This window comes from Hippoglossus hippoglossus, chromosome 1 (assembly GCF_009819705.1).
Source record: "Hippoglossus hippoglossus isolate fHipHip1 chromosome 1, fHipHip1.pri, whole genome shotgun sequence".
In the NCBI taxonomy this organism is placed as follows: Eukaryota; Metazoa; Chordata; class Actinopteri; order Pleuronectiformes; family Pleuronectidae; genus Hippoglossus; species Hippoglossus hippoglossus.
In genome coordinates, this window is record NC_047151.1 from 3,731,861 (window position 1) to 3,862,237 (window position 130,377).

At 41.5% G+C, this 130,377-nt stretch overlaps 2 protein-coding genes across 7 annotated transcripts; one reads left to right on the top strand and one right to left on the bottom strand.

Moving 5' to 3' along the window:
- Positions 1–3,055: 3,055 nt before the first annotated feature.
- kcnq5b (potassium voltage-gated channel, KQT-like subfamily, member 5b) lies at positions 3,056–114,706 on the top strand. Of its 5 annotated transcripts, none has more exons than XM_034581873.1 (15): positions 3,056–3,687; positions 83,415–83,505; positions 84,791–84,917; positions 89,817–89,992; positions 91,859–91,984; positions 93,193–93,303; positions 94,925–95,020; positions 95,873–95,967; positions 98,504–98,530; positions 103,325–103,548; positions 106,111–106,222; positions 108,543–108,674; positions 108,954–109,061; positions 111,095–111,221; positions 112,943–114,706. In XM_034581873.1, the coding sequence occupies exons 1-15, from the start codon at positions 3,347–3,349 to the stop codon at positions 114,242–114,244; spliced, it is 3,195 nt and encodes a 1,064-aa protein (XP_034437764.1). In that variant the 5' UTR covers positions 3,056–3,346; the 3' UTR covers positions 114,245–114,706. The 5 variants fall into 5 exon arrangements, with proteins under 5 accessions (XP_034437764.1, XP_034437765.1, XP_034437766.1 ...); XM_034581874.1 differs by having other exon boundaries at positions 106,117–106,222; XM_034581875.1 differs by having other exon boundaries at positions 106,123–106,222.
- Positions 114,707–120,275: 5,569 nt separating this feature from the next.
- On the bottom strand, positions 120,276–127,240 carry LOC117759676 (elongation factor 1-alpha 1). Of its 2 annotated transcripts, none has more exons than XM_034581926.1 (8): positions 127,119–127,240; positions 123,711–123,865; positions 122,865–123,044; positions 122,471–122,767; positions 122,013–122,163; positions 121,432–121,688; positions 121,113–121,347; positions 120,276–120,942 (listed from the first exon to the last, which is right to left on the bottom strand). In XM_034581926.1, the coding sequence occupies exons 2-8, from the start codon at positions 123,852–123,854 to the stop codon at positions 120,818–120,820; spliced, it is 1,389 nt and encodes a 462-aa protein (XP_034437817.1). In that variant the 5' UTR covers positions 123,855–123,865; positions 127,119–127,240; the 3' UTR covers positions 120,276–120,817. The 2 variants fall into 2 exon arrangements, with proteins under 2 accessions (XP_034437817.1, XP_034437825.1); XM_034581934.1 differs by having other exon boundaries at positions 123,711–123,875.
- Positions 127,241–130,377: the final 3,137 nt, after the last annotated feature.

The window sequence follows — 130,377 nt, forward strand, 5'->3', positions numbered from 1 at the left end:
CCACAGCGCAACAACCAGAAATCCTTAGAGCTAATAGAAGAACTTGATATTATGAAAATACAATTCACACAGAGCTTTGGCTTGTGAATACAATTGGAAAATACTGCGCGGCCATTTACTATTGCCCTGTATTTGGAAAAATCCTGGTTCAAGTTCCTGTAATTAGAAGTGACTTCTGGTTACACTCTCTATGTTACTGACTCACTCACTGTCACGAGTGGCTGTAAAAGCTCAGGCACAATCTCTTGCTTGTTGAGACCTGTTGGATTAAAGGGGACGACACACACTTTGTCACACTGTAATAATTTACTAGATTTTTTTTACCTAATTTTATTTTGTGGTTGCTGTGGCTCAGGTATGAAGAGCGGGTCGTCCGCTAACCAGGTCGTTGGTTTGAACCCCGGCTAATGAGGTCGATAAGACTAGAAAATAGTTCTAAACAAAATACTCCTTAATTACCATTTACAGTAATCAATCCTGGTTCCTTTACACTCCTATACTCAGTCAGTACTCTGATGATTATTGATATCTCATTTGTTATTTGTTTTGATCGATTCAAACAAAGACTGTTTATTCCTGCTGCTGCTGTTGCTATCATTTTGTAGGGAATAGAAAATATGTATCAGGAAAAATAGAAATACACAAAGCAGAGTTCTTAAAGCAAGTGTTTTATCATGTGGATCTGTTGATAAAAGCACAGCTGCGTCCTGCTACACTACTAAACCATAACTCTGTGTCTTGGGTGGTGCTGCAGTGCGTCCAACCGAAGAGGAAGTTGAACCAACATGGCCTAATGTGTGACCTCACACATGATACAGTGCAGCAGAGGGCTTGAGAGATTTATGTTCCACATCCTCTCGTTAAATAAGCAAAGGGCCCCCCGAAACAACATCTGCAGGCAATCTTGACGGAGCCTCCCACCAGCCTTGCCATGCCAGCCGGGCCCCCTGGTTCCCCTCGTCATAGCACCAGGGGTCACGACCTCTGTGTACAAAGCGTGGATGCGGACTGCGGTGGAAAAGAAAACTGCACATCAACAAGTCAGAGGCCACGATGAAATTTCCATGCTGCTCCCAGGAAATGGATTAATCTATATCTAATCAGGTTAAAGAGTCACAAATTGAGAGACCATGAGTGAAAGTGCAATACAAACATTACAAAGTTGATTTTTTAAATTATCCGTGACGATGAATTCTACTAAGGAAAAACATATATACTTAACCTTTGGGGGAAAAGGAAATCCAGTATAAGCTACACGATGGGTCCTGACTGGCCTCTTTACTTTGAGAAGGATTTAACTTCAGGCTTCTTAATTTGAATGTTTTCACTTGGTGAAGCTTCACGATGGCGTGCATGCATCAAGTGTATGCACGCCATCTGACCACATGACAAAATGAGATGATAAGTGCACAGTTTTAAGTTTGTAGGTGGAGTGGAAATGTGAGTTTCACTTCTACATGCAGCTCGTGTAACTTTCCAGTTACTGTACAGTTTTTTTTTAGGGGGGGAGGGTGTTAGTTTCTTCTCTTAGTCTGAAAAACACCCACCGGGTAGAACAGTGTAATGTAAATATCCTTGTAAAAATGTGTTTATTTTATGTAAATGCTTCTGTGCCTTTATGCTTATAAAACTCTGACCATAAAGTTGTATTGGTTGTTGATTTTGTCAGTTTGTTTTCCCTTAAAGTCGCTTTTAGGTGAGTTTGGTCAGATCTTTATTGACTATATTTACATTTTCCCAATGTTGGATCTTGGTTGTGTGTTTGTACATGCAAAACAACATCAAAATGTCCCTATCCCAGTTTTGAGTTGTAGTGTTGCAGAAGAGTTCAGACCGCTAGAAAGTAAACTGCGTTCATATATAACTGATGGAGGCAAATCAGTCAGTACAGAAATGAGTTTGTTGAGGATCCAAAACAGAACAATGAGAAACCTGGATACTGTCAAGCCCTCACAAAGATATGAATAATCAGGTTTCTCATGTTCCATGTATGACTACGTTCATGGTTTATTAACCTTATTCAGGAATAAATAATATTTTGAGTATGATGTTCACATGAGTTGCTATAGAATAGTTAATTAAATGATGAAGAAATAGAACTAAGAGAGCAAGTGAGGAGGGGTCATTGGTCAGGGTTTGGGATTGTGGTCTCTGAGAAGGTTGCCTGGTTCTGCAGTGACCAGTAGATGGCGTAGTTTTGTTGGAAGGCAAGTGGCGGCTGTCAAAGCTCTGCAGCTAAAAGAAAGTCCTGCACACTCAAGGCTGCGGATTCAATGTGACGCACGCACGCACACACACTCTCTCTCTCCTCATCCACTGTCACTCACTGTAAGAAGTCAAGTCTTTTCATCACACCTGTAGTGAGCTGCATTCGAGGGCAGCAGCCATTCTGGCTCACTCAGCAGTTGCAGCTCGGACAAGTGTCTTCCGTGTATAAGTGTGTGTCTGTGTGAGAGAGAAGAGGAAGTCCATGCCGAGACATAACTGAATCACACTTTCTGTCCCATCCCATTTCACTTCAAGCTGTAAGGACACAGAGGAAACAGTGTTTTAATTATATTCACTTTCTTGACCCTACAAAGTTTTCACAGTAAACACAAGTTACGGTGAAACTGAACCTCGACATCACACGTGTGCGCTGGGGAGTCGCGTCTCTGTGCCACGTGGTCTGAGTAACGGACGAAGCTTTGTGAGACAGACGGTGCGAAGCGGTTTTGTTTTGTGTCTAAAACCTTAGCATCGCTGACATGCTATAAAAAGAAACCAATCTGAATTCAAAGTAGGCACATAATGTGTTCTGCAGACGTCCAGGGAGCCGTCTTTGAGTGGTCGTGCTCATTTCTCCACTCGGACCATGTTACCTGATATTCTTCTGAAATCGTTGTGCAAGTTAGAACTTTTCTCCCTTTGGGAAATGACATGACACGAGGACAGACAGTTGCTCATTTGCATGTGCGCAGCCCTGACGCGCCTGAAAACATAATGCCCGAATGTTTGTTTTTTTTACCGTGAGACTGTGGCTGCGCTTTGTGTGGAAGCAACAGGAGGAGACGGTGCGGAGAATTAACGGGACGCACAAGTTGTGGTCCAGCCAGTGGACGCGGCGCGCACAGGACAGGAGCGCTTTACGCGCGGCGGCGGGTGTGTAAGCGTCTGTGGAGGAGGTGGATGCGGGAGGAAAGAGGGCGGTCAGAGTGTGACGGAGAACACGGTGCCTTGCTCTGTCAGCTCAGCGCCTCTCTCACACTGCGTCTCGCACGTGTAATTTCTTGTCCGCGCACAGAGCACAGAGCACACGCATGCTGGCGGCGACCTCCGCGCACTTGATGCCCGCTTCGGTGATGCCATGCCGCGGAACCCCAGCGGAGACGAAGGCGGCACCGGGCTCTGGATGAGGACCTCGCCGGTGCATCGCAACGAAGGCTACGGCTCGAAGGATGTGGAGTCCGGACGGAAGATGATGAACAACGCGGGAGACGGCTTGCTGTCATCCTCCGCGACCGCAGGTGCCGCCGGCTCCGAGAGCCTGAGGGGGAAGCAGGGGGCCCGGCTCAGCCTGCTGGGGAAGCCGCTCATATACAGCGCGCAGAGCGGCCGCAGGAATGTGCGCTACCGGCGGCTCCAAAACTACCTGTACAACGTGCTGGAGCGACCGAGAGCCTGGGCGTTCATCTACCACGCGTTCGTGTAAGTTCATTCCACCAAGTTGTCTGTTGTGATGTGTGAAGTTGGACACCTGTTGATGCTCACTGCAGAAACACAGCCACTCAATCCCCCAACCTGCTGCTGCTTGTTTCCACACACCACTTTGTCACCGCTCATCTTTAAATATACACCCCACTTCACCAAAGAGAGACTAGCCATGTCTGCACATGGTTCCTCTTGATAAGTGCAGGAGTCCTTGTTCTGTCTGTGGGCCTTTTTCTCATTGACCTGTGCTCTGCTTTGTGAGGGGCCTCAGTGAGTTTCACATCTGCACTGCTGGAACCAGATCTCAGGACCTGTAGGTTCCTACAGCTCCAGATACAGGAACCCCCCCCAGCCTCGTGCACTGCTCTCCGTTTGTCAGTCACAAGCTGCTGTTTTCGATTTCCCGCGTGCAACTGTTGTTGTGGCATCATGACTGTTTCTGAGAGGAAGGAAGTTGAGACTGACGCTGACTCTGGTGCACCATCTTTTTTTAGTGTGTGGGTGGTGTATGTGTGTGTGTAAACACTGGGAGGAGCAGTTGGAGAGAAAGCAGCTTGAGCTATTGCACTTAATCCAAGCAGCTCTACAAACGTATCACTTATGTTTTTGAAGCATCCTTGAAGTGCCTGTGTCAAGTTCTGGAGAGGACACCACGTCAGCATCCCCGCTGGACTTCCTCTGCTAGTTTGCCTCGTGCTATCGTCAGTGTTTTTTTTCTTTTAGTGAAGACAAATTTGATTGTGCATGTTCTGGGGGAAATTACAGTTTCAAATTGTCCCCCATTTTACAGGCAATTTCTGCTGGAAGGCCTGGTCCCATGTGAAAGTGGCACAGTGAAATTCACCGCAGAAAGGTGCTAGAAGCTTTGTCTTTCGCCACGTTCATGTCATACAGATGGAAAGTAGAGATGGGAAAGACTGCCATTGACTCACATCGATAATAAGAGATACTACACACTTAAATGTGCTTTGTAGCTGTAAACTAAATCATATGAATGTTCTTTGGTACATGAATGCTGGCCTTTCAGGGCCAATGCTTACGTAGAGTCAACCTTTTGGGTCTTTTCTTGTCATGAAATATATTTGAATAGGGTATACACCCTAGAATCAAAGATGGGCAGCCCCCCGCCACCAGCGACCGCTTATGAGCGGGAATCTGCAAAGCTGTTCATTTTCAAATATACACTGAAACTAAACCCTTAGTCCACCACATCGTCCACCATTCAGAGACGTCCCCCATCCTCTCCTGCCCCCCGGCTGCCCCCACCTCTCTTCCCCACCTCTCCCTACTTCATAGGAGATTTCTGTTGCAAAAGGGTGTCCGCTGCTACGGGAGTCATCGCTCATAGCTTCACAACCTAGAGGCGCTTTTTGAATTGGCGGGGAGAGACACTTCAGCCAGAATTTAGGGGGTGAAGTCACACTTAAAGATGCATGATTATAGAATACTTCATGTGACGATTAAAATAGTGTGCATTGACATTATGACATCAAGTCCTTTTTAATTTGGGTTAAAGGGATAGTTCACCCAAAAATGAAAATGGTCTACTGACCACTATGCTGATGGAGGGGTGGGTGAAGTGTTTGAGTCCACAAAACACTTTTAGAGTTTCAGGGGTAAACAGTGTTGCAGCCAAATCATCAGTTTCTTATCTACAGCCGTACAAGCCTTTATATAATATATAACAAAAATGACAATTAGGATATAAAACCTGAATTTATAGTTGTTCCTATTCTATCTTTATGATGCCTGTGCAGCCTCTGTGAGGTCAAAGAGATATTGTAATGATGTCAGCGACCACCATGGGGGTCATCAAACTCAATGCTGACCCCTCATACCTTTTTTTTAATTTTTTTTATCGGGGCTATAACTTAAAGAGGGACACAATTGGATTTCCTTTGGTCTACACTTTTGCTAAAAGGTTGTCTCCAAAATGCTAATCTACATCTTATGAAAGTGTTGACTCACGCACACGCACGAGGATCCTCGGCCCCAGACTCTCTTCACATGAGCGCTCATGAACGTTCTCCGGGGAGCTGGTGAATGATTCCCTTTCATCCCTCTGGCAGTGAGCTAGAACTGAAGAAATGCAGAGACTTAACTCTCGCAGGCCTTTGGCCTCTCTCCTGTAGTGTGATGAATGTCGCTACAATATTCAGTGGCCTTGAAAGTTGCACTGGTTTGCTGATATGACAATTGCTGCAGTTGAGAGCCCCACAGTCCTATTTTCTTTTGTCTTACGATGATATCAGTCTCCAGTTACTCACAAAGCTAGTTGTTCTTCATATTCACTGCCATTCAAAATATCAGAATTGGGGCCAGTTTACATAAAAGAAGCAACAATGGGGAAATTAACTAAAACTCAGAAGGGACCAAACCCCAAAAGCCTTATTTGAGATTTTTCTTCATGTCGCTCCTCACATTTTAGCCGCACAATTATTTTTCTGAACTATAAATTCTAATTTGCAAAGATAAACCTTGTGTGTTGTGGGGGCCCCAGGAAAGGGTGGTGCCTCCTTGTTTATCTTTGCCAGAGGCCGCCCCAATTTGCCTTTATTACTGTAGATGAAACACTAACTCCAGTCCCTATACCTGACACCAGAATGCCCCTGAGGCCAATGTCAAATTTGCAAAATCTCAGTTTGGAAGAAATGGGATGTTCTTCTTTTGTGATGTTAAATGAAAACAAATCAAACTTGTAGCCAACTGCCTCCTAAAATGGTCTGTAGTAGATTTTTAGCAGCACAATCAAAAGTAGTGAAGTAGTTCAGAGATTACGGAAAATGAAAAACTGTTTGTTCCCAAAATGTTGTGTAAGCACTGATTTATTGTTGCACAGCCAAGGTTTGTAACCATACAACTGATGTCCATCATCATCATGTTCCACCTGCTAAACACATGTATACATGTTTACTTTTTATCACAAAGGCGCAGCAGAATAATTGTTGTACTGAAGAGGATGACCCTACACAGTGAAGAAGAAACCTTTGTTCAAACAAAACATCCTGGGACAGCCCAGATTCCCAGTGCCACAAAAAGATGTGTCACGCATAGATAGGTTAAAAGTAAAAGAAGTTCAGGATTATGTTGATGGTTGAGCAGTGAGCTGCATCGTGAGGAAAAGACTATTTGTTACAGATGGCAATTAGCTCTTATTTGCAATATCATTGACTCTTGATGCTTGAAAGCTGCACTGAATTATTATTTTCTATTGATAATGAATCAAATAACTGTAAAATCCAAGTAACAAATCCAAAGAGAATTTTCAACCCACTCCGTAGTTACCCTCAACTCTACAGACCCTTTTTAGTCTTTCAGCTTAATGTTTAGAACAGCAACTTTATTGTTTTTTACAATTTAAAAAATTCTGATCAATATCATTCACAGCACGCAGCTGTTTCCAAAAATCTCTGGTAAACCCAGTCTACTCTGTACACATAACACCAAACAACAGGCAGCAACCAGCTGGTGAACACATTTCTCCTGTCTGCCTTATGCAGGAGTTTGAAGATTAAATTGAATCGATTGAATTTAAATGTGTTGGATCAATGGAAACTTGACTGCAGGTCTGTTTGATGTGTAAATGACCAACACCAATATATCTGTGTTCATTCCTGTCTTCTGTAAATTCTGTTCATATTAACTTCGCATGTGTTTTGTGGGGAAATTGAGATCAGATTATGCTTTTCATCAAAATAGTAAAGATTTATGTTGATTTGATATGGATTTATGCTTATTTATGCATTTGGCAGGTCAAACATATATATATATACTGAATGTATCTGCTCAGTGTTTACAGAAAACATTGATCTGGTCTTGCAGTTTAATATCTACAGCAGTGGTCACCAACCTTTCAAGCCCAAGATCACCTTTCATTTCAAACGTATCTACCACCCTGATACCTTCCAAAAAAAACAATTAGGAGGGTTATATTTATTATTTTAGCAATTTCTGTTAAAGGCTCGGTGTACAAGCATAAAAATACACAAAGAAAGGCAGTTATGCAACTTTATTTATTTAATGCATATTATTGCAACATCTGTTCCTTGCACAATATTTAGCTTCTCAGTTCAACAATATGTTCTGCAGAGTTCTGCTACTGCAGCACTATGTTTTTGCATATAGGCTTTGCCTTGAATATGGTCATAAATATGACTATTTTCTTGTATAAAAGTAATCCTGTGTAGTCTATAAATACCAGTACTATACAGTATGAAGCCGTGCATCTTCCCCTCCTGCAAATATATCACAATAAACTCCCTTTTTTTTTTAAACAAAAGAATGTCACCAAAAACATTTGAGTGCTTCTATTTTGAAAAATATACAGAAAGGGTTGCAACCCTTTGTTTGTGTCATAAATTCATCAGATAAACATTGAAACTCAGGTGAAAGATAATTTTCTCTGTTTAATCTGCTGTGAAACACAAACGCTGTTTATTTGTCTGTGTCACTAACGTATTTCCAACACTTCCCGAACCTGTTTCAAAGTAAAAGCCGTTTCACTTTCTGAATCCATTCATTTGTTCTAACAGGACTTTGATTGTTATCTCAAGACCGTAAGATGTACGTCTTCATACCGTAGTGTCCTGACATTTAGTTTAGTACATAATCCGACTTGTATAGAAGGAAATGCAGTAAATAAACCAGCAGCTCCGCCGGCAGTAGCTGACACTCAATCAGTGTGAACAACAGGCATCTGGCACACAGCTGGTCTGAGTCCAGAGTGTTACGGGGATTGACAGTTAAGACTGTCGAGATCGACCAGTCGATCGTGATTGACGGGTTGGCGACCACTGATCTACAGCATTATTATATTTCATGGTTATGTTTAAACTCGTGGCCTGTTTTAATTCAGAAAAATAATTAAACTATAGAATTAGACTTCAGACACAACACTATTTACGCGTAACCAATCTACAGTCTTTCCCTGATCTTTACCAAAGAGATTTTGTTGCAGGACGGATGAGTGTGCGGAAACCATCTACAGTCTCTGGTGTGATAGTCTTTGTAGGCCGACCATCCGCTCCATCCACCTCCTCATGAATCCGCTGACGTTAGTAAATGTGCAAATTCATTATTTTCCCTGAATGCATATCCAGCCAGTGATTATCTTTCCCATAACATGTATCGTTGCAGTTGTTGTGTTTATAGCTCGCTATGTTTCCCCCAAGTGGCAAAAAAGATACAAATATTAATGCAGCTTATTGATTATTTTTATAGACTCTTGCCCTGTAGTGGCTTAAATTCTTTGTTTTGGCATACTACTTTAAAAAAAACAAGCTGTATACCAGGACCCACTAGATTATGTTTGCTGTAGAATATTCTTAACATGTAATCCTCCTTTAAACTTCTTGTTTTCACAACATTATTAACATAATTATCGTATTTTGTCAAGTGCACCTAATAAACCTTAAATTTGTTTTGCTGCTGTGAAGGAAATATTGCTTGATTTCCTACTAAAATTTAGGGGTGTGTGTGTGTGTGTGTGTGTGTGTGTGTGCACATGGTTCCTCGTGAGGATCAGTGCGTTTGATACTAATTTGGCCAAGCTGTTTTGCTTGGACAGCTGTAACACTGTTTAGATAACTCACAGAAGTTCAATTTCATCATCCACTGCTTTCAGAACGCTGTAAAAAAACACTCTCTGCCTCGTCTGAGCCGACACATCAGGAACAGGTCAGAGTATGCTTACGAGCCTTCCCTCCAAGCTTCCACTTCATCATCTGTTGTACATGCCCAAACAGAACAATCCTCATTGGCTTTAATGCTTGAATTCACATTTACTAATTTGTGAAATGCTTTTCTCCAGAGCAGCTTACACCTGAGGGACACCAATAAAGCTCCAGAAGAGTAGGAGACCTTAAAGTAAACACTAAACACTACATCTATTCAATAAGACAAAGTGCAAGGAGATCCGGTGAAGAGGCGCTCAATAGGTGCTGTTTAGGGTGTTGGACTAAAATTGACTTGTGTGTATGGATGGCAGTGACAGCCTGAATGCAGCGGCTGAGAAGGAGCATAAAGCATCAGTTATACTACTGCAGTAGTCAAGGCGAGAGATAACCATGGCCTGTACCAAGAGTTGCAGGGTGTACAAGTTCCATTAGGCCTATTTTTTTATGTTGTAAGCAACAAGGATGGGAGACAGCAAAAGATCAGAGATTGTCCGCAATCATGCTGGGCCTGTTTTTCCACATCTTTTGGTTGGAGTTGAAGATTAATAGGTAATAATTATGTTGGTTTTGTGTTGGAGAGACTGATTGGTTGGGGTGAGCCTGAACCCAGTCTTTCAGTCTTCAGAGGTTTAGTTGAGGGTGGCGATCCAACTTCAGTGTGTATTTGTCTGACACATACAAAGAAAAGCTGTGCCTTGAGTGAATGGGGTGGCAGAAATGACACAGATACAGTTTGTGCATCGTCTGCGTATTACAGACAGGATAAGCCATGCATGCAGAGAATCTTAACAATGGCGGTCTAGCAAAGACCCTCGGGGAAACCCTGTGGGATATGGGATATGAACAGTGCCATGATACACTGAAAGAACATCTAGTGAGGTAGGATTCAAACCAAGAATGTACATTTCCTGAGAGGCCAGTATCAGAGAGTGCGGTGAGCAGGATAAGAAGCTGTAGCTGCCCTGAGGCCGTCCGTCACAAACGACAGAACCGTTACAGTGGAGTGGCTGCTCTTGAAGCTTGACTGATTTGGATCAAGGAGGTCATTCTGTGAAAGGAATTTTGAGACCTGTTTGAAAAGTGCCCGTTCAATAGATTAATATAAGAATGGATGTAATGAGACTGGCCAACAGTTCCTAACTTGAGCAGGGTTGACGGACCGGAGGCTATTTGAGCAGAGGTGTTTCCTGTGTGCCTGTTGGTAGTGCAGATGTTATTGTAGAAAGCAATAACATCTGCACTACCTTGTAGAAGGACGACAGGAGAGATTGAAAACCCCTGAAATCAGTAGATTTGCTGGATCAGCAGCTGTGATTAGGGGCAGTTCATGATATGTTACCTGTATGAGTAATATTAGATTTTCAAAATAAAATGCAAGTGATGAAGTTGCACTAAATACCAGGGAGAGGAAATCTCAGTATTTCACCTTGTAATTTTTTATACCAACATAAGTAACTAAAAGCAAATGTCTTTCTCACATGTATCTTGTACCTCTTATACTGATGTATTTTCCTGTATCCTTTATGGCTACTGCATACATGTATATTTTTATCCATTCCCTATGTGACAGTAGTAGCACTGAGCCAGTCTTTGTGCAGAGCTGAGTCGCCCCTGGGGCCTGCCCTCCTTCCTGTGCGTACACACACACACACACACACACACACACACACACACACACACACACACACACACACACACACACACACACACACACACACACAGTAGTGCCATTCATCTCACCTCTGGATTAACAAGCCCTTATCCTTGCAAGTATGTTCAGGAGCAGGAAAGTGAGGGGGGGAAGTATACAGTATTCCTTCACCTAAGGTTTCTGAGCTGGCATGCTGAGCGATCATGGGGCAGAGGGAAGTGACACGAACTCGCTGCTCTCACTTGTTAAATATCTATCATTTGGTTTATTTTTATGAATACTTGGATTTATAGGCTGCAGTAAAGAATGCTGACTCATCCTAAAAGCTGTGTTTGATGGGTGTTATTGGGGATTTGAAGCCAACAGACACAATAAAATGTTTAGTAGACATCTTAATGACTAATCAGATGCTGCGCTAAATCCCAGTGCTGTTATGTATTATATTTTGAGCTATTGTTTATTATCCAGCCGTTGAGATTCTGTCACAAAGAAATGTTTTTCTCTAAACCTCCTCCTCATTATGTTTTTGATAGATTTTCGCCTTCTGGTGTGGAATATGTCTGCTGTAGATTCATCTCAGAAAGCCCACATTCGAGATACTCACATTCGCATCCATGCATTTTTCCAATAGTGTGCTCTTAACCTGTGTGACGCATAAGGGTATTTTGCATCAGCACACAGCGTGGCCCACTGTCACCTTCTGAGCAAGTGACTCAATGGAAAGAAGCTTCTTATAAACAGTGAGAGCAAAGCGGTGTAAACAGTGACCGCCTGTATGCTTCAGTGTAAGTGGCGAAGAGGAACTGGCTGGTTTGATTGTTTAAACATTTAATTGTGCTTATACGATTCTTCATAATGTCGTTATGTGTTTAACTGCAACTTATGTATATTTTACTTTTGTGATTACAGTTTTTCAAAGCCTTCTTTAAAGATTCAGTTCCTGCTTTCAGTTGGTTTCCTTGCAGAAACTCAATGTGCTGTTTGAATATAGTTACAGCATTCACTGAATAACTCTTTTGTATTTGTGGGTTCAAGGATGCTCCCACATCCAAATCCTCACCGTCAGTAACTATAAACAATAGAGGCTGCTGCACACTAGAGGATAATCAGTCAGATTTTAGACCCCATTTGACTCGTACCCGACTGGAGGTCACTCTGTGCCGATTATCTGTCCAAATAATCCTGAAGTGTGGGGGGTTTACAAATAGTCTTAATGCTACCGATTGAGTCAGAGCCTTTGTTATTTATGAAGATTGGCTCTGACAGAAATCTGTGATAGCGAGACAATGAGCGCGCTGACCGGGAAGCATCACCAACCGGATGCTGTATACTTGTACAGCTGTGACTTAAAACAACAATAAATTTCCAGCTTGCACTGCAAAATGTAGGAACCTTCACCGCCATGACAACATCCATAGTTTAGTTTTTTTTTCCGCTGCAAAACAGAACACACGACGTTGGTCCTCCTCCATGTTTGTTTTTCTTCTGAAGTCACGTTTATTCACGCGCGTGTTCCACAAATCGGTCAAGGGTTGAAAATTCTAGTGTGCAGCGGCCCTAACTAATCAAAGAACACAAAAAGCAATGTGCGCCATGATAGAGAATCTCTGGCAAATTACTGTACCATTGCTCTGCTGTATCTTTGTGATGAAAAGGTATACAAGTGTTTTGTAGGTGGAACAGATACGATAATGATAAGAAGGATGAGTATAAATTTAAAATGTCCCAAATAAATGTTTGAATTAAAAAGGCTCAGTTATTTCCTGAAACAGCTGGGCACTAGTTCTTATTGAATGTTGACCTAACAGGAATTAATAGCACATATGTAGGGGACTATGTTCGGCTGAGGATTAATACACATTTTGTGAGATTTCTTCTGGTGCTCCTGATGGCCAGTCTACATCAAACAGGTCTGCTGTCCGTGTGTTTCTGTTTTTTTATTTTTTATTAAAGAAGCTTTTTTTGTCTGTGATTAATCCGAAACACTGTTCAGTGTGATTTTGTGGCTCATTGATGTGTTTTTAATAATTTCTGGACAACGGTAAGAACAATGTTTTATCAGGCGTTGACTACCCAGACAATACTTACTAGTAGCATCAAGTCTTTGTTTGTTTTTGGTCTTTTGCTGGGATTTTGTTGACAAGAAGATAAAATATATATTATCACGAACCTAAGCCCTGAAATGTGATTCCTGTTAGAGCAGTCGTCCTCTAACCAGAATGTCTGCAGTTCGATCCCAGTCTTCCCTAGTCCTCATGCCGAAGTGTCCTTGGGCAAGATACTGAACCCCAAATTGCCCTTTCTCATAGAGAAAGTGCTGCACATTGATGCACTGTAGGAATGTTTGTGTAAATGGGTAAGTGTAAAACTGAACTGTGCTTTGAGTTGTCATCAGGACTAGAAAAGCACCACATGTCCATTTACCATGTACATCAGTACAGATTACAGGTATACTGACCCAGCTCAGTCTAAAATGTTTGTATCCAGATAGCAGAGCACAATTCCTCTCAAGACCTCCAATATAAACCTCCAATATAAATGGATTCACATATATAAAAAGGCAAATTTTCAACTGAACAAATTGTCTAAACATGAATTGTTAATTATGTGGAATCACATGCATGCATGTACAGTGTATGTAAATCACTTTGCCTGTTTGATACCAGAGGACAGTAACAGGTGATGGGGATGGCCTGCTGCGGGGCTCATGTTTCAATCCTGTGTTTACTCAAAGGGAGTTCCCCTTGTTCTGTTTCCAGAGATGAGCTGTAGACACAAAGAACCGGCCTTAGCACCAGAGACGCCTGTAAACAAGGAGAGAGCATTGGGCCTTAGCTCAGAGAAACATCATTTACCTAAGCAGCACCTGTTTGCCTCCTTTATAAGGCTGCCTCGCTGTAATGCCTCCCACAGCCAGCAGGAGAGGAGATTAATCTCTTGTATCAAAATGAGTCACATCTTCTTTGTTTTTTCACTTTTCCACTTTTCTGCTCTTTTTATTTGCGCAGAAATCCACCACAGACTTTACACTAACATTTTCCCAATCTGTAGGCATCGCTGTGAGTTAAGCGCCGTCAGATCCACCTTCCATCTTAGACAGGAGCTCCTGTGTGCAGCTGGGAGCCGGTGGGTGAGGATTTTTCCACCTGGCTGCCCCTTGAGTCTCACGTTCTGATGAGAAGGTTTAATGGCCAATTGTCCCAACCAGTCATTTCACAGGTCGTAGTCTGTGTGACAAAGTACTGAATGAGTCACCTTCAGTGGGAGAAAAGCACCTGTTTCTCATCTGCTCTTATCTTTTTTCCTCTTATCTTCACATTTACTGCAGTACCTGTGGCGATCTCATGTTATTCTTCGCAGCCCTCTTATCCATTCTTCTCTGTCTATAAAAAGCTAACCTCATCTCCGACAACTTCAGCGCCATTTCCTCAGAATGACCTATACCATCAGCAGTGAGAGTTGTACAAGTTATGCTCCCATGATCTGCGCTCCCCTGTGGGGTGTGCAGACAGTGATGCTTGGCTGCGTTTCTGTCACCATTGTGTCTGTGTGTTTGCACTGTGGTCGGTCTCTAACACAAAGAGAGGAGCAAAGTCTATGACCTCTTAAAGCTCTGCCTTCTCCTTTTTGCCTGTTCCTACTGTTTAAGTCATTCCACTTTCCTGTTGCCGTAGCAACGGATGCTGCAAATACGACATCTTGGGTGGGTTTTAATAAAAAAAAATAAAAAAATGCAAATAAATCAGAGTGAGTGCTCATGGTTTATTGTGCATTTCGGTCTTCCACTGACAGTGTGGCCCCTACCGGGCCTACTGTCACTGCTGTGGCCAGCATCTAGTCATGACTGACACAAGCCATGCCCTCGCCACTGCCACCATCCTATATTTAGGCAGGCAGTGACCAGTTTAGTGTTCATGGGCCTGAAGGTCTGTTTGCTGCTGTGGGAATAACACAGCTAACCCTAAACCTATACTTGCATCAGTCCATTTTTTCCAGATATCAACTTCCCAAGATTTGTCTTAAACCTCTGGAGGAGGTTGTGTGCTTTGTATACAGGATGTGATTCATTTCTTTTTTTTCTAAAAAGTGTATTTTTCCAACCAGAAGCGTTGATCCTATTTTGACATACATTTTGACAGTGAAAGAAGACAACTACGCAACTTTTTGCTATTGTCAAAAGACCCACAGTATCAAATGCCTTAGGAAAGACACTGTTTGTCCAAAAATAGTATTACCATCCCTTGTTCTAGTGTGACGTAGGCTACACACTACAGTAGTCATAATGTGATGGGGGGTTCTGTGCAAGGACAAAGGATTTACCACCATCTACATACACAGCCACGGTGACCATGTGTAGTGGGTGACAGGCCAGAGGCCCTTTGACCTCCCTGTCTTACCCACAGGGGCAACACTACAGCTGGGTAGCCAGCCTGTCCCTCAACCCCCCACCCCACAGTGTGTAATGTGCCTCCACAGTGGAGAGAAGTCAAAGAGAGAGTGGTAGAGAGGAAAGACACAGAGAAATGACATGAGTGAACAGTGTAAAAGGGGAAGGAGAGACAGTTGCACAGTTTTCTATGATTTCTAACATTACTGCAGTTCTTCAGATGAAAACGTGCCATTTTTGTCCAAGAGAATTGGCCTCTTGCAATCAGTGAAAACCTCAGAGGCTTGTTTGCACTACATGTTGGCCTTTTATTTCCTCCTACTCTCTTTCCTTGCAGTCATGCAGTCAACGTTTTGATGTTTTAAATTCAGACATGAAGGAAAAATGTGATATCAACCCCACTCTGAGTTCCCCATACATCATGGTTGCTCTGGGCAACCATCACCCTATGTAGCAGTGAGCCTGTACTCAGCTCCTCTGTTGGCAACATGAAGAGCTCAGTGTGGAAACCTCCCTCAGGGAAAGGCTTTGTCCTTTAACTGATGGCCAGCCCAGAGGTAACATGGTATAAGTCTACAGTATTACAGACAGCATAGGTTTTGAGCTGTCTCATCTTATCATATATCATATATACTTCTGCAGGTTCAATTGTAATTTTATCATTTAAACATTTCTTTTCATACATTGCATATCAACTATTTCAGAGGTCTGTTAAGCAACTGACACAATTTTCAGACCCAAGGTCACAGATTTTCAATATGAGCTTTGGAATTCAGCCCGATACAAAGCATTGCAGCAACAAAATGAATGTTGTGCTGTTACTTCGAAGACAATTTGCTGAAAACAGGAAGTGATTGTACGAATGTTGTTGCCATGATCGAGATCAGTGCCTGGAACACCGCTGAATGTCTGTCAGTGCTATATGGTGAAAAAAATATGAAATTATCAAAATGATCTGACGGAACAGATGCCATTGGCAGCAGGTGGGCAGTTGCCAACCACTGCTGTAGTTTATCTGAGGATGTAGATGAAGACATGTCCAACACGTCCCCACTGACTTCTACAGAGTGCTTGTCAACTATTTATTCAAGTTTTATTAATATTGAAGCTACCAAACTCTGCACTACACTTTCTCAGACAAATTACAATACACAGGCCAAGTGTGAGGCTGGAAACATTTCAAGGAGTTTCAAGTTTAATGTTACACTTATGGACACTTTCGGTAAATTTTACATTCAGGATACAATTCTATGAACAGTTATGAGATATGCCTTCCACATACAGACAGACAGAATGAAAGACGGAGGTATGTGAAATTAGTAGGTAGGTTTCTGCCAAATCCTAGTTTCTCTTCGGTTGTGTTTTATGACTAAAGGTCACAAGTGTCATGGGGTAAGCTCATGTCTGAGTCTGAATTCTGTGACAGGAAGCCATATTTTTTTGGTCAACCTCAATTTTTTTCCCATGGTTATGACCCCGTCCCGATCTGAACCAGCGACAGTCCCCAGAACTATTCCAGGCTCTCACACGGCCACAACCCAGCCAATATAACCTCTTGTTTGTCCTCTCAAAATTAGACAACATGAACCACAAACGTCAGCTGGGTTAGAGGACTGAGGTCAAAGTGCTGAGGTATGAATGAGCGTCAGGGTGGTTTTAACCATTACATTGCTCTGTTAGCATTTTCTTGTAGCTGACTTGTCGGAACATATTAGTGGTAAGTCTGCTCCCGAGGTCACCTCAGGCAAAGTCGTGTGTCGTGCGTGCGTGTGTGCGTGCGTGTGCATGAAGAGGTCTTCATGTGCCTCTACTTTACAGGACTCTGGCAGTGTGTTGTATGTTTTCTCTTCAGCAGTGATCTGTCAGCCCTTATAGCTGCATGCAGAACATCTGCCCTAACCCTATAATTACATCTGCAGTATATTTAAAACGTGTTGAACAGTGACTACACATGATGTAGGGAGCTGCAGTGACAAAGAGGAGCATTATTGAGTTGAACTGTTTTAATCACGGTGTTATTTAGCGGATACTGAGACCAATCAATGCATCATGATTGATTTTTGATTAACAACAAGCTCTACATGCTGTTTATATCCACACAGGATACAGTAGTCATGCTAACACTAATCTCATACCATCAGTTGTTAAAACATTACTAGGGTTGCTCAAAATGATAATGAAATGTCATACATTTCAATAAAATAGAATCTAACATAATACAAGTTATGATTAAAAAAAAATTATGATAATGTTAAAAACATATAATAAACATAGAAATTAACTTAAATTAAATAAAGTACATTTTAAAGGAACTGCTGCAGAGTGAAGCAAAGCCTGATGAGGAAAGTCATCTAGTTAAAGGTAGGGTTGGTAAGTTGTTTATCAAACACATTTTACTTCATTTTTTTAAGTCCTCTTCACGTCCTGATAGCTATCAATAAATAATAAATAATTTTCATTAGGTCTGAATGATATGATTCGGAGGCATAGCTTTGATGAGAAGGCTGATGGAGGTGGGGGGATGGCTCGGTTGCCTTTTTTCAAAGTGTAGCCTGCTCTTCCAGGATTACCAACCCTAGCTTTAAAGGCTTAAATTAAGAAATACACTTTTAGCTTCCATTTTAAAGTGAGTTGTCTTCCCTGATAGTGTGTTCATAGCTTTGGCTCGTAAAGGACTGCATCCCTGATTTTCTTTTGGTTATTCCTCGGAACTCTTAGTATGGTAGCAGTGTCCCCTGAAGACAAATAGTTAACAAAGTAGTTTGTGACTTAACTTGGTCCTAACCCAGTAAGGACTGTGTCTAAGAAGGAAGACGTTAAAATCCCATTAGCTGAAGTTGGCTTCAGATATAGATATAGACATGAGTCAGCTTCTCTGCATCTTTTTTATTTATTAATAGTGGTATTTCAGCATTAGTCTTAGATTAATAAATAATCAACACCTCATTAATATGGGACTTAGATGAGAGGATTGATACCTCTCTCCTACTTTCATGTCAGTACTGTTAGCCTACATATATAGCTAGTCCAGCAGGTGTTTATTGTAGCATTATTAACACATTATATCTTAATTCATGCAGAAACCAAACTGTGGCTTTAAAAACATATATATATTTGCTTAACTTGGAGTGAGACGGAATTAGTTGGCCTGGTTCTGTCCGTAAGATATCTGCCTACCAGCTCAAAACGTGTCAGGCAGCTCAGCACAGGCTATTTCCCCTTGTTTCCACCTCATGTGCTAAAAAAAGCTAACTGGCTGCTAACTGTAGTTTTACGATAAAGTTGTGAGACTCTCATTTTATCTAGCTCTTGGCTAGAGGGCGAATAATATTCCCGAAACTGTCAAACTATTCCGTAAGTTCATGATATTGAACTCGATACTCCTTGAAATGTTTCCAATCATTTGCACATTTGTTACATGGATCGTGTATCACCAAGACGGATCGCTCCACGTTTATCGTACCTTGTGTGTAAAGTGATACTGGTTGTTACTCTCACCTCTTCATCAAAACTGAAGGGGGGCCTCTCTCTTAAACTGTGCTGTGTTTACTTTGGCCTGGTTCCTTCCCTCTTCACGAGCTCTGGCAGGAGATGTAGACAAGGAGATCTGATCACACCGACTCCTAGATCTAGTGCATGAGCGTGTATTTGTGTGCTAGTGTTGTGAATGAGTGTGTATATGGAGAGAGTAGCAGCAGCGATGGTAACCACCAACTTGGTGTGTCGCTTTTAATCAACGTCTCATAGACTAAGTGAGGATGAGGTCACAGGGGTCCAATTTAGTATTTTAACATACACTACAATATCTCTACTGTACTTTGCTTAATGTTCTGACACCCCAGGGTCCAATCATGTCCACTCAAAATCAAGTGTAACCAACGCTGACTGCATAACAAACTGTGCGTGAGAAACCTTGTATGCAGTAAATCAATAATAAATCAAGGGGAATCCCAGACAGCAGCTTCATGTCAGCTACTATCCCGGCATAAGTCCGTTAAATTGACTCTGAGCTGCTGCCCATCGCTTTCGTATGCCAAGTCTTGTCTGCCTGTCGCTCGACAAATCAACTCATATGTGTTTGTCTTCGCAAAATAAGCTCGGCCCCACAGCCGGCAAACTCGTGAGTCTTTGTGGAGGGAGGGAGGAGTTGGATTTTGGGAATCAGGCTGCACACAACAGCTGCTTGTTGGAATAACAGCGCGGTTGAAATGACTGCGCCACATGGGTCGTATTACCCACCCAGGCTTTTAATAGGCTAGCTTGACTGCAGAGAGAAATGATTAGTATGAAGCACAGTAGCCCGATCACTTATCATAGATGAAAGCGTTTTGAAAGGTATGTTGACAGAAGAGCATATCGCCTTAGTGTGTTCTTTGTAGAGGTGCATTGCAAACTGAGAGACATCAGCAAAGCACTTTTCCACTCATGTTCTCCTCAAAACCTTTTTTTTTCTCAGTTATTTTAGCATTTGTTTTTGTACTATTATGATATTTCATTAATAAAATCCTCTGGTTTTCAGCTCTCCAACAGACTGGCTTGTCATAATGATAAGTCTTGCTCCGCTACAGCTCAATTCTACATATGGCTACTGAGGCTTTTGGAAAAATAATTGTCAAAGTAATTTATATTTTAGCCCGGCTGCTGTGGTGAAGATTGTGAAGTAGAATTATTTCTCTTGGCAGTTTGGATGGAGATGGAAAACCAGCCGTCGTTATTGGTTTTATAGGAGAATTAAATGTACTTTAATGAGCGATTTTGTTCATAACTTATATTTAGATCTAATCCTCAAACTATGACATCTGCATATTTGTTCCCCCGCAGCTCCCATGTGCTCTTGGCTGGCTCGCAGTGCTTTATCCATTCCCTCCTTTGTGGAAAATTGAAATTGAAGAAGCAGCCAGTTGTTAAACACACACTTAGCTCTAACCAATTTCCTGTCATGATTAAGGAGTAGTGTACTTTGCAAATGCCCCAAAACCACTAAAATGACAACGCTTAAGTAAGGCTTTTACATATAATCTCTTCAAATTGTTGAATTAAATCATACTTAAATGTAAGAGTGCTACAGGTCTACATTCAATATTTATCTGAATCTGATCTTTTGTCTCTACCTTCCCCTTTTGGATACTCATGTTGTGCCAGTGAGGAGTGTGTTGGGAATATTCCTATCACACTTTGTCAAGTTTGATGGGTGCATTTCCGCCTGTGACAGCCAAGTAGCATACAAATCCCTTCATCTCCCGTCTGGAGATGTGCAAACTGAGGTGGTGATCTGTGTTGGGGGATTACATATGAATCTCCTTTATTACACACCTGAGAGAAAGATTACTGTTTTAGACTCCGGGGTCGGTCCAGTGAGTCTTGGGGTCAGGGTTAGGGTCAGAACAAAACAAACATTGGAATACATAATCATACAGTCCTATATAATTTAATGTTTAAATACTGATTACTACTGCTGTAAGTATGAATCATTTGATAATGTTGCTCGGCATAAATGCAACACTGTTGAAAGAAACATTCTCCATTGTTATAGTGATGCTCCAAATCAATACTTCAATTTTTTTTTAAATAAAGGCCACCTAAGACACACACTGTCTCAGATACTTGTTAGATGCTGAGGGAATCATGCATATACACGACTTTTGATAATAATATGTCAATAAAGTGATGGACCAAGCTCATAATGGCCAACACATTTTTTTTTATTCATGAAAACACGATGGATTACAATGTAGTTGAAATACAAGACAGATGGTGCTGTCTATAAATCTGTCTGCCACATTTCATCAACTCTGGAGAATGGAAACATGACTTGAAAACTGAAAATAGAAACTTGCGACCAGTTTCTTGAACCCTTGCATCTGATCTGTGTTGCCCGGTAGTCTCAGTCTTATAGTTTGTGAGTGCTGAAAGCTTCCGTCCACCCCCTATAGTACGAGGTGCACACGTTGAATGTGGAAGAGCAGGAGGTCTCTTACCCATCACTGAGGCTTTAGGTCGTTTGGAGCCAGAAATGTAGTTAATACTTTCTCAACTTTCCTGACATTTAAAATGACTCTGACAAGCACTGTCAGCAGAGGCTGTGGGGCTTCTCCATGACACCTTTGCACAAAACCACCATGAAACATCTGACAATTTTTTGCATGAGGCAAAGTTAAGTTGTGTCTCAGAATAACCTTTTACAAAAAGTGCTGCGGATGTCTGTTGTGCAGCAACTGTGGTCATCCTGTCCTTTATGTAACCTATATGTACCTCTATGTAAAGTAAGAGGTATGCTGTCAGATGTGAGGTGTCAGAGGTAAGTTTTTACTGAACCCAAAACGCAGCATCTTCACACTTCTATTCTGGTTTTAGAACGGCCTGTTTTCCCTTTGAAAAAAAAACAAACCCATTGAGCCATATGAAACCTTCACACAGTGGAAAATAGAAAAAGCCTCCTCCCAGCTGGAATTTATTAAAATCCCACATCTTCCTACTTGTTTCTTTCAAAACGTATTTTCTGTTGTTTTTGCTGCTAATTGAGTCGATTTTTCCCTGGCGTTGTTTTGACGTGGGATTACAACAGACTTCTTACAGGGCTCGGATGTTTTGAGCAGTTCCTTTCCTTTTGTGATTCTGGCAAGCGCACTTGCCAAAGTGCACTTGCCAAAGTCTGGCTTGTTGTTCTGCCTCTGTGTCCTTAAAGGGAGAATATTAGGAGTGCATCATTCACAAAAATCTTCCATTCATGCTCTGAGCTGTTGCCTTGTTTTAATGTGATTTTGGTTTCCTTGGTGAATACACTTTTCTTAACTATAGTAACATACTGTACATTTCAAAATTATTAAACTATTAGTAGAGTTTAGTGGTAGTAATAGACTATAACTTTAGTTTTGATCACCAGACTTTTGAGCTGAGCTTCTTTTTTTAAAATTTTTATTTTATTTTGTAGACCAAATGTTATTTGATTAAAGCTGCTTTATGTAAATTGTCTCTGCTGCCAGTCTTGGCTTCTTGCAGGGAGTGGGTGGTGCTGCTAACAGTGTTGATAAGACAAGAGATTTGAATACGTCTGAGCAGCACTACTTCTAAAGAGCAGACTGGAGACCACAGCAACTTGCAAATCCAGAAATGTTCATTGATAATGAAAATAATTGTGTGTTTGTGGGTTGTTTCACTGACATAAACGGTTAAATGAGAGAGCATTGAACATTGAATATTCCATTTTACAACATCTAAGCAAGCGGTTTCTAGCCTGGGCAAAGAGTAAACCAGTACACTGTAAACTCTGTCATGATGAATATATTCTTCCAAGCCGAGAGACTCTAATCCTGTATGGCTTCTGCCCGGCTACTCATGAATAGAATAATACAATGACTTTTGAACAGACTGCACTCCTTATGAATACACTGAGTGCCTCAGCAGAAGAAAGGGAAAGAAGACGCTCTTGTTCTCTTTCTCACTGGATGAACACCTGGATGAACGTTAATGCATGCCAAGCAGCTTCCTCCTCAACCATCTGCTGCTTCATCCTGAAAGGTCTGTGACCCTCAGCCTTACTGCGCCGTCTGCTCACGCTACCTACTTGCCTGACTGTCCTCCAGGGCTTCCGGCAGCAACCTTTGCATTGTTCACTAACCTGAACATGCATGGGGCTTGAGTGAACATACAACAGCACTGTTAAAGCAACTGAAGGGCTCCTTCATAAACCTCGCCCATCATGTATCTGATTTTGAACTGGATGATATTTAACACTGTTATCAAATTGTCAATGTTTGGTCAATTTTGCCTGACCTGTCAAAACATTTACTGATTACTTTAAGGTACTTGTTACAACCAGTTGTTCATTATATAGTCAGCTATTACAACAACGTATCCATTACTTTCAGCTAAGGATAAATCCATACTACTGAGTTATTGTTGGAAACACATCAGCTCTGCTAAAGATACGCCTGGCGTCCACACTGCCCCAGAGTTTGAGAGCCGCGGTGTTCGCTGGCAGAAACAGAGAAATGTTTGGAAATGACCACGACACTAAAAACCACGAAAGCTGTTTTAAAATGAAAACGTATATGGATGAAGCCCAAGTGTCACAACTCTTATTCATGACTTTCAGCAATCACAGTTTTATCCATCAATTTAAGTTAAGCATTACAATTGAGCTAAATATTACCATCAACTTTAAGAAAATATTAAAATAATACTTTAAGTTAAGCATGATTTATCCCTATCTATTACTTTTAGCTAGCAATGACAGCCATTACTGTACTTTCAGCTACTTATTTGATGCTTTTAACTAAACATTTTGACCGTTTACATGTCACATGCTCTCTCAGTTGAAACAACTAGGCTATTATTCAGGTTTTATACTGGACACAACTTTATTTGTTAATTAAAACTTGAATTAGTATTTTCAGTTTTTGACATCTTTACATCTCTGTACAACTGCTGAGCTACTGGATACATGTACTTAGTTTGGGAATCAGCGCACTGATGAATCGACTAATAGACTTGTTTCTACCCATGAATCAGCTGTATCCTGTCCAGCAGCCGCCTCTATTTTCCCCCAGTGTCGACAGAGTTATGACCTTCCACAGCGGAACAACTTTCACTCCAGTTAACAGCTGCTGTTTACCCCTTCTAATCGCAGGCAGCTGAACATCAATCAGACCACTAATGAATACATTTGCATCATATCATGCCCTCCCCCAGTGTAACTTAATGACGCTCCATGCTCTATCAGACACACCCTCACTGAAGCCTTTTTAACTGGGCCCACCCACTGTTCTTACAGGCATTTACAAGCACTGAAGCTCCATTTCTTTGTGGACGAGCGTCTAGAGTACTCGTCTGTCACGGGAGATTCGAGCTGTTAAAGTACCGCTGAGAGCCGTTAAATGCTTCATTTTACACACTCTATTCCTCTTACATAAATCCAAGACCTCCAGACGAGCTCTTTCTACACTTAACTAATAGGCTGTTGTAAACTTTTCAAATGTGAACCAGGATTCATTACAAGTGAAGCAGTCAGTGACAAGAAGAGAAGGCTTTGTCTTTTATGGTGCTGTAAACACAGCGTGAAGTTGCGTGCTTATTAGATTCTCTCTAATTGAACCAGGAGACAGAGGACTAGTTAAAAACACAGTCATATACGATCAGGCTCCACAGAACAGCAGCAGTGTTATTCTTCCATTACAAATGTCACAAACCTACTACTTCCACAAACGTCTGCCTGTCTGTCTGTCGGTATGTGGAACAGGCAACCAGCAGCGCTCGGTAGCAGCCAGTGGGAAGGGGCAGCTTTCCTTCAGTCTGTGGACAGAGTTGAACATGACCTCTTCTACATCCTCGGATAAACTACAGCAGCGGTTGGCAACTGGCATCTTGTAGCCAATAATATCAGACCAGTCCGATCTCTTTGATAATCTGACTGTCTTTATTTCACCATATCGGACTGACACAGACATTCACGGAAGTTGCAGGTGCTGAGCTCCGTCACTGTAGCAACATGCCATAGAATCACTTTCTCTTTAGTAACATATCATCAAAGTAAAAGCACCACGTTCATTTTGTAGCTGTAATGCTTTATATTGAGCTGAATTACAGAGCTTTTATTTTTGAAAAGTTGTGAACTTGAACTCAAATGCAATATATATTAATCAATCAATCAAATTTTAATTGCATAGCCCATATTCACAAATCACGATTTGTCTCAGAGGGCTTTAACAAGGTGTGACATCCTCTGCCCTTCACCCTCAACAAGAGTAAGGAAAAACTACAACAACAAAAAATACCTAATAACAGAAGAAAAAGAACATAGAAACCTCAGAGAGAGTGTGTGAGGGATCCCTCTCCCAGCACAGACAGATGTGCAATAGATGCTGCTTGTAACAGAAAACATCATTAAAATAATTGTATTTACAAAATTGATTAGAGTAAACAGTTTGTAGTATAATGGAAGGTAAATGAATTGAGGAGTTATTGTCAGTAATGGTCGAGTATCTGAGTAGAAATGTTGTATATCAAGCAGTCTTGTTGTAATCATAGTCCAGTATCAGCCGTGACTACGATCTGGATCCACCATCACTATCCACAGGTCTTACTACTAACAAGGAATCATTCTGAAGTAGCTCAGGAACATTAACACTAGAGAACAGGCAGGTGTGAACAGGTGCTAGTTTAGTAATTGCAGAAATCTCTGGCTGTCTGTATGTGGAACGCATATTTTGGGAACAGATCATCTTATCAGCTTCACACTTGGCATGTGTATTGTTAGGTGCTCGAGGAAGTGCAGTTTCGAATTTGGTGCAATTTGCACATGCGATACAATCAATGTTAATACAATTTGAATAAACAGGAAACCAGCGTAGCAGCAGAGGCTGAGACTCCTCCGACGTAAGTGACGTCATCGATCATATTATAAGTGAGCCCACAGCAACGACTGATTCTCCAGTTCAGGGCTCAGCAGACTGTCCAGCATGTCCTCACCAATCCCCAACCGGTCTTTAGTTGTTGCAGCTCATTCCAAGCAGTCAGGTTTTTACAGTGGGCACTGAACTAGTATTCTCAATTTGAGTTCAGCTTTGGCGGTAAGAATTACGAATAAAGTTATATGAGAAATTTCCTGAAAAAGATCCTCAACTTTGATTCCTTCGTCATTTTATCCAATATCTGTTGACTGCTTCTCATCAATTTACCCTCTGTGGGGCCATTTAAATCATGGAGGGGGAGAGCAGCACCACGTAGCAACACAAAACTCAATTTACTCTCATGAAACACGGCTTTGTCATGCCTGTGTTTGAATGATAAGAACTCTTATCTCATGATGTCTGTCAGATGTTATTGCGCTAACTGACGTGCGGTTATTTTTTCCAGAAGTAAATACCATGAAATCTACTGCAATGCTCTGCCTTCTCTGAGAAGAGGAAACTGGTGCAGCAGCATTTAGTTTGTTGAGGCATCCACTGTTCTAAAGCTGATTTACTCAATATGCTGATTAATGGTAAATTAACAAATTTTAAAAAACGACATAAAAAAGTGATAGTTTTACCAAAAGAAAAGAAAAGCGGTGCTACAGCTCCTATGCGTTGTTTCTAGTTTGATAAGATATCAAACTAATTGATCTATTACTCAAACCAACCTCTCTGAATTGCATTTTAATTATCTCACTGGTACCTGCACACGCTCACAACAAACCACAACAATTAGCATTACAGATTTAACACACAACCCAGTTAGACGGCATTAAGACTGAAAATAGCTTGTGTTAAGGAGGCGGTTTGCTTTGAGAATGGGTTTAGAGGTTTATCAGAAACCAAAGCACTGCACAGTGGTTCATTATGATTTTACAACCTCAGTCGTTCTATATTAAATCAGATTTTCACGAGGTAAGTTGAATCAGAATCACACCGTTCAAATTACCAAGTGATCTACCAGGAATGTGTGCTCGCATGTATCTGATTAGACATCGCAGCGTGTTGCCATATAACACTGTTACATTAAAAGTTGAGCCTTGTGCAACTTTTTGGGCAGAATGAGGCTGTGCAGAAAGTCTCTTTGAAATGAATAAGAAGGCTGTTTACTTTAATGCAGTGTAGATGTTGGTCTGAAAATTGCTTCTACAAGTCTGACCTTACTGCTCTTACACTTACCGTGTGCACTTGGTTACTGTCGGCTCTTTGGAGATGTAGTGAAGAACTGATTACTTTGGATATTCTGTCTTAAGTCTTTGAGGTTAGTCTTGCAGGGTGAACTTTTTATTGGCTGCGTACTAACCTTTCCTCCTCACTGTGAAATTAACCTTTAGCTCAACTTTCTATGATTTAAAGACAGACATAACTAAATGTGGACCCACTTGTTTGCTAGAGGAGCCTGAGAATGAGTAGTACCATATGACTCAGAGCAACACAGACTAATGCCTGTGGACAAAGCACTCCATCCACAAGGCCTTTGTTTTACAGATTCTCTCCATCCAGACTAGAACCCCCAAAACAAATTCTATAAATGCAAACAGTAGGTCTCTCCATCAAGACGCCTGTGAATGGCGTTAATGTGGCGCTGTGAAATTTAGCTGCAAACTTGTAATTAGACCAATCTGTGCCACCCGTACGCAGAGAACCGGTATATAGCTGCTATTGTTGTTGTTGTTGGTTTTGGTGCATGCTCGTTACACAAAGCAACGGTGGGAATGCACAATATAAGCTGTGATGACACTGTTTCCCAAACACCCACTTTTACATGTACACATGTTATGAAAGATGATGCACGGAAACCAACGTTTTTCAAAATCTGCACTATGGGAAGGTATTTGTAAAAATCTCAGTTCTATTGGCTAAAAATGCTGTTTCCATGTTGACAAGAGACCCAACGGTAGATTTGGACTTGCAACGTTTTATTTTCAAAAATATCCACATTATCGTGGACAAGGTGTAAATATTTATGATTCACGATCTAGCTTTGTGTAATGCTGCTAGTGTGTTGGAGCTTTATATCTGTAACTCCTGATCTTTGTCATATGTATAAGATTCTGTGATTTTCAAATTCCTGTGTTGCTGTTTAATATTACCAACACTGGAGGTACCTTACGTGTAGAAAACAAAAAATCTGATCCGAGTATATCATGTGAAACAAGTGATGATTTGAATGTGAAAGGCAGCTGCCTGTGTTGGCAGGCCACATAGCCTTCATCACCTCACCCACATATTCACTGTCACGCTTTAATTCTGAACACCCATCAGCTGTTTCATGCCCTGTACTGCATTAACACACACACACACACACACACACACACACACAAACAAAATACTTAGTGAATGACCAATCGTGCCTTTGCCCAGTACGCGCGCAGATATGCATAAACACTTATACACACACTTAAAGCCCACACATCATTCAATCCATATGCACATCCATCCATCCATCCATCTGCCCACACCACATATATCCACCTATACACATTTATCCGTTTTGCATGCAGATTCCCTGTGTGAGCTATCACTGGCCACCATCCATATGACTGACAGTGGCGTTCTGGGCACAGCAGGCCTTTGAACTAATAGAACGAGTGGGGGTCAGGGGCGCGTTGGAATATAAATATCCATATGATGAATGGAAGACCTCCACCTGGGAATCCACATACCGACCCTGCAGAACCTCGGGCCTGATTAATCCCCGGTCGTCCTTGACGATTTAGAGGTTTAGGATGGTCAAGCAGAAATAAGGGAGGTTAATATTGGTAAATTCATGGTTTCACCTGCTATTTACAGCCCTGACTGATCTGAAGGCTGAGAGTGGAAAACAAACAGCAGCCTCTTCACTTCTCTGGTGATTCATAAAGGACATTTTGAAATTAAAGAAAAAATCAACAAGCAAAAAAAAGTGCAGCTTTACCCTGGAACACAGTATTACTTTGTATCATGAATGTGGGGCTGTGCAATATCACCAAAACCTCATCATTTATATCCAGACTAAGATACTTACGTTGCTTCTACCTTTTCTAGACCGTGTAAATTGGGGCCATGCCTTTACAGATGTTAAGTTGCGAGGGCAGCTGTTACTTCCTTCCATCTTCGTGAGTTCGCTGATGCCATATGTTGTGCTGTGGGCAAAAGCATCATGCAACGTCTGAGTCTAGGGTTTGTTTTGTGGCTCTCACATGTGGACTCTTGATTCTTGTGTAGGTGGTAAAATAGGTCAGTGTTGTTTTCAGTCTGTAATGTTTCTTCTATTTGAGTGATTGAGTGAAAGCTATGGTCTTGTCTTGCAAATGTTTCACTATAGTCACTGCAACAGCTCTTTTTCTGTCTCGTGGCAGTCCAAGTGGTCTCTGCAATGGTCTGCGCATGAGTAAATCAACATAACGGCTTTCTGATGTGAGCCTATGTATGTGCAGACATGAATAATGTGAAGATATGTGACATGTTCCACCTTTTAAAGAACAATGTGACACGTTCTACAATTAGAAGGGCAATTTTCACCTGCCTATCATGTGTAATGACAACTGCCGTATGAACAGTATAGTTAATCATAGGTTTCAAGGATGTATTTATTGATGTTAGAATGAAAAACTAATTCTTTAACCGATGCACCATAGAAGACTTCTTAAGGACTTTAACTGCAAAGCAAACCAAAGCATCCATCCACAGCCCTGACCTTCATACTCTTTTCATTGTGCTATTTTAATACCACTGCTGCCTGTTTCTGGTCCTACTTCCCCCATGTAATGCTTTGGTGGTGTGGAAAAAGGCTGAATTTCCATCGTTTTTGATGAGCAGAGTGCATATTTGCGTTGTATGACATTATCCTCATTTGATTACCAAACCGCAACTCAATATTAAATATACAAAGACCAGAATTTGTCAGATGAGCCAGCTCTGGGTCTTTGTGTTGCTCAGCCATAGTTCAGCTCAAAGGCTCCATGCACAGAAAGAGAGAGAAAGAGAGAGAGCGAGACACGACAGTGGGCATTCATTCTCTCAACATGCACAGCCTTAATTAGAAGCCTAATTACACAGGGAAATGGGATACCAGGGGAGAAAAAAGGGAGGGATAGAGAAGAGCAAAGAGAAGAGCGATGGTGAGGAGGAGGTGGTAGTGGGGGGTTCATGCTTCAGAAAGGCAGTACTCAAAAATAGACCCCCACCCTCTAACTCACCCCCCCACCACAGCCACACATCTCGTCATCCGCACCGTGTGACCCGCCAGGGGACCAAAACACAGCAGCTGGCCCCCCCACGCCTGAGTCAACCCCTCTCTTACTCGAACCCACCCTTCAGGAGCTTTCTCCATTCCTGGTTATACCCTGATCATGTCCCCCACCGACCAAGAGATGCTGCTCCATGACTCTCAGATCACATTTGCTAGGTATTGTAGTTTAATTTCGCAGCACTTGCTAGAAGGTCTGTCCCCATGTACGCTTTTTCCTAGCAATGATCAAAAGACCTTAAAGAGTTGCTTCAACCAAATGAAAACACATGTTCATGTTAGTGGTATGTAATACAGAAAGCTTGGGGTTTATTGGCCTGTTTCCAGCCTCTGAAATATCTGATACTGGACAAGTTGTTCAGAGTAACTGTTATATTGTTGTTGGAAGGACAAGTTGTGTTTGAGTGTTTCCAATATAGCTGGAAGCACTTTGTCTGAAAATCTGCTCTTTTGGTCTGTAAGCATTTCAGATGAGGACCATGTCACAATATTAAAGGACGAGTAAAGGTTATGTGATGCGAGTAGATGTGAGTAGATCAGATGAGGTGGGTGGACCAGTAAGGTGAGTAGCATAGGAAGGGGAGGTTGTCGGGTGTAGCTGGTCAGACTCAGTGTAGTGGATCTGTCTTAGGCGTCATGTCGCCTGTTTGAGCCCCAGATGGTGCATGGAGAGGAGAGAGACGGTATAGACAGAGGTATATGCACCGATGGAGCGCATAAGAGGAGAGGTGAGAAGATGAATAGTTGTGAAAATGGATTTTTAGATGGAGGGACAGAGTGGTAAGGAAAAGCTGGACAGGAACTATTGGTAGTACGGACAAGTGACAAAGTCTGGTTTAGGATTCATCCAGTGTGTCCCAAGCTAACGTGTTGACTTCATTAAAGCAGAATAATAATTTTGTTGGCCACTTGGAGGCAGCAGAGCAAACTGTACAGCAGTACTTTGGGTTATAATACATTTAAAGTAAATTATATAATAAGTCAAATTGATTGGTTTGATGAACCAACTGAGAATTATCACCCGAATCACCATATCTTCTCTCTCTCTCAGGCCTTTTCTCACCCTCTCTTCAGACCTGGCACTCCAGCAGGCCTTCATTTCACTCAGCCTCATCTCCGCCCTCACTCCCTCTCCCTCGCACTCTCTCCTCGTTTGCACAGCCAAGCCTTTTTCCCAAAGCAGTCCTCTCTTAATTATTAACATGGACATTAATGGAAGCCTCGAGTCCAGGGCCTCATCATCATCATTACTGTATGAGGTTCACCATGTGTGTGTGTGTGTGTGTGTGTGTGTGCGTGTGTGTGTGTGTGTGTGTGTGTGTGTGTGTGTGTGTGTGTCCCTCTGAGGGCATGAACGCTGGTGTCAGTGTTAGCTCGCAACATGCTGGTCCCCACTTACCGAGTCGTTCTTCAACCTGCTGTGAACATGCTGATCTGTCCACTGCTGAAACATTAATGTCGATGCTACAGTAGGTCTCATATAGGGAGATATTGTGCAATTAGCACCGACTGCTGCATAACATGTGAACTGTGGATGCTGTCATTAAAATGACCCACTTCATCTGAGGAGTTCAGGTTCCACATTAAACAACCTAAATCTGAGAGACTTCTTGTATCAGTATGGGGTTATCTACATTTAGAAAGGGGAGAATTTAACACTGAGCAGAGGCTGTAGTGATTGTGGAGATAAACAAGAAAGAAATAGAAGCAGTTTTTCTACAGTTTTACACACATCCATTGGAATTCCAGCCTCAAGAAGCTCTCACATGCAGTTGAACTTTGCAATACAAATAAACACACAAACCTTTAAATCAGAAAAGAGAGGTGGTGCTATAATTCAACGTATTTGTTCTACATCCTTATTATTTTATTTACTACAGTCTGATTATGGATTTAGTGTTATATGATTTTTTTATAGTAAAACATACACACATCTACAGTTATTCAGTAGCCCGTCAACAAAGAGGGGGGTCTGAGGTACAATGCCGTGTTTACGAAGCATGAGTTCCTGCAGCAAGTGCAAGTTTACAGTCAGCCAAATATATGGTATCACATTTTTTTGCAGCATCGAATGTTAAACAAACTGTGATTCGTCTGAATTTGTACAACTTTATTTAAAGAGATTCTTACTTATTGATATTGCTGCTGACCACAGAGAGATTGATTGGCTGACCATTGATCTGAACATCTAATTTAGTTAATATGGGCTGTTTCCTGCGAGAGAAACATTGGACACAGCTTTTTTCTTTTATCAGTCATGAGTTTTAAGCCACCAAGCGATGGCTTCCAGGTGCATTGACAGCTCGTCCGTCTCTGGCTACGGGGGCTGTACATGGAAGCTCAACAATGGAGGAGTATTTTTCTCAGAACGTCTCTAACGAGGTGTTGAGCGATAGCCCCCTTCCTGTCAGTGTGTGCTGCTGCTGCCGCTGACAGACAGAATTACTGGAGCAAGAAACTGAAAGATTCAGTCTCTGTTGCAGCTCACACAATGCTCTCAGAAAGGAAGTGCATTTTGTATGGTTTTTTTGAATGTATTCGATATGCACAGTGTGTTAAATCAATTTAAACAAAACATCATTCTTCTCTACTTTTGAGAGATGTTCAGTTCCAGAATGATTCAGGATTACATTTGCATTATTTCTGTGCACCTATAAAGACATGCTTTATACATAAGCTTTGGACATTGTTAGGTAGTCACATTCAGTAGGCGCAATTTGCAGCACAAATGATAGAGACACAAAGAGGAGCAATACATTACTGACAGGGCCAGTAAAAACTGTAAAACTTAATTTTTTTCTGTCCAAACATGTATGAAAAGACCCCAAATAATCTGTGAAACCACAGCAGAAAGACTTTAACACCGTATACTTAAGCATTTGTTTATTTATCGCAACACATATCGTCATCCCAACATTCAACAACCTTATCGCATGTTTCCCTGATATCGTGCAGCCCTATTTGAAGACATTCCCTCAAGCTGATCTTAAAATGTAACATTCAAGAAAAACATAAATGTACTTTGTGCAGCCACTATGACCTTTGGCTACGAAAATCAAATCCAAGTCCAAGTGAATGTTTGTGCCAATTGTGAAAGGATTCCCTCAAGGCGTCGCATTCAGTACGCAAAAAATCTCCTTAGTGAGATCACCATGACCTTGACCTGTGACCACCAAAATGTAATCAGTTCACCTTTCAGTCCAAGTGAATATTTGTTCAAATGGGCATTCTTGAGATATCACGTTCACAAGAATGGGACAGAGGGACGGATGGACAACCTGAAATCATAATGCCTCCGGCACTGATCCCTGTCAGGTCTTTCATGGGGGATTGGATCATGTGGACCATTATCGTCCCCTGTCAATCTAGAAAGGTGATTCCCACAGAGGAAGTCACACCAGCCAGTTAGCCAAAGCCAGAATGTATTGTGAGAACTGGATATCTTGTTCTAAGATGGAGCCAATTATTCTAATACATGATGTTTAACCACCGGTTGAAATCTATGTTGTGGAACCCACTGCCCATTCGTGTTTTTTTTTCTTGACCACATTAGCTTGTACAAAACCTTTACACTGTTTGTTTCTTTTAGCAAAACTTGGCTGTGAAATCCATTAGTGAAATTGTCTTGCAGAAGCAAAGCAAATGTGCACAAATGTTTGAGTAGATGTTATTGTGATGATCTCTGATGTGTAAATTTGTCAACACACTAGCTAACTCCGAGCTGTTGTTACTGCCTAGAGCATGTTCCTGGATGGCCAGTGTGTTAGCAGCAATTACTTCTACCTGACTAAGCTATAGACACACATATTTGGAGGAGGTTTGGAGTTTCACTCTTTGGTTTGACTGCTTTAATACTGGTTTAATTTTAATTGATTAATTTATTTCAGTTCTGTGTGTAGGCAGCAAGGCCACTCTACAACTACCTCCTCACCCAAATAACATTCCAACCAAATGTCTTTTTTTTTTGTTGCATTTTTTCGTACCTATACAGTTTCGTCCTATTCTTGAGGTTTGATGATGTTCTCTTGTAAGTGGCTCACAAGTTTGTCCGGTTGGCATTTAAATGCCACAACTCTTGGATGCATACATGCAGTTCGAACTACATTTAGAAGACATGCACACGCACAGATTTGACACCTTCTTACAACTCAGTGTCACCTCTTCGGTATAAATAACCACAACTCACAGATTTTGAGTCCTGTTTTCTTTCTTGTTTTGATGCACATCTGAATCTAGATCCAAACATTTCAACAACAACTCCCTCTGCTGTGATCTTGAACCTGACAGAGATTAATACACATATATTGTTGCTGCTGTCTCTGAAGCTGGATGACACAGTACGTGACAGTAGGTCTGACATTACAACAGTGATGATGTGTCTGCTGTGAATGAGGGAACAACCATCAGTAATGTGCCATACCCAACAACTACACACAGTATATGAATATATGTAGATGGACACAGGTGGCAGAGCCCCCACCCGTTACCAGGTGCTTACACTTATGTCTCCAGCTTCATGCTTATGTGATTTATGTCTCCATGGCTGTACTTATTATACCTGCACCTCACTGCAAGACATATGGAAATGAGATATTCTCGCTGAAATGTGCTTCAGAGGCATTAATGTCTCAGTTAGAGGGACAGCTGCTGTACACTGGGGGGGGGGGGGGGGGGGGGGGGGCAACTGATTCTGACCAGCAGCTCCGAGCCTGTAGGCAAATGATTGAAAACAAACATTTACACCGAGACATGAGCAAATGCAAATAACCATGCAAATAATCCACCTCTCATGCTGCCATTTGTCTTTTCTCATCTCCCTGCTCTTGTTCAACTGCTCGGCAATTGGATTCATTCAGGAAGACGAGGGTGAGAAATGGAAGGTGTCAGTGAAGGTACAATATGAAGCGGAGCAAAATAAAAATGCATTACGTGTGCCACTCAGCATACATGTGGATTTGCTTAAGTGCAGCCTCTGCAGATTGAACCCGAGAGAGGAGCACTGTTGAATATCTATTGAAATTCTGTATGAGGAGGGACGCTTCTATCTTCACACACCACCCGAGGAGTGGATTGACCTTGTGTTTGCTCGTTTTTTTTCTACTTCAGTTTTGGTCCTGATGGCAAATGAATGCTCTGCTAATGTAAGCTTATAAAAAAAAGAGGAAAAAAAAGTCAACGTTTACCTCTACATTCTAGCTCACTGACTACCAAGCTTAAGGCAACCTTACTGCTGAGCCCACAGCAGCTGAGAGAGCATTACTGTGTCAAATGTTTAACATAAACATTTTCTTTCATGGAAAGATGCAGTGCAGACATTTCAGGCCTCTAGACGCGGTAACCTCTGGCTCCAAGTGCAGAGAATACGATTAAGGAGAGACATTATAAAGCTGGAGCCGGGAGGGAATATTCGCTGAACTGAGCAAAACGAGTGGCAGCAGGGGGAAGCATCTAGCCTGTTTCTGTCCACAGTTCTGACACATACAACACTATTTATGTTGTTTCTTGTTTGTTGAATCCGTCCACATGGTTTGAACAAACCAGGAGCAGCTGTGGCTCAGGATGGAGGGCAGGTCCTCCACTAAATGAAAAGTCGATCCCCGGTTACTCCAGTTCCTGTGACCAAGTGTCCTTTACTGAACCTCCAACTGACCCCTATGATGTACCATCATCATTTTTTAAGTGGTGACTTGCATAACTGAGTGTAAATACCCAACCTGGGCTGGATTCAGACAAATGTTATTCATGTTCGGGTTTGGGTTCTGTCACGTTGGCTGGATTGTCAGGATTGCCCTCCCTGGACAAATTAAGTTGTTTTGAATTTAAATTTACGTTTGCCTACTACTTTGCATGTCTGTTATCAGGAATGAAGGCAGCAGCTGATATGGTTCCCTTTTTAATTTGCTACAAGATAAAGTGTATAGGAGCATTTATTTGAAGAAAAAACAAGCTTTTTTTATAGTTGGTTTATTGATTTAACACAGTGGCGAAGGCATTGCGAAATCATCATAGTGCACTCATCACACCCGATGACTGACACCAGTGTATCGCCCACCCCTTGTGTGAAGCGCTTAAAGTGGTTCATATGAAAAGATGAATTAATTTACTTTTAGAGGAGTAAAGCTACATTTCTTTACATATTTAAAATTCTACAGAGGGAGGTTTGCTGTTTTTCGTCTTTATGCTACAGTAAGATACACTCCATGTTTCCAGTTCAGCTCCGTACTAAATAGAGAGACATGAGTGATATCAATCTTTTCATCTTACTCATGGAAACTTAGAATGAATTATTCCTTTAAGAGTCAGTAGTGGAGGAAATGTGGGTACTGTTGAGTAATACGTAAGTAAAATAATCACATTAGAATTTTAGGAGGTAAATGAAGAACTATTGTGATTTCAGCGTTTTAATAGAATAAAAAGACCAGTGATACGTCAACAGTAGTGACCTTTGGTTTTGGGAATTTCTAAACATATCACTGTTGTTACAGTTGTTTATTGTTATGACAATGGAGCCTCCCACATACTATGCTCAGGAAACCTTAAACAATGAGTAATTTCCTGTCAGTGGTACAGAAGATTTGACATATGATTGCAGAGTCACATTAATGTCACAACATCACTATGTTTTTCAGGCAAATTAAAACACTGTAATGTAATCTGTAACCAACTATACCAGGACTATGTCCTTGTTATGTCAATCTGAAAATAAAGCACACGATGACTATTATAATATATAATATCCCAAATGTGTTGTAAGGGGCAATTGTGGCAGTGAGGCAGAAATATTTATATACTTGGTGTTATACAATATGTACTCAACAGTCAGGTGGCCACTTGAAAGGTTAACAAAGTACTGTGTGTGTGTGTGTGTGTGTGTGTGTGTGTGTGTGTGTGTGCATGCGTGTCTGTGTGTCTGTGTGTGTGTCTGTGTGTGCGCGCGTGCGTTATGTGTGTGTTATGTGTGTTGATGTCCTTATAAAGTGTCCTCACTAGCACATTGCTGCCTTGTGGGGCCAGGCTAATTGGAGCATAGTTCAGCAAATGGAAGGAGAGAGCAGAGAGATGGAGCAGAGAAGGACAAATAGACGATGTGACAGAGACAGAAACTGAAGGGAGAGTGTGTTTGACAAAACAAAGTGTGTAAGGCCTCAATACACAGAAGATAAAGGAGTGAGGGTGAAGAAAAAGTGTGCGATTAGATTGTGAACCTTCAGCCCAGACTGAGGTCCTGAGAGCTCTGGACCAGGTTTTCATGAAGGATAACTCTACACGTTGCTCCATTCAGTTTTGCTTCATACCTGACCAGCCTCCCTATACCCTAATTGCTAAGGTTGGCCAGATAGCCAAGTCTAGGAAGAGTCCTGGTTGTTCCAAACATTTTACATCCAAGAAATCACAGAGGCCACGGTGCTCTAGTGAACCTTCAATGCAGTAGTAGTTTTTTATTTTCTTCCTCACATCTGATATGCAGCCCAGAAATAACACATGCATAGTCTAGTATTTCTCCATTCTTCTTTTTAAGATAGGATGTGCCGAGTGCATAGGTGAACCAATGAGTCCTGGAAGTTTGTTGAATTAAAAGACATTTCCGGAGATTCCAAGATTCCCTGCGGAGGTGCTGTAGCCCAGGGCAGTTCCATCTAGTGCACCTCTATCATCAGACAATATTTAGTTGATCTTATGATTGGTTTAATCTTCCTTTATTGATACATATATGTTGGTATCATCTGTATGACAATGGAAGCTAATGTAGTGTTTTATAATAATGTTGCTCAAAGGAGTTATTTATAAGGTAAATCGAACTGGTCCAATCACAGAACCTTGCATAACTGTGGGAGTTATTATTTAACATCCTTATATTAATATTTATTGGTTCCCAGTTTTGGATATAGCCAATTATTAATAAACTGTTCAACTAGTTTTTGGGTGCATGGGGTAGTACTTATTTATTATATCTGATATGTATGACTTACATAAGCTTAGTGTGGTTCCTTTAATGCCAATTGAACTGTCCAGTGTCTGTAATAGGATGTGACGGTTCGTTTTGTCACTGCAGCACTAGATCTAACAAGACGAGTGAAAGTCCTCTGGCTGCTGCATTTCAAGCCTCATTTGTAACTTTTGCCAGTGCTGCCTTTGTAGCTGGATGTACTCTCAATCCTAACTGAAATTCCTCAAAGTATAATAAAGTCACAGAACTGCTTTCTCAAAACTATGAGAGAAAAGGGGGTAGGTGAAATACAGGTCAATAAAGGACTGTAGCTAGCTAAAACATCTAGATCATTACATTACATTACATTTAGCTGACGCTTTTATCCAAAGCGACTTACAATAAGTGCATTCAACCATGAGGGTACAAACCCAGAACAACAAGAATCAAGAAAGTACAATTTTCTTCAAGAAAGCCAAACTACAAAGTGCTATAAGTAAGTGTCATATAAGTGCTACTAAATGTAGTTTGAGCTTTTTCATTTATTTATTTTTTATTCAAGGTATAGTCAGAAGAGATGTGTTTTTAGTTTGCGTATGATGTATAGACGTGCTGCTGTCCTGATGTCATTGGGGAGCTGATTCAAGTAGATCAAGTGGGCTTTTCATGCCGTCTGACATGACAAATCCAGTAAGTGCGTCCTTAAGCAGTTTAGCTGGGTTAAAAAATCATTGAAGTTAGTTGGTGAAAGTTGATGGGACAAGCTTGACAGCTGTTCTCTGTGTTTGAAGATATATCGATGCCAAGTGGTGATGCATTTTGTTGAAAGCAGTTATGTGTATAATGTCATTGAAGAAATTCATGAAGTCACACTGAGTAGAAAACATCGATCTATAGCGCTAGGACTCTTTGTCTGTGTGGACAAAGTGCTGAAAAGAAACCCAGGGTTCTTATTTTCCTCTAATAATGATGTGTTATAGGCTGCTCTGGCATTACAGTGAACCTCTTGGAGGAAAAGAGCCAGTATCATAGCACCATCAAATATAAACAATCTCATTGAAACCTCACAGCTTCTATACTCTTAGCAAGATTCACTAACTCGTTGTGATTTTAATGGGAAGTGCCAACACCAACAGAGACTCTGTGCCTTTGTTTAAAAGACCATTTACACTGTTTCTAACACTCTGCCCACACGGATAAACGTTGGTAACCCTCAACTGCTGCTGCCGGGCTTCTGCATACAATATAAAGAGGCTTGCTGAGAGTTGGCCAAATTATATTATTATGTTAAATGTTGACTCCATTTGCTGATGTCATTTTCCGTACCCTTTGTGGTGAGTCAAACACATCGCCACCACAGTGCGAAACAGTCCAAATGAGTCTTTTATGTGTTTCACTTGAATACCCACTTTAAAAAACAATCTATGCAGCTTTATGATAATGATCATTTTTATATATGCTTCTCCCTATTCGCCATAGCAGTTACACGATCATAAAAGAAGAAGCACAATGAAAAGAGCTGAATTTAAAGAGGCGCCAAACTCAGCTGTGATCAAATGGAAAAATGCTTCACTTTTGGTTCATCAGCGCTTTAAATGTGTACAGTGTTGTTGCAGTATATTCATCCAGGCCAAAACTCATGGGTTGACTTTTGGACCTACATCTGAATATAACTGAAATAGAGAAAATAGATGATATACAAATAGTATAAAAATATATTGAATACAGTTTTGGTTTGGTGCAGTGGTTCAAAAACAAGGACACACAGGACGATCTCTTGCAAACCTCAAATGACAGGCACACAGAGATTTCTTTGAGTTCATCGGGGGGGCACAGTGGTAGAGTGGTGGGTGCAGTATAGCCTTGGATTTATTAATAATGAAATAATCTGATTTTAGTCCAACATTACCTTATTATAATAAGCATCTGAGACATTCTGTGATCTGGGCCTATTCAGTATGAAACAGCCTATTGATTGAGCCTTTTTAAATCTTATAGATTTTCTTTTACAAATTTATGATTTTAAATTCTCAGTTTTCCCCCTTAAATTTCCCAAATTTATCTCACATATTCGGGAATTTTTCATTCAGAATTCATTCAGAAAATGATCCTACTTCACCTACAGGCCTAATGGTAAGATGACAAGATTTATTTAAGTTTAATGACAAATTATGCCCTTAAAACCATGTCATCCATGATCATTTTTATAGAGTTTTTAGTTTGTATGGTACTGTTCGTTTATTTCCTAATTCTTTTATTTTATCCTAATGGGCATCTACAAGACAGCTTCAAACTGAATTTCATTGTATTGTACTGGTGCAGTGGCAATAAAGTTATCTTATCTTATAGCTTGTAATTTTGTAAATTGTCAGAAAACACATTTTCGTCGACCAATGTGTTATGTATCAAATTGGATGGAAATTGGTAGAAATCTAAGGAGTAGTTATAAAAGTGTTTTGCAAAAAAATCTGACAAAAAAATCATTTACACAGACAGAGATGAGTCTTGGCTGAGTGTGCATCAATCGATTGTTATGCATATTAAAAGGCCACTTGGTGGTAGAATTGTTTCTAAAGTATACCAAAAACTAAGAATTAAATATGTTTTCGGTTGGTAACACTCAATTTCCCACTTATAATTGTGAGTACTGTGAAAAGCGCTCTATAAATAATATGTATTATTGTTGTTATTATTATTGTTATTATTGTTATTATTATTTCCAGATATTCTGAGAAGGCAGGTGTAATGTTGAACAGATGATATGTAATAATAAATAGATGATTTAGTTTATATTTCCTGAGGTTTAAATTAAGTAATTTCTTTTATGGAAATTCATCTGGAATTCTCAACACAACTAATCCAACTAACACAAATGACAGTCTCTGAACTTCAAACTACAGGAAACGTTCCTTTCAATGAATTATTAGGAAATAGCAGACCTGTATATGAGGCTTGACTGTTTTATGGACAGACTGCTGGAACAAATGACTAAGTTCTGATTGATTGAATGAACAGTAGATATTATTGGCAGCTGATGATGGATCCTGATGGTGGCAGTGGACAATGACTGTGGACTATAGTGGCATCCGATCTTGATGGTGGATCATGATCGTGGTGGCAGCTGACCATAGACTATTATTGCAGCAGGACTGCTCGATACATAGTATTTCTCCTCAGATACTCGACCATTACTGACAATAATCCACCAATTCACTGACCTTCAGTTACGCTTCAAAATGTTTACCCTTATCAATGCTGCTAAAACCTTTATCTTGATGTTCTCCTTTACACTTGACATCTATTGCACTTCTGTCCGTCCTGGGAGAGGGATCCCTCACATGTGGCTCTCTCTGAGGTTTCTACCTTCTTTTTACCCTGTTAAAAGGGTTTTTTAGTAGTTTTTCCTTACTCTTGTTGAGGGTTAAGGACAGAGGATGTCACACCATGTTAAAGCCCTATGAGACAAATTGTGATTTGTGAATATGGGCTATACAAATACAATTTGATTGATTGATTGATTGATTGATTGATTGATTGATTTGGATCTGGTACAAATATCCAATTGCTCAGCAGTAAAACCATCCCTGATCAGATTCTTTCCTCATGTTGTTAGAATACAAGATGACAGTGAAGCAGCTCTCGTGTTTCATGTATGTTGGACACTGATCATCGTGCCGTCAGCCTCTAGCACTTTATCATTCGATACTGAGAATCAATCTAAATAGCTGATTTCTTCTTGTCACAACATAACACCTTATCACACTCAAGCCAGAATTGGGAGTTTTACCTGTTAATTTTCTGCCTTTACATATCGTACATTTGTTGGTAATTTCATTGTCCAGTACAACGCTCCATCTCCAAAGCATCACTGCGTTTCCCCCTTCAGCGATGCTCAGTGTGGAGTGATGTCTGCTGCTGGGATGTGGGGCAGGGAAGGGACCTCTAAATGACTAGCATATGTTCAGACTTTAATGCAAATGTGCACACAAAAAGTAACCAGCCAGATGCATTAACACAACCAGCGACACATAAGGCCAAATAAATCAAGTATCTACCAGGCTGCAGGGAACGGCTGCTGTTGCCTTTTTAATGGTGTCTCATATTGAAACGCAGCATGTCTGGGTGCTGGTGACTCACAGGCACAGGTTATTACCACTTACATCACACTGTGTGCTGCTGTGGGTGTGTGTCTGTGTGTGTTTGTGTATCTGCAGGGGGATTTGGGAATGGTGTCGTGTGTGTGTGTGAATGTCATGATTTCAATGTGTGAGGTTTTCAGATGAGAGAATCCACATGCTTCATGACATTTTCAGCCTTGAACCCGTCGCAGATGCATGTTTTGATTTGTCATTGTCCTCGCAGATCCCTCACCTGCTCACACAGCCAGCATCTATAAATGTGTGTGTGAAGTCCGCTACATGAAGATGCATGCTGTGGAATAAGTCTCTGTGTGCACTCACAGCTCATTACTGCAGCTGATATGGCAAAGGGCCAAGAAACATGGAGCTCGTAGACTACTTTACAAAAAGATCAATTAAAAAACCAGATCCATTTTTGTAAGTAATATTTTGCAGTAATAGTGCACACTGATCTACTTTCTCAAATTGTGTTTGGTAACAGGCTTTCAAAGCCCCTGCAGTCTCTTTCTATCTGCCTGTTTTTTTTTTTACATATATAACCATAACAGCTTTGCAGGTGGTTAAGCACAAGGTCTTTTATTATTCCCAGGTAAAACACATTGATTCCTCAAAACAAGGATCTTTCAAACATGTTCAAAAATCAGCCTTGAGCTTGGAAAAAAAAGTTGGATTTAATTTTTTGGGCCATTTCACAAAACCCAGTGGAACCAGCAAATATTTGATATTTCTTTCTGCAAAATAACTTCAAGGTCGGGTTGTTATTTTGTTTGTTAAATATTTATTTTATTTGTTGAAATACTCTCCATGTCTTGATAGCCATCAATAGATGAAGTTGACTGGAACAAAAAGCTGGTGTCTGTGGCCTTGCAGGACTGTAATACACACAACAAATCATTTCATTCAGTCTAAAATACTGTCTCCACTAACTGACCTGCCCCTGCTCTCACTGTGCATGACTGGAGTTAGCAACTCAGCACAGAAAAGTCGGATTCTAGCAGTTGTCAGTCAGTGCACATTCTTGGGATGTAGCTTTAACAAAAGAGCTGATGGGAGGGGGTGAATTTGACTTATAATAAATATGAATCATTAAGAATAGAGTCCAATGTTCTCGGACCTTTCTTGTATTCACTCTCCTTCATCACAACACTGTGTAACTTCATCATTGCTACGGGGCGGCTGAAATTACATGTCAATGTTATTTGGAATCTTCCTGTTTGGTTGAATCAGCTGCTGCAAAGCCTGGAATGTGCGCCAGCCAGTGCAGGGTGATACTAGTGTACTGTCAGCGTCTGTGTTCAATTTTAAAAGTGCGAAAATACAAAGGTGGTGTGAAGTGTGTAATTTCCAGTGCAGCGTAAAACTAGAGCAAGTGTGTCACGAAAATCTGTTAAATATTTTGCACAAAAGCTGAAAGAGGCTGGCAACAAGTTCAGCAGGAACTCAGCATGGAGATAAACATGTTTCAGGACAGCTACTGTGCATGTTTCACATTTCCGTCACACGTCCAGTCGTCCACGTGATCGTTGTCGTATCACTGTCGTTATATTACTTATCATCTCCTTCAGAAAAGGTTCAGTGTGTAAGATTTAGGTGAAAGGGATCTATTGGCAGAAATTGAATATAAAATAATCCTAATGATGTTTTCACTTGTGTAAATTGTACAAATTGTTGTTTTCTTTACTCTAGAATGGGCCCTTTATATTTAAATACTTTATATTAACATCAGGGGGGGTCCTCTCTATGGAGGGCGCCATGTTTTTAACAGTAGCCCAGACTGGACAAAGTAAACACTTGAGTTTTTATGACAGCTGAAGGCTACCACAGGTTCTCCTTCATGTTTGGAAAGGGAGGGTGAGGTGAGGGGTATTCAGCTGCAACATGCAACTTCACCACTAGATGTCACTAAATTCTACACACTGAACCTTTAATATGTTGAATTATTGTTTATACAATCAAAAAATATAAAAATCCTCTGCTTTCTTCAACTTCACAAAGTTCCGACTACAGTAGTTGCTTAGAGCTTGGTCCTGCCCAGCAGAATTGATAGGTTCTTACTCAGCAGACATATTGGATTTTGCAAGCAGCTTTAAATGCCAACAGGCTGACTCATTTTTCTTTCTAATGGAGCAGGGAGGAGATCCCACTTTAATTTCAGACTGTATCACAGCAAGTCATTCAGTCTAGTGCATAACATGGTTTGAGCCGGGCTTCAGGGAGAATCCTGCATGCTTCTCCAGCTTTCCAATAATCTCCTCAACACAAATTGAACATCTCATTTGAATATTCATGAGTGGGGAATGAAGAGGCCCCTTTGTCTCACCAGCATCTTGGTGTAATATATCAGATTAAATAGTCGGATGCCTCATTGCAGGAACATAATTAGTTTTCTTCTGGATTATATCAGACAGTTTTATCACTGATGTTCGAAGGCACTGTAAACATTTCAGATGTAGCAGGATGAAAACTGAGCGGTGGATTCTGTTGTTTTTGAATGAGGTTTTCAGATACGGTGTCACAGTTTCAGTAGCTCTGGCTGCCACATGTAAAGTGTACATACAGATCATGCATACATGTAAACACCAAATTTATACCAGAATAAGAGTGAAGAGAACGGAACAGGAACCCGAATCATCCAGCGATCTGGGATCCCTCATCATGACCCACGACTGACACCCTGGTTGCACCCCAGGGTGCTCAATACAGGAATTAGGCTGGAGATTTAGTCAAACATCTAACTGGCTGCTGCTGGTCCTCGGTTAGTAGAACGTGTCATTTGTTTAGCATTTCCACTGGTTCGCTTTATTGCATGTTATGTTCAGATGCCTGCAGCAGTTAATGCTATTTAAAGCAAATCTCTCGCTCTCTCTGCGTTTCTCATGAATCTCATTGTCTGTGTGTGAGCTCATTTTACCGTCTTGCAATTTCTCCGGGTCTCTTTCCTCAAACACTGGGGCTGAAAAAGTAGAGGTCAATACCAAATTATGATTCTTTTTCTGACCAATATGGTACTGGTGTGTTTCCATGTGCTGTAGTCCGTCCATCCCTCCGTCCATCCCTCCGTCCGTCCGTCCATCCATCCATCAATTCATTGCTCTGTCCACATATTTCTAGAACATTTTCCTCTGTGTTTGGGCTTTTAGTCTAAAGTCACTACGGAGATTTTTTACAAATTCTGGCTTCTCTTTAACGGAGCATTTGAGAAACGATGATGTCACAGCTTACTTTGCTTATTTCGCACTGTTGAGTATATCATAGTACTTTAGGGTTGTGTACCAGAGAGATCTTTGATAAGGTAATGTAACAGATCGCAAAGCAAAGCAAAGAGTAAAAATTAAAATAAAAAAATAATAATGATGGGCTACTCTTGCTTCTACAACCAAAGAAGAATCAGCTCACTCTATTCTTCACAATGTTCTTCTCTTGTATTTAATGGATCGATGATAATTATTGATCATTATTTGTCTCCACCTTTTACCTAATTATTGTTAAAACATCTGTGTGCAGTAATCTATCTTTTATGTTGAGAACATCATATTTTCATTTCAATATAAAAATGACTCATCATTCAGCTCTGAAATAACACAGACACACAGAGACGTTGTTTTCCTTTGAGCAGTACCTGCCATTATCACGGCTTTCACATGTTTATGACAAATGACCCAATCCTATAGACTGCAGTCTATAGGAGTCTCACATACTGTTCTAGAAGCAGTGCCAGCTCTGACAGTTCAATAAAAACAATAGCTTTATCAGCAACATGAAAAGCGCCACACTACAGCATTTCCTCTCAAAAGAAGAGATTTGAGAGAAAAATTCCACGTGCGAACACCAATACGTGGGATGAGCTGCGGCACAACCTGCGACTCCTGTGCGCTGCTGATAACAAAGACGACAGCGTGGCGCAGGGGGAGAAGGAAAAAGCTCTGCCTTGCTGCTCATGAAGACTATGTAATGACGTTGACCTTTCTGAGGAGTAGCAGTTAGTAATCAGCGGCCTTAAGAGAACACTTCACAACCAACCAATTGCGTCAAGGCAGCATTACCTACTTTTTTAGTAACACAATTAAGTGAAGTTATTTGTGCCTCTCCACTGGATGTTTTCCCAAAATGAGCAGGTATAGCTGCAGTGACTGACTCAGTTCACAGTTTTGCTTCATTTTCCTGCAGCAACAAGCCGTGTCCAAGGTATTAAAATATGATGGCTGCTCTTGTTTCTATTGTTTTATCAGATCCATCGACTGTAACTGTCTGTTTTGATCGGTTGAAGTGTTTAAATGGTTTTGTAAATGGTTTTGTATTTATATAGCGCTTTTCTAGTCATGATGACCACTCAAAGCTCTTTACAGTACAGTTTTACATTCACCCATTCACACACACATCTCTCTGTCTCTGTCTCTCTCTCTGTCTCTGTCTCTGTCTCTCTCTTCCCCTCTTTCTCTCTGTAATGAAATAAGCTGCATTCTTAACCTGACTCTCCCTTTGCGGTCATTCGTCATTCCACCCTGATCTTTTTTTCCCTTTTTTTGGTCCTACCATTTGTAACTATTTTTCATTCGTTGCTTTCCAATATGGCAACTGTGGCACAGCCTAGATGCTTCAACACCATGTGAGCCCAGGAGGTCACTTGAAGACTTGAAGCAGGAAAACAACAAGCAAATAGTGTCTCATAAGCTTAAGTGTAAAAACTCTGTAAGTGGTGCAGCTATAGCAGAGATTTAAATATCAAAGGCTGTCTGAGGTCAGCGGGAGAGACTGTGATGGCATTTGCAAAAAGCAAAAAGTAGGAACAATGACAATTATGCCACAGACGATTATGACACAGTACATGTATATAAAAGCAAACCTGCTGGCTGCAAGAATACTCGAAGTAAAGCATTAAACAGAGCCTGACCGATATGTCAACGGTTTTATGTGCTGACACACAGATGTAGTGTAAAAACTTTTATTTAACAGTCCACAGTTTGGGGGGTAATTAAGAAGTATTGAATTCATTGAATTCATCCCCTATTGTTTTCAATACTCTCAGCACTGTCTAAAGCACATGTGCAGTTAGTGTCACACATCACAGTTGAGCACACAGTGGGGCAGAGTCTTTAAGGTATGTTGCTAATTACTTTGTGAGATTCATTGCTGGAAAATCTATTAAAAAATGACCCCATCACTCATCACCATAAAATCTTTTTACTTCCCAAAATCAGCACAGAAGAAGTAATGATGCTGAGACAAGAGAAATCATATATTAGTCTAAAGTGAACGGCCTTTAAATTAATATATATTGCCAATTATTGCGAAGGTGTCATTAGTTCTTCCAAAGCCCGATTTTCTGCTAAGGCTGGAGATTCTCCTCACACTGTGAAGAACTGTTAATCCACTTACTGTATCTTATATTACATGTATCTTTTTATATATATATTAATAGTGGTCACATTTGTATTTGGTCATTGGTTTTCTGTCATGTGACTATTTAAAGACCTGGAGCCTGTTCTATTGGCTGACGGTGGAGTACACATCAGCAGCCTGTCTTTCACATCTGATCACACCTGGAGGCCACAGTGACCACTGGGCTAAGCACCGCCATCACTGTCATTCTCCCCACTTGATTTTCTATTATGTCGCCTCCATCATGTACTTGGAGCCCGGTGACAGAGTGGGGGAATGAGAATAAAAATAGAGCATCAAGTTGATGGAGAAAGTGAAGTACAAATGGCAGGGAGTGGAGCAGCGGAGGAGATGAGATGGAACGAAAACGATGTCTCATACAGAACCTCAAACAAGTTATGTTTTCGTATAATTAGTCCTGTGACTAAATCTGAATCACAGAGTGAAGGTTTAGGCCGTTTTCAGACATGTCCTGTGGGGGATCTCTGGAGAATTGGGACCTGACTTACTCCACAGTTTGCCATTCACACATGCACAACGCAGTGGAAGGTTCTCTGCTCAGACGGGTTCACAACAGCAACTAATCCTCCTCAGGATTCATGTGAGGGGGGGTGCAGCAGACAGATGCAGGGAGGAATGTATTAATTCTGCTATGGAGATCACCTGATTTTGTTTAGAGCACATAGACACCGGTTTCTTCTCTTATCCGCACAAACTCTCTCTACATCTTAGTTGGTGTCTTATAGGTGTAGATATCTGTTTTCCTTTTTTGTTTTGTTTTTGTTTTTGCATCTGTCGTGTGTTAGCGGCGCAATCAACACCACCACCTGCTCGTGGTGAATCCAGCTGATCTACTGCTGGATTCACACATCGACTTCTGCGGACTTTGTACCAGGAGGCCAGACAGAGAAAGCCCGCACAAACTCTGAAGGCTCTCACTCGGACTTAGTCGAAATGTATTGCATGTCTGAAAGCAGCTTTACAAATCCACATGTATCCATGGGACTTTCGTCCTTATCCTCATTGCCCTTGTCACCCTCGTTTAACAGCTCTCTGGTGCTTGTAATGTTTCACACTCTGTGGTTGATTTTGGGTGCTTCTGTTATTTTCCGCAATAAAGACAAACAAACACACAAGCAAAAATTCCCATTTCCAAGTGTTTTTGTTTTATTTTCCACTCAGTGTTGGACAATAGAAATCCCTTTCAACCAAAAAGTCACATTATACTGCAAATGATGCCAAATGTCATGCACAGATGCTACTGTAAAATGTGTTGCTGTCTCTCTGTCTGCTGAGACCCAGAGTGATGTCACCGGGGTTCATACAGAGAAATGTGCTTTGGGAATTGAAGACCTTGACACTTCTGAATGGATCGCTGTTTATATAATATTACCCTTCAAAAAAATCCAGCTTTTCTTTTGGGATGTCAGAGTTTGCATTTGTGATGGGAATGAAGGCCATAATGAGCTGAATTTTAAATTTATGCAATGTTTCCACATGCTGAAGAGTTTTGGGTGTTGAATGCTAAGTGTGGAAACATGTGTGCGGACCTGGCATCAGTCCCGCTCCTTCCCAAAACCCAAAACATAACTATTAATGGAGACGCAGCAAAGCTGGCTGAATGGCAACTGTTACTCTCTTTTTTCCATCAAATGTCAGACGTTTGTGTGTTGTTCGCTCCCTTGGCTGTTATTTAAGGTGCCTTTTAAAATAACTGAACTAAACACCTATAACTGAGAGAATGTATGACAGCCACATAGTTTGACATTCCACAATTTTTTTTTGTTGGCTGACAGTTACTGTATTTGCTTTTCATAAACCTCACACACAGAGACAAAATATCCATATATATTGTAAGCAGGAACATATACAGTAATATACATATATAAAAAGAATGGCTCCAACCACCCCTTTGACCCTTAGTGCTATCAATAGGTGGATGAATATATAAAAAGACACAGTGCCAAATGATGTGTGTGTGCTCTTGCCCGTTCATTGCTCAGCCCCACAGAAGCCCTGAGTCTGTGGTGCAGGGGAAATGAGCGCTCTGCTTTCCTACGTTGATCGCAGAAACTGTCAACCAGCCAAACACAAAGACAAGCGGCCGGACTGGATGAAAGACAGATAGGAGGAGAAAATAAGTGGACGACCAGGAAGACAGTGAGAACCTGTAGTCTAGCAGACATGCAGATAAACAGACAGGCAGACGACCAGACGGCCAAGTGGAAACACGCCGGTGGTCTCTGCCTGTGCCGCCAAATGACCATGTAACTCAGACGGAAAATAAGAAGTGGGAGGAGAAAGAGAAACATTATCACAGTCGTCCACAAACTCTTGCAACCCCCCCCCCCCCACACACACACACACACACACACACACACACACACACACACACACACACACACACACACACACACGCACACTCCTTCTTGGCCTCTGTCTCAGTTACCCTCTCCTTTATCGTCGACTCTGGTTTTTCAGCTTTTTTTTCATAATCCCTCCACTCATGAGTTGTACCCTTTTGTCTCACTTTTCCCTTTTGTCTCTTGGCACCTCTTCATCATACAACTGCTGTTTAATTCATTTCTACCCTTTTACCACTCTCACCACCACGCCTGCTCTCACTTTCTCTCTCTCTCTCTATCTCTATCTCTCTCCATGTCTGCCTGATTTCTCTGAGTCTCTCTCTCTTTCGCTCTCTCTCTCTCCATGTCTGCATGATTTTTCTGAGTCTCTCTCACTCTTCTTTCCTCCCACCTGTCTGAACTGGCAGACCAAGGCAGCTTTGGAGCTACTGAGGTGTGATTGTGCCATAATGAGACCCAGCAAACAGAGGAGGGAGAGCGGAGCTGGCCACGGCCACAGTCCATATATTCTTATAGCTGACAGCATGCAGAGCTGGGATGAAGCTTGCCACCCTGCCAGGTTATTTTTGGCCTCTCTAATGCCTTCTCATTAGCGGTCACATTAGTGTAGCTAATAAAATCTGGAAAGTGATGACGTACCTCAGATATGGTTGTTATTTTGCTGTTACAATAGCATAGGTATTTACCTGATTACCTGTGCATCCCTTCACCCCTGACTGGCTGATCGCAGAGCGTGCTGGAAAGTGACTGAGGTGTGATGTTGAAATACAACCAATAAAGTTGCAGGAGCACTTGTGAGCATCCAATTATCCTTGGCGGTCGGCCGTGCAGATATGAACTTACTCTGCCCAACTGTAATTTTGAGCTGAGGCAGAGCTGTTATTAGTGTTTGATTGACCATGGTATGCGCATGATGTCTGTAGCAATTTTGACTCTGCGGCCAAATATGTCAAGTGCTGTTTTTGGAATTGCCGTGCTGCACCCGGCCTTCCTTGTGTGGAAGGCCAGCATCATGACACACTTGTTGAGTTGGGAAATTGAATGATGTGTGTGTGCCAGGGCATGCACATGTTTCTGTGTGCATGCAGCCAGCGGGTAGATCTTACTAACTAGATGGCCTCACACACGCATATGTTGACACACATACAGCAAATCACGCCATTACTTCTCCCCTGTGGAAAAAGAGTGTTGCTCTTGCTGGCAGACACTAGGCTACTCTTTCTTTCTCTCACACTCGCACTGTGACGGAAATTCTTTAACTTCCAGTCTGCCCTGCACACTTTGTGCTCGCAGCTCAGGCATGCTCCCTTTTACTGCCACTGGAGACACAGTGAGCCTCCCTTAGTGGCCTCAGTCATCTGGCCAAAGCATCCTCTCTTCCTGCACAGTAGCCGTTCTGTAGAATTTCACTTCCATTGGTTTCTTTTTCCAGCCTGAGGTCATCACTCCAACATGAACCCTAGTCTGTTGTAAAGTGCACTGTTTTTTTAGCCTTCTTAATATAAAAAGGGGGAGGGGGGTAGGCGCAGAATGAAGTTACTCAGACACAGACAGAACCAAAGAGATGCTCATAGTCAAACTAAATGCAAACGAGGGGAAATAAACGGGCTATTTTAGAGGAAGACACCCAGACAAAAAAATCAGAGGTCCAAGAACACACCCTTGGGGGACACCGGGCAGGAAGTGGGTGGGCCCAAGTTGCCATTAGGCTGTAGTCTGATGGCGTCTCTATGTAGAACCTGTTTTGCCACTCCTGGTTAGTGGGGCCCCACGGTTAAATTGGCCTCATTTCCTTGGCTCCTTCCTCTACCCTTCCTCTTCCATCACAGACACCAGGGTGTGATGCTGTATGATGCTATTTAGAGTCCCGTGTTTAGCAGCCTGGAAACAGAGGAGTGGTCAAATTGATTTGCCACAAAGTGGACTGAAAGTGAATAATGAGGATATTACTGTGCTGTCATTTGTTTTTAAATTAGATCTGGCTCATGCTATCTCCTTTTACCATACACCACATTTTACCTTTTTAACCTTGTAGTTTACACAGCACCACGTCACTACTTTTCGTTCTGTGCATGAAGTTAAACAAGCTGAGACGTGCATACTGGCACAACACACACTGGTGTTACCGACTGTGCACGGATTATGTCAAATTTAAGAAATCTCCTTATGTTCCTAAAAACTCGACATGCTTCAACATTCTGCTCACCAGAACAGATAAGAGACGAGCCATCAGCTCTGTGGGTCGACCTAGCAGTCCTTAGTGTTGGAAACCTTTGAGAATGCTCAAACGTAACAGATGGATCTCAGCCCCTCTGGGTCACCATGTAGTGTTTCCTTTCTTCTCATGTTTCACCAACCGTTTATAGCTCGGATTTGACACAGACTATGACATTTTCTTGGCATGTTTGTTGGTTTTTCAGCAAATAACTGTAGCACATTTGGCACATAAACTAAGAGGTTTAATAAGTCTGATTGAATGAGCTGCTGTCACTGAGGCTTGGCTGAAAGTAAAGTAAAAAAAAGACGCAGAAGATGCAATTTAATAAGACAGCAAGATTCAAAAGCCTTTGGTGAAAAGGGCCAACGCCTGTATCGAGGTGCTGTAAACAAACTTCTAGGGTTAGGTACCGAACTCATGTACTTTTAAGGGTACTGACCAAATTACTTTGGTACTAACGGGTACCACTTCGCTTTAAATTAATCTGTGCCAAAACGCAGTACCTGTGTGCACATTTGGGTGAGAGATTATGTATACGTGAGTGAAAGAGAGAGAATATGTTCGATAAAGAAAGAGAGAGCAAGACCATGTGACTCACCCCTGGAACGTGATCAAGCCAAGCTCATTTCTGGTCAGTGCACACAGTCAGAACAATGGCAAGTCAATAGACCAGACACCCAGGGAGCCATGCACAACTCCACTATGTTAGCTTACAGTGCTTATTTGGGTTTTTTCAAACATTATTTCCTTTTTATTATTCGCGCTGTGCACTGCCAACCGAGTTGAGACAAACGGAGCGCTCACCGTCATCTATATATTGAAACCCAATGACCTGTTGTATTTTAATTAAAGTTACAACTCCCTGCATGTTGATTTTCATACAGTAATAATAATAAAGAAAAAACAATAGCTGCCTGACTGACAGGAGCAAAGCAATCATTAAATTAAATAACGGTGTTACTATAAAAGCTTTTACAGGTTTTCACCTTTTCAGCCTCCTTCCTCTATCTGAAATGTTATTCCTCAATTGCTCTCTCAGTTCTTAATTTAGCATTAGATTTTTTCCAAGGCACAGCATTGAGCGTTTAGTGTGTAAGGGGGCTGCAGCACCACCCACCTCCCTCTCACTGGCCATGATCAGTAAACACTACCTCTCATTAACTAGAGGCCTTTCTCAGTCGCTCCTTTGCACCGCCTCCCTGTTTCTTTCTCCGGCGACCAGAGCTCAAGGCCTCAGTTCTCACGCTTAGATGTTCCCCCCACTAACACCTTTAAAGACGGTCCACAGACACTGTTGTAGCCTTGAGCCTGGTAAACAGAGATGATGGCCAAGTGCACTAACACATGACCTGTTATTCAACAGCGATACACTGCTCTTCTGCCCCAAGCCCTTTAATGCATTGCACCAGCAGTTTGATACAACTTTCCAGTGATAGGCCTATTGACTCATGTTGAAACTGTCTGTGTAGCCGGAGGGAAAGTATATAATGCAACACACAGGTTGAACTGTGTAATATGTATATAATGTAATAATTCTAAAAATAAGACCGAAACAACAAGTCAAACTTCCACATGCTGGTATTATGATATAAGTCAGCAGATCTACAATAGCCCAAGCTGCTGCCATGTTGTTACCCTAATGTAAAGGGTCCAGTGTGCAGTGTTGAATCTTGCACAATTTAGACTTGTGATATCTTCAATATTAATACATTTTTAAACGACTGAGCGTTTACGACCATGTTAAAGACAACTGAATCTCCAGTTGAGGGTTCTGCGTACTGAGTCGAGCGTCACTGAACTTTGAATGAACAACAGAACAGCTCTTTGTGAAGCAATGGTTCTGTGGACTGAGCCCTGCAGTGGGATATTTACTTGCTGCTGCTCAATTACTGCAGGTCACTTTTACAGTTTCAATAAGAAAACTGCAGCCAGCATCACCACAGGCCGAACAAACAGCCCATTCCAAACAGGAAGGTTTAGAATGGTCATTGCACTAGTATTTATAAATGCTGAGCTATAGCACAACCTTAAGATAGAAGAGGATAAAAGGTGAGTTTAAATGGATATGAAGAATATGTCTCATTCTCATTACTATAATGAGTACAAAAATACTAATAAAAATAGCAGTTTTACTAAGTTGTATTCCTTCCTTCCTTGCTTCCTTGCTTCCTTCCTTCCTTCAAATTGAATTAAATAGTCCATCCTTACACACATACCTGCAGATATTAGAGGTATTGTGAGCATTAGAATGGCTGTCATGTTCTGCAATTTTTGAAATGCTGTATTGTAGCTATAAAAAGCAGACATGAGCTCTTTTGCTCTCAAGGGAGTAGCACTTTAATTGTTTGACAATGCATTTTCTGTTATGTAATTACATTGTCATTATCATGTGATTTCCCCTGCGGGGAGCCTCACATTAGTCTCATGCAGAGAATATGCAGCACATGGGTGATGGCTTTTGTGTGCAACCAGCTGACAGTGTCATTGCACACTATGATGACAGGTAACCAATGGCCTGATTTGATGTCAGATATACCTGCAATCAAATCAAACAGCTGCAGGTCTAAAACCTCAAGTTTGCTGATGCAGTGAAAGAAATCTTGGTAATGGCTACACATTTAAATTTAAACTACAGCTTCTACAACAACGAATCCTAAGCGGTGTGCTTGAATTTAAAGTATGTTAGTGCAACTGAATGTGCCCTATCCTTCTGTGGGGACCCTCTCTTAAATGAACTATAGATCTGATTTCATGCAGGATGTGTTTTTCTCACTGATCTTGGTTGTTGTTGTTGTCTTTTTATTGCAATGAAGAACTACCGAGCTGTTCTTAATGGACAAACATGGCATCAAACAGTGTGAAAAGTATTCCAGAGCACAGGCGGGAAAATATGCTCCCAGTTGCATTAGCATGTTGCCCCATTGAGACAGCAGAGGCAGCACAAATTCACAGTGCCATATGTATTCTACTACATAATTAAGATCAGGCTACTTAGGTTTCATTTTGATTAATCATAAAAATACATATTAGCTCTAATTCAGACTTTATGTTCTGGAAAAGTGGAGAGTTGTGCCACAACAGTCCTGAGGCAGCTCTTTGTGTCCTGTTTCCTATTAGAGGTTCCTAAAAAGATTGTCACTGTAATTCAAAGTTTACTGTCCAATTAGGCCAATTTGGTTTGCAGACATTTCACAGTAAAAGTACACAATAAACACAGACACTAAAGGCAAAGTGAAACACGCTAAACAGAATAAAAATACTCAAGATAAAAAAGGCACATAACAGACTGCCACAGAATAACCCATGCACACTAACATAAGAGACACACATAAAAACAGTTTACAGTTACAGTGGTGACATGGTGACTTGTTAGTGCAACATATATATACTATACATAACCGTTTTTTGTTGTAAGATTCTTGTTTTAGCCTCCAGAACAGACATGGAACTATGACAAATATCAGGCTAAAGTATGAGGAAAGAGGTTGTTGCTTGAAATGAGAGTGTGTTTGCGTGAGGGCGGACATGCTTGTGTGTTTCTATTTCATTCCGTACAGTTGGGCTCTGCGGCTGTGTGGGTTTAATCCTGGGGGATCAGGGATCAGTGAGGAGTGCTAATCGGCTAGTCCAAACACTGGGGCTGTGATTAGTCGTCCACTAGCCCCCGCGCTAGCCACAACTCCATATCTGTGCCATGATAGGATTTGCAGTAGGTGCCAGACCCGGGGGGCGCTCATAATGGGCTCCATCCGAGATTTAATGAGCTTTGCTTCCAGAGACAGGAGGATTATTGGGTCTCTGGTGAATAAAGGACACTGGACCCGGCAGACCGCTGCATTGTTTTGGTGGGTAATATGCTAATCCCAATTAGCAGCCGTGTGCAGCAGGGGACGTCACATACCTCAAGTCCACATGAGTCACACAGGAGAGAGCGTGCACGGCCACATCAAAGTAAAGAGAAGATGGTGAACGACAGCGGCTGCTCTGCAGGCTGTCCAGTCAACACCTTACACTTCAACACGCAACACATTCAGAGACACTACAGAAGAAAAGGTCACACCAGACATTATTTTCCTCATACTTCATGTGATTATGTTTATAAATTAAATCAAGGGAATGAGAAGTGGGCAAGAGGATGACATCAATAAACCCCCAAAACACAGATTTGCCAGTGTTTAAACTGATCGCATTTACCCTCCCTTGATGTATTAAGCCATTTTAACATTTAACATATTTTAAGGAATCTTATAAATCCATGATTAAGACTTTTTGGTGCATTTTTCTATATATTTTTGGCAACAATTTGATTGAAGTACTGCGATTTTTCAGCACGGTTGGAGTTTCCTGAAAATCCTTCATCACTGCATGAAGTCCATCCAAACAGAGTTGTAAAATGATGGACACCTTTATAAAGAATTCCATGTAGCCATTCCTATAGGGAGAGCACAATCCCACATACATAGAACGGCCGGTTGTACTGTTGTTGTTTTTTGTCCAGGCAAACTGTGGAGAAACTGCTTTTTGGATGACATTGTCTCTGAAGAACCACGGCCTTGTTAATCCTTATTCTACATACTTCATGTCTAAATTGAAAAAGTTAAGGTTTTATTTTAGCAGGGCTGTAGAAATGTGCAAAGAAGTCAAACAAGAGCGAGCCTTATTTGGACTTATTTGGATGTAGTTGGACTGGAGGCCAATAGAGGACAAGCTCAATATATATGTAGCCAAGATCCCTTAGCTGTTTCTGAGAATATGATAATAAAAGTCATAATTGTATAAAAGCAATAAAATAGAATAAATGTAACTAAAACCTTAAATCTGTAAATGTCCACTTCAAGTTTAGGGCCCTTGTCAAAGCAGCTAGAATCAGTTCAGTCTGTTGGATTTTATTTTAATGTTCCCTGTGGAGCACTTTGGTTAAACTGGCTCAAGAATAAACATGTTTGATTTCCTTTGTTCAGACACGGACAGCTCGCTTTGCTCGACCATGCTCCATCACGGACAGCGTGATTTATCGCTTCACCGTGCTGTGCCTCTCAGATGAACTTCATTTTATTGCTTCAGTATTAAGTGTGTGGTGTATTTATACCACAGAATGATTTATATCCAATGGTCTGTGTGTGTTAATATACTTGTGTTGTCATGTGCTTTCTTTAGGTTTGCATGTAATTTCCCTCCTGTGACTTGGCGCAGCCCATATTTTGGCACTGTATCAATAATGGGTCAAAAATAAATAGGTTAAGCGATAAGGAGGGACATTATGAGGCAATAATGTTGTACGACGTGATGGATACACTAATGAACGAGGTGATTAATTGGCTTTTTATAGAGGTAATGACTTCACTTGAGGATCAGCTCATCACGGCGCTCCAGGCACAATCAGCCATGTGTAACATTACAAAGGACTGTCTCTGTTTGTTTGATGAATGAGAGATTTATCTTAGTTCATTAGTGGGAGGGTCCTTAACTAGTGAATGAAAACCCACCTCAAAGAGCTTCAGATTAGAAAATGGATCTAAAAATTTTCTTCAATAAATATTAAAACCAAATAAGCTGCACTGTGGTAGACATAGTGTACATCATAGAGTATTTAAGAACTAAAACACAGCCAAGGATATTTGGAGGAGAGATTAAAGAAGCATTTTTGAAATTATAGTTATGTTTTTGGGGTAAATGTGAGGGGTTGAGGAAATTTCCATCAAGAGATGGCTCTTAGTAATATACAGAGTAATGAAGACCTTTCCATGTCGTAAAAGCTTTTTTAACCACTTCACTTGGAAGGCACACTCAGCAAATCCTGTCTTTATGTCTATTTAATGTCAATAGGAAAAACAAAAGGAGGCTGTGGAGAGTGGTAGCAGGAGGAAACATATGGCTAAACCCTCATTCTGCCAATCACAGCAACATGAAAAAAGCCATATATGAAAAAACACAGACAGCAGGCTGCAGCCTGATTTATTTTCCCTCCTTCATCTCAATTCCAGGAATTTTATGAATGGAAAATGTCAGGGGATAGCTTTTCCAAAGCCGCTATGGCCTGTGTCTCATGAGCTTACCATGCTGTTCTGGTGAGTTCATGCTGTCTGGAGCGACTATGTGGAGCGCCAGCGGAGGGACAGGACCCCTGCACCCCCACATCCACTCTGCATTATGCTGTTGTGCTTTGCATTGACAAAAATATCCATATCAACCTGAGAGTGTTAGACTGAAAAGTCTCTAAAGTCCAGACACAAACAATAAGCGCTTTCGTTAAAGACAACAACATTTGTGTGATCCAAGATTGATGATGCAAAGCAGTAAAGCCTGGAAAATACATAAGTAAAGAATAAGCTCATAAAGAAGCGGTATAGGCCTTTGTGCCATCAAGTGATCTGAACCCGCCTGCAGGCTCCTTCTGCTTCACACGTGTCACAGCTGGTGTCACAGTGTTACAGTTCAGTGTATCGGTATTTCTTCATTTAAATTAACATTTGACTGTAGAATTATTCTTCCACTACACCATCTAAAGCAATATGTTTTCTGTTAGCAGAAGTGCATTACATAGCGTGGAGTCCTTTCCTGATGAATGACAGCGAGAATAGTCTTACAGCAGAAAGCACATTGGCCAAATCAGCCCGACCCACTGTCATGCCAACTCTGTGTTTCACTCGAGCAGGAAAACACGGGTGTTTCTCCCCTTCTACACCCATGTGCTGTTCGGAAACGGCCAACTTCTGTCTTTTACAATGTCTATGACAGACGCTCATAAAGATTTAAAGCTCCTACCCTCTTAAAGACCCCTTTCCTGTCTCACTGTGGCAGAATCAGTTTAGTGTTAGCAAGCATTTCAGCTGCTCCTTAATTATTTAACATGTTTGTTCTCAAAGAGCACAATCCGTCACCTCCAGCCACACTGGTCAGTGAGCCTGTGTTTGTGTACGTATCGAATGAGCGAGTGCTTTGCCATTTATGTTTGGCTGACTCACTGTATACTTTCATAAGAGTTAAAGCTCTTCCGCATCTTTAATAATGACTGTAAACTGTACATCTTTTCTAGCTCTTCTTGTTTTTAAGTGAGGGGAATGCACGATATATATATATGATAAATGACTGCATGTTTATAGCCCTTATGTGGTCTATAATAGCAGTAATGGCCACTGAAAGTGTTTCACACTACAGCTGTCATGAACTCTGGAAACTGTCCGAACAATATAGGGTCCAGATTTTGTCCTGAGTTTTCCTTTCATGAAGAATGCAGCAGGAGATTCCTTAGTCAGATTCATTCATCTCTGGAGTGTTCAAGTACGTGGTGGTGCAGCAGGCAGGACATAACGTAGACTGCTCAAAAGTATCATACTCCTATATGAAATATTGTGATGTCAGCTGCAAAATGAAGCCATGAAGATCCCAACTTCCAAGCGAAAATGATGGATTGACCTTTCATCACCCTGCTTGTGCTGTCACTAGTGACTATGTCTCTCCTTCATGAGCCTTTATGGCTGTTAATAAGTTGAAGCACAGAGGGGATCAGTGAGTACAGGCGGGCGAGTTCAGGTGACAGGGCGGTCATCATCCCCCAGCAGCAGAGCCACCACAGGCCGCGTCTGTCTGGAGAGCTAAGACCCCTCTCTGATTACCCCCGTGCTAAAACTACTGCTGCTAGAGCTGCAGAGCTGCAGACAGAGCAGAGGGATTAGCGAAAACTCCTGGACACAAGTCAGAGAAAACTGAGACAGAAAGTGAGAGGGAAAGCTGAAAAAGATGGAGACAGGGTGATGCTGACAGGGTGGAGGGTGTCTGAACGTGTAGAGAGGAGGATGATGAAGCTGGGACAAAACGAGTAGAGGAGACGTCCTGCTGTCAGCGAGTAGTGTAATCAGGACCAGATGTCCTTCTGCGCTCTCTTGACTAGAGGCTGATTCTTACGGCGATTAATTTCCACAGCCAGTGTTTGCTTAGGGATTTGGACACAGGCTTTCACCCGCTTGTCTCCGCTGTTTGTTTCAGGTCTATTTTGATGCCTCGCGTTGAGTTTGTGCAGGGAGCTGTTCACAAATCGGTCTTTAAGGGCTCCAAGTGCTCAGACAGACTTTCAGCTACTTGTGTGTCTGACCTGTCTGCCTTTAGAGCAGATGTGATTGTGTAACAGAGGGGTTTCCACACTGATGCAGACCTAACACTGCAAGTACTAGCCTTCAGCATTTGAAATCCACTGTAACACACATTAACTTATATTCATGATTTATTGTTTGTATGCAAGTGCCGCACAAAGTCATCCCTAGTTTTTCAAGGCCCTATGTTCCTCGGATCCTGTGTTCCTCAGCTCTATATAGCACATAATGGGTACCTGCAAAAGATGTCTGCTAAGGTTGTTCAATATGACAATACACACATTGTGATAATAAGAAGCCTGCCTTGTTTCATATCATTCTATATCATTTCATCATGTCACACCTCTTCATAGAATTTTTAGGCATTTGGATGAAACTTAGCTTTCTACCACATACATTGAGGAAGAGAGTAAATGTGACAAAGAAAGTGTTGACTACAAACAATACCACAATTTATGCCACAGACTGTTTCCCACAGTAGACTCAAAACACCATCAACTTAACCAATTTACACAAGAAACATACCAAACAGTTTGGACAGAGTCTATAGATGTGAGACACCAAAAACACTAGCCTTAGATGTTTCGAAACACAACATATGGTAAAGCCTCATGAAGATGGAAGTAGGTAGCAGCTGCCATTCGAACTTAAATGTGCAAAAAGATGGCCTCAATTTACATGGAGACATGCGACAGGTCCCAAATAATTATGTATTTTTTAGTCTGGATACGAAACGACCTCTATTGAGACATGATATTTTGGTCATATCACACAGCTCAAATATTCTCCAGCTCTGTATTTATTTATTATTTTAATTATTTTTCAATTGTGAGTCATATGTATGGGTTTTCTGTTCCCCTTCACTGCCCAATGACTCTCAATATACATTTATATCATAAGGTGACATCATTGAGTCCGCTGCATCTAAAGTATTGATCTTCACTGAAGCTCTATTCATTCTGGTCATAAACTGTTCCCAACAGTCCTATTGCTACAGACACAAGGATTAAAGAAAAGAAAAAGCTAATTCACGTAGATGACAAGGTTCTTTAGTTATAATAAACTCTAATCAGCTCGAGGTTATGGAGTTAAATGCTCATTTAAAAAAAAAAGTATTAATGTTATGTGTATTAATTTCTACTTGACATGAGAAAAGAGCTTTTATTTTTTATTAGAGTACTTATTTATAATCCATCCAGTTCAATCTGAAAACTGACTGAATAAATATTGTTTAAATAGGATTGCATTATACTTTCTTTGATCATTGTTGACTACATACAGACGTCGACACATCTAGTTTAATATATATTGCACTGAATCTTAACACTTATTTCCAGACCTTTGAAGGACTCCATTTTCTCAACCTCGACTTCTTTGAATTTTAATTGAATACCTCGGATCTAAGATATAATGAAGCTTAGTCTCTTTGAAAATGTTTTGCCAAGTTTCCATGGACACAGAGAGAAAGAGCATAATGATATTCTGCTACTTGATCATCCATCAAAAGAAAAAGACCTACAGCGTGAACAGTCTCAACAGGAGAGGAGCGAACACGCACTCCATACTACCTTGTCACTGAAAATACCAAGGGCCATGACAGTGTTTCTCATTCAGAGGCCGTGGCAGCTCACCAATGTCTCTTCATGAATGTAGAATTTGTAATGAATCTCTCTCTCTTCCACAAACACATTGACAAGGGACCCGTCTGTCATGGTTAATATTGAGAGTATCGCGTTTCCAAATGGCACCAAATTCAATACTTCACTTACTTGGGGCCGTAACAATACTAATAAAAATAAGAAGAAGAATTGCGAGCCACATAAAGACAGTCAGACGGACAAAGATTTCTAGAATTATTACAACTTGGAGTGTCCCCTCTCACAGTTACTAATATGGACTAGCAACTTTTTGGGAGTTGTGCTGGTTCCAGTTTGGTGCCACCGGCAGCGGACTCTGTCGGTAGAAACGCATGGAACCAGCTGTAGATCAGGCAAAGTGCTTCCCATGCTCCTGTCGTTCAGAGTGAATTCTGCAATATTGAAATCACAGTAATTTGGAAGCCTTTGAAGCCTTTGTGTGCAATCTCATTTATACTGTACGATGCCATTTGTCAATTATTAATGGTTTCTTTGTTTGTTTGGTCTGACAGCACAATGTGAAGGGTATATTGTATAGCCAGAGGGGTGTGAGGCTGTGTCCCCCGCAGGACTTTCTAACATGGCTGAAAAAGAAAGAGATCAGGAGAGGTTAACAGGACTCAACACTCCTGCTGCTTCAGCAGGGGATGATCAAGTACAGTCTGAGAAAGCTGGATTTATTTTTTGTATTTCTTTCCTGCCAGACTCACAGACTCCTCTGCTGATGGCTCTCAGAAAATTCTTCCTGACAGTAGAGCACAACCCATTTTGAAGAAAAACTGTAGTGTAGTGTTCCCATGACAATAAGACCACTCTGGCACTTTGATGCTCACCAAACAAGCAGATCTATCTGGAATATATATCCTTTAAGTGTTGAAAGAAATGCAGGCTTTCTAGGTAGTGGTTGTATTCCTGTGGACCAGATGGTCATTGCACTTATAAACTTATTACTGAAATCTGGGAACATGATAACAATAAATAAGAACAGGAAACCAAAAGCATATCAGACAAACCTGCAGGTGAGTTAAGTTATCTGTGACCTACCTTACTCACAGTGGTCTTTCTCATCATTTACATCAAATAACTTTTAATTGACCAGTATTATCCTTTAAAGAGATATTGTTCAGTATTTAAGGAAGTTTTTGTTTGGGATATAAGTGAAAGACAGATAATCAATATCAATATCATGAGTCAGTCTCATAAGCCTAGCTTGGCATAAAGAGTGGAGGCAGAAGGAAACAACTCACCTATTTACCAAACCTAACTACACCACAGGGAGAGTCTTTAGTTGGAATTAATAGTTAAACGATTTCTTTGCAATTTCACCTCGGAAGAAACCACTCCAACAAGTCTCCCTGTTTTCACTCTTTATGCTAAGCTAAGCTAAGACCTGCTGGTTCCAGCTGCTGACATAATGTACAGATATGAGACAGATATTAAACGTTATCTTGGTCTCAAAGATAAGATTTTTAACTTCACACACACAGATCTGACATTGTCTTTCATCTCATCAGTATTCTTAACACATTAAATATAGCTTATTTTTCTAATTAATAAACAATGATAATAATGTATTTATGTTAAAAAGTGAGTATGTTAAATGTATTTTCTTTTGGTGACACTAAAGATTCCAGACTTTGTTTTATCAATGTTTAACCAGGGAACTTAACTACAGTGTTCCATTGTATCCATCTCATACTGTAGTTGAGAGGAAAGCTGGAATCCTTTCTCTCTCCAGCCTACAGCAGTTGCTTGCTAGCAGGCTAACAGCGGCGTGTTGTCAGCCTGGTAATTTGATAATAGGATTGTGATGACTTCCAGATGCAAAGACCTTTGTGTCAATTAGCTAAACTGTCGACACAGACCTGAGCCTGTTGGTTGGATCCATTTGCTGCAGCATCAACGAGTCACAGATTAGGGTGGAGATGAGAGGAAGAAACATGTGCAATGATTGTCGAGTTAAACAGATTTGGAAAAAGTGTGTTTCAAACTGTTAGCTCTTTTCACACAGACACAAGTTCACAGCTGAACGGGTTTAAGAGTAAAAAGTGATTTTTGCCCATGAATGAGGCAGGATGGAATAAAGTGGAGCTCACGACCTCCTGGATAAGATTTTGTTTTAGGGATGAAGATACTTTACCAACTCTGCAAATGTTTTTGTGTTTGCGTGTATGATCTGAACTAATGCAGCCTGTTTATTGGTAAACCTTCTCCAACATATGCTTCATATCTTTAGAATATAGGACAAGATGGTGAATATCCCTTGTACATTTGAAGGTCTTCTGCACAATTTAAGTCACCAACTAACATTAAGATGTTAGCAGGTGTTAGTGGCCACCAGCAGATGTTAGGGACATAACTTCAGTTGTGCACCTTAGCGTCATCAAGTGTTTTGGCCTTGTGATCAATGATACAGGCCGAACCCGAGGGTACGCTGAGGCTAAAGGTAAATCTGACTGGCTACTGGCTGTATGGCAGCACTATGAAAGCCATGTGGCTCGATCAGTAGATAAGACATCATTACCTTATGCCTTTTCAAACTAAACACTGTCCCATTTTAGAACATATAGGACAAGATTGTAATAAAAATAATCAGGGCTTTTACTTTTTATTTGAAATTCTAACATTAATTTGAATGTGGGGGAAAAGTTCATATTCAACCTGTAATAAACCGTTTTAATCCCAAACATATAGTTTAAAAGCTCCTCAGACAGTCTGGCGTAGTTGGTCTCCTCCCTAATTATTTCAGTCAAGAACAAATATATCTAAATTAATGTTAAAGTAGATATGTCAACAAGACACTAGAATATCTATGTGCAGCTTTTGTGGTACTTGTTTGCATAACTGGCATTTCAGATGGGGCAGAAATGGCTTGTTATTCATATTGTTCTAGTGCAAATTGAGTCTATTAGGGAACATTGTTGTGAAATGTCTGCTGTGAGGGCTTTGAAACAGAGAGTGGTCAGATGGGCTGAATGGATGTCTGATTCTTAATTCATGGTCAATGATACAGGACATGGGAATGAGAATGTCACTGGTACAAAAGAAAGAAGAGTAGGGCCTTCTTTATCAATGAATGTAATTTTCAAATGAAGCGTTACCGATGCATTCAGCTGAACATCCATGGTCAAAGCACAATTTTTCTGTCCCCTGCCCTTGTTGGGTTTGCTCTCCATTACTGTGTGAAACATCTCTGTGCTGCCATTACCCAAATACAGCCCAGAATAAGAACCATCCCGACTCTGTGTCCTCCTCTCTAATCTATGCTCTTTTTTTAATCCTGATTAATTTAATTAAAAACTAATGTGAGGACATTTTGGTCCCATGGTTTTGTGAGACCTACAGGAATCATCAGAACAAATATGAAGATGCTTCTCTATTCACATCTTATTGGGTTGAACAAAGTGCTGTTCTCTTTATGAGATAATCAGCTGCAGTCTCAGACTATGGTCCTCTCAGAATAACAGCATATCCCAGCAAGACTTTCTACCCGAGAAATGGAAGAATAAGAGTTGTTTTAACAACTATCCTAAATGTATGGCAAAACAAAAATACGAATAACGAAATATAGAGATTAGACTGAATTGCTATTTCATATTGACGATGTCTTGCACTAATACCTTCATCATGTACAGTGAGTGGACATGCAACAAACTGCACTGCTGTGTCGGTCTGATCCATTGTTTTGAACCATCGGCACTGATTGACTTGCTCCAGATCAATTTCAGCTGCAGAACAGGTCAAAGAAGTAATTCTGAGGTCTGGAACATTGGTATCGCTGAATAGTTTGATGAGAATGAGAATAATGTAAATCCAAGTATTGACTGTATTGCTTTTATAATCATTTTAACGCACTAACATCATATGGAAGATTGTTATTTATTTATTAATTGAGCTGTGGAGAATGAATGCCATCTTGTTTTTTGAGGCTTTTCCGATGGCCCGACATGGAACAACTACTCCTACTTTACCACCCATACGTACCTGTCCTGATAAGACCTCAAACGACAGACGCAGAAGAGCGTCGCCTTTTCAATAATGATTAATCTCTGCACAGTCCCTGAAGATCCACTACAGCCGGAGTGTTTTCTTTGTCACTGAAGGGCTTGGTGACCTTTTGGAAGTAATATGTAATCGCAGTTTAACACACTCCTGTACAAGCAGGAGTAGAACAGAATCGGTATCGTCCTTGCAGTCACTGATGCAAAAAATTTGACTCTATGCTAATTCTCAGACTTAATCGAACTGTTGCCATTCTTAATGTCATTGCTTGAAAAGAATATGTAAATGTCTGAATGTCTACTTGTGATTTCTTATTGTCATTTCGGGACATTTCAGCTTTAAAATAAGGTTGGTAGCCGCAGCAGCTGCCATCATCAATGTGTATCTCCGGCTTTCACAGAGGAAGAGCTAACATCTGCCAGAATGTGTGTGGAAATGGTTTGTTTGCATGAGCTGTGTTCATTCATAAGTCTCTGCTGTGTGTGTGTGTGTGTGTGTGTGTGTGTGTGTGTGTGTGTGTGTGTGTGTGTGTGTGTGTGTGTGTGTGTGTGTGTGTGTGTGTGTGTGTGTGTGTGTGTGTGTGTGTGTGTGTGTGTCGCTTTTGGGCCTTGATAACTTCTCATTGACGTGAAGCATCCAGCCAGACCTCGCTCGATTGTGATGCGATTAGTTAATTGGGTGAAGATGTGGAAAGTGAATTATGTGTGTATCTCATGCTACCACCACTAATGGATGGAAAATACCTCCATCTCTGACCTCATCCTCCCCACACCCTTAAACCAGAAAACATCTCATAATTTCCAACTTGTGCATTTTAAAGTGAATAGATTTAGCATCTCAGATTTATATCATCTTTCCATTTGGCTTCCTCTGCCGCTCATCGTGACCGCAGCTTGAGCTCGTTTCTAATTTACTGTGAGGTTGTTATTGTTACTGTAACAAAAACAGGCAACCAGCTCCTGTATTTATGTTTTGTTTTTGTTTCATCTTCCTGGCCTTGTGAATGCTCAGATTGAAAAATTCCCCTGGTTAATAAAAACCAATTGTCCACCATAAATAGTGTAACCTTTCAGCACATCATTTTCCTGTCACTCTGAACTACCGTAAGGCCATTTTATATGCTACTTGATTTGTTTCTGATTTCTGATTTGTCCGTTACTCCACGGTGGCTTCAAGTTCAAATTACCTTGAACAGAAAAGTCAACAGTTTTTCCAGAAAACAGGGAGCACGATTATCTGCTACTTCAATTATTGTTTCCACAAAAACCAAGCAGCTCTCTCGGTCGCATGCATCGGTCTGACGCGTCAACCCACCCTGTAAAAACGGCATAACAAATCCTTTTAACAGAGACACTGAGCGCCCGCCAAAGAATGTGCTGTTCACCACTCTGTGACTGAAAAGGAAGTGTACTGCTTTTCCACAGCACTCCGCAGAAAATGGTTTTCCCATGAGCGGTGGCATGCAATCAGGTGCATGTGCTTTCTTGGCATTAATCTGTAAAATGTGCTGTCAGTCTAGGCCAGTGCAATCAATAGAGCAGCATCATGGAGGAGTCAGACGCCCATCAATCCTTCTCATCCTTCTCATTGTCTCAGTGGTGCGAAGGCGAGGGTGGGGTTGAAAACAGTTCTGGATGTTGTTGTAGCCGAATTACCAAAGGTACACATGCTCTGAACTCCAGATAATCTCCTGACATTCTACGGGGAGGCTGTATGTGAGAAAGCAAATGTCAGAGTGAGAGGCCCCTTAGTAAAAACTCCAGATACTGTCCACAAGAGATCATGTGAGAGATCATTCAGGAGATCCAGATACAGTGGGATGGTGATGGCTTGTCTGACACGTGAAAGACCCAAACCTGGAGAAAACAAAAGGAATACAAATATATTTTAGGATGAAAAAGCAGTGTCATACACGTAGAGGACAACTATGAAGATTTCGAGAGCTTTTGGTGTTCATGTGTGAAAGGCAAACTCCTGGCTTACACACTCCTCTGTAAACAATGGCTGACCCCCACCTTTGTGATGGGGCTCGGGGGTTACTGATGGTGGAAAGGAATGAATCAGCCACTGAGAACACATCCAGATGAATTCACCTCCATAAACTGAGAGCAAAAGAATGAACCAGGGGCTGGGCCTCATCTCGTCATACTGTAACTTAATAATAATGTAAATCTGCAGCCTGATATTGTAGCTCAGTGCTGAAAATGCTTTAGAAAACCATTGTGCGTCTTCTTGTGCAGTGAATGGTAATGAAAGGGCCCACGCCTACAGTTTACAAGGGGCCCACACAATGTAATGAAATAATGAGAACTGCAGTATGTAGAAAACACTCCCAAGTCCCACATTGTGAAGTTTGTTTGGTGATGGTGTTTTATCATCTGCGTGTTACTAAATAAATGTTTATGGTGACATGGAAATGTGCTGATTTGTACTTTCCAACCGCTCATTTAATGAACAGGGCATGTCAGTGTGATACAAGTGTGTGGATGATTGTGTGTGAACCAGTGTGCATGTTGTTCTTGTGTATTGGAGCAACATGTCGTGTAACTTTTCATTTAGGGGAACAAAAGTTGGTGGGTAATTGACAAAAAGAGAAATGTGAAGACAGAGATGAAGATGTGGCTTTCTGTCTTGTGTCAGTTGCAGTCGAGGTTTTTCGTGTTTTGCTGGAGCAGCACTTGCACAAATTGACTTCCTGCGCTGATTGTTTCTCTTACAGTGACACCTCCACTTCATCGCCAATCTTCCATTTCATTCTTCTCGTTCAAAGCCTGCAAGTATGCTATTAAATTGTTTTCTATTGTTGTCAGTACAAACCAAAAATGAAAGCTGAACTGAACTAGTGGAAAACTTAGAACCACCTGATTATTTAGTCATTCAGGTTCATCTCCTTGGAAACATTGATGACTGCACTGCATTTTGTGCCAGCCCAGTCAAGTGAGATGCCCATTTTAGGCAAAAGTGGTGGGCCATAGACTGTATAGAAAGACGGCTGACATGACAGCTCCCCAAAGTGTGTCAACACTCTTTCTATCAAAAGGTTCGTGTCAGTGCTCCTCATGCTGAAGAACATGTGACGCTTGGAACACTCACACCTATTGTTCTGAGTAAACCTACACATAGTGCTTCAACTCACGAGGAGTCGCCACCGTCCACACACACATACACGCACCCTCACCCCCACGCAGTCGTATCTCCATGATTTCGGAGGAGATTACATTGAGCCACATTGATTTCATGGAGACTTACTCTGACCTTAACCCTAGTTGCTTGCCTTAACTTAACCTTAACCTTAACCTAAACCTAAATGAACTAAACCTAACCTTAAAACATGTCACCCTAAAATGTAATGGTTAACATTAGGGACGCACTTTTTTGTCCCCATAAGAAAGACAAGTTCCCATTGTGAGTCAAATGACACAACACTATGGGCCTGATCTACAAAGATCCCAAATAAAGAGTGCTAAATTGTCTGTGCATTATAACCGATTACACGTTTGGTTGGTGGGCATTTTGTGGGTGATCTACTAAAAATAATTGCGTAAATGATAACAGGTGCAAACATGGTAGAGACAGTAGTATTCAAATGAGTGTTTTGCGTGCGTTACTGGTTTCCGCCATGGAGCATTACGGAGAGCAGAGTGACCGGGAGCGAAATTTAATGCCATGGAATTGGAGGTGTTAGTGGAAGAGGCAAACAAACATGTTGTTGAGCTACAGCAAAGAAATATCAATACAACTCAAAGAAACGCGTTGTGGGAGAGTATCTGCGAGAAAGTAAATGCTGTGGGTAAAACCGATGAAATTAAGAGAAGATCGCAGGACATAAGAAGAAGAAGAACTAAAGAAAAAATAGCTCGTAATAAAACCTTGGCAAATAAAATAGGTGGGGGGGGGGGGGGCAGTGGAAGAGATGCCTCCAACCAATATTGAGCAGTAGGTGCAGTTCACTTTCTGAAAAAAACATTCTCTCCGTCTTCTTCCTGCCGTCTCCTCCTCAACACAATGGCTGCAGCTTTCTGTGCGCAACGCTGTGCAGATAAGCACCTACCTTTCAAACGTATTAAATATAGAGGCAGTCAGTATCACCGCAATCATTTTCAGGCTTTGTAAATCACAGTGCGTGTACTGAATTAATGTATTTGCATCTACTCCTCCCAATATTTTGCACACTTGGGTAGAAATGCCCGATATTGCATATTCAATTATGCAAACGTACTAAATGGACAGCGCGTGTTGTTCTGCACGCAATCCTCAGTGCGCACCGTTAGTAGATCAGCTTGCATGTGTTTCTGCGGGTGAAATCAAGTTTGCACACTTTTTTACACACGCAAACCTTTAGTAGATCAGGCCCTGAGTGTTTGTGTTGCACTTAAGTGACAGTGGCAATAAAAAGAAGCTATAAAAAGAAGCAAAACACTGTTCTAATGTTATTTTAAAATTACTTGTTTTTTTTAAAAGGGCATCACATTTTTTGGGTATCTTTTCTGTCAGGAACATGAATCCTAATGACCAAAATAGCGAGTGTAAAGAATGTAAATACTACAAATGGGAGTGAATCAGGCATTTGGTTTTGCTTCCTGTCTATATGATCTCAGGGGACTGCACACAGGCAGTTTCATGATGGCAGCTTGTTCCATGTTTCACACTAACTGGATCAGTCATGCTGTACATGCTGGTCAGCCTCCTCTGTGTGTATGTTTAGAAAATCGGATGTGACACTATCGCCACCACCTCTGAGGAGATTAGAGCGGGTCGAGGTGAGCGGATGCCGGAGGGAGAGATTTGTTCTCAATGAAATGCAGGGAAAGGAAACGCTGAATCTGCATTTTTTTGAATGGTTTTAACCCCACTAAGTAACCCCCGGCGTGTTGATCCTCGACTGAGAAAAGCAAAACTGCTCTTCTTCTTTCACGTGCTGTGCAGCGACCGGCGCACTGTCTGATATAAGCTGTGTTAAAAGAATTTGGCTTTTTAATAGTTGCTGCCATAAGAGATGCTGACACTCAGTCCTTTTCATCGTTACATCAGATATCGCCTGAGAATCATTACAGCCTCATCACATGCTCTTCCCTGTGGACCTCTGTATATCTTTATGACGGCTTGTCAGTGTTGGAGATATGGACTCAGTGTAAAGTCTTTAGTTTTCCCCCGCAGCTCGTTAATCACGTCACCCTGAGGTCATCAATCACAGCCTCACCACGTTTCCAATGAGCATTCTCCCAGTGTGCCTCTAAAGAGCTGAAGGGAATTGAAGTGATGGTATCTTAGTATCTCTTCAATGCAGCGTTAAGCAGCTGAAATATATGCTGCATTCATGTGTAGGTTATGAGACATTTTATCATCCGACGTGTGCAAGGGAACTTTGTCCCTGGGCGGAAATGTTCCTGCTCTCACTGACAGGGGAAGATTATTCGTGTTTTAATGTATTGTCATAATAACAGAGGGAGCTTTAGACCCAGTAAACCCCCAAAAGATCCCTGTTAGTTCCCCAAAAAATTGTATTTTGTGAATGGATCAGGCGTTTCAATCATCTCTCTTGGTCATGCTGGTTAGTTGTTCTGTCGTCGCCATCCACCACCTTTCCTGACCCCCTGTACAGTTTCTTTGTGTGTTTGTGCGTGTGTGTTTTGGTGCGTTTTGATCTCAGCCTTTCGTTCGTGCTTGAGGTTTCTTGCTCCTCTGGGAAACTGCTGCGTTTAGTCTTGTGGACGGATCCTGAGATATTCACACATTGCACAGTGAATTGCTCAGACCTCCAAGCTGTTTTTCTCTCTCCTTTCTTATCTGTTTATGCTCATACAAAGTACATACACTAACAAATGCCTCAAAGGGGTATTGATGTATTGTGGGTATTAATGCCAGCAAGGTTATGCATACAGTAGATACACTGAATCTATATATCTCTGGACACATTTGTCTTTGTAAAAAGAGAGTTAAGATATATGTAGAAGTAGACATGGTTCCAGTTGAATAAACACAATAGATTTAAGATTTCTATGTCAGATTTTATTCCACCGCAGAGTCTGGTGAGATGTTTTCAGGGGTATATGTATAGATCCATGCACTTTGCTTCAGCTGAACAAAAAAGAGAGAGGCATCAACAGAAGCTCACACTGTTGGCTGAAAATCCCAATAATCAAAAGTCTCTTCTGCTGGCCAAAAAACCTGTAAAAGAAATTCGGCAGTAGACAAATTTTTTTTTATCAACATGATACCTAATTTCTTCTTCTTTATCCTCTTTATTTTTGGAGTCTAGACACTGACGCTGCAACACAATGATGCGCAATGACCTTCAGGGATCTGAGCTTAAATAGACATAAGCGTTTGTGTACTTTGTTTGTTTTTTTACATCTTGGGAACAACATGCTGTACTGTGTGTTTACCTGCATTTAATAAACCTGTGTAGATCTGCCAATTTTGGTGTAAAAGTTGTGTGCAAATGAGTCATCCTCAGATCTAAGGTGCTGATAATTAACAACACACCAATTGTTCTGGACTTGCTGTTACTTTACTAGAACTGTTTGTCCTTTTATAAAAGTTGCACCTTCAACCCTGACGCCTAACTGATTAGTGATTTTGGATAATTCTGCAAAAAACAGAAATGTTAACTTTGAATTTTGAAGTCAGATGCATGGTCAGATTTTCCAATGACTGATGCTGATATTAGAGAGCAGTGCTGATGGCTCATTATATAATGGCATCATTATGTTTTTTCAATATTGTGTCTGATAAAATACAACAATTTATTCATAGTAATAATAAGAAATGTGACACAAATTTTAACTTTTATGTATCAGTAATCTTTTATTCACTTACTCAAAAAGAGTATGTCCCTGTTTGCTTGAGTATATTGGCACATCATTTTTTAAAATAAAAAACTCTGTAAAATACAAACTACTACCTGCATGTCCACAGACATTTTTCTTTTATTGGCTAATGCCAATAATGTCTTATACTCTACACATCAATGCACATGCCTGAACTCCATAATCTTCTTTCCGTCACACTAAATGTCAGTTACACACAAAAAAGATAATCTGGCTCTTCAGCAGCTTGTTACCTTCGTCTGTCTGATGTTTTTCTGTCTGCTGACCAGGTTGTGTTAAATGAGAGCTTTTTTTTTTTTTTTTTGCTGAAGACAGAGTTTATTGAGTTTGGAGAGAGAAAATCAAAAAACCAAATCAATGAGCTGAAAATTGCTGAAACTTTCTGAACTGAAACAAACTCTCAGACCTCAGGTAAAATGAAGAGTCACTCAGCGGCCCCTTTCACATAACACATGATTTTGGTAAAATGTATATATTTTTTAACACATTTAAAGGATTATTTAAATTTAATGATCCATACTTTCAGACAGCCCCAGCCCAGTTGATGATAGTTATTGTTTTTAAAGTTAGGAAGTGATACAATTCTTCAGAGTGATGTTTTTTGTAGTTTGTGGCAGAATAATTGATAAATAGCCACCCCCAAGATCAGTTACCAAGAAAATAGGAAAAGAAACAGATGAGCTTCAGATTGAAAATAAAGATTGGCTGTTGATTGAAAACCTGTCGTCACATCGTATATCTGTATTTGATTAATAATTCAGCTCTGGCACGGCAGCACAGCCCATTTTAATGTCCTCAGCCATCAACCTCATCCTGCATTATCACCCAAATTTAGACTGCATGAAGACGGATGCTAGATGTCGGCCCGACCGGCCCACTCTTGTGCCGTTGATTAATGGGGTCCTTGCTATTTTGAGGTCACAGGGGTTTGCCTGAGCAGATATCCGAGTGTATGAAATCGCGGCGCACCACTTAGCTCCGCTGGTCTCTTCCAGACTCAAATTGGAAAGTAATATTTGTGGCAGTTTACCCCCTGTGAGCCAGAGTTTTTCAGAGAGTGGTTTTTGATTTAGTTTAAGGCTCCAAAGATTGAAGCACTGGGTCAATTTGTCTTGATGGCCTTCATTTTAACACCGACCAGTTGCTGCTGGAAGTCTTTTGATCTAAACTCTGCTGACCCTTGAGATTGTGTACAGATGCTGTCCTGAATGAATTGAAGCCACTAACTTTATTTTTTTCCCCCTCTGCCGATTCATCCTCCACAAATACAGTAGATTTATTTTTCTATGACCCTGACCTTTGAGTTGGTGGCTGTTTGTGCCACAGGGGACTGTGGGTGTGGTGTTCCCAGTGGATGTTAGCCAGAACACCATCTGGACAGGTGATGCCTTTATTCAACAAATAAAGGTATTAATTTTGCAAACTCTGTGAGGTTAGTCCGGGACACCGCTTCACTCTTCTTCTATGCCCGTCTCTCATTACAGTGTTACAATGAGAACTCTGTGTGTTCCTGACCATAGTGAGTCTCTGTCTGGGTGCCTCATTATCCCCTCGCCTGGCACCATTAATACTTGTTTGCCTAGAGAGAGATTGCAGGTGGAAGTTGGGTGGAGCTCGGAGGTCCGAGTATTGACCCGTCACCGGCTGGAGGAAGCAGACGTGTAGTGTTGATCGATGGAGAGGGTCACTGAAAAGTGGGACACCACTATGAGCCTATGAGGCTGCTAGAGGATCTGTCACCGTGGACACTTTCAACTGTGGAATAGGATCAATAGGTTTGCAAATGACACAGATCAATCCCTGATGATTGCTTTGGACAGTGTCCTCTCCCAAAACAGGGATAATGGGAGCTGTTTGTAAGAAATACTCAAGTCAAAGTAGCGATGATTGATCGTCATGCTGCATCTTGTCTGAAGGGCCCATTAAGAAAAAGCCTCAACAGGAAGATAAGATTCATGACTGTGATTCATCTGAGTTGTGGTAATAATAGACAGAAAACATAATGACACAAAGCGAGTTAATCATTTGTTATAATTCGCTGAAACGTCTGCGGTAAGACCTCCGACATCCTCCCTCACAGCCAGCAGCCACAGTCGCCCTCCACACAAGTGCTTTCACAAGAGAATTACATTAGTTTCACAATGTTGCCAAGCACTGTTTGAGTGCCTCTGTTTCGAGATGCTGCCCATCAACATGCCCAGCATCTCAGTTCCAGCAGCACAGAGCATGTATTCACTGATGTTTGGAGTGGCCAAGGCACCAGATGGGAATCTGTGTGGTGGGAGTTGCTGTGTGACTCGGAAGTGTGCCCCAGTTCCACCCCAGATGTGAAAGTGTGTGTCTGTACAAAAGCAGCTGGCTCTTCACATCTTCAAATGCACGCTGTCACTACACACTTATAGTGATGACAAACCTAATCAATAGCTATTTTGTACAAGTCATGAATCAATATATAGAAATGCCAAACATATTATATATATTAATATATATAATACATAATATATATAAATCCCAGATTTAATGGATTCAGCATCTACATCTAACTATCTTATTAATGGTATACTACTGCAAAAACTGTATTCAAATATACTTTAGACATTCAAAAGTGTGTGTGTATGTTATCGGCCACTGTCCATAGTTGGCCAGTTCTAATTGTTCTGGGCCTGTAATGTGTATATTATATTGTAACTGTATTTTACATCTCACTAGCTATTTGCCAGCCCCCTGGCATCCCAGTGCACTGTTGACTCCTTCAGAAGTCAGATTTATGGTTTGCCTTATTCAACGTAACCATCTATGATGGTTCACAAATAAAACAGTCCCTGCATGCAGAGAGCATGTTGACCAGCCAATAGGCTCTTTGATTGTTGTTTAACCAGCTCACATGATCACATAGGTTCTGGCAACAGTCGTCTTTCTATTTGCTCAAATCAAGAAAAAAATGAAGTAACTTAAAACACATTTCAGTTTAAAAGTACACTTTCAAAATGGAAAGGGTTATAAATAATAAAAGAGTACTCTCAGTGCTGTCTGACCAACATTCAATATTTACAGTAGAAATATGGATGGGTTGGCTCATTTATGAATAGACTATATTGAAAGTACGTCAGTTTCTCCCCTTTACCTTCCATTATGGATCCTCCTACGGCTCCACTGATGCAGTTTTTATCTGCAGCCTCTTCACGTGCTTCAACACGACAGAGCAGTATGTATGTTTAAACGCTCTTAACATTTGATTTTACATGTATTGCTATGTTTACTGAATTTTCATTGGGTTATCTTGGATGTGTTCAAATGAAGGACACGTGGGAAGTAGTGTGCAATGTGTGTGTGATCTCTGTGGCTTTCTCTCCTCGTTGCGCCTTCACATTTTGCTTTAGTAACAGTGCATCGTTCCACAGCACAGAGGATTATGTGCGAGTCCTATAACTCTGGGTCCTCTTGTGTAACTTTATTTGTAATTGAGCTGCGATTGCTCTGCCCAGCTGTGTAGCTAAATCTCCAGTGCTGCTGTGTCAGGGGGAGCATTACTGGATGATGCACCCTGTCCATCTGCCTTCTCTGCTAATTATCTGTTTTAGGCACAGTAGGATGTGAGGTAATACGAAGAAGCCACTGGTTATACAATCTAAAACCAGCTAAGGCAACATTCTGTCTTTTTCAAAAAGACGAACAAAATATCAAAGTAAAGAATCACTGACTGCATCATGAACTAAAAGAGAACACACTGCATGGTACAAAGTGTTCCTAAAAATCTCCATGCATGTCATCCCAGGACGTCAGGACATGATGTGAGTTTAAAAGTATTTTTAAACTGCTGTTTGAAAACATTCTTCACTGTGTGACTTACCCTGCAATACAACTATCACATCGCTACCATCTTGTCAGGGAAAGCACACGGTACAAGTTTCACCTCTTTGGTCACAGACTGCCTCTCGATTTATAAAACATGAAAAAAAAATCACAAAAACGAAATGCACTAAAGAGTATTTCAGTATTTGCTTTAGATTTCTCTTTTATATTATTCTTAACCTATTATAAGTCAGTCTTTTTTTTACAAGCAGGGAAAATAAAACATTCCCTGTACAGAGCATTGTTTCAGTATATAGGGGAACTTGATTGATTGACATTGTACCACTTGAACCTACCATGAAATGTGAACAAAAAACACCCTGACACATGCAGTACATCTGCCAGCAGGATGAAGCAGGTTCAACTGCATTTAATATGTCAAACATGGCATTTCCCAGTCACATCTCTACCATTGGCAACGAAACAGCCACATCATGTTCCGAACATGAAATATTGCAGTTGCTCTGTCAATTTATAATGTATTAATCTATAAAATAACGTAAATAGTGTAAAGAAACTCAGCTATTTATTCAGATGCACACTTACGCCAAGAGTTTAGGCTTGGCCCATAGACTGTATATGAGGATAAACAACATGACTGCTCCTGTCTTTTCTCAAAGATGGTTTCTGTCATTTTAAGTAGTTCTTATCACACAGATGTGTTTTCAAATGTTCATTGTTCTGTCAGTTTGGATTTAATTCGTTATTTGATGAGTGTGATGGGACCTCGCTTCCGTGGCTCCATCCCTCGATGGCTACTGAGAAAACTCTGGGGATTTGTAGTCCATCTTTATAGTTTATGGCTTGGCCAGGGACATTAGTGTGACGCAGCTGGCTGAAGCTGTGGCAGCAGTTGGGCTTCACTTTAACAACCCTTGTGTTTATAGTTTGCTCACTACAATCAGGGGTAGTCTTCTGGGTTTTTTTCAGAGTCAGAGGGTGTCACTGAGGTCACTGAGGCTAAAGATCACCGAAAAATGAAAATTCACTCATTATCTACTCACCACTATGCCGGTGGAGGGGTGGGTGAAGTGTTTGAGTCCACAAAACGATTTTGGAGTTTCAGGGGTAAACAGCGTTGCAGCCAAATCCAATAAAATTTAAATATGAAAGCAACAGAAAAAATAGATAAAATGCCTCCGTACTGCTCGTTTGGTGTCATCCAAGTGTCCTGAAGCCCCAAAATTCGAATTTGGTTCGAAACGCCGTCTTTTACACCGTGTTTTAAGCCTTTTCATAAACATCACCTGCAAGCATCCACTTCTTTTTCTTTTTAAATAACAGAGATGATTTCCCTAACCCTTTTATTTAAGCATTAGTTATTATAGGTACATATTTGGCTTTTTCCATTGCAGTTTTCTCTGTAAACCCAGCATAATTTCAAAATGTGTACAGTGTGAAATGTGAAAAATGTACAGTTAGTGTTTAGGTTGAAAATACATATACTATGAGTCAGCTCTGCTCTCTAATGACCAGTGCTGCTGCTGCTGCTGCTTCTGGGCACGGCAGCGGTTTCTGATCCAACAAGAGCCTCTATCCTCAATGTGAAAAAATCTATAAAGCCTCATGTTTGTGTCCTTCTCATTGAAACACATAAATCTGTAGTGATGCCCCCGGGCAGCCAGGAGCAAATGAAACTCACCAATGCCAAACTCTCCCTGCAGTCCTCTGCACTGACGTCAGCACATGTCAGGGGAGTAAACTCATCCGGCAATATTGAGGGAACTGAAGGAATGTTACCCACTCAGTTTTCAGTTTATTAGATACACCTAGCTGAAAGGAAAACTGTCTAATCCAACAGCTTTTCGTGAAGGTTATAATGTTGCGTTTTTATTGAAACTGGTTTAGGGAGGTGTTGATAAAACTTAATATCGTTTGGAGACTACTGTTGAACTGTATTGCATTTTACAGACAGATGATTCTGTTATTTAGCCTGCATTAGTTTTGCCTATATAGGTGTACCCAATAAACTGCCAACTGCATGCAATGTATAAAACTAATCTGTACATGATTACTGAAAACAAACAGAGGTTCATGAGTCCAGCCTGCGTGTACACAAAAGATAAAGACAGTGAAACGTTACATTTAAATGTAGGTTTTTCTGCTGTATGAAGAGGGAAAACTGTAACTGGAAGTATTGGAAATCAACAAGATGCCTGACATGAGTTCAATTTGCCGTCTCTTCCACCCGTCATTGGGCTGCAGAGAACTTGCTTTTCAGGCTTTTTCCTTAATCCAAACAGGATGCCATTGAAAATGTGTGATATTTACGTTACAGCATATTTCTTTGTTTCTTTTAACAGAGCCTCAAGAGTGTCAAAATCCCTGTGAAACTCTTTTCGTTATGTGGAGCAGATCAGACCCTGCTGCATTATTTTATATGCTGTGTGTGTTGCTGTGTTATCGAAACAGTGTGATTTGCACGTTAAAAATCCTCCCACATCAACAAATGAACCCACCAAGCTTTCATCCAAACACCTCATTGTGTCAATCGGCAGACGTCAGGAAAATCCTTGCTCCCGCTTTGCAAGTTCATTTGCACTCGTCTAATCTCCCAAACACATTCTGCCCGTTCGGCTCTCTCTTTCAGTGCCTCTTGCAGACAGCGATGCATCGCTGTAATAGGGAAGGGGACTCACACTCAATGTTCTCCCACCCCTGCCACTGCTTCTTGACAAAGTACACTGTGCATCCCTGGCTCAGCCTTTCTAAGAGTGCATTATGGTAATTGTTCTGTCGTCTTTGGTCTCGTAGCGTCTCTCTCTGAGCTTTACAGTCACACTCATTTCCCTGCTCACTGTCGGCACAGTGTCTCTTTACACACAGCAGCTGATAGCTTGTGTCGAACAACAGTACAACAAGTAACAACAGTCTAACAGTGTGTAGCACATGCTTTAAATATGCACCTCCCCCATGTAAAGCCTCTGAAATGTGCTGAGTACACTGACAGGGCCTGTCGCTGTTTGAATACACCGACACCATGGCAGGCTGAATGTGTAGAATGCATTAAGATGTGCAAAGCATGACTGACTGTGTGTTGGAATGTGAAAGCGTGACCTCAAAAGAAAGGTCAGAGGTCATGAGGTAATGGCCTCAGGTCACTGTCACCATAAAAGGAGGCAGACAGTCGACCGTGGATATTTATGTTGAGGCCATTGGTGATGATGGTTTTATAGTTGCTGTTTTACTCAGCTCTTTGCACCTGGAGATGACTTGTGATCGCTGCGATGCTAAAAAGAAGAACAAACTGAACAAAAATCTGATCTTGTAGCTAGATCTACTAGAGTGTACCTTTGAGTATAAGAGCTGTTCAGTAATCTAATAATACAACAATATAGATCCTGGACATGTCAAAAACAAAACCATCAACAAAAGGAAACACAGATACACAGGAGGTTCTTTTATAAGATAATTGGCTTTAGGTACATCTGTGTAGCCTCATCTCATTTTCAAGCTTCCAAGAACAACACAAAGTGACAGTGACAGCACCCCCCATCACCAGACCATGAACTCTGACCTGTATCCACTGACATGGTCTAACATTAAATCTGTGGCCCACTTTCATACTACATCTATTTTGACCAGGTTGTAGGCACATCATCTACAGTTTGACTCCCAGCCTTGTTGCATGTCATACAAAGGGAAAACTCTGTCCTCGTCTCCTGTCTCTCTCTCTCTACACTGCTGCACCATTAAAAAAAAAGCTAGTTTTCAATTGATCATCAGAAAGTAAGTCAACATAATTTTTTGATAATCAACTCATTGTTGAAGTTGTTCATCAACGAAGACATTTTCTGTTTTCAGATTCTGAAATATGAAAATTTGCACACAAAGGAAACATATACCAGACAAGTTGTACATTCCATGACTGTAATGGAGGAACCAGGGGCAAATCACATAATGGCCACTTGCTGTTAAATGTCCATAAGTAATGAAAATGTAAAATATTAGTTTTCATATTCAAGACCCTGTGTTATTTTGCCCAGAGCATTATACAGTATATATTTTTTTTCTGTTTTACAAATAACCCGAGAGAAGGTTTCTCACAGTTCCTGAGCCAACCTGCAAGATTCACACATGACACATACATCTTGTTATCCTCTGTTTGTACTGTGTGCTAAACTGCATTGATTACTTTAATACTATCTGGCAAAACAGATAACAGAACTGTAAATTATTTGTTTGTAATTTAGAGGTGAGACACAGCTTAGCTGAAAGCCCAGATAAAATACCACGGTGGTGTACAGGGAAAATAAAACCTAATGTTGAGTCAGCAACACAGTGGTTGAATCAGGTGTGGAAGCAGAATTTAGTTTCAGGACCATGGACAGCTTCAGAGGACACATCCACATGTCATAGGAGACAAAGCTTCTTCTGTAGTCTTCTGGAACCCAGTCCGTTCTGATGATAGCAGCCTCATATCAGTATCATGTGCAGTTCATAGCTGTTTTTAATGACGTGCTCGTTTTTTCGTCTCTTTGCGGCTGTCTTGCGGCTGCTGTGTTTTTGCATCTCTTTATGGTCTTTTGTGTCAATTTACATCACACTTTTTGTTCCTCTTCATGATTGTTTTATTGTCTTCTGTGTCGTGTGTCTTTATGGTCATTTAATTGACTTTCTATTAAGGAATGTCAAGAGTCACACTAACAAGCCAACTAACTATCCCCTTCTGACTCTTGCACGTTCCACCAGGGGCCTGTGCCATCCCCCACCCCTCAGCCTCCACTAATGAAGAGGATCCCAGTGTGCGCTGCACAGTCTGGATCTATGGACATTAGTTATTAGTCTTGCAACTCGTTTTTCAAACAAATCAATTAAAATATGCAAATGTGCACAGCACTTAGCACTCAGTGGTGCTGGTTCTCTTTCTGTTTGTATGTGAGTGGAGGAAGGGGGACGGTGCATTTGAAAGACATGAGTGGGTGAGTGGGCGGAAGGACTGTGTGTGTGTGTGTGTGTGTGTGTGTGTGTGTGTGTGTGTGTGTGTGTGTGTGTGTGTGTGTGTGTGTGTGTGTGTGTGTGTGTGTGTGTGTGTGTGTGTGTGTGTGTGTGTGTGTGTGTGTGTGTGTGTGTGTGTGTGCGTGCCCGTGCGCGCCCGTGCGCACAGTTGTGTGTGTTTGGTACAGCGTGTGTGTGTCAGCTTTATTTTCACAGATTGAACACTGTGAGACTCTCCAGATAAAATCTGTGTACTCTGGATTGGAGGGCATCCTGACACACAGTGACCGAGACCGGCCTGTAACACTAGTTTGTGGAATTAATTAGTGAACTTTGCTGAGAGCTTGATGTTGCTGTCAGTGCTTTTCAGTACTTGTGTGCTCCCTTTTAAAGTAAATATATTCAAAATGGAATCTCGTGTTGGGCTGTGGATGAAGGGAGTTGATTGTCACTGTGTAATTTTCGGTCTGACAACCTTGTAAGTGCGAGAGGCGTAGGTGTGCCGGTGACAAGGAGCTTGCTTTTCAGCTGACAGCATCACAATGCTTGTCTCTAGATGTTTTTCCTCCAATCAAAACGACATTATTCAAATCTTTGGAAATGTCAACAGAGCAAACCTCAAACTTTAACTTTGAATTCCCTCTTAACCCCCAGCAGCTCTGTGTAGGCGTCGGGATATAATGACATAACCATCCTGGCGGCTGTGGAAAATGTTGACCTCCGTTTGGGCTCTCTGGATGTCAGAGAGGGTCCGACTGGGGTCAGAGCAGCACAGTCCTGTGCTGTACTGAAGGCTATGGGACAGTGACCCACTCTGCACACCCACCATTTTCACACAGGCACCATTCAAACACGGGACATACTACTGAGTTTGTAGTATTTTCAAGTTTGAAAGACCTCCTTTCAACTCTGTGACAATCTGGGGTCATGGTTAGGTCAGCACTGAGGGGCTGATAGTAAGGAGTCCCCTGTCTCTACTTCTTTACAGCTGTGCAGACGGACAAACTGTATCATGAAGAGCAAGAAGAAAAGTGTTATATCGAGTCAAACCTCCATAGAAATGAGAAATAAAGCATATATAAGACATCATATTCTGTATCTGCATAAAGTTCTGTTCCATTGTGATGACGTTATTGATAAAGTGAACGTTTTTTTTTACCCACAAAGAGCCCTAAAGGTTAGAGCTTGTCAAAAGGTCTCCAGATTGGATTAGGATTGGGTAACTCTGCAAACATGAAGCGGGTTGTGTCTGCTCACTGTATCCTCTCCCTGGACGGCAGTTTAAAGAAAGTACAAACACACACACACACACACACACACACACAGCCCGTCGAGCAGTCGTTGTCCAGCAGGTTAAAGAGGAGCTCCGAGATGAAAAAACACAGATGTGCTCTCGCCGTTTAGCATCGAGAGCCACCATAACTCTGAACCCCATGTTCATATTTCAGACAGCGATGTGTTTCTGGAAGATTAATGTGATGGAAACAAAACAGTAAAACACATGTTAGGGTAATGGCTTCAGTTTCCCTGTGGAGGCAGCGCCAGTCAGAGTGTGGAAATGGTCGGATGTTGCTTGTTTTCCAATAGCCACAGTTTCATTGCTTGTTTCTTGCAAATCATTTTGCACAAACAAGCATGAATAACTTGATATCTCAGGAAATTGAATAATAGCTGGGCTCATGGTTCACTGCAGAGAGGAAATACGTTCTGCGACTGTGCTGCCAGGTTGTTCATGTACTGGTTTTCCTTCTTTGCCAAAACGGGTTCAAGAGTTTGTCATAGAGGAAAATGCAGAGGATGATTCCGCTGTCCTGTTCAGTTCTCAGATCAACAAACCAGCGGAAATTATGTTTCGACCGATTCCAACGTCAGATCATTGATATCCTCCCGTTTGATGCCAGTTGTGTGTATGTGTTTTGTTAACTGTTCTGCATTTTTTTTATTTGTCCAGGTTCGTCTTGGTCTTCAGCTGTCTGGTGCTCTCTGTTTTCTCAACCATCCCAGCTCATCAGGACTTTTCCTCCTACTGTCTCCTCATCCTGGTAAGATACTGGACAAGCATCAGAGCAAAAATTACTTTTTTTGTCCTTAGTTTTGCCTTATCCCCATGTTTATTTGATCACCATTATTGTATGTATACGAGAGTGCTGGTTGAAATTGCAGAACAGAAATCGTTTAGAAACTGTTTCTATCACATTATCTTTATACTGACAAGATATTTGTTCAGCTGGTCAGGACACATAAGCCTTATCCCCATTGGAGTTCTTGGGACCTCAGGAGTCAGGACAAAAGAATAAAAACAATTCTACTTAGTTTGGTGTGGAACCAAAATACCAGGCGTGAAAGGTGCCCCAGACCAACGGACCAAAATGTAGTCTGATCCAGAGAGGGGGTCTCAACCTGAATCAAAGCGTTTACATTTGGACAGTTCAGACTTTTGGACCAATTCTGGGAAGTTTAGACAGCATTAAACAATAGAAGGAGAAGAAGAAGTGGGAGCAGCTCACAGGATTGCCTGTTGTCTTTGCCACTGATGATATATTGATTGAACGACGAGGACGTTGACGTTACTGGTAGTAATACCATAACGATATTACAGTGGCAATGAAATGAACAAAATTAACCTGTTCATTCATCTTCTCCCTTCAGATGAAAAAAAAAAAGCATCCTATTAAAAAATGCTAGCAAATTCAAAACCCAAACACTGTGACGTCCAACACACAGTCTACAAACCAAAGAGTCAATGTCAGGCACAGAGTTAGCAGCGTATGCAGGGGATGACATGACATCATACAAAAGTCTTCAGTGCACTCCCTAAATTACAATGTGAAACCAAAATTACCCGGATCAAATCTAAACAATGTAACAGATTCTTAAAGATCAGTGAAGTTACTTGTTTTTCTTATACCTTCTGTTCTATTGACATGAAACTGTGCTGCCTTCAGAAAGACCGTCAGGAAAGACAGAAAGAGCTCCCACTGGGCACAAGATCAAACATGCTCTTAAAGTATGACTCAGCATGTTTTTGAAAAGCCTCTACCTGAAAGAAAAGAGGTCACTATTTGTACAGTCAAGCATTTACTGCTCATGAAGCTGCAGCGACCATCTCAATAATCATTTCACGGTGCTCAATGCATCTGTGTTTTTATCTAAAGGAATCTGAATCTGTGACTGTCTGTTTTGCCTATTTTCAGGTACAGTACTTTGTCAACCTGGTGACAAGTTAAATGACACACACATTAATCATAACATGTGATGATGTATTCACTGACTCATCCATTATGCCTGAAAATGAGTTACTGTTGTTGTCTGTGTCCGTGTAAACAGGAGTTTGTGATGATTGTGGTGTTTGGGTTGGAGTACATAGTCCGGATTTGGTCATCAGGATGCTGCTGTCGCTACAGAGGCTGGCAGGGACGACTGCGCTTCGCCAGAAAGCCATTTTGTGTGATAGGTGAGTTGTTGGAGCATGATTTCCCTTGTTGAGTCCCTTGTGGTGATCTCAGACACCTCTCTGTTGCCCTCAACTTGCCCCCTAGTGGCCCGAAGTTCCCTTCTCTCTGAACACAATCTGATGTGAGATGTAAGCATGGTTCCACTGCACGACATTGACATGTGTTTGTTTGTGTCATTTTCGGGTTGTGGTCAAGAGTCAAGAGAATTTACGTGATGAGCTTGCCATAAACTGCCTGTTATTCTTTCCACTGTTTAGACATGGATCTCTCTGCTGCCTCTTGGAAAGTTACAGTAGGGTGCTCGAGGGAGGGAGCGCAGGGCTCGGAGGTCAGGCAGGGTGCCATGAGCTCCTGTCGTCACACTTTGTTTGCGGGTGCTGTTGTTTGCCAGCGCTGAGGGAATGTGGGCAGAACAAAGGGGGGGAAATAACGTCAGAGAGTGTGAAACAATCAGAGAGACGATGGGATGAAGTGAGAAAAGGAACTGAACTCAGAGCACCTGAGCAGAAGAGAGACAGAGGGAGGTGATGCAGGTTCACATGATGATCTGTCCCATCATGCGTTTGTGGCTTTGACAGATAAACCTAATTAACACATTTGGTTTAATTCATGAATTAGGTCTATTTAACATTTATTTTTCTGTGTTCTCACCTCCCTAGAGAGAGAAACTGTGTAATTTTGCTGTTATTGTCTCTTTTTGAAATATTGGGTTTGATTTTTAGCTATAATTCTATTCTATGACATTTGAAGGACACTGCACATCAAGAAATTACAACCAAGCAAAAACAGTTCTTGTTTTGACATGCCCTGATGACAGATGTGATCTTTACTTGAACTTCAAGCTTGAAGACTCATTCCCCCAGATCAAGACATTGTAAAAACTTAATTTATTTCCATAATACCTCCAAATAAAACAGCATCCTCTGCCTCGTGTACGTGCAACAGAATAATATCCAGTCCACTCACCAGATTTGTCTGAGCTCTAAACTGCATCTCATGGTCTTCATCACCCAATGGAGGAGTCAGACCAGCGCTGGATTAGCTCCAAATGTGGCTCAGCCGCCTGAATCAGTGTCATTCACTGATGAAGTCCATGAGGTGTGGGTGAAAGCTCAGACGAAGCCAATAAGGGGAATTTGAGTTAAATCTTTTGTTCATTTTGTCCATTATTTTGTCAGACAATAATGTTCTAGTTCTCTTCACATTGACAACCTTATTACTTAAAACTTTGATATATCTAAAACATGATCCTTAATGACCAACTTGCCTGGTTTAACTGTAAAATATCTAAATATTTATTATGTTCTTCTGTTGCAGCTGCCTTTGGCACAAACGATGTGTGAATTTTAAATTTTCATATTTCTTGCTGGTAGATATACCAAATTCAGTTAAAAAGTATATTGATGGCAGTGGGTATTCTCAGTTATTTTTAAAACTTGGCTGGAGTGGTCTGGGTTATGTTACTGACAAAGTACTGCTCTCCAAAGGAAACTATTTCCTGCTTAAAGTAAATTAAGAAAAGAAACTTGTTCTACCAAAATATGACATCAGCGGTGTGACCTGCTGCTATGTTGGTCTGTGCCACTGTGTCCTCTGAGTTTCTGAGGCTCTGTGTGTTTCTGCTCGTTAATGTTTCACTGTAGTGTCTTATCCTAAAGGGAGTCATACTGTACATATCTGAGTCCATGAGTGAAAGGAATTAAGTCTGGATCTTAAAACGGATGTGTGACTGCTGAATGCAGGTTGTTTGTCCACTGGAGTCATTTAAATGAAAACCCTCCCTTGTGGACAGAGAGGGAGATACACGGGCAATGACAATGACTTCTGCTGCATTCAATTCCCATCATTCATTCAGACCTGTCCTTAACAAATGGGTTTGTAGATGTGGTGAGGTTGTGGATGGACTGTGATATTACACATTTTCTTCTAATAGGTTTGTTTGATTTCCCCGTTGGGTTCTTCCACTAGAAAGTTTGCCTGCACAGAACAGACCATTTGCATTTCATGCTGCAAATGAGCTTACATCTCAAATCCTCTACATTCAAGGGAAAGCTGCTTTGAGTTTGTATTGTATTTTGTAGCTGTTACTTTTTTACTTGAACATTTTTGCCAAAATAAATGAAGTTCCCTACAGAAATGATGGCACTGTATGTCAGGAGGCAGCTCGGGAAATCAGTACAGCACCTGCAATGAAAGTCCATTGATCTGGAAACAAGTAATTCGATGTTTGGGCTATTTTTAATTAGCTCCCAGCAGAGTTATTTCCTTGTTTCTTATTACTTTACTCACTGTATCTCACAGTAAAATTCTCATATGTCAAAATATTGAATTCCTAATTGTGTTACTTCCTCTTGTTGTTATAAGCAGAACTTGTGCTCAGAAATGTGCAGTTTGCACTTTCCTCATAAGAGCAGTGGATTTCTAGCTCACATGACATTGGGCATTAAACAAGACAAGACTCATTACGAAGGTTAAACAAAAGGTTTTCACTGTAAGTGAAACCTAATGTTGAAGATCAGTTATCTTATCATGAACAGTATCCTCCCAGCCTGTGTTGTATCAAGTTTTGGCTGTAGAGGAACTTTCCAAAGTACAAGAAGAAAAGCCTGATGATGCGGTCAGAATTATCCCAGCTTGAAAACTCAATTTTTTTTTTACTGCTAAACCTGAGTTAAAAACTTAAGATGTGTTTCATTTTAAAGTCATGGACATTAACCAAGGTTCAAGGTTCTAACTGAGTGGTCACAGGCCACAATGGATTTCTCTCCACATTCATCTCAGTGAGAAACTGATTGTGACGTGTTTATTCTTATTTGCAAACTCATGCACTTCTCACAGGAAAAAAATCAAACCTGCAGAAAAGGAGAAATGCTGATTCCCTGACTGCAAGGACAAAAAAAAAAATATTAATCCTCATCATCATCACCATCACCACGTTTGTATAGAAGCTGTCTAGTCCTTGCTTATTCCTGTTTCTAAACACTGCTTATTAATTATATATAGTACAAGAGTGTCTCACTGCACTTTAATAAAGAAACAATATCGAGTTGCATTGTGGGGAAATTCTGGATTTCATTTTTTCTGAAACACCTCAGACTTGTCACCCTCTGCTGCACTGATTTCTATTTTATATGTTTCCATGGCTGAATAAGCAGAAACAGTTGCACCCTCAACGACTTGTTGGGCTGCGCAGGTTAACTCACATGGTTACCCACGGCGACCACCATCAAAGCGAGTGAACCCTGCTCCAGCCCTGCAGGTTCCCGGGACACTTCCATCCCCTGGGTGTCATTAATGTATTTTTCATGGTGCTGCTGCTGCCTTTTCCCCCTTTTCCCTCTCTGCACTGTGGGTCAACTGGTACATGATTTATAGCCGGAGTCACCAGCCACACCTCGGTCAGCACTTTCTCTCAGAAGCACGACTCGGGGACAGGGTTTCACATGGCCAATGAAAGATCTGTTTGTGAGCAGAGCAAAGGCGGGAGCTTGTCCGTGTTCTTTGTGGGTTTAATGTTATTCATTTGTTCAGTGTAGTTTTTCGTGTGAACTTCTTCTGAACAAGTCTAATCTGTGTGCGTGTGGGCGCCTGCCTGGCCCTGTTGATGTTTGCCTATGTGTTTGCAGAACTAATACAGTTTGTCTGCACTTGTGCGCCATGTTCTTATGAGAGATTGAAGAGGAACTCATCTGAAACCCACAAACCATTCCCCTCAGTGTTATGCTGTGGGATCTTGATCATTTCTGATATATATATAATACCCTGTGTGTGGAAAAAATATTCTCGAGGGAGCAGTGCTTCAATTACATCTCCCCCACTGTCCTGTTTGTGTCTGCAGCAGATCGATGTTGTAGCCAGGCGGCTCACAGTGGATATAGGAGGAGGACACAGTGCATTATTGTACTGTTGATGCCCACAGCAGATTATGTCAGCTCCAGTATTACAGAGCCTTTGTCGGGATGGTTTGCCACAGTGAGGGGTGACAGCAGTGAGCTGCTCTTATTGCAGCAGTATTAAGCCACTTCCACATATTCTGACCCCAAGGACTGAACCATGCTGTTTGTTTAAAGACCAGTGGCCACATTATTAACTAGAATTACACTCAGTGGAGAGTTTAACTCCATCAAGGCACAACAGTACTCTGAAATTAAAACAAGCCTCATAGCTAAAGCCACTTTGCAATTGGTATAGTCACAGGTTTTTGGCCCTATATGCAACCACAGCAGCTGAAAAAAGCCCAAATCCCAATGAATCCAAGTTTAAATCCGCTAGATCCAGATTTTTCCTGACATGAAATTGCACACATTCATCGATACCAACCCCCAAACATAACAGATTGTTTTTAAATCAAGATTCCTGAATTATTCTGATCCGGATCCGCACAAAGATCTTATGGGTTCAAACCTGACCAATACTGCATCCTTCCTACAAGTTTTGTGCTAATCCATCCAGTAGGTTTTGGCAATCTTACTAACAAACAAACAAACAAACAAGATATACTTGCCTTAAGGTTAGATCTCGGCTCCTGTAACAAGTTATTTGTTTTTGTTTGTTTTTTTCTTTGCTGTCATGTGCATAAGCCTGTGCAACCTATTTGATGTCTTAGCTTTATTTTGTCTGAGCAGGGATTATTGTTATTACCTAGCATTTGACTGATATAAAAAAAATGTAAGCATATGTTATAGTGCTCACATCATAATAATAATATATTTCCACCAGGCTTGAATTACAGAATTATTCATAAAAAATGCAAGACAAAGCTCAATGTATCAAAAGAAGTCTTGTTCCATAATGTGATTTCCACATTAATGGCATTTTACGACATTAACAGAACATACGGGTTGATTCAGATTTTTATCTTTTAGTAAGCCCGTGTGCGTTTCCTCTCTGCCCTCCAGACATCATAGTGCTGATAGCCTCAGTGGCGGTGGTGTCGGCAGGCAGTCAGGGCAACATCTTCGCCACCTCGGTCCTGCGTAGCCTGCGTTTCCTGCAGATCCTGCGCATGGTGCGAATGGACCGCAGAGGTGGTACCTGGAAGCTGCTCGGATCTGTGGTCTACGCACACAGCAAGGTAGATGGCCGCATGCACGCACACACACACACACACACACACACACATACACATACATACATACATACATACATACATACATACATACATACAGTTGACTTGTTGACTACAGGGCAAGATGCAGGAGCTTCCTTGGTTTGGTGGTATTGTTTGCCAGCTGATCCGGTCTCACACCCAATCCCATACATACAGTAGATATAGTCCAGTTTGCTTGGATGCAGACAGATAGTATGATAAATTAAATGAATATCAACAATGACTTTTAACTGCCTGCAACTGTGAGTTAGAGATACCTGCATAATGAGGACACACACACACACACACACACACACACACACACACACACACACACACACACACACACACACACATACACACACACACACAGAGTCCTTCCACCCACTCACATTTTTCAAATACACCCTCCACCCTTCCTCCACAGGGGGAAAGAGGGGAAAAGTACAATAGTAAAGAGAAAACACAAAGGTGGTAATATGTAGTCATGTGGTAAAAATACCATTATTATCTACCTGCAACACATGACACACTTGGATCCAGGCAGCTGGCACACTCAGTGAGGAAATAAATGTTTTTTAATAATTAGTTTTGGTAATCAATCAATCAAATTTTATAGCCCATATTCACAAATCACAGTTTGTCGCATAGGCCTAACAAGGTGTGACATCCTCTTTCCTTATCCCTCAACAAGAGGAAGGAAAACTACCAAAGAACATAGAAAGCTCAGAGAGGGCCACATGTGAGGGATCCCTCTCCCAGGGCGGACAGAAGTGTAATAGATGCCACACATAACCAAACCTGATCCTGGCCCAGAGCGTCACACAGTGTCCTGATTCAAACCTGATACTTGATCTGGTCACCAGAAATCACTTAATACTTTCGTCCCCATATAAGTTATTAGTGTGTTTAACTTCTCACAACATCATATTACTACCAGTGGTCAAAAGTAACTAAGTATATTTACTCTGTACTTTAAGTTTGAGTACATGAGTATTTCCATTCCATGCTGTATACGTTATACTGATTTTATATTACTCCTCCACACTTCAGAGGAGAAATAATATCTTATTTACTTCTCTACATTTAATTAGGAAAAATATTTCAAGCATATATATGAAACTTTGTTGGATATATAATTGTTCGAAGCTCCACCAAATATTGATTTCCACTCTAAATTCTCACATGGCTTCATTAAAAAAAAACAAATTCAATTCGGCCCAGTGTCCCAAAAAAAGAATCTTGAGTAGGAGAACTTTGGGGTGTTTATTATTTTTTTTTACCTCCCTCATTACTCATCGTATGTCTCCTCCGATTTTATGACCTTAGGTTGTAAACTGACCCCTGAACTATATAAAACAACCTTAAACTAGCTCCACCAACTACAATAGCTTAGGATGTTTCATGCATAAGTTATATTTGTAATGATCCCACTGACTTGTGCCTCTTCTTATTAAAAGGTAAACAGTAGACTATAGGTAAATCATCATTTTGATCTGCTTTATGATCAGAGTTTATTATCTGCCTCCTGGAGGTGGTATTAATTCAGTGAAGCGAGACATGAAGTGTCCTCCTGGTAACCTTCATGATAACGGCCCCTGCTCTTGTGCACTTTTGTATTTGGGTTTCTATAAATCGCTCCCACCCAACGGATTTAAAATAAACAGTCTAAACTTTCACTTGTATGACCTGGTCACCCTTTCATAGAAAGTTCTGTCCTCAGAGATCATAGGAAAGCCAATTCATGTTGATCTGCTGTGAAGCTTCATATATATAAGTGGTTGTGTATTAACTAAAGTCTCCTTTTCCCATGAGTACACCCTGAATGTCAGTTTTGAACTCTGTCTGCAGGAACTGGTCACCGCCTGGTACATCGGCTTCCTGGTTCTCATCTTCTCATCGTTCCTCGTCTACCTTGTGGAGAACAAGTTCAACAAGGAGTTTGCCACCTACGCTGACGCCTTGTGGTGGGGCACGGTGAGTGTGGGGGATGATGCTCTGCCTGTCAGGATCCAGTAAACACTAATAGAGTTACACCTCTTTGCATCAGAGGTTGATTTGCACCTTCTGCAAGAAAAAAATGTCTCCCGGATTGGAGGGTGAAAATCGGTGTCTTTGCTATTTTTTATTTTATTTTTCTGGCAGGCCCACAATGACACGTTTCAGCAGTGACAATTCAGTTTGTCATTGCCTCTGAGCATTGACAACACCATTAGCCCTAAATGGCTAAATTAACTATCATTCACATAGTGGGTCCAAAAACACATAATGGTGCCAAATGGCTGCAGCCGCCTTTGTCATGCATATCAGCAATCAGAGCCGGAATAACAGATAATTCAGGGTGATCAGACACACTGGATACAGACACACACAGACAGAGGACTTAGCAGCAGTTTCACATGCAGTGCTCATTCCAGTTACAACCTGGTTTATCTGCCTGGTACATTGCATTAAATGTTGCTTTTCAGGCTTCTGATGAACACATGTGAGCCAGTGCCAGGCCGCATCACTATGAATCATTATCACTATTAACTCTGTTTCTTCTTTTATCAAAGTATCATTCCCTGGCTTCGTGCTCCAAAAACACATCTTTGTCCTTTCTTCAGTCAGTCAAAGCTATAATATTGTCAAAATGGGCGCCCATCATGTCTTGACGGATCACCCTCATAAACTTAACTCAACAACAACAACCCACATACTGTGTTTAAAATTCTTACTTTTTACCCAACATAGAATAAACATTTTAGCCACAGGCTTTCATCAGTGTGAGCAGAACCAAGGCCAAACAGTGTTGCTCCTACAAGACCTCCACCCGGGCCTAATCACTCTGATGTGATTGCACTGCTCGAAGGCGTCATTTCAAAGCATGCATATATTTGGCAAAATCAAGCAGCATGCGAAAGGAAAAACATGTAAACATCACAGAGTTTTTCACAGCAGAATACATTTTCTTTTTAACTATTTGAAAATAGTTAGAAAAATTTAAAATATTCACCAAAAAAAACAACAGAACAAGTTCAACTCAGATTGTGTTTTGACTCGAGTGTGCCACAGGTGAATCTGAATGAACCCTCTATGGTACTGATGTAGTCAAGTCGATAGGTTCAGTATCGAGTGGCATTTCTTTCCTTTCCATAAACCTCTAGGTAATTCAGTATGACATTAATAATTGTTTGTGTTGACAGATCACCCTGACAACCATTGGCTATGGGGACAAGACACCAAAGACGTGGACAGGACGGATGCTGTCCGCAGGGTTTGCCCTCTTGGGCATCTCCTTCTTTGCCCTGCCAGCAGTAAGTCCCAACTCTTTAAATGATTCCTCTTACTGTGGGGCTCCGAGAGCTGAAGAATTCATACGTCCTCTTCTTAGAGTCTCTATTTGACTCCAGGCTAGTGAGGTGAATATAATTTAGCAAAGTAAAATTTAAATGATTGGTTTAAATTTATAATATAATAGTTAATAAATATTTTTTTAATGAGAGTTTTTCCATTTCATCTTTTTCACAGAATAATAGCTAAACTTAATTATGTTATTCCTCTGGTGTGATAACATGTCATAAATCCTATAGTATTCCAGCATAAGCCAGGGGAAAGAGAACTGGCCAATGTAAACACGGATATGCACAATGCAGGTTTCGATATAGAAAACTGACTTTGCAGTGTTTATGAGGAAGTACATGTATTCTAGCCTCAAGGATGCACACAGGGCATTTTTTGAGAAACAGTGAATATTAACATAACTGTGTTTGCTTACAAGACAACTCCACAGGGCATCTGTAATTTCTGCTTGAATCAGAAGTAGAATCATATAAATTTAGTTAATAAGGGGGAACTTATAATAAGAAGAAAGAATTTTTTCATCCTATATTCCTTGCTGAGAGTGAGATGAGAGGATTATTCCTGCTCTCATGTCTGTAACTGCTATTGAGCCGGAGCCAGGAGGTGATTGGTTCGCCTTAGCGTTGAGTTGAGCTAATCGACTGGAAGCAGGAGGAAACGACTTGCCTGGTTGTCTCCCAAAAAATAAACTTAGCAGCTCTTCTTAAGACCAGTAATTAACCATCTCATTTGTTTGATCCATACACAAGCAGAGAAGTAGAAACAACAATTCTTAACTGTTTCCTCCTGCCTCCAGTCTCCATGCTGGCAATGCTAATTGCCACTCAACTCCTGCACAGGGATGAAGGCATGTTCACAGCAGGAGAACAGGGACTGAAGCTCCACATGCTCCGCATTGGTTGGCACAGTATGTATTACTCCAGAGCTCCCAGTGGTGATTTACAAAACATCACCACTTTAGCTATCCACACACTAATTGCTCAAATTGCCTGAAGAAGTGCAGTTTAAAATTTGATGTGATTTGGACATGTGATATGCTCAGTAATTATAAAGACTGGATAAACATTCAACCAGCGCTCTGTAATAGTCAGTTAAACATGTCTTCTTCTATGTCTTCAGATAAATTACAGCAGTTAAGTAAATCGTTTAAACTTGAACCACACATTTGAACACAAATGAAGTAAATTCAGTTTTGAAAAACATTGACTATAAATGTTTTTGTATTGCAGATAAACCAGGTGTGTTGAACACAAAGTTTTGTAACTTGACTCTGCACCATAGACATGTTTAAAAAATAAAACTGTGCACAATGATGGAAGAGGCAAGTGTCAAAGCTGATTCTCCCCCATAATGTAAATATGCCCTGAGAGTTGCTCAGATCTCCTCTAACCTTCAACAAGACAGTGAACAGGCATATTTGCAAATATGTCAAAGTCCTCCTTCAAGAAGACTTAACATTGTTGTTTTATATGCACGTCAGACTTGTTTATGTCTTTTCTCAGCAACTCAGTGATGCTTGAGTCTCTTTGGTGTACAAATGCATTCAGTATTTGTTCCTTATTAATATCCTACCAGGGTATTCTGGGCTCAGGCTTTGCCCTGAAGGTCCAAGAGCAGCACAGACAGAAGCACTTTGAGAAAAGAAGAAACCCAGCGGCCTACCTCATCCAGGTAAAGCACACAGCACAGCCCCCTCTCTCCTTTTTCTCTCACACACAAAATGATAACATCATCACTAATGTATAAAGACAATATGGATTGTTGCCATTGCTCAACACAATTCACCACAGAACTGAAATAACTCATAAATGTGTTTAAAACAGCCATTATCATTCACCAGTTTCTCTTTTTCCTCCATGGATTCCCTGAAAACCTGACACGACCCAATAAAAAGCACATCGTGATTCTTGCTCCTTCATTTTTTCTGCATTACACATTTCCTTCTTTTCCAGTCTGATCTTCACACTCGCTGTGTCCCCCTGGATGTTCGTGGTGCTGACCTCACCCTGTGCCCCTTATATATTTCTCCATGTGCTCCCTTTTCCTCCCCTCGCTCTCTTACCTCTTACTTTTCTCCTATGTGCTTCGCAGCTGTCCTTCCTCTGTGGCTTCTCCTTTCTCCCCTCTCTCCTGACCTCCACCTCTTCTCCTGTCCACCACCACCTCCTCCTCTTCATCCTGTCCGTCCCCATGTTGTACTTATTCCACTGACAGCACCAGGCCCTACCTGGATGCCACATGGCGGCACTATGAGAGCCTCCTGCCTTCCGACGGGCATGTATTCATGCCTGACCTCCGCTCAACCACAGACGTGTGACGCACCAGTTTTTTTGTTTTAACTAATAAGCTTTTTTTCCTGTCTTTTCTGTTCTCCTCTTTTTCTCCTTCCTCTTCCTCCTCCTCTTCTCTCTTCCTCCCTCTTTGCCTTTGTGTTTTGTTTTCTGTATTATTTTATCTTTCCATTTCTCTTTTTCTTTCTTTGTACTTTTTTCTTCTTCCGTGTTTTGTGTATCCTTCATGCAGTGTGTTTGGCGTAGTTATTCGGCTGATGAGAACTCGGTCTCCATTGCCACCTGGAAGCCTCACTTGAAGGCGTTGCATACCTGCAGCCCGACAAAGTAGGTACAACTATGGCAGCTGGTCTCTCAGCCACTCTAGTCATCCTTTTCCTATACTTCAATTATGTGTATTTTAAGTGACTATATACCTTCTTTTTTTTTTATTATTCAGCCTTTTACTTTTTTCCTGCTCTGTGTTATTGTTTTATATATCCGCTGTCTGTTTTCTCTTTATATTACAAATGCATTTATTTTGATAATTCCTTTTTACTAAGAGAAAATGGTTCACATCACACCAGTAATTTCCAGGCTCTGTTAACTTCAGCTTGCTTGGATTCAAAATTAAAATAAACTTTAAATTCTGTCTATTATATGAATGAACATTTTATCCCTCCACACCACTCAAACTGGCACAGGCTATGTTTGGCTGTAGTGTTTGACTAAAGTCAGTTTGAGTGCTCAGTGCAGGGATTTTCAGTGCCGCCCGTTCGAGAGGCAGCAATTTTAGCACCGGCCCTCAGCGGGATATCTGTGTCTGGCAGTATTGGCTTCCATGAGCTAGTCAAGCTTTTTGAATCTGTCTATATAATACATCATATATAATATATATCAGTATATAATTCCGTTTGTCACAGGCTTTGGCAGCTGGCAGATCTGTACATGAAGATACAGTATGGATCACTGTAGTTTCCCATAAACAGACAAACGAGGATGCACACAAAGGGGGGGTAGAAAAGTCATGATAGCTAATGGACAGTTTCAACATTTAAGCTGTTTTCAGACATAGCAGGAGATTGTCCGTATCACAGGCATTCACAGCAGGAAAATGTCTGGGACATTCAGTGGAGGGGTGGTGCTGCATGCAGGAGGCAGGACACAAAATAAATTCTACTGCGGAAATCTATGTAATATTTTTGTTTCCACGTCGGAGATATCTGTATCTTTTTGTTTTTACAGTTTTGTGTCCAACCTGTGTTAGAAACATCATCTCCACACCCTGACTCACTGTGAATTTTCTGGACATTTTCTTGTTGTACATGTGCTCATTCAGACTTTTTTCAGTCTCCTCCTAAACCTTTCAGGCTAAGGTCAGGAGTTCAGTGCATGTCTGAAAGCAGCTGTAGTGTGGTCTGGAACAAAGGAAAAAATGTTTTATAAGTTTATGTTCACAACGATTTATTTATAAAAGACCCAAAAGGAGTGAAGACGAAGTCTTACACACTTAAAGGTTCATCTTTAAGGCTTCTAACGTATATTTACATTCTCTGCAGATCATCCGCATGTTATCAGGGAGATATTGCTGCATTTGTAATGGACTTAATTCGGCCGACATTGTCCAACTGCCAGCTTTCAGTTCAGCCCGAACAAATGCACCAGGATTTGTTCTAACCACAACAAACATGTTAGGTGTGAAATAGAGCAACCTGCTAGAAACTAGTCAAATTCAATTTTAGAAATCAGTTTGTATGTGGAGCTCTCAATCCCCCCATTTCCACAACCACTGTGATAAACATTCTGTCACCTCTACCTCACGAATGTGACACCTGGAATTCCAGTGAGAAATCACAGCCAGCAAAAGTAATATCACAAACCAGAGACGACACAGAAGGTGCTCTAGCAGGTACTGAGATATGTCCTGTGTGTGTGTTCCCTACCATCAATAAACACAGAAAGGTCCCTGAGCGTAGATGAAACTCCTGCTGAACGCCTGCGGCTCACGTTTAGAGCACAGAACCTCCCTCATTCTGGATATTATACCACTAACATCATCATGATGCTGTGTTCCATCTAAAATGTTAGATGTGAACTAATTATGGTCTCTCAGCTGTCAAGGACATCTCCTTCTTGGGAGCTTGAACATTTTCCACCCACCTACTTTTCCAGTTCTTGCCGTTTAAGGCACAAGAGCAGTTCTTTTCTCCCATATAATCAGTCATTGAGGATTGTTTTCTACCCCCTTTGTGTGGGCATGACACTGCTCAGGAACTTGTGTGGAGCCTGGAAATATTAGGACCATCTGCAAGCTGTCTAGTTTACTATCAAAGTCATAATAAACTACATTTACGAAATGCACACACACTAATTACAAACATACAAACATACTCCTTAATGTGATGAAATGCAAATCTTTGGTACCTTCTCTTTTTGCGAATGACCTGCATGTTTGTAGTGAGCCTGCTCGTTGTTCAGGTCTTTTCCCCCTGGAATGATTTTTTATTGATTAGTGTGTTTCTGTCCTGAAATCCTCTGCATGTGTAGAAACAGTGGCTGCCGACAGAGCCCTGAATATAAACATAAAGTCTTATAGGACCACGCCAGTCTGTTTTCAGGTTTTAGCTCTTGAACATTTGGTTCCAATATTCTGAATAAACAACTTAAGCTAGTTTATAGATATCACCAACACATTGGATATAGGAAACAAAACAAAAAATATGATTTCAAATTTCTCAAACACTGATAATGGTTTTCAATATGGTTAAAGGTCAATATGATTTGTGGGCTGAAACATTCAAAGCACTGGTATGGTCCAATAGGCACAAAATATGCTGAAAACATGTTTGCTAATATTTTTTTTTTTGCTTCTAATCATCTGCAGGAAGGAGCAGGGAGAGTCGACCACAAGGTTTGTTACTCTCAACATTCCCTTTCTTCCATTATGTTGTTGCCCCATAATTTATATGTAGGTCTGGAGACCTGAATACCTTTTTGGTACTGACTGAAATGCATCTTTAAAAAAGGGTTATATCTTTTTTTGGGGGGGGGGGGGGGGATTTAATTTAACCAAATTTCTCTTGAGAGGATTGGCTTCTTAAGTTAAAGGAAAGAATGGATTGTATTTCTAGATTAGCTCCAGCTCCCCTGTGACCCTTAAGGATAGGCAGTATCGATGGATGTATTGGTGGATGGATTATTTCTGGCCTCCACAAACTCTTATTGTTCCATGCCCAATGCTCCACATATGTTTATAGCCTGTCTCTAACTGTGTCTGCTGCTTGGTGCTGGGAAGCTACAGAGGTGAACAGTGGAGTTTTTCTGTGGGCTTGAGGTTGATGAGAGAACAAACAGCCCATAAAACCACAACATCAGCTGAAAGATGCTATGGGGAGCTGCAATCAGCTCATCATTTAATAATAAGATAATATTAATTGAAACACATTGATTCATGCAGCTTCAGAGTGAGATATCAGCAACACATTATATTGGATGTCATATCTGTAATAGTTTCCAAACCTTTTGAATGATTCCCAGCTCTGTTAGGAGAGAAATATGAACCATTATAAACCTCTAGACTCCTGTTACTCCTGTTAGATAAAATAAGATAAGATTACATAATCCTTTATTAGTCCCACAAGGGGCAATGTGCTGTGTTGCAGCAGCAGAGAGGGCAGTCAAAATAGACAATAAGCATACAATATAAACGCAAGGGGAATATTAATATAATATACACAGTGTGAACAGAATATAAACAATGTGAGCAAAATTGATAGAGTGTAATGGATTGCACATGAGCCATTGAATCGCACAGACAGATTGAGTTTATAGTACAGTTTATGGTCTTTATGCATCTGCAAGCACAGAGGATTCGCCAGGGTCAGAGAGACGTAGATGTCGACGGGGGTGTGCACATCTCTGTGCAGACGTTGGTGTACCCACCAATTTTTTCGTGCCAGAAACTACAACGGCACCAGCTGTGCACCAAGCGGACCTGAAGCAGATTGACAGTAGTATAATAAGAACAACTACACATCTGTGGTGTCTGTAACAGTACGTGTATACGTGCCCACTGGGGAGTATAATTGAAGCTTCACAGTTAATGTTTGTGGGTGATGAATACACCCCACTTACAGCATCTGACACACACTTAGTTATTCTTTTAGCTGATGCATTTTTAGAGTCATTAGGGGAGGACAGCATGAGGCCAGTGAGGGCTGAGTGATGTCAAGTGTTGTGTTTGCAGTTATGAAACGCTGAGTAAATGTTGTTCTCCGAACCACCACAGCCAGCCTTTGAAGGCAGTTGAAGCTTTTCTCTTGCGAGCCTCTTGTCATATATGGACGATACTGTTAAAATTGTAGGGGAAGCCAACGAATTAGAAAAGTCAATTAAAAAATGAGAGTTGGCCTCGCTTGCACACACGTAAGAACAGAAATCATCCCACGCAGTCTTGAGCATGTCTCAAGAAGAATGTCTTAAAAATGAGGCAGGAGAGCTCTAGAAACCCACCCCCCCGCTCGGTTTACGAGAGGAGATGAAACACGCTGTACAGTCAGACTGGAGCCACCTTACTTTATTTATCAGCTAGATTTATTTATTAATTTTCAAAGAAATACATCAAAGAAGTGCTGAGATCAAATACAGCGAGAACAAAAAAAAAAAAAAAAAAGGTCTACATCTTCGTACCCTCAGTGAACCCAGTATCTATCGAAAGGTTACTGGCCTCACGCTGGTGACTCAGGCACTTGTTGCCATGGCCCAGCTAAATCACTTAGTTAAATGAGGGATATCGACGTGAAGAGTGTGAGTCACCAAATTGCAGCCTTCTTCAAATGCTGCCGTGGATGTTCATTCTCTCCGACTGAGCTCAATTGCCTCCCTTCTGCTGCTTCTAAATGTCAGTGGTCCACAAGTGCCACCAGAAACTCTGATGGATTACTTCACACTCTACGTCCTAATTACGAAAGGTTTTACAAAGGATCATTGCATTAAGATGTCAGGCCTCTCGCTGACTGTCAGTCACATCGACTCAAATGCAGAAAGAAATAAGTAGCAAGAAGCACAAGAAGGCTTATGTAAAGAAAAAAAAGGGGAACGGGTATTAAAGTGAAAAGAAGTGCAATATTTCATCCTCAAACATTCAGAGGAAAACATTTTCTCTCCTCCAGTTCTGCATCATGTAACACGTCACCATATGTCTATCTCCCCTTGGTTTTTTTAGTCAAATTCATAGTAATAAACAGAAGCTACTGAGGAGGTGTACCACTCGGAAACATAGGTACACAGTGTTTCTGCTCCCGTGCTACATGACGTTGTTCTTTGGCAATGCTGACTAATTCTTGGTGCATGGGTATCTGTAGGAGGCTGTGCAGCCTTAGAGAGGGCAGAGCCAGTTAATCTCGCAGTGACTCTTCAGTCGCCTTTACAGTGAAACACTATCTGCCTCTGTCTGATCTTTGCCTGAGCAATGCGCTGCCGCTGCCTGTCGTGACTTTGGTTTTAACTACATTTCTGTCAAGTCTCATTTTCTGTGAAATAACATTTAAAAATGTTCATAATGAAAATGACTTTATGTCATTGACTATTATTCGATTTTCTTATTCATGTAGCACCTGATGTGTAAACTCTGTGCTAGTATTCCTTACACTAGTTATGACATGTGGCTGTCACTCCAACACACTGTGCCTGTTGAGCCACGGTCACTTTTTTGTTTTTATTGGCAACAGATATAATGAAAAGACCAAGTCATGACTCAGTAAGTGAGTCACACTGGGTGACAGGGTTCTTCATCACCATGGATATGTCCACTGTATTTTATTTTCACACCATCTTGCTGCTGTAAACACTCACTAGTGCAGCAAACATGTACTAATCTGCAGCTGAATGATGTTTAGTTTACAAATACACTTTACCTTTGTGTTTGCTAAACCTGAGTTAGGAAATTTCTGAGCTTTTTTATAAAAATATATACTGTACTTGTGAGATCTTCAGTAGGAACCAGTGGCTTAGTGACCCATACAAGTGAGGTGTTATGTCCCATCAAGGGGCCAGAACATAACAAGAAATATGATCCCATTTTCCCTCAAGTCCCAAGCAGCCACTGGAACACTGATTTCTTAAAATAATAAATAATGGCTATTTATTTTAAGCTTAAAAATAGTGATTACTTTGACTTCAGGGGGGACAAAGGCCAACATAACAAACAAAGCCAAACTAACTGGAAAGTAGCTGCTAATATAACAGAAAGAAACTGCTTACCTCACTAACTAGATTAAACAGGAGAAAACTAAAATGGCAGTCCACCCCGACTATTTAACAAGGTTGCAAACTCCAGGTTTAACAATGGTTTTGGTGTGTGGCTGGTTGGTGGTTGATGAGATATGGGGCCGAGCCTGGTGTCATCTGCCCCCACTTGCATACAAGCACACAAGCATACACACACACACACCTAACCCAGGGACAAGAAAATGCACTAAAGAAAGTGACTGCAGTCATAACAGGCGGGAGATAGAAAGTATTGAGATAAACCCATTTTTAGCTTTGGTCTTTCCATTAGCTTTGTTGACATATTGCCAGCCATATCCTTTGGAAACTACACCAGTTCAATCCATTGGCTGTGTGTAAAGATGGACGACACATCTCCACCTCCTCCCACTGTGCAAAAGTGAAACTAGAATATCCCGGACACAGCTACTGTCATTTTGTGATGTCATTTGGAGCCAGGGTCTGTGCAGTAGTGACTGTGGAGTGGAGCTGCAGAATCAAAGCACACGGGCTTGACCAATCATGTGTCCGTCTCAGCTGTCAATCTTGACATTTCACCCCATTTTTATAGCATCAAATAACTGATTAATACCAACTTATCAGAAAAATTAAGACTGACACATATGTCAGTGTGGTTAGCATGTACTTTGACTTTTTCATTCCACCCACAAGACAGGGTTTATGACCTATACTGCAGCAAACCACCAGGGGGCGATCAATATGTTTTGGCTTAGTTGTCATATCGTCCATCTTTACAGTCATTGGTTTAATTCAACATGAAATACCATTTAAGTTTAGGTGGTATGTAGCCATGATGCCTGTTGCCTGTGCACTTCCTCTGCATGCAGTACTTGAAGCTGCCAAAACGAATAATCGGCGGCCTCCTGATGACCGTCCTGTTCCTTCACTTTCCACAAGTAGTCTCCATTTATTCTCTTCCATAACCCATGAACTCATTTGCAATAAATCTCATGCCTTTAAGTGATGAATTGCCGTTGTGAATGGTAAGTAACGTATCAGGGTGTCACAAAAAATGAATATCCATTTGATGCAACGTGGCATTGAATGTCCTGACGTACTGTAGCTGATGCAGACACACATTTACAGGCACAACTCAAACACACAGCCGAAGCATCATATCTAACATGAGCTTGCATTTTGTATGAAGAGCCTGCTGCAATGCATGCTGGTCTTTCTCCATCTTGTGCTGCAGCCTGCCACCCTTGTTTTGGTTGGTAAAGTTCTGGATGATCCCATTTATCACATAATTGGTGCAAAGGAGCAAACAGTATTTTACCATTCAAGCTGTCGCCCTGAAACTTGCATCATTAACATTATCTTTATCTGTCTGTTCATTTCACCTCCTCATAACACCATTCCCATCTTTTACCACTCATTCTAACTCCGCTCTGAACCACTGGTCATCCAAACTTTGCAGCCAAAAGTTGAGCTTCAAGGAGCGGGTACGGATGGCGAGCCCTCGAGGTCAGAGCATCAAGCAGAGGCAGACGTCTTCAGTGAACGACCGGCGGTCACCAGTGGCTGAAGCCGGTACAGAGGGCACCAGCCCCGCCAAGGTACAGAAGAGTTGGAGCTTCAATGACCGCACACGCTTCAGACCCTCACTCCGCCTTAAGAGCCAGTCTCGCTCCACCACTGACGGTAAGTGACTCTGTCCTGCCTTTCATAGTTCAGACACTGTCTGACTTCATTCAGATTCATTTGGAGCATTAATTTGAGCTAAAACTTGTAATAACTCAAAGTAGAATTGTTAATCTCTCCATATACAATATTCAGTACAGTACTCTCACTGAATAAGATGAATAATTGTGTTATGATGTAGCTTAAAGGTCCAGGGTGTAGGATTTAGGTTTCAAATTCATGATTATTTTTTCATTAGTGTATAATAATTTAAAACTAAGAATTCATCTCTCTTCCATCTAGTCTGGCTTGTACCACCATGGTTTTACTGTGGCCCAGACCATGTTTGTCACATTTTTATGTTCCTGAAGTCCAGTAAAGTTGCCCTTACAAAGGTAGAGTGAGGTAAGGGGTTTTACGTTCGGTAGCAATACCCAACTTCACCACTAGATATCAGTAAATCTCACACACTGAACCTTTAACTGCAAAAACATCTCTAATGAATTCAAAATTTTTAGGAACTACACATATTCGCTTTCTTTCTGTGAGTTACATTAGAAGATTGATACCGCTCTCATTTCAGTTAATAGCTAGCCTTGCTCTGACTGAAGGTGAAAATAACATCCATCTACATCTCTGGTGCTCAGCACTTATAATGTTATTCTCATCTGTTTCATCCATTTAAAAAGTGTGAAAACCAGCTGGCAGAGAACCTTTTCTATCTCACCCTTTCTTGACAGTAGCTTAATACTTTACTGATTCTTTTTTTACTCAAAACTGTGGAACTCTTCCTTTAGATCTGAACATGTGACAAGTGAATCTTCCAGTTTCCTTACAAGTAATAAATTGAGGCATATTTGCCGTCCATAAATGCACCAGAACTGGCTCTGTCCGTTAATTCATGCAAAGGAGTGAAGTAATGCTAATGGCACTCGCACCTCTTTGCTTTGGCCTTGCTTTGCCGGCCTGGCAAGCCGTCCTGGGTAATGGCCAGTTGGTGTTTGTGGGTGGAGTGATGGATTGATAGAAGTTGGGGGTGGTGAGCTCCAGCAGCCATATGGGGTGTTGGATCCAGCCAGCTGGCGAGGCCTGGCGGTGGAGAGGAATCAATAACCTGAGCTAGCCAAAACCAAACTGGTTGGCTGGTTAGCCGCGCTCCGTCTGATCATTCACTGACATGTTGGCTAAATGAGATGTTAGAGGATGGGAAACATATCCATTTCATTATGGCTCCATTACAAGTGAAATAAAAAAGTTATTATAGTGGAAGACTTTTATATTCTATTTAATGGTGCAAAACATCAATCAGCACAGTTTAACATTCTCCTGTAGTGATACTCTACTCTTTCAAAGTACACACACTGGCTGAATAATCAGCAGCTTTTACTCAATCATGTATCACACACATATTAACACACACAGATCCTACATGCTGTGCACTATTGAGTGATGCTTATATGGGGTCATTTACATTATTATGGTTAAACAGCTCAGCATTGCAGTCCAGCTCTTGTGCTGAAACCCTCTGCTTACCTCCTGTGGGTGTAGTAACTCAAGGAAGCCCATGGACAGAGCTGTATTGTGACAAAGTTGCGTAATAAATCTACAGGCACACCAGAGGCCTGTTCTTTACGACCGCTCTGCTCTTCCAGACAGCGGCTCAAACCCCTGTTTCTCCATCTGATCATCTTTCACTTTCGCTTTTAATCCAGTCCATTCCCGTCATGTTCAACCATGCATACACTGTTGCACCCTGAATAATCACCAGTATCACAGTAAATAAAGCATGATGAAGATCAGTGTACACCTTCTTACTTCACCTAGTTACAGTAATGTGGTTACATTTCTGCTTAGACAGCCTTAATTAATGTTGGTGTCTGCTGGATGTAAATTTGCAACTTTTTAATAAACTATAATTCTCTAACATTTTATATTTATATATTATTTTATTGTTATGCGTATGTGCTCTTTTTAGGTTGTTCTAGCACCCCAAGTGGCCAAAAAATCTAATAATACAGCTTTAATTTATTTTTGAGCATCACATAACATTTCACAGGAAGGTGCTGTTCTATTTTACTTATGATATCAAATATTCACCACATGATTATCTTGACAAAAATTATTCACGATAATGACATCAATCTAATATCTTATTGAATTTGTTTCTTTTTTGGCAAATTAATGTACAATGAAAATATTGCAAAATGCTGCAAAATGCTTAACTTGTAAAGTACCTTGTAACTGTGTTTTAGAAGGTGCTATATAAATAAAGTGTTTTATGATTACAATGATTATACTGTGGAGTGTGAAGCAGATAGTTGCTGCATCAAGACAGAAAGATACAAAAATGATTTAAGCTATGTTATTAACCCAATAAATATTATCCTATCTGTAAACATGATAGCAATATAATTTTTTTTATCTCACGGTTATTGTCAATACCAATATAACCCAGGTAGGACAGATGATAAAAATCACACACTTCGTTAGTGGCGGATGTAAACTGGGGATTTAGAGTAGTAAGACGAATGTGAAAGCATCGTATCTGAGTCCCTGCATCACAATAATCTTCTCTCTCCCAAGCAACAGACTCCAACATGGCCGGGGACGACTGCTTTGACGAGAGGGGCTGTCACTGTGAGATCTCGGTGGAGGACTTGCTGCCCTCAGTCAAGTGTGTCATTAGAGCTGTCAGGTGAGGCAAAGGAAAAGAGGCCTCTCCCATCTCTCCAACTAATACTGTGTTTTTCTACTGCATGTAAACAAACCCTGATCCCAGCCCCCTGCCGTTCAGCAGCTCCCCTGATTGAACATGCTCAGGGGATTAAAGTGACCGGAAGACATTTATTTTTAGATCATCTTTGGTTCATGTGATGTTGAGACAGAGGAAATATGATAAGCAGGAGCATTAGCACTGTAAAGCTATACTGTATGTAAGGTGATCATGTGACAAGGACTAAGTGTGTCTCAGTCATGACGTCCTAAAAGAAACATGGTCACTCAGATGCAGTTTTGTTGAATTCTGTGAGTTTGGGTTGAACCTTCAAGAACGAGGTGTCAACCAGCAAATTTCAACAAGATATTGTTTTTTTAAAAGTATTACAGTGTAATTTAAAATTTAGTTTGGCCTTACTTTTCCATTATGCATATTCATAACATTATCAAAAATGAATTCTGAAATCCTCAATTCACTTCAGTTTTATTTGAAAATGCATTTGACCATGGCAGAGCTGAACAGTTTCCCTGAGATGCGTGTGAGTGCTCGTCCTCATGTGAGTTGTGAGTGAACCCGACCTGTATTCTTAGATTTGTTAACTGAAGCTTAAAGGTCCTCAAATTCTAATTATTTCATTCAGCATGTTAGTTGAGAGTCAAGAGTAAATGATGCTTTTTTTTCTTCCAGAAGTGCCACAGTTTTGTTTATCTTGAAGTGCTCTGTTTTCTCTCCACCGGTTATAAGTGTGAATGTGGCTCAGTTGGAAAAAAAAATGTGATAAACTACTCCTACTTCAATGTAACAGTCAGGATTTTGCCACATTGGATGAGAACATTTTTAAACTTTATCATTGCTTAATGAAGAAATACCTCAGATTTGAAATCATGTTTTCAGGGGCTTTAAAAGTATACCCACATAATATACAGTAATCTTAAAATATGAATGTTTAACTGAATCCTTGTTGGTATAGTTTATCCTTAGATATATATATATTTTTGTAGCTTGTGTTGTTTATTTGTTAATTCATATTTTTGAATTCTATCTTTAGATTTTTTTTAACACTGATTCATTAACATCAATGAATTAATAAAACTTTATTTGTATAGCCCATATTCACAAACTACAGTTTGTCTCATAGAGCTTAACAAGGTGAGGCATCCTCTGTACTTAACCCTCATCAAGAGGGTGCATGAACGCATCTTTCACTGGTTTAACTGCTTGAGGTGGAGCTCATTGTAACTGTTGGCCAGTTTAATCTTTGGCAATGTTTCATATTTAAAAAGCTCATCATACCCTTAGTTTGTAAATGCTTCACCTGCAAAGTAAGTAGTTGGACATGACACATTAGCGTTACACTCCACTACTGCTCCGTCAGCACCTATTGTACCATGGATGGATGGACTGTTGCTTCAGTAAAAAGCAGATCCAAAGAAGTGAAGTCTGAGTCTGCAAAGACCTGACTCTGCTTTTGAGTTTTTGAGAGTAATTGTTCCTGTGCTTAGCAACACAAATATATATTTTTTATCAAATATGGCTAACCCTGTTAACTTTTGATCTGGCATCTCTTTCTCAGTAGTCCCACGGACATATAATTATGTCCGTGGGAGACGGGAGTAACGCTGCTAACCTCAGCTCATGAACGGAAAAAAGAAACCTTATCTTCTCCATCACAACAAGCCAGCTATACTTCAGTTCATGGGGTTAGTGGTGCTGCTAAAGCTTCTGTTCCCAGAGTGTCATTGAATGCATCTGAACTCTGAAAGACTTTAGTTGACCTGTGTAAGTGACAGAAACCAGCCCATAGCTTGACTGGCCATAAAAAAAATATGGCTTCACACAAACATTCAAGAATTGTTTCCCCTGCTCTTCACTTTAAGACTCAGTTTTATCGCTGAGTGTTCTCGCCGGCTCCTTCCTCTCTCCACAGAGACTCAGACGCTCACATTCGGCTCCACTGCCACAGGTGCATAAATTCAGGGAGGTTTTTATTCACTCCAATAAATTTACATGCACACAGTTACAATAAGCAGCCACCAGCTCGATGGATGTTGCTATAAGGTTCAGTGGAGATATGTTCTTGTGTTCTGACTGCTCACATTGGTGTGAAGAAACTGACAGTCGGCATGCAAGGACACATTTTGGGCAACTTTCAAAAACCTGACTATAAAAATAAGGTTTGCTGTGTTTTCATTAGCTGCACTCTGTGAAATATCATCAGTGGAGTTGCTGCAAGTCTGCACTGACTGTATCAGAGCTCCCTCTTGAGGCTGTTTTGTGAATTCCTCTGGTGTTTGCGCAGGATAATGAAGTTCCATGTGGCCAAGAAGAAGTTTAAAGAGACACTGCGTCCTTATGATGTGAAGGACGTGATTGAACAGTACTCTGCCGGTCACTTGGACATGCTGTGTCGCATCAAGAGCCTGCAGACCAGGTAGGAAGGACAGACTGCGTACACACACACACACACACTCCAGTCTCTGGAGTCAAACTAGAGCTGTTTGACCAGACTGTAACTGATGCATCTTGGTGTGTGCGTTTGTGTAAATGTTTGCTTCTATGTCTTATAAATGGATGGGTAAATATCTGTGTTATACTGATGTGCGTCTGTCTGTTATCCTACTGTATGTGTATGTGTATATGTGTGTGTGTGTGTGTGTGTGTGTGTGTGTGTGTGTGTGTGTGTATTGGCATGTGTTTGCTTCCCTCACAGGCTGGACATGATTGTCGGCCCACAGCCACTGAGCAGCAGAGCCAAAACCTTTTCCTCCCCCTCTCTCCCTGTCTATTACAGCCAGGGCAGAAAGAACTCCACTCAGGGGTCAGAATATATGTCCTCCCCTCTCCCCTCCTTCACTTATCACATGAGTTCAGTTCAGTTCACTCCGTCAATTCAAGAGGTTGTTCTTCCTAAAAAAAATATTAGAGCTGAAACGATAAGACAAATTATGAGATGATAAGATCACGTTCCTTTGTTTGAATTGACTAAGCTTGAACTCTCTTTGACTCTTCTGACTTGGGTGTGCAGTCGTCCACTAACCCAACTAAACGCTAACAACATCTCTTCAATATAATGACTCTGGCTGTTGGTTTTGCTTTGATGAATTCTGGGAGAGATTCTGGGATCCACACACGAGTTTGCCACCTGATATAAACACCTATCACGAAGAAACACCTGTAATGCACGCTCCTACTCACAAACTATGCAGCTGTGTATTGATCTGGCATTGCAGCTGTAATAGCGCCCCCTGCTGTCATTTACCGTTCATTGAAAATGCTGCCTGCATTTTAAACTCTGTTATTCAGAGGGTGCTGACACTTAAAGATAGAACAGAGTAAGAGAAAAAATATTCAAAAGTTCAAAATCCACCTAGTTGCTTTTTCAGAGCTACTTTAAACCACATGTCATGGTCTTCATCAGCTGTTGTTTCCAAACTGATGATACCAATACATGGTTGTATATTTTATACATTAGGATGAGTCTGAAAGTGCCAGAAAAAACTTGTAAGTGGACCTGGAGTTACGATTACTGCTGCACTCAGCTGTATATTCACATTTGTCTCAGTCTCAGCATTATGTGCAAATTGGAATTGTAAACTTGGGCTTCAAATGCAGAAGAAAACTTCACATTTCAAAAGAAAGTAAACGCAGCAAATGACTTAAACTGAACCATTTCGTCCAAAATGTTTGCAGGTGTAAACGTTAGCTCTGTGTGGAGCAACGAGGAGATTGTAACCCTCCTCAAGTTAACTTGAGAAACGTTGTTTTCATTCGTTTCTGGTTTCTTGGTCACGTCGTCATCTCATGCTCCCTCTTCTCCAACAGTTTAATAACATCTGACTAGAGAATGAGCGCCACCAGCTGTTTATCTCACCGCACCCAAATCCTCAAATTACAGTTTTTCTCTACTGAGTCAATCTGACGTTCAAAATGCACTATGCAACCAAAACACTTGATCTGCATTTTAAGATCAACACTGACATTTGTGTTACTACAAGAAAACTCAGAACACACTGACCTAGCAAACACTAACTTTACAATATGGATCACTATCGTCTTTGAAGTAGCATTGACTTATTTGTTTACTGTCTCAATTCAGCATAAATTCCATAAAGGTTCCGTTTTACGACAAAAAGAATAACATTTCTTTATTACACTGCTCCCAACAGTACGCCCGCACACTTTAAAGTAGAGTGGGTGAGCAGTTACAGCCATCCAAAAAGGTATAAACACACATTCAAGAAAAACACACTTTCTTAAAACGGGTTTGGTGTCGGATGATCCTGTCAATGCTTTCATGTTTTATTTTTCTCAAAAACTGTGGTGGTGTTTTAATTGCATGACATTGCCTTGTCTTATCCCTGTCCTCATTAACAGACTTTATTAACCAGATTCTACAGAGCCTCACTGGATTGAGCACGAGCAGTGTCTTATGTAAGGAGAGAGAGAGAGAGACAGACAGAATCAGATTTTGAATAAGAGCCTGTAAAACTAAAGGAATAGAAGATTTCATTCAGAGCAGAAAAGGAAAAATCTTCTTATTGTTACCTGTTTGAATCACAAGGAACAGTTTTAGTAACACACCATCCTAATATGGATATCGATCCATCCAGCATAAATTATTTTTCAAATCCAGTGAGGAAGTACGACATCTCATTTGCTTGTAAGAGTTTACTTTACGATAATATATGATTCTGTTGCAGCTTCAATCTTCCTTTCTGTCGGCTGCCTCATGGATTTCTTCTTGGGTCTCTCTTTTTCCTCTTGTCACTGATGTCTTCTTGTTTTTGCATGTGCTTGTGTGTGTTTGTGTGTGTGTGTGTGTGCGTGTGTGTCTGTGTGTGTGTCTTCCAGAGTGGACCAAATCCTTGGGAAGGGCCAGATCCCTCTGGATAAGAAGATTCGAGAGAAGCTGCTATCTGATGGAGACATACTGGAGGACATGAGCATGCTGGGCCGTGTCTGTAAGGTGGAGCGACAGGTCAGTGTGTTGCTTCTTCTTTGATGTTTTATTCTTATAGTGGATTACATTATCAGTCATTATTCCCAAGACCAAGTCCTCTATTTGTATTTTTAAATACGTTTAGATTTAAGTCTTGAATATCTTATGATGCATTATTTGATTCGCAGAAAATGTGGGGAATAGAGTTTGGGGATTTTCACTCGTTTTCTTTAAGTGAGATGAGAGAGTCAATACCACTCGTGTGTCTGTGCATCAACTACAGAGCTGGAGTATTGACGTGGTTCGTTTAGCTTAGCATAAAGACTGGAAGCAGACCTAAACAATTAGCATGGCTCTGGAGAGGAGTGGAGAAGTTGAGAGCTTCAATTAATTCTCGACAGACAATAGTTCATTTGTTTCATCAAAACTTAGTTTGTGCAGCGTATCCAGCTATAGTGCAAGATGCCTACGGTCTCAGTAAAGGTGAAATGTTAATAAATAATATTATGGAACGTAGTCTGTTGAGTACTTTCTTTAGTTGAGGAATTGAGGAACCATATAAAGTTCTATTAAAGCTTGTATTCAACTCCAATGGTGTTCTGCACAGTTGTCTACAGAGCCCCTAAAGTCCCAGCAGGTTTTCATCTTGTGCACCTAATCTATTATCTTGAGAGCACAAGATAACTTGTTTGCACAAGATAATTACCTTGTGGGAATTAGTTAGTTTATGATTCCTGCTGATGACAATTGTCTCCGTACGAGAGCTTTGGCTTTGTGCATCTGAAGTGGTTAGAGACACATATGAATTTTGTAATAATAACTTGTGTGCACAAGTTATTTATCAGGTGCAAACAAATGAATATCTTGTGAACTAATAAAATCACCTGTCGGGTTTTTAGAGGCTCCACAGCTGTCTACAGAAGAGACGTGAACATCTGAAGTGTTTACAATACCTGCAAGTAATACTGTGAAATTGTTCCATGTTATGTTACCAAACCTGGCAACAGTGATGTTAACACTGCAGTTGTTTTTCTTTGTTTTGATAAAGCTAGGCTTTGTTCACTGCTGCTTCCAGTCTGCTAAACTAGACTAAGGCCACTAACGCCTGGGCCACACTAGGTACATGTGCAGCGCGAGATCCGCTGCGTTCACTCAGCAGCTCTGCGTGTCTGCCGCAGAGTTGCTGAGTTTTCTCACAGTGGATTCAGTCAACAGAAAGGATAGTGCTTTTACTTTCAAACGGGTACAGGAAGTGTTGCAAATATTTATGTTTGTGACATATTTGACAGATATAGACGTTCACTGTCTATTTTACTGTGAACCGCACACAGTGGAAATAGGCCAGACTCCAACTCACTAGAAGAGCAGCAAGGCTCACATGCCTGAGACGCTGTCTCACACAGGCAGTGTGGCGTCTCTAACCTGACAACATGGGCAGGGAAATGAAAGACAAGACATTCTGCGACGCACTACTCACGCAGACAGTGTAGCCCGGGCGTAATCACATCTGAACTTAATGCGCTGCTTTGTCAGACAATTACTGTAACTATACTAAGCTGACATTCCCACATTGACCAGTTGCGTGAAGGTGAGCCAGTAAGCTTTATTTTGACTTATCTAAGCCCCATTCTTGTTTGTTATATATTTGTGGCTCTTTTGAGTGGGGCAATTGGAGACTACCTTCTTTCCTCATTGATTGTACTTTCTTTCTTCTGTATCTCTTCACTTCTTGCTGATGTCCTCCCTGTTCCCCTTCACAGGTCCAGTCGATTGAGTCAAAACTCGACTCCCTGCTTGACATTTATCGTCAGGTTTTGCGTAAAGGATCATCTTCGGCCCTCACACTCTCCTCTCTTCCGCTGTTCGAGTTAGAACAGACCTCTGACTACCACTCCCCTGTCTTCAGCAAAGACCTGTCCTACTCCACCCAGGTCAGCAGCAGTGGAGCGCCTCCACCTGGTGGCTGTGTCACACACTCCGCCACCAACTCCCACCTCACCCAAGGAGGACTCCATCTCATCCTGGCGCCACCCAATGAGCTCAACCTCAATCTCTCCTCTTCAACACCTCCCTCTGGCCTTGCATCCTCCTCTTTCAGCCCATCGCCACTTCCTCATCACCATCATCATCACCACCACCACCATCATCATCCTCATCATTCCCATCATCATCATCCCCAGGATCAAGCCACCACGCCTGAAAGTGGCACAGATGAGGCTATAGGGAGCTCTCCACCCATCCTCACCCCAAATAGTATCAGCAGTGGAGGAGTGGGAGATGGAGGGTTTCCTCTTCTGCCAAGGCTTCCACCACCGCTCCCTCCCAGCCAAAGTGGTGGCCTGAGCAACTTGGTGCGAGCGACCTTCACTGAAACAACCCCCAACATGGAGGGCTTTTGTAGAGGTCTAGGGACACAGATGGAGCACAGCAGTGTCAGGGAAAACCTTGGCCTTGGGTTTGGGCTGGGCAGACTGGCGCAGCAGCTCAAGCGCAGCACCAATAGCAATGGCAGGCTTAACACTAAGGAGGAGGGCTCCTGGAGGAGGCATATGAGCCTGGAGCTCGAGCCCCTGGTGCCGCCAGCCCTGGGCTGCTGCTCTGGCCCCTGTCAGATGGACCGAGGACTGGGCAAGTCCATGTCAGTGCAGGACCTGATTCAGGGACCTCCAGTAGCTGTCCAGGATTCCCACCATAGCCACAGCCTGTCTTCGCCAAGCCCTAGTACAAGCAGTGACTCCCCAATTGGCTTCCACAGCTGTAGCCAAGACCCGGGGGGAGGAGGAGGAGGAGGGGGTGGTGGTGGTGTGGGCAGGAGTGGTGGAGCTGGATGGGGTGAGGAGGACCTCTTTATCAGTGACAGGGACATAGAGACACAGGGATTTGACTTCCTGTCACAGGGGACTGCTGAAGCCCACTCCTACTCCTCAGAGCTCCTGCGGACAGAGGGCAGAGCAGGGGCAGGATCCCCGGGCTCTAACCATAGCCTGGCCAGCGGTCACGCGTCCTCACCCTCCGCTGGCAGCACCGAAATGCCGAACATGCCTTGTGTACGGCTAAAATAGATATGAGTAGAAAAGGCACACAAATCTCCCACAGCAGAAACGGTTTTTATCCTTTTGGACCGGAGAGGGAGGGTGGGACTATAAAAAGGGGACCTTTTTTGTGAATTTTCATTTTGATCCATTTGATAAGAATCACAGTATTTTCATAAAGGCTGCATGAGTTACTCTTCGTTTTCAAGTATGATTGAAATCTGAGGTAAAGATGAAGGCTTCTATAGAAGGGACCACAGACCCCCAAAAGTCTGAGACTATTAAATGAAGTCAACTAAACTCTGCCTTGTGTGACAGTAGTTTATGTGACCTTGAGACAAAGCATGAAGGCATGGACACCTAGCACATGGAAAAGTCTTTTAAAAACGACCACACATCTGTCGTAAGCAATTGAAAAAAAAATGGGCCTTAATAATTAATTGCCCAATTACAGAGGGCCAAAGTAAACCTAAACGTTCTGTTCTAGAAGTAGGTGAACCTCACTCAAAATCCCAGTGACGTTTCTACCATCGATGATAACGAAAAATGTCAACGTTAGAACAGAGCCATTTTTAACTGTATGTCATGTGACTTGCCTGATGTGTTGAAAAACAAAGTATTAACGTTAATTATTCTTAAGTAATCTTTTTTAGTGACTTTGAACAAACACCATTTCCCATAAGCTCTGGATACTGAAGGAAAATCCCATAGCTCAATTTTTTGTTTGTTTGTTTTTTTCACAAAGAGATGCAAAGATGTTACAGTTACGGAGGCTAGTGAAACAGAGGAGAGATGTGACGCAATGACTTCAGCTCTGTGTAAGATGTTTCTGTCTCTCCAATCACATGACAGGCTTCCATACTGAAATGAATGTTATCTCACCATTGCTGAACATTTAATTCTCCTTTCTCGTCACTATTTTATCTTGAAAACATTTTAGAAAACCCGATCTCCCCAAGTTTATACGCTTTAATAAAACATTTTACTACTATCCTGAACCAGTGACGGTGGTTTCTTATAATCTCTTCAGAAGTAACACACCACAAAATGGTGTTTATGCAAGATTTAGCTCCTAAACCACAACCAACAATACTCAATACAACTCAAAGATCCAATGTTAGATTTATTTTTTCCGCAGTCTCAGGCATCTATCGGATTTCAATCATTTTCATATAGTAAAATAGAAAGGCACTCGGTGGAGGGCATACATCCGCCGAGGCCCAACAGACCCCTTAAAGTCAATCATCAAGACACATAAATAGCAGTCCTCTAGATATGTCTGATTTTCATCAAGACCCATGAATTGGTACTTGAAGAATTGGTGAAAATGTCAAAAAATGCCATATTTCGCCACATTTAAGAAAATCAGAAAATTAAATCCTGGATCTGCCCAAAAAACTAGTGGGTTCTTCCTGAGCCCATGTCCCATCCTTTCACCAAGTTTCATGGAAATCTGTTCAGTAGTTTTTGTATAATCCTGCTGACAAAACCTCCTCAGTGGAGGTAATTAATTAACTGTCTCCTGAAATGTACTTGACTTGTGTATAAGATAGTGAAGGTCATTTTTGTCAGTGTTGTATCGTCATTGCAGTTTTGCAGTTCAAGCACAACAAGTTGGGAAAGTTACCTCATAACAGTGAAGTCACCAACAGAAAGTTCTCAAATTCTGTCTGACAGACTAACACATCCTATGGCCAACAATACTGGACATTTCTGAAACCGCTTGTGTCCAAGGGATTTTTAGTTGATAAGCTAAAAACATTCAAAACTACAGGATTGGGTTTTGTAAATATTTCCCCTCTTTAACTTTGATTTGGTGAGTGTGCTGGTTTGATAACTTTACAACTACCTGCTACTGAGGTGTAGAGCAGGAACAACAGCTGCCAAGATACTAGGTTACTTATCAAAGCCACTTCTGCCAACACTCATCTCTAGTATGAGATGCATCATGTTGAAAGCACATATCCACAGCTGTATACGCACATGTTCAGATAAGACGTGCTGATAACACACCCAGCCAGCTGTGATGTTGCATGTCCATCATGCTGTGTTGAATCTGAGGCGGTGTCCAGAGAGGAACATGGAGCAGCTGTTGCTCACGTTCGGATCAATTATGCACCGATCGGCTGTTTTTCCAGCTGACGACAGCCGTGGATTGAAACACACCTTGAATGTCATTTGTCATTTAGTTTAAAGGACAGTTTGTGTTATTTTGTCAGCACGGGAGTGTCTCAGCAAAGCACTTCAGAATCAGACACTGACAGAAATCTAACTTTGAATTACGTCAAATTGAATTACGTTGAATTATTAGCTTTTTTTGCCACCCTGTTTTTACATGAAATGATAATATTGAAGTCATGGTCAATATTAGCTTTTTTTTTTCAAACAGTATAATTATTCTTATTGCTTCCTTGAAATGGAATCACCGCAGAATGTATGTCTTATTTCATTATTAAACAAAGAAAATGACCAATACTCTCCTCCTGCTGCATGGTACAGAATCAGGTACATCAGGTAAGGATTGTTGGTTTCCTCCAGGTTGTAGGAAAATAATTTCAGCACCACAACATGCGCATAAATACTTCCCACAAAGCCTCAGTGGTGTAATCGCCCTTATCAAGCAGTACCTCAGTGTTCTCTGAAGCGTCAGACCAGGATATGTGAGGGAGGCCGGGAGTCAGTTTGCTTTCAAGTGGATTTTTACTTTCTTTAAGATATTTAAATATACTTTGCATGGAGGTTGTCATATTCAAACCTATTTATAACTGAGAGTGAATGCCACACCATTAAAACAATGAACTATTTATGGTTCAAAATGATTTGCCATAAAATAAAAGACCCCAGTTCACAAGTCTGCATTGCATACAGTATAATGGTGCCTTGCTTTTGTTGTACATTTTCATCTCCATACGGTTTCCTGCAAAGTGCATTAGGTACCTCTGAACAGAAATGGTTGCACTGTTTTCATTTTGTCTCCTTGTAAATGTTCTAACTTGAGGCATTATACAGCTTTTTATTCAGAGACCATTTTGCTACTGGGCACAAAACAGGCCTTTGAAATGTTAACATTCTCTCTTGTTTTTTTTTATTTATTTAAATTATGTGCACATATTTACACAAAAGTAATAATCTCAGTTAGATTAATGAAGCCTGTAATGTAATAAAAATGCAAGTTGACTTTTATTCTCATTCATTAATAAAGGAAATTCTATGACAAGACTGTTTTTTGAATTCTCCTTGTCACTCAGTGAAACTGTGGTTCTTCTTAGATTGTCACGATACCAACTAAAATGCCCTCTTATGTTGAGCAATATTTTTCATGTAATACTTTTCTTTGAAGCAGTACATACTTATCGAATTAATTAAGACACGGTATGGTCGTACACAGAAAACAGAAGAGAAAATGAATAGTAAAGCTTTGCACTGGTGGTTGAACAAAATCATTGTGACAGTGTCAATGACTCAGCAGATGTAACAGTCAGCAGATAAACCCATAATGTTCAGTAGTTGCAGTCCTATACAAAATATTTACCTCAAGCAATGGTTTTAATGCACGAACTAATAGTAATCTAATGAAATCATAGTATAACTGTCGGGGGGGAATTGTTCTGCCTTATTGAGTACTCTTACTTGTAGAAATCAATATTTTTACAACACAGTATAAGACCTTTTACTGACAGGCTCCCTCCAAGCTGCGTATGTGACACTAATGAGCTTGTTGCAGGAAGTCAAGTGAGTCTGTTGGTTTGTGAGAGAAGTATCTCAGCAGGTTGCTGCAGTCACAGAACAGTTCATACTATAAGTGATAAGTGATGTTCATTTAGTCAGAAGAAACATGTGTCTCTAGACAAACATAACTGTAAGGCTGTGTTTGTCATCACAAGAGAAATAAGATCAGTCACATTGGCTTTCATTAAATTAAGAATTTAACTTAGGTTCAGGAGCAGGACCACGCCTCAACCACTCCTCTAATTACCCATCAACCCTTGTTATACCTGGTCAACCCATCCTGCTCAGTTTGTATCAGATCTCTCCACCCGCCCTCTCTTCCTCTCATCCATTTACCTCCTTACTCCATCCTCATCCCTACCTACATCCCTTCATCCTCCTTTCCCTCGTCACCTCAACCTCCCTACTTCCTCCTCATCCCTACCTACATCCCTTCATCCTCCCTTCCCTCGTCACCTCAACCTCCCAACTTCCTCCTCATCCCTACCTACATCCCTTCATCCTCCCTTCCCTCGTCACCTCAACCTCCCAACTTCATCCTCATCCCTACCTAAATCCCTTCATCCTCCTTTCCCTCATCACCTCAACCTCCCAACTTCCTCCTCATCCCTACCTACATCCCTTCATCCTCCTTTCTCTCATCACCTCAACCTCCCAACTTCCTCCTCATCCCTACCTACATCCCTTCATCCTCCTTTCCCTCATCACCTCAACCTCCCAACTTCCTCCTCATCCCTACCTACATCCCTTCATCCTCCTTTCTCTCATCACCTCAACCTCCCAACTTCCTCCTCATCCCTACCTACATCCCTTCATCCTCCTTTCTCTCATCACCTCAACCTCCCAACTTCATCCTCATCCCTACCTACATCCCTTCATCCTCCTTTCCCTCATCACCTCAACCTCCCAACTTCCTCCTCATCCCTACCTACATCCCTTCATCCTCCTTTCCCTCATCACCTCAACCTCCCAACTTCCTCCTCATCCCTACCTACATCCCTTCATCCTACCTTCCCTCATCCCCTCAACCTCCCTTCTTCATCCTCATACCTACCTACATCCCTTCATCCCCCCTTCCCTCATCTCTTCCATCTTAATCAGGTGCATATTCCTCTCATGTCTTTCCCTAAAGCAGAGGTCTTCAACAGGGGGTCCGCGACCCCTAGGGGGTCCGCGGAGGTACTGCAGGGGGGTCGCGACATTTTTTGGTTGATTAGACAATTTTCTTTTTTTTTCTTTTTTTTTTTTTCATTTTATTTTTTCAATCAATTTTTCCCACACAAATTTAAATGTCTTTAAATACACATTAACATGAATCCAACATATTAATGTGGGAGTATGTGTGCCATCCACAGATGGCACACATCAGGATTCACTGTCCCTTCTACATGTATGTTTAAAATAAAAACATGAATCTGTGAATTATTATAATAGCTCAGTGTTGTATGCAAGATGTATGTTTATAAATGGCAGTGGCATGGCCACCCTGTACCTTGCACATGTTTAAAATAAAAACATGGATATATGAACCTGTGTATTATTTGAATACCTTAGTATTGAATGCATAATAACAGGGTAGCTATGTTTATACATGGCACTAGGCCCAGTTTAATATAAAACACAATTTTATACAATATATATAGTAGGGGGTCCCTGCTCCATCTCTCCATCAGTTTGGGGGTCCTTGGCCGGAAAAACGTTGAAGACCCCTGCCCTATAGGATCTGTCTCGGGGGTCTGACATCAGCATGGGCAGAAATGCACTTGAGACGGAATCCCCACACTGAGTCTCCATCTGCCCAGTCCACAGCATATCCTCCCAGACCAGCCTAACAGAGAAATTCTTCATCCATCTTCATCATCAGCGTTCACATCCATTCATCCATCCTCAATATTGAACACAGCCTGAATTTCCATCAAAAGATTTAACGATACATTGTTGTGGCGTGGTCCATGCTAGTGAATGACACTACGCCTCAGCACTCGCCGTGGTGGTGATCTCTAGTTTACATCTCTACAGCGACAGGTCGCTCACCGGCAGCTGACATGCTGCTGCCTGCTTGTGCTTCATCCTCCAGTCAATATAGGTTTGCTTCTGGGCGAATGATGTAATAACTACAGGTTAAGAAATCAGTTGATCTTCGTGTTGTTTCTTTCGTGGAGTTGAAAATCATATCCTAGATCTGCTTCAATACTTTTCAATATTATCGAAAGTATTGTTTGATACCTTTTCGATACCACATGGTTAAAAGTATAGGTACTTTTTACAGTGACAGTGGTTTGGGAGTGTGGAGGTTAAGTTATAGTTAGTAATGAAACCAGGAACAAAGACGTACTGTTTAAACATCTTTACTTTTATGAACATCAACAGTGATTAAAGTGCATGAACTTAACAGTAACTGCAACAGAGCTACTGCAAGGGAGCTTAAGTCGAGCAATGTGAAAGGCATGACGGTTTCAGGCATCAGACAGTTTCTGAAGCTCGTTTCTCTAAGGTACAGGAACAGCAACATGCAAAAGTGTTTGATCTACCTCGGGCTCTCTGGCAAATACGTACATTATTTCAGCATGGGCGTGGCAAAATGACATCAGCACCTGATTACTGGTGCAAAACAGCGAAGTTACAACGGCACACAACCAGAGAGCTGTAACACATATTTGTTGTTGTTCTGTCACGAACTGCGTGACAATGAAACCTACATATAATAGTTTTTCAACGTGTTATTCAGTTACAGTGTGGGAGTTTTTTCCTTCGTCTGCTTTTGCGATGCATTGTGATAATAGACCAGACACTGACTATGTTGTGCAGAAGGGGTGGGGTGCTAGTGTGTCTTCTGCCATGGTGAGCGTTCAGGGCAACAGCCCAGCACAACGTTCATTTGACCTTCTGTGCCTTCTGTGCTGACTTGGTGACCTTACCACTGGTGGGGGCTTTCTTGTCCACGCCCTTGATCACTCCCACCGCCACCGTCTGACGCATGTCACGGACGGCAAACCTCCCTGAAGAAGGATCAATGAAAAAATATTCAAATATACATTTTACACAGGTTAAGACAGTTCAACGTTTGATTTTGATTTTACTTCACATTACTTTCAGTAAAACAATGAATAATACCCGAGTTACAGATTGACCCACAAACATAGACCATGTTGCCGGACAGTAGACTTACCCAGTGGTGGGTACTCGGAGAAGCTCTCCACACACATGGGCTTGCCGGGGATCATGTCCACAATGGCAGCATCTCCAGACTTCAGGGCCTTGGGGTTGTCCTCGAGCTTCTTACCTGAGCGACGGTCAATCTTTTCCTTGAGCTCAGCGAACTTGCATGCGATGTGTGCAGTGTGGCAGTCCAGCACAGGGGCGTAGCCCGCACTGATCTGACCGGGGTGGTTTAGGATAATCACCTTGAAAAAGGCAGAGAAGTGTAAGGGCACATGCAGAAGCACACAATCATGAACATGCATAATACAGAATCCCTGTATGCAGACCTGAGAGGTGAAGCTGGCCGCCTCCTGTGGTGGGTCGTTTCGACTGTCTCCAGCTACATTCCCACGGCGAATATCCTTCACAGACACGTTCTTGACATTGAAGCCCACATTGTCGCCAGGTAGCGCCTCAGTCAGGGCCTCGTGGTGCATCTCCACAGACTTGACCTCAGTGGTCACGTTGACAGGAGCAAAGGTCACCACCATGCCAGATTTTAGGATTCCAGTCTCCACTCGTCCCACTGGTACAGTACCAATGCCTGAAAGAGAGGAACTAATTGAAGGAACAACTTTCTGTGAAACAGCTGCATAAATAAACTAATTCTTTCTCATCCACACTGTGAACAGTTCTACTTAAAAAAGTAAAAAAAGAATAGGGACAGAGAATCATTTATGGACATAAGCCAGTGGGAATTCTTATATGACCTCATTCAGTTCTCTTTCTTATTTCACAAGGTGCTCCCATTCACTAAATACTCTTGCATCTTGCACTTAAAACCTTTCCGTTTGTTCTGCCAACTCTGTATCATCAAACACCAAACAAACATCACCTATACAGAGATCCACAGCAACACTGGCCTCACCTCCAATTTTGTAGACATCCTGCAGAGGCAGACGGAGGGGCTTGTCTGTGGGGCGCGAGGGAGGCTGGATGGCATCCAGAGCCTCCAGCAGCGTGGTGCCTGAGGCATTACCGTCTCTACGGTTGATCTTCCAGCCCTTGAACCAGGTCATCTGTGGAAGGAGAGAAGCTGTTGTTCATCATACAGAGGTGATGTGTGCATCTGACATTTAGCATATGCAAGACCTTACTTTTATTCATTAGATTGTTGAACACATTTAAGAGCTCGAAAGCAGAGGAAGACTGAATCATAATACCTTCTAATGGAAGCTAATATCACAAATTTTTTAGAGTCACAAAATATATAACTTTCAACATCCTTATTCAATGTAAATCTGTGTTGACACATGCTGATTTGTTACTATACATATCCAAAATACTTTAGCCGAAGTATAATAGGTTTTCTCCCAGCAGACTCACATTAGGGCTGGGTTCCAGCATGTTGTCTCCATTCCAACCAGAGATGGGCACAAAGGCCACAGTGTCAGGGTTATAGCCGATCTTCTTGATGTAAGTGCTGACTTCCTTCACGATCTCCTCGTAGCGCTTCTGGCTGTAGTTGGGCTCAGTGGAATCCATTTTATTGATGCCCACAATGAGCTGCTTCACTCCCAGGGTGTAGGCAAGGAGGGCGTGTTCACGAGTCTGCCCGTTCTTAGAGATGCCAGCTTCAAACTCGCCCACGCCTGCAGCCACAATCAGCACAGCGCAGTCGGCCTGAAGGAGAGAGAAATACACTTCAACCGCCCCTCCAGTTCTTTTTTCCCTGTCAAGCACTTTCTAATTTCCTACTCTCACTTCTACTCTCATCTACCTGAGAAGTCCCTGTGATCATGTTCTTGATGAAGTCCCTGTGTCCTGGAGCGTCGATGATGGTGACGTAGTACCTGCTGGTCTCAAACTTCCAAAGAGAGATATCAATGGTGATGCCGCGCTCACGCTCTGCCTTCAGCTTGTCCAGGACCCAGGCATATTTGAAGGAACCCTTTCCCATCTAGAGGATGAGGAGAGGAAAGCACAAGGAGCTTTTCCTTTATATAATTTTATCTTTGAAACTGTTCCATATAGTTCTAATACGGCAAAAAAAAATGCTACCATGCAATGCAATCAAAATCAAAATAAACTTGCACATAGATACTCAACACTTCCAAGTAATGAAATATGTACTTGATAAATGCAAGATATATTCTTCATAGTAACCATATAAAAAAATGTAAAAGATTCAGGTAATTATTAGGAAATTACTTTCCAGTCTTGATATTTGTTAAGTAATAAATGACTATACCTACACATAAATAATTATGATCAATGATTAAAAATGATCTACTGCAAGTTCTAATAAATAATTCCAAACCGTCCATGTCGTGCAAACTCAAAAGCTCACATGGCTCGTAATTTACAGAATGTTTAAGTAAAGATATCCAATAAAAATTCATTTTTGATTGAAGTGCTTACAAATTTGTTGCATAGACACATAATTTTAAAATAACAAGACATAGATTAAACAGGACAAGACACAAATAAACATGATTAGTCCGACAAGAAACCAATTCACTTTTACAACTGGATTAAAACCCCAGGGCACCAGAGTGTAATTATTACACTGTATAAATTCCTTAAAAGATTTTTTAAATTCAAGTAAAAACAATATGAGTCGTACCTCAGCAGCTTCCTTCTCAAACTTCTCGATGGTTCTCTTGTCAATGCCCCCACACTTGTAGATGAGGTGGCCGGTGGTGGTGGACTTGCCGGAGTCAACATGTCCTATTACCACAATGTTTATGTGGAGCTTCTCCTTCCCCATAACAGCTCAGTCTGGAAGATACTGTGAGATTCCAGTAAACAGGTTTAAACAACATTCATTAAATTAGACAATTGCAGAACTTTACCAACATCAGGATTGTACTCACGTTTGTGTCCATAAAACATGATAGGTTGATTATCTTACCAGCAGTGAAGGTTAAAGCTACTGCTGCCAGAGTACAGAGAGTTAACAAACATGATGTGCGTACAGAGCGGGTAACTTGTGTTACATTACTAAATAGTGGCTCTGTTATTAACCTGAGTGGAGAAGGTGTGTATTGTTCAAAAGCCCACAGTCCTGTCAGTGCAACACGACACCTCTGAGTTATGTTCAGCCTACATGACGTACAGCAGGTAGTTGCAATCGTAATCTGCTATACCTTAACTGTAAGGACACAAGCTGATGACCTGAACATACAAGTAGCTGCAAGAGAAATGCATCTTTTTAAATATAAACTTGGCTCTGATCAACTCAAAATAACAACACTGCTTTATATTGAGAAACAGACGGGGGACAAGTTAAAGGGAAAACAAACATCAAGAGTTGGGCCATCCCGAGCTGCTATTACAGCATCATGCACCTTGGCAATACAAGACTATGGAACTCTAACTGAGGGATTCATATCCTTCTTCCAAATAGTATTCGATGATATCTCATTTGGTGTTAAGTGATGGTGATGGGGAGCAACGTCTAACATGTCAGTCCAAAATAGAAGAAGAAAAAGATAGATGGTTAAAGCATGTTCAGATATTGTGACTGGAGAGGCCACAGCATGATTCACACCTTGTTTTAATGTTTATCTTCTTTTTTAATGGACATTTTTACTGGACCCTAATCAACATTTGTGGTGATTGTTATTATTATTATTATTATTATTCTCTGTGTATTTATTCCTGTGTCTTTTTCTGTAGTTTAATATATTGTTTGAATGTATACTTCCCATGTGTAATGTGTTTTTTTTCAAGTAGGTCTTAAAAATGGGATCTATTTGAAGAAATTGAATATAAAAAAAATCTTGTGATGTTTTCACTAGTGTGTTTCATCTAATTGTACGAATTGTTGTTTTCTTTACCCTAGAATGGGCCCTTTATATTTAAATACTTTATATTTACATCGGAGTGGGCCCTCTACGGAGGCCGCCATGTTTTAGCCCAGACTGGACAAACTAAACACCTTTTGAGTTTTTATGACGACTGAAGTTTCTCTTTCATGTTTTCTGGGGGGAGGGGTGTCACTAAATTCTACACACTGAACCTTTAAACAGTTTGGGTGGGGCACAGTCATTTGGCAGACAGTATCTTGCCCAGATGGAGAAGACTGAGGATCGAACCGCCGACCTTCTGGTTGGAGGACAACTGCTCTCCACAGCCGCCCAACATTCACATCATTTGCAACTTTCTTGTCATAATGGTTTTCATTGAGCATTTTATTAAAATACAATATTAAAAAATATATATAAATATATGTTCGTGAATGTTTAGAGTCATTAATTATTTATTAGACTCAATTGAAAAAGCGTTTCCTTGTGATTGGTCTGATAATATTTCTGAGGACGAGAATGTTGGTGTTAAAATATGGAAAAAAATGCCTAACTCAATCAAATAAAGCCTGCATGTGCTAAAAGACATTTTTAACGATTAACATTTAGCTTTTAAGGGTTGTTATTAAGTGTTGAAGTGTTGAATGTGTGACTATCTGCAGAACTGCTGCCATGTAATGAATGCCCAGCTATTTCCGTATTATTGACCTGACTGTAGAGACAAACGTCAAAAAAATGCAATTTGGTTTATAGATCTCGAGAAATAAAGTTGCAATCTGAATGCATTGTTTGGCAGTTGTGTATTTGATTAATTGCTGAGATTTGCATCCCCTTCTTTTCTGAGACAAGATGAGTGTTGGATGTATGAAATTATCAATAACAAGGCAAAACAGTCCAAAAACTTTGGTGGTAACTTAAGAGGGAGATACATTTCTCTGCAAAGCAGATTTTTAGCCTGCCGAAATATGCATCCCTCCATTTTCTCAGAACAGATGAGTGTTAGATGGATGAAATTCTCAATGTAAAGTCGTAACACCCAGAACTATCAGCTGGTATCAGTGTTTGACCACAAAGTATCAGAAAAGGGACCTGCATGGGGGGGGGGGGGGGGGACCAGCTGAGAATGGCAACCCCCTGTTTTCAGCCAGGAAGACAATTGTAGCTAAACATCCATGAACAATAGGCATCGGATCATTTATCATCACTAATAAACACCAACAAACGAGATTATAAAATTCTTCTTAATTATTAATACAGCACATCGCTTCAGAGATGAAGTCCGGTGGCGTCTTTCCGCTGTGGGGGTGCGCGCTCCCGCGAGGTGAATGCACTTTTCTGCGGGCACGCACAATTCAGCGCAACACCGGTCAGCACGGTTTGAACTCGCGCGTGAACTTTTATTTCAATCAAACAAATTGTATTTGTGTCGCCTGTTTTCATAAATCACAATTAGTCTCAGAGCTTCACAAGGTGCGACATCCTCTGTTCTTAACCCTCAGCAAGAGGAAGGAACAACTTCAAACAATATTAACAGGGGAAACACGAATATGATGATATTAACAATAATGGCAATACTCATATTTGAATCCCTCTGTGTAGTTATCATTGACTGTTTGATATTAAACTATTTCTTGTTGAGTGTTTTCAATGGCAACCAACATAACAACGTCACAGCGCGACAGCCCAGATACCTGCTGATATCATGACTTTTATATCCCTTCATTTGCCTTTGACGGATCGAAAACGATCGACTGCTTCCATCCAGAAACCTGTTGTGGTTGCAATGAGTGACAGGATGAGCGTGTTGTGTGAGACGCTGCGGTGGCGAAGCGACGCGGGGACATCGCGCTGCAGAGCGGAGCAGCTTTCTCTCCGTGTGTCAGCAGCGTCCAGACGCGGCAGGGATGAGACTGTGGCAGCCGGATGAGGACCAGCTGTCACATGAGTTCTCTCTCCGCTGGAACTGCGCCACACAGGCCCTGTCTGCTGGGCAGCCCGCTGTGGTGCCAGCCCACACCCCTCTGCACTTTGCATGGCATCACATCTCCATAACAGCAAAACCACAGAGCATCCAACTACCTCCTTCTCTTAGTGCCCCGCACACACAACACAACACCTGATAGAAACGTCCCTGAGATCAGCTGCTGCTTGCAGCGCGTCTGTCAGAGGATGTCGAGATGGATCCTGTGTTTTTGTGCTGCACCTGAATACGTCTTGTAGCCTACCTTCTCCTCTGAGGTGCGTTCACTGCTGATCTGCGGTGAGGACACAGGAGACGCTGCCTGTTTTGCAGGACGGACTCAGACCGCAGCACAGGGACCCTTTCGGCGTCAAACGCGTCACTGACTGAAAGTGCGAGGCCTGGCCACTAGGCGGGGTGCTGCTGCAACACTGAAATGAACAAGCGCCAAACAGCACTGAACAAAAACAATTTTTTTTGGTGACTGAGAAAACATATTAATTGTAGATCTGCATTATAAAAATCAATAATATTAATACAGACAGGCACACAAGTAGATTAATGAAAACACCAGCTATTCATACGTTCATTTCCCTTTGTCTGTATTATTCAACTTTGAAGTGCTGCAAGAGAGAAAAGAGGGACATTGTTCGTCAAAGTGACAGGTTGAACCTTTGAACCCACGCCCCCACCTCCCCGGAACAATCAGGAGCTAGCAAGTTCCGCCCCCAAGCCACGCCCTCAAGCCACGCCCCAAAGTCCCTCCCTCTTCCAATGGGAGGCTGCCACGTGTGGTATTCCCCCCTTCTAATGAGGGTGTGTCAGGTTCTGATTTCCGTTCTCTCCAAAATCCGGCCCGACCAATGAGAAGTCTGGACACTCTATGTCAAAGTGACAGGTACCGCGCCTGTGTTTTATTTTTGGTTGTGAACCAATGAGAAGACATGGTGAGGGGGGTGGATAGTCTCTAGTTGTAGATGTGATAGAGTTATTGTTTTTTTTTTTAACCGCTTGAGGATAAAAGAGAGAAAGCGAGCGCTTCAGAGTTAGAAAGGGCGCATGAGAGCATCAAGTGGTGCCTAGGGTGGAAGAAATGGCTGCTATGCGGGCTCGTTGCAAGGAAGAGAGTCTGGCTAAGTGGTCAAAGAGACTGCTACCTACCATTAGCAAAACGCCTCTTAAATGATTACATCAGAGACGAAGACTGCAGGCAGACTGGGCTGGTCCAGCACAGTATCGAGAAGGGCTCCGCCCAACCTATCTGCCTACGCCCCCATAGGCTGGCCCTTGCTAAACGACAGGCAGCGGAGGACAAAATCCGTGAGATGGCGGCTGCTGGGGTGATTGAGCCTTCCAACAGCCCATTGGCAGCTTCGGCAGTCTTGGTGAAGAAGAAGGATGGCAGCTGGCGTTTCTGTGTGGATTATCGCCGGTTGAATGCTGTCATAAAGAAGGACTCTTACCACTCCCTCGCATAGATGATGCCCTTGACTACATCTCGGGGTCCAGTTGGTTCAGTTTCCTTGACCTGCGAAGTGGCTACTGGCAGGTGGAGTTGGCTCCCGATGCAAGACCAAAGACTGCTTTCACCATCGGACAGGGGCTGTGGCAGTTCCATGTCATGCCATTTGGGCTCTGCAACACCCCAGCAACTTTTGAGAGGTTAATGGAGAGGGTGCTGGTGGATGTACCAAGGAGCCGTTTTGTTGTGTACCTTGATGACCTGTTGGTGCATGCCAGCAACTTCAAAAGAGCCCTGGCCAACCTGCGAGAGGTCCTGACTGCCATCCGCCAGGCTGGGCTGCAGCTCAACCCTGCAAAGTGTCACCGGCTGACCAGGGAGACAGAGTTCCTGGGACATGTTGTCAGTGCTCAAGGCGTGGCCACCAACACAGCAAAAGTGGCTGCTGTCAGAGATTGGCCACCCCTGCCAATGTCAGTGAACTGCGCAGCTTCCCGGGCCTGGCCTCATACTACCGCCGCTTTGTTCGAGACTTTGCCACCATCGCCAGCCCACTCCTCTGCCTGACAGAAAAGGGATGTCCATTCAACTGGGACGATTCCTGTGCTGCAGCCTTCACCCGACTCAAGGTTACCCTCACTGAAGCCCCAATATACATAGAACTATGTATATTGAAACACACAATCGAAATCAACATACATCAACATTTTCAACACATCTCTACCATCCACCAGGTCCTGCAGGAGATTTTTTGGAGGAATTAGACTTCCTCCTATCGAACATCCCAGAAAATGGCCCTCCACTTGTCCTTCTGGGTGAATTCAACATCCAGAATAGAAGTCATCTGACCTACTACTTTTACTTTCTTCCTTTGCTCTCTCACTCAGTCCTTCCCCTCCTACTCACAAAGCTGGTAACCACCCTGACTATATTTTCACCAGAAACTGCTCTACCTCTAACCTCACTGTAAACCCACTTCATGTCTCTGACCACTTCTTTATCTCTTACTCTCTCCCACTTTCACAATCTGACAACCCTACCACATCAACAGACTGTACCTGTCCATCGCAACATTCGCTCACTCTCTCCCTCCTGTTTTATCAGCCCTCCCCTCATCTGACTCTTTTTCACTCATGCATCCTAACTCTGCCACAGACGCTCTCCTTTCCACCCTGTCCTCCTCTCTTGACTGTCTCTGTCCTCTTACTTCACGACAGGTGCGCAAGTCCTTCCCAGCTCCGTGGTTGTCTGACTCGATGCATGCCGACAGAGCCACTATGCGAGCATCAGAAAGGAAATGGCGTAAATCGAAACACCCTGATGACCTGCTCACTTATCAATCTCTTCTCCCTTCCTTCTCTGCTACTATTTCTGCAGCCAAAAGCTCTTTTTATCAAACTAAAATTCGATCCTCTTTTTCAAACCCCAAAAAAGTCTTCTCCATCTTTTCCAACCTCCTTGACCCCCCCAGTCCCCCTCCTCCTTCCAACCTTCTACCAAGCCACTTTGTCAACTACTTTACAAAAAAGATTGATGACATACGCTCCTCATTTTCAAACCCACCTTCTGTAATCAAATTTCCATCAACTTCATCTCCATCCCCTTCTCTTTCCTCTTTCACCCCCATCTCCCAATCAAGTTATTTCCCTGGTAACCTCCGCCCGCCCAACCACCTGCCCCCTTGACCCCATCACCTTCTTCAGTCTATTGCTCCCGACCTTCTTCCTTTTCTCACCCATCTTATCAACACTTCCCTGTCAACTGGCTGTTTCCCTAACTCTCTGAAGGAGGCAAGAGTGAACCCTCTCCTGAAGAAACCCACCCTTAACCCGTCTGAAGTACACAACTACAGACCTGTCTCTCTTCTTCCCAATCTTTCCAAAACTCTTGAGCGAGCTATCTTTAATCAACTCTCCTCCTATCTCCACCATAATAACCTTCTTGATCCTCACCAGTCTGGTTTCAAGGCAGGCCACTCAACTGAGACGGCCCTCCTTGCTGTCTCTGAGCAACTTCACACTGCTAGAGCAGCCTCTCTCTCCTCTGTCTTCATCCTTCTAGA

Bases quoted from the DNA above. Each gene is read 5' to 3' on its own strand.
- LOC117759676 (XM_034581926.1), bottom strand. From the start codon at position 123,854: ATGGGGAAGGAGAAGCTCCACATAAACATTGTGGTAATAGGACATGTT. The intron at 121,689-122,012 runs GTGAGGCCAGTG...CCTCTCTTTCAG, and splicing joins GGATGTCTACAAAATTGGAG to GCATTGGTACTGTACCAGTG. The intron at 121,348-121,431 runs GTCTGCATACAG...GCCTTTTTCAAG, and splicing joins CGGCCAGCTTCACCTCTCAG to GTGATTATCCTAAACCACCC.
- kcnq5b (XM_034581873.1), top strand. From the start codon at position 3,347: ATGCCGCGGAACCCCAGCGGAGACGAAGGCGGCACCGGGCTCTGGATG. The intron at 84,918-89,816 runs GTGAGTTGTTGG...TCTGCCCTCCAG, and splicing joins AAAGCCATTTTGTGTGATAG to ACATCATAGTGCTGATAGCC. The intron at 89,993-91,858 runs GTAGATGGCCGC...CTCTGTCTGCAG, and splicing joins TGGTCTACGCACACAGCAAG to GAACTGGTCACCGCCTGGTA.